Source organism: Pelodiscus sinensis, chromosome 7, assembly GCF_052426305.1.
Source record: "Pelodiscus sinensis isolate ZL-2025 chromosome 7, ASM5242630v1, whole genome shotgun sequence".
Classification (NCBI taxonomy): Eukaryota; Metazoa; Chordata; order Testudines; family Trionychidae; genus Pelodiscus; species Pelodiscus sinensis.
In genome coordinates, this window is record NC_143058.1 from 77,219,948 (window position 1) to 77,362,988 (window position 143,041).

The 143,041-nt window shown below is 45.1% G+C and overlaps 5 protein-coding genes across 9 annotated transcripts in view; 3 read left to right on the forward strand and 2 right to left on the reverse strand.

Moving 5' to 3' along the window:
• The first annotated feature begins 298 nt into the window (after window positions 1-298).
• FAM237A (family with sequence similarity 237 member A) lies at window positions 299-12,821 on the forward strand. The gene is made up of 3 exons (XM_075934355.2): window positions 299-426; window positions 4,245-4,666; window positions 11,404-12,821. Exons 2-3 carry the CDS (start codon window positions 4,258-4,260, stop codon window positions 11,550-11,552), a joined length of 558 nt encoding a protein of 185 aa, XP_075790470.1. The 5' UTR covers window positions 299-426; window positions 4,245-4,257; the 3' UTR covers window positions 11,553-12,821.
• A 6,171-nt stretch (window positions 12,822-18,992) lies between these two features.
• DYTN (dystrotelin) lies at window positions 18,993-62,978 on the reverse strand. Its single transcript, XM_075934356.2, has 15 exons — window positions 62,645-62,978; window positions 57,069-57,126; window positions 53,113-53,187; window positions 50,784-50,982; window positions 44,093-44,178; window positions 42,686-42,774; window positions 41,562-41,633; window positions 41,073-41,236; window positions 39,701-39,812; window positions 31,507-31,652; window positions 29,649-29,817; window positions 26,988-27,058; window positions 25,035-25,194; window positions 20,462-20,963; window positions 18,993-19,620 (listed from the first exon to the last, which is right to left on the reverse strand). Exons 2-15 carry the CDS (start codon window positions 57,085-57,087, stop codon window positions 19,517-19,519), a joined length of 1,968 nt encoding a protein of 655 aa, XP_075790471.2. The 5' UTR covers window positions 57,088-57,126; window positions 62,645-62,978; the 3' UTR covers window positions 18,993-19,516.
• A 4,846-nt stretch (window positions 62,979-67,824) lies between these two features.
• Window positions 67,825-97,385, reverse strand: MDH1B (malate dehydrogenase 1B). 3 transcript variants are annotated; one of them, XM_075934363.2, is made up of 13 exons: window positions 97,254-97,385; window positions 95,163-95,275; window positions 89,535-89,669; window positions 89,263-89,405; window positions 84,809-85,311; window positions 81,915-82,056; window positions 79,098-79,261; window positions 78,398-78,537; window positions 74,607-74,655; window positions 73,997-74,059; window positions 72,382-72,456; window positions 69,170-69,244; window positions 67,825-68,230 (listed from the first exon to the last, which is right to left on the reverse strand). In XM_075934363.2, exons 1-13 carry the CDS (start codon window positions 97,273-97,275, stop codon window positions 68,157-68,159), a joined length of 1,698 nt encoding a protein of 565 aa, XP_075790478.2. In that variant the 5' UTR covers window positions 97,276-97,385; the 3' UTR covers window positions 67,825-68,156. The 3 variants fall into 3 exon arrangements, with proteins under 3 accessions (XP_075790478.2, XP_075790479.1, XP_014431995.2); XM_075934364.2 differs by lacking the exon at window positions 89,535-89,669; XM_014576509.4 differs by lacking the exons at window positions 89,535-89,669; window positions 97,254-97,385 and having other exon boundaries at window positions 89,263-89,465.
• FASTKD2 (FASTK mitochondrial RNA regulator 2) lies at window positions 97,380-120,489 on the forward strand. Of its 3 annotated transcripts, none has more exons than XM_075934360.2 (12): window positions 97,380-97,494; window positions 99,723-100,534; window positions 102,969-103,072; window positions 104,149-104,257; window positions 105,172-105,295; window positions 107,781-107,920; window positions 108,656-108,828; window positions 109,268-109,431; window positions 114,062-114,286; window positions 115,802-115,889; window positions 119,361-119,475; window positions 120,352-120,489. In XM_075934360.2, exons 2-12 carry the CDS (start codon window positions 99,833-99,835, stop codon window positions 120,469-120,471), a joined length of 2,064 nt encoding a protein of 687 aa, XP_075790475.2. In that variant the 5' UTR covers window positions 97,380-97,494; window positions 99,723-99,832; the 3' UTR covers window positions 120,472-120,489. The 3 variants fall into 3 exon arrangements, with proteins under 3 accessions (XP_075790475.2, XP_075790477.2, XP_075790476.2); XM_075934362.2 differs by having other exon boundaries at window positions 114,065-114,286; XM_075934361.2 differs by lacking the exon at window positions 97,380-97,494 and adding an exon at window positions 97,521-97,828.
• Window positions 120,490-135,884: 15,395 nt separating this feature from the next.
• Window positions 135,885-143,041, forward strand: part of CPO (carboxypeptidase O) — a 23,581-nt gene continuing 16,424 nt past the window's right edge. Inside the window, exons 1-2 of the mRNA XM_089779996.1 lie at window positions 135,885-135,964; window positions 142,543-142,618. Of these exons, the coding sequence (XP_089636122.1) occupies window positions 135,885-135,964; window positions 142,543-142,618 (156 nt within the window). The remainder of the gene's footprint in view (window positions 135,965-142,542; window positions 142,619-143,041) is intronic.

Genomic DNA, 143,041 nt, shown 5'->3' on the forward strand with positions numbered 1-143,041 from the left:
CCCCGCGCCGGGTCTGCAGCCGGCTCGGAGTCCGCGCTCCCCGCCCCGTCCCAGCCCCCGGCGCTACAGCAGCCTGGGTGGGAACTTCAGCGCCAAGCGCCCCGCTGCGCCCCGCTTCCCTGGCGCTGGGGTGGGGCCGCCCTGCTGGGCTCCCCCCCGCCGAGCCAGGGCCCCAGCCCAGGACCCCGCTCCCCGGCAGGGGCAGGGGGCGCGGGAGCGGCCGGGGCTCAGCGCCTGGAGCGGGACCCGTGGGCAGCCGGGCCGGGCCTGCGGGGGGGGGGGGCGGGGGCGGCTCCGCAGCAGCTGGCGGGGTTGGGGGGGGCTTCACCAGGCGCTTGACGTAGCCCGGGGGGGCCGCGCGCCCCTTCTTAAGGCGCCGCCAGGCGGGAGCGGCGGGAGCTGGAGCCGAACGCGCAGCGGGCGCAGGTAAGAGGGAAGGGGGGGGGGCGCGGGGCTCTCGGGGCGCGGGGCGGGCACGAGGCTTTGTCCCGGACTCGCCCCGCGAGCCGCTGTGTGCGGGGGGGGGGGGGTCTCACCTGCACCCCCGGCCCCAGCTCCGCGCCGGGGGGGGGGGGGGAGCGAGTCCGCCCGCCCGTGCCAGTCCCGGGGCGCCCGGCGCTGCCAAGGGGCTGCCGGGGCGTCGGTCCAGCCCGGCCGGTGCCTCTGCTCGGGGAATGGGCGCGTGTCGGGCGCTGCCTGCAATAACTATCTATCAGCCACCGGGCTGTGTAGCGAGCGGGCACCGGGCAAAGCCCGTCTCCGTCATGCAGTGCGCAGCGCCGAGCACCCGAGGGCCAGGCTGGCGGTCGGGCCTCTGGCTGCTACTTCAGTACAACTAAATATCTCCTCTGAATAGAAGCCAGAACAAGAGCTCGTCTCAAATGTACCTGCCATGCCAAGGGACCAAAAGCTCACTTCCTGTGGGAACAGCCAGGTTCACTCCAGCTGGGGCTCGTAGCTACAAGGATTTATGCTCCAAGACTTGGCTCAGTTTTTTTCACTGTGGAAGAGGGCATCTTTTCCTGGGGAAAGTGTCCAGCTCCTCCATGACTTTGTCACGCGAGGATATGATGAATATTACCTGTCATCAGTAGGAATTGTGTACTGAGAATATTTTCATGTTATGGGACTTGATTTGCTTTTAAGTATTTGCTGTGTTCAGTGTCTATATAGCACAAATCACTTTGTTTCAAAAAGTTGTATGACTTTCAAAATAACGAAAAGTAATTTAGAAGAAAGGTCTAGAAGATGCAAACAGCAGTGTTGCCTATAAGCTAGATGCTTGGGCAATGTGAGAAGAGTTGTCTCTTAGAGCAGAAAGTGACTCCAAACTCTATTTGACATGTGTGGAACGTTGTTGTTCATTACAGAAAGCTTTCTAGACAGAAACAAGTTTCTACGGAAATGTGCTCGCAGATTAGGGCAGTGGTCACCAACCAGTAGATCGGAATCTACTGGTAGAACCAGGAGCCTCTGACCGGTGATCCTGACAAGTTTGGCTGGGAGGCTGTCTTTAGCTGCCTCTCTCCTCACTGGTGTGCTGCTCCTGCTCTCCTGCTTGGAGGTGCCCCCAAGAACCTCTTGCTTGCTGTGCAGGGTGGAAGAAGGGGGTGCTGATGTCAGGATGTCCCCCTCTCTCTTTCCATGTCCCCCATCTCCACAGAGTGAGCAGGGCGAGCCCTTGGAAAGGGAGTGGTGTAAGTTCAGGGCCACAGGGAAGGAGGCAGGGTAAGGGTTTTGGGGTCTGAGGTAGATCCTGGATTGTATTTAAATTCAAAAAGTGATCTTATGCTTTATAAGGTTGGAGACCAGAGGATTAGGGATTCTGTGCCTCAGTTTCTGTATCTATAACACGGGGATAAAAATACTGATATCTGACTGGAATGGAGGGTGTCTGTAAAATTTTCCTGCAAATTGAATGTGCAATGTAAGAACATAAGAATTTTAGTGCACACACTCTCTCAGAACTGAGGTGCTGTGTAGGCAGTGTCTGAGTGCAATAGCTAACGTTTGAGGAAGGTGAGCTGACATGTGAAACCTGCAACCGTGATGTGACAGGAGACATTCAAATGCCACCCAACTGATGAGCAGAGAACTCACAGCTGCCCATAGCTGGCAGCAAGTGTTTCTATTGGTGGTGCTCATCCACATATGCCTCCGTGCACATATCAAAATTTATTCTATACATGGATGGAAAATATTAGAGGAAACACTGGTCAGGAGGGGGGTAGGGGAGGAGTGTAAGCAGAACTCCATGTAAAGACTAAACTTTGGGGCTTTCTCATGTTACTTCTAAAACTGGTTGAAATTTTTCATTTAATATGTTTAAAATTGTAAAAATATTTACCTTTTTTCCTAAACAAATGAAGCCAAGACTCAGATTTCTTAGTTTACATCCATCAGCTTGATGAGTCTGGCTTGGGGGAATAGATAATAAAGCATTTTTACCTCTAAGTCACCAATTAAAATTAGCCCAGCGTGGTAGTGATCAGAGTCCTTCTTTAATTGCTCTCCGGTGGTCAGTATGGCAACTTAGAATTATGGGAGGGTTTCCAAGTGCAGAAATGAAACAGCTGTTACACTGGCTGATTAATATGGGTACACACACCAGATTGCTTCCCCAACAGATGACAAACATCCTTAAAGGGACGCCAGCTTAGCTACTGTATGTCTATCTGGAGTGTTTCTATTACTTCCCGCATCTGCGATTGTTAGAACTGAAGGAGAAAAAGTCTTTTATTGGGAAGCATTGAGGCCCAGTAAGTTGGCCCACTTGTGCCTCAGTTTCTGTATCTATAACACGGGCATAAAGATACACCTCCCTTGTAAAGTGCTTTGAGATCCACAGCTAACAAGATCTAGTGATTATGAACAATTTAATCTAGCCAGTTCACTATTTCTCCTGCATTATGGACCATCTCTTACACTGATTTGCATTATGTGGCTTTTTCCTGTTGCTAAGCAAGAGGTGGTTTAGGAAAAGTGTAACTAAAGCCACAAATTGCTAGGGGAACCAGAAGCATCTGAAATGACTTTCAGCTGCAACTCTTTTAAAGCTGATAAGATTTGAAGTTGACTTTGTCAGAGCAAATGGATAGGATACATATTGCACTAGACCACAAAAATAGGAGGTATAATAGGGAAGGGCCACCCTGAAAGCATCTTAAGCTCACTGCCAAAACTCAGCTGTGGAGACTGTCCATAAAGAGGATTCAATCAGTGCCTATGTACAGCAATGGATAAAAGGCAGAAGTGCTTTTACAAACCTGGTGGCTTTGGTCTCACACTGACAAGGGTCCAATTTATATTAGACAAGCATCAACTTTATGAAACCATCACTGCAGAAGCGGTGAGCTGATACTGCACTCAGGACAGAGTTTCGTACAGCTACAGAGCAGTGTGACAAAGCTTGTGTTACCCTTTTTCTGCTGATAACATGTAGAACTTCAGATCCAGGGTGGTCCAACTAGAGCTTTTTTATATGGGCACCTAATTTACTTTATAAATTGCTGTAAATTTCTAGAATGTTAAGTCACATTAGGATACAAATTTTCCCCCACCCTCATCCTCCAGTACTCAAACCAAGTAGCAGGGCTGAATGCTGGGGGGGAATCTAACTCCCCAGGTGTGGAACTTCTCCTAAGAGGACCTTAGCAGATGGAGGGAGGGTCCAGTAACAGCACTTATGTTCTTGCCTTGACTAGAGTGGTGATCTTTTGGTGACAGCTGATGGGAAGGTCAGATTTCAAATATTTTCTCTTTGCAGCCAATAATAAGTGTGTATCAAACGTCTTGAATCTAGACCAACAGGAAAGAGTCACAGTCCTCTGGGCTACATGGGTGTGCATTTAATATGACCTTCATATTTCATTCCAGAGCTTTTCAAAAATTAATAGATACACACATTTTGAAAGTGTTCTAAAATAAAAATACTCCTAGGGATGGGGGCCAATTTACATCAGCAGATACGCTGCTGTTTTAGATAAGAAGACATTTTTAATTAGTTTTTAGTGGATTTAACTTTTGGATAAAAAATGGAATGTTGATATCAAATATAATGGAATTGAATTAATATACAAAGTACATACCAGCTTAAGGCAAGAAGGGGCCAATGTGATCATCTATGCCAACCCACTGTACAACACAAGCAATAGGATTTGACTTCACCCATCCCATTCCTTCATTTAGCCCAGCAACATATTAAGGTTAGATGATTTTTCAATGTCTTTTTTTTTTTTGTGAAGTTTCAGTGACACAATGGATCCTGGAAACAGAGGAAGAATTCACTGCAATGTGAGACTTATCTGCTCTCTGCTAGTCATGGGAGCATTTTGCGTGACTCCTTTCTTCTGCCAGAGTCAAAATGATCCACTGGCCCTTGGTCGAGCTGATCCCCGGTGCTGGGAGTTCTCCTCTGCTGCCTTGCTGGAGATGAGGAAGCCACGTATTTCTGACTCTGTCAGTGGCTTTTGGGACTTTATGATCTTCCTGAAGTCATCAGAGAACTTGAAGCATGGGGCTCTGTTCTGGGACCTGGCCCAGCTCTTCTGGGATATCTACGTAGACTGTGTGCTCTCCAGAACCCATGGCCTAGGGAGGAGGCAACTGGCAGAGGCTGAAGAGAAAATCACAGCTCTGCATTCTCGTCTCACAGAGAGAAAGCAAGGTTATTAGCTCTCTATCCAATGCATGCACACGTAGAGGTGGAGAAACAGCAGCACTCTTTGTAAAGCTCAGACACCAGATGTCTGACCTTTCCCTCCGGGATTAAAAAGAAGAGGTAGAAGCAGACTATTTGAAACATGTATGAATACAGGGAGGGAAGCTAGATTAATAACCAAACACATGAAGATATACTGTCCTATTAATGCTTTTATGGGTAATGGATGGTCTAGGCCAGCCTTATTCACTAGTATCCTGTTCCTTGAGCAGTCCCATTGGAATCATTGTGGGGTAGGATACTAAACATGCAAACTTTTCAGCCACTAGCTGTCTCCAAGTTCCAGCCAGGGCCTCGTAGACCATCTAGGGGAAAAAGCTACATGGAGTCTTAATACCTATAGTACACAGGGATTCCCTTCCGCTTAAGACTGATACTATACAACATGAGACAAAGAAGGATGGAGATTTTTCAACACAGTCAATGTGCACACATTCATAGAAAGGGACTTATATTTTGCTTCTGTTCTTACATCTACTTAGTTTTGTGAGTTGTAATCAGGCCATCTGATTTCTTAATGCTGTTGACTAGCACCTGCTGGTGGTGGTCAGACTGCTACTGTGACAGTCTAATTTTTGTTGTAGAACTGTCTAAACTGTCATCCAAGGTCTCGTAGCTTCTTAAAGTCAAGTTGTTCATAGCTTTGTATTTGCCTTGCTTAGTCAGTAAAGCCAAAGTCGATTGTTAGAAGAAGATTGTTATCTTCAAATGATGAGAGAAATTGAACTGCTACTTCTTAAGCATAACAAACCATGCAAGCCTGATTCTTTAGTTTGAACTGAACTACAAGCATTTGAATGAATTCATGGTCCAATTCTGGGTCTAGATGGGAGAGCCAAGGCAACTTTCAGGTGCTTTCTTAGAATGTAAAAATATTCCAAATTTCTCTCTTCATATGTCTATTGTATTTTTTCAGACTCGGTTACTGAAATGATCTTTGTCTTACCTTTTAAAAATATTTTTGATGGCTTATGCCATTTAATCCTAATATACAACAAGGCTGTGTCTACATTGGCACCCTTTTCTGTAAAAGGGATGCTAATGAGACACTTAGGAATTGCAAATGCCGCGGGGGATTTAAATATCCCCCGTGGCATTTGCATGAACATGGCTGCCGCTTTTTTCCGGCTCGGGGTTTTGCCGGAGAAAAGTGCCAGTCTAGACGGGATCTTGCAGAAAAGGAAGTAGGAATAAGGGATCTTCCGGAAAAGGGCTTATTTTCCGCAAGATCCCATCTAGACTGGCGCTTTTCTCCGGCAAAACCCCGAGCCGGAAAAAAGCGGCAGCCATGTTCATGCAAATGCCACGGGGGATATTTAAATCCCCCGCGGCATTTGCAATTCCGAAGTGTCTCATTAGCATCCCTTTTCTGGAAAAGAGTGCCAATGTGTAGACAGCCCATTAGTATGGATTCAGAACTGTTATAACAGTATTATCGAGAATACCCCACTACCATGTACAGGTTGCACCTCTGAAAACTGGTACTCTCTGGTCCAGCAACATCCCGAGGGCCAGCAAGACCACAGATGCTCCTAGACCATAGAGTCCGAAAGCCTAATGGCTGGAGGAGCCCCACAACAGTGCTGGGAACCAGGGACTGGAGAACCCCGGCAGCCCATGGCAGAGTGGAGCTGTGGGTTGGGAAACCCCAGACACCTGAGGCAGCACAGAGCCGGCAGCTGTAGAAGCCCAGGCACCCGCGGCAGCACAGGTTCAGGGGCCAAAGAAGCCTGGCCGCTTGTGGCAGCCTGTGGCAGCACAGAGCTGGAGAACCCCAACAGCCAGCAACAGTGCGGGGTCGGGGCTGGCGAAGCCTGATCACCCACGGCAGCACAGGGCTGGGGAAATCTGGCTGCATGCAGCAGTGTGGGCCAGGGCTGGAGAACCCCAGCTAGAAAATGCAACCTAATGCTACCTTCTTAATAATGTGCCCAAGGTGTAGGGATCAGAAGAGCTAGGTATTACCAGCAAATCTGATTTGGGTACCAAAGTCAAGTGTGATCAGTTTCACTAATTGTATCAATACTCTCTATTGCTCAATTCTAGAGAGTGGGCTTTTATGTAAAGTAGGATTAACTACAGCTCTTCTAAGAGGTTTAGGAAGCACTATTTATAGCTCCACTTGGCACTGTTCTTCTATACATATCAGAGTGGAGAAAACATTAGCTCTATTTCAGAGATGGGGAAACCTGGGGGTACAGAGTTCATTGGCATGCCTCGGGTTTTGCCACAAGTCAGTGTTAGAACTAAGCATAAGCTAAGGTACTTGAATCACAATACCATGGCCTGTTTGCTCTACTACACTAGCTTCTGGTGGTGAATCCTCACAGTAGACTCCATTTAAAAGATTGTATTTTAATAAGCATCTTAAAGTTCAATATCATCACAAAAAAGCCATCCCTTTCCACATCAGGTATAGCAAATAATATCACAAATAATTCATGCCCACTGCAATATTAGTTGACTGCGCTGTAACTTTAGCACATTGTTTGCCTTTCAAGGGATCATTAATTATGCTTTAAGCTGAATCCTTTCAGAGTCCTTCAAACAAACACTATTTTTTCATATTGCCCAACTTCACACCAACTTTCACATTTCTCCCTCACTTCCTCCTCCCATGAAATCAGTGGTTTTAGGTGAGGGCTGCATATGAACATATCTTCTACAGTATGGTCTTACATTTAGCTATTTTACAAGTCCTGTAAAAATCAGAGCTGATGTAATGTCCAGGAGAATCAGCCCCCACAGTTTCCTTCAGGTTTTCACTTACAGTTTGACTCTGTATGTGTAAACCTGAAAGACTCCCCAGTGCTTCCTTTTTCTGTCTCCAAGGCAAACATGTTCCCTTCACAAGTCCAGAGATGGCCTTTCTAATTTGCAGCCTTGCTAATTCAATGTACACTGGTTCTTTCTCACACTTTTGCATGAGGTCCAAATTCTGCCTCCATAAACAGCCATGCAACTTCCACAGTGGTCAATGCCTCCAGCGGAGGGCAACGAAAACGATATGGGGAGCTGGAGCACATGACCTACGAGGAGAGGCTTAGGGATTTGGGTTTGTTTAATCTGCAGAAGAGAAGAGTGAGGGGGGGATTTGATCGGAGCCTTCATTCCAGAGGGTATGTCTACATTACAGTGTCTTTTTGGGAAAACGGCCATTTTTCAAAAAAACCCTGCAATTATATCCACCCTGCAAGTGCGTTCTTTTGAAAAAAAAAATCAAAAGAACTGAGGGGTTTTTCTGACGTTTTCTTTTGGAAAAATGTGTGTGTGGCCAGGGAAGAGGAAGTTCTTCCACAAGAAGAGGAAAGAGGAAAAAGCACAGGTGCCCTGGTGGCCCCTCTGTCCATAGTAATCAGAGCTTACATGTGCGATAGCGTCCATTCAGTGTGGACGCTATCTGTTGAAAAAGCAAATTGCTTTTTCGATGCACTTTTGCAGTGTGGACGCTCTCTTTCAGAAGAAGTTTTTTGGGAAGATCCCTTCCAGAAAAGCTTCTTCCAAAAGACTCCTGCAGCCTAGACATAGTCAGAGAGGCTGAACAGAGGCTGTTCGCAGTAGTGACAGGTGGCAGAATGAGGAGCAATGGTCTCAAGTAGCAGTGAGGGAGGTTGAGGTTGGATATTAGGAAAAACTATTTCCCTAGGAGGGTGGTGAAGCACTGGGATGGGTTCCCTAGGGAGGTGGTGGAATCTCCATCCCTAGAGGATTTCAGGGATTGACAAAGTCCGGGCTGGGATGATTTAGTTGGGGTTGGTCCTTCTTTGGGCAGGGGGCTGGACTTGATGACCTCCTGAGATCTCTTCCAGCCCTAGGAGTCTGTGATTCTTGTACAGGTGTCATTAAATGAAGCTGTAATTACCGGTTTACCATGCCATCTTGCTGACTGTGCAAAATAATGAAACTAATCTAGCTTGTTCTCTCGTACCTATATTGGCTCTGCAGGGCTAGTAGGAGGTGAAATGTAGATTAAATTATGTGAGTTCCTAAAATAAGCAATTCTAATTGTAATACACATAGGGACCAGATCTGTTGACTAAGAAGGTTCTGCTTTTACCTAGAAAGACAAGGTGGGTACGATAATATCTTTCTTTTGTTCTGTTGGTGAGAGAGACAAGCTTTCAAGCTACATAAAGCTCTTCTTCAATTCTGGGATAGGTCCTCAGTGTCAGACCTAAGTACAAATACAACAGATTGTTTACCATAAATATTTGACACACAGTCCACTCAAGGAACCACTCAAAGTGAAGTGTCCCATTAACAGCCCCACATTCATAGGACAAAAAAAGGGGGGAGTGGAGTTACTGTGTTACAGATTGTTTCAATGAGCCATAAATCCAGGCTGTGTCTACATTGGCAAGATTTTGCGCAAAAGAAGCCGCTTTTGCGTAAAATCTTGCCGCCTGTCTACACTGGCCGCGAGTATTTGTGCAAGAACACTGACGTTGTAATGTACAAAATCAGTGCTTCTTGCGCAAATACTCTGACGCTCCCACTCAGGGATAAGTCCTCTTGTGCAACTGTTCTTGCGCAAGAGGCCAGTGTAGACAGGTAACATCAATTTCTTGCGCAAGAAAGCCCGATGACTAAAATGGCCATCGGAGCTTTTTGTGCAAGAGAGCGTCTACACTGGCATGGATGCTTTTGCGCAAAGGCACATGCCAGTATAGACACTCTCCTGTGCAAATACTTTTAACAGAAAAACTCTTCCATTAAAAGTATTTGCGCAAAATCATGCCAGTGTCGACGCAGCCGCAGTGTCTTTATTACTACCATAACTTCTAGCATCTAGCAAGTTCTGAATTTAAGCTCCTGGGCTTGTTTTTGAAAGTGTTATATGGGTTTTCTTTGCGGATGAGGCCTGAGAGATCAGATACGGAGTGATTGTTTTGTGAAAAGTATTCATGTATGGCTGATAATTCTCAACTGAATGCACGCAGAAAACTAAAAGACAGAAATGCTAAGTGATGGTTTGGTTTCACCCATGTTGTTAGTGGAGCATTTAGTGAACTGGATGAAATCCATCACATTATGAGAGGCATGCTTAGGATTCATGTATATTGAAAGATATAGCGGTGCCCCAGACTAACTGGTATACTGGTCACTCTTGCAGTAGAGGCATAGCTTCAGGTTTTACATCTAATATATCAGGATCTGGAGCTGCATAGAATTGGTGGGTCCCACTTTTCAGACTAGAACTGCACTTAAAAAATCAGTGCGCTGACTTTTGGGTCTCATCCTGTGCTCATTCAAATAAAGAGCAAGATTCCTACTGAATTAAATGGTAAGGGATCATTATGGTGAGAGTTCAATAACTGCAATAGGATTTGGATCCCGTTCTGATTGTGACTGATAGCAACAGACAATATTATGATTCTGCCTTCTTTACCAGGAGAAAGCCTATTATTGTCTTTTATGGCTCATGCTAAGGCTCCAAGATAGGGCACATAATGGAAACACAGATTTTCAAATAATTTGCGAACTAGGAATACTTGAAAACAGAAGGGACACTTCCTTAGTTTTGCCCATTGTAACACTGGATCTAAAGCCAATGATTGGCTCTGATTAGCTGGATACAACATTGATCTTAAATATTTGACTGGCAAAACATGGAGGAAGAAAGATACCCAGGCTGTAGTGTTCCCTTTAAGATTTCCCATCCACGAGTGGAATGAGTTTTGTCTCGTGGACCAACATTGACATTGTGCGCTTGTTTGATGTGCACCACTGTGGCACCCACTAGTAACTAACACAATTATATGTATAGACATACATTTCAATTGTTGTACACAAATATTAAACAAAGGGATAATTAACAATGTGCATGACTCTGCGGTGTAGGAATTAGGGCGGGGAGAGCTCAGGATGGGGAAGGTGGCAGCTCCTTGCTGGGGAGTGGCTGGAGCTGGGTTGTCCATTCCTCTGGCGGCTTCTTGCAGGACTGGGCTGCCCAGACCCCCAGGAAGCTGCTCGCTGTGGGGGAAATGGAGCTGGGCTGCTTGACCCCTCACCAGCCAGCAGCTCTTTATGGGAGGAAGCATTGGGGCTGGGCTTCCCAGCTCCCTCAAGCAGAAGCCAAGGAGGGAGCTGGGGCTGTGCTGCCCAACACGCCCAGCCAGCTGGTTAGCTCCTGGGATAAGGGAGTCGGGACTGCTGGTTGGCGGCTGGCCATCTGGCCAGTGCTGCAGCCGAGAGCTGGGGGATAGGTTTGGAGGCCACGAGGCGGCTCCAGTACCAGCCACTGGAGCTGCTGCCACCACCTGCCATGTGGCTCCAGCTCCGGCAGGGGCCACCATAGCAACCACTGCCTCCCATGCCACCCACTGTAGCTGGAACCAGGGCCAGTGAGGTTGTCCCAACAGAGACAGCCTCACTGTACCCTGGCTCCAGCAAGAGCCAATGGGGGCAGAGCAAGCACCCACTACCACGTGGCCCCACCAGAACGCACCAGGCCACCGCCACCACCACTCACCTTCCCGTTCAGCAGGGAAGTGAGTGGGGCTGAGTGCTGCTGCACGGCTCTGCAGGTGAGGTGGGCAGGCCTAACAGGTTTGTGGCCATGCAGGCGTGCAGCTAGAGGGCACCCTGATAGGCTGCCAGCCCTACATTGTTTGGAAGCTGACCCTGATTTCCTCAGATATGTTTTCAAGTGCCTTTCTTTTTTTCCTCTCTCCAATTTCCAGGGACATTTTCTCACAATCAGAGGACACGGGTGCTGAACAAGAAAGAGCTGATTGAAGACCTTATAAGCATCTATGTGCACAAGAGTGGATCTGCATTACTCCAAGGAGTTACTGGGGGGGTAGGGATAAAGAGGAAACAATTAGTCTAGTCTGAGATTTATCTGTACACTGGATAGTTTTTTAAACAATTTTCGTTTGGTTTTGGTTTTGAATCTTCATTGGACAGCTGCTGTAGGAGGCGGTAGAGTGTAGCGATAAGCACTGTACCTGTGCGTTAACTTTCACTTGGGGGACTGTCGTAGCTTTTTTTAAATGATGCCCATGAACTGTCTCTTTAATAAACTGCATGATTTATACGCAGCTGGCCATCTTAGCATGTACATAAGCTACTGACGTTTTATCAGAGGGGCTGCTGGGAAGTAAGGTGACTAGTTATGTGACTGGATATATCCAGGCGGAGCAGGGGCTCGACATGGACCTCCGCTGAACTCAACAGCTTTTTGCCTGTATAGATTTAGTTGCATGACTGGGACCAAGTAGCTGCACTTGCTCTGTTTTAATTATATTTTGTATGCATATAAGGCACAAACAGTGGCCAAAATATTATCCTATATAAAAAGAAAAGGCAGTCAAAAGCAGGACCTCCAAGCTTTAAGCTTCCATTTTTTTCTTCCAGAGGTTATTAAAACCCAACCAAACATTCTCCATTCCTTGAGAGAACAGATGTCCTCAAAGTTTACATTTCAGGAAGAGCATTCATAAACAACACTCTCCACACACTATTTTTTACGATGTGCAATGGCAGCTGTTTCCCACTGCTAGCATCTCATCCTGCTCCCCTGCATTCAATAGCATTTTATCTTTGATTTCCCTGGAGCAGGAGCAGGCCACAAGAAACCAAAATGAAACAAAAATCAAAAGAGACAAATATATCCTAATCTAAAGAAACTCACATACAAATGCTTTCTGCGTCTGTTACAGTCAGTGCGCACGGTTACTTTTCAGTTCTCAAGGTTAAGTGGATAAAAGGGAAGCTAGAGCAAAGTTAAAGGGTCCAGTGCTGTTCTGCGACCCCAGGTAAGTAAATTGACTTCCCTGTACAGAACCCACCTGACTTTGCCCCTGCAGCTCAGGATCAGGGTTGGGATCCCAAATACTTATCATGAATGGAGAACTCATAGATACATTGTAGGGAACAGGGTAAGTAGGCTCATTACTAGAGGTGGTTGGAAAATAGTAAATATTTTCCACAAAAAGTTAAAACAAACAAAATACTCCTTTCAAAAATTTTCATGAAAAGTTCCTAGTTTTTCAACAAAAATGTAAAAATTAAAAAATCCCAAAACGTATTTACCAATGCCTTCTCCCTCTCCAAAAATTGTATTGGTTTTTCACTGGAAAAAAATTGGAAATTTTAACCCAAGTTAATACTGACAACATGCAATTAATCTTTAGAGTGGGGAAAAGTCATTAAATAAAAAATTTTTTTGATAACAAATTTTCTATTACCTGTTTGTGACATAATTTGAATATTTGACAAATTTTGCTGCTTTTTCTGTTTTTAGATTGCCTGCAGATAAATCACAATTTCCTCAAGTTAACATTATTCAGTTTCAAGACTTAGTCAAAACTATTTCAGGTTGGACCTCCCTGGTCTAGCATCCTCGGGACCTGAGCGGTCCTGAACAACTGAGTTTGCCAAACCAGGGGAGATCGGGCCTCCAGCTCTCCTGGGGCTCCCCTCCTGAGAATATCCCAGCCAGTGTACTGCCCCCACCCCACCTGCTGGGCTCTGCTGCCCCAGTCCACTGGTGGCGCACCTCTCCAGGCTGCCAGCGGGGCTCTGCATCCTCAGCCAGCAGGCGCGGGTTCCAGTCAGCACAGCTCTGTGTCCCTGGCCAGCCGGGCTTCTCTCCAGCTTCTGGGCTCACTTAGACAGGCAGGGCTCTGCACCCCGGCCAGCATAGCCTCACTCTGGCCAGCAGAGCTCCACATCCCCAGCAGGTGGTGCTTCTCTCTGGCCACTGGCATCAACCGGCCGGCAAGGCTCCCTTCTCCCAGCCCACTGGCCTTGAAGGCTGCCAGCTGCTGACAAACTCTGCAGTTGGGGATCTTTGGGTCCAGCAACATCTGTGGTCCTGCCGGGCCGTGGATGTTGCCAGACCAGAGAGTCCTGGCCCCCAGAGGTTCAACCTATGGCACTGAATGATCAATGAATTGAAACTGATTAAATATGCAATTCATTGCCAGAATTTAATATTCAAAATTGTGGCAGTTTTAAGGGATGCTTAGGTCACAGGGCATGTTTTTATTACCTGGCTGAATGAGTGAAACTATTAAGCTACATTGGTACTATACATTAGAGGTGTGACTCCCCTGCCCATGTGTGCGTACTCATACTAGCTCTCTGCAAGGTAGCAGGAGTATGAACAGCATTGTAGCCACAGTACCGTGGATTCCAACAGCATCGGATAAGTTAAGCTGGGCCATGCATGTACCCAAGGCTTTCCTGAGGATTTGTACTTGGCACAGCTCAGCTATACCTCCGCTGCTGCTTGCTGTGCTCGGGCAGCCGCACTGCCTTTTGTCAAGTATTTAGCAGCTTTCAGAAGCTTTAACTGTTTCAGGCTGTCACTATAGCCTGAAAGTGTGTCCCTAGTATTTGCTTGGGCGTGTTGCCAGGACCATTCTTGCACTGTGGTATCAGGGCCTCATGGTGCTGAGTGTTGTACAAACACATAGAAAGAAAGAACTTACCCCACTCAAAGAACTTACCATCCATGAAGACAAGTCAGAGCCAAAGACATACACATATGTACACGTGCACTTGTTATTACTATGGATAGTCATTGGACAATGGGGAGAGCTGGTTGTGTCTCCCAAGTCAGTAGCAGGAGGAAGAGTCTCAGAAGACTCGCTGTCTCTGACATGCAGTAGGAGGGGCCTTCAGGAAGAAGTGACTATTGTCATTTTCTATAATTTAATTCTGAAACAACAGGCCTCTCCCTCTCCTTTCTCCTGATGAATAGCAAGACTGTTGGCAAAAGGTAACTGCTGGCCAAGACAACATTCAGTGTCGGGCCAATCCACCAACCAGCTCTTTTCTGTCATTAAGAAATAATAGCAGCCATTTAACCTTGGAGGTAATGGGCTGGGGAAGGTGTTTGTGTGGGTGTGGGGTTGCAAGACTAGTTGAGTTTATAACTTGAGGTCATGGTACTATGAAGAGGACTGGAAGTGGCTGCAGTAAGGGAATCAATTCATGGTATTACTTTTGCTGAAATAAAAGAATGAGGCAATTAAATGTAAACTTGCCAGTAATGAATTCCTGAAGGAACTGTTACCTCAGGCATTTCCTCCTGTCTGAAGACCTCAGAGCTTCATTCCATTTCATAGGCTAGGTCTTGTTTGTTTTTTACTTGAGCTCAATTGCTTGGCATGAAAATATAACCTAATGGCACTGAAAGTAAGATGATGTTAATGCTTTCTATAGATTCACTGACTCTACATTTGGATCCTGTCACAGGTTGGTTTGTGCTTTAAGAGGAGTTGGGCCCAGCCTTGCCTGAGAGGGTAATAGCTGTGTACCAGCTGCTCCCAATATAGTGATTTAATCAGACCTAGGGATGCCTGCCGTGAAGGGGTCAGTGCAAACTACAAAGAGGCTATGTCTACACTGGCGGGTTCTTCCGCAGAGCATCCACACTGCCCGCCTGCTCTTGCGCAAGAAGATTTACAGTAAAGCGTGGTAAGAGAGGGGTTCTTGCACAAGAGCTACGTTCTTGTCTAACAAGTGTAAGCTCTCTTGCGCAAGAGGGCAGTGTGGACGCGTGGCAGGGGTTTCTTGTGCAAGAAAGCTCTATGGTTAAAATGGCCAACACTACTGCAGTGAGTGGAAGTGCAGCTAATATGTAGTAAGAAGAAATATAGCTGCCTCCCTGCCAGCCTGACACCACCACATCCTGCCACCCCACGAGTTGCTCTGCTGTGAGCCACAGGTGCTGTAAGCAGCTGCTGCCTTTTCCTTATTATTCCTCAATCCTACCATGATAAAGTACATCTACACTCCACAGATGTATCCATGATAAAGGGGACATCTACACTCCACAGCTATTTCGGGATACCAGATCCATTATTTCAAAATATTTTTTGAAATAACAAGCATGCTATTTTGCTATCCCGGTAAACCTCGTTGCATGACGGTTAAGGGATGGCTCGAAATAGTGCGTTATTTCAAAATTTGGTGCTGTGTAGACAGTGCCAAATGACAAAATAAGCTATTTCAAAATAGATTCAAGATAAGATACTCCATTAGCATATCGCTAATTACTCATCTTAAACTTGAAATAAAACACTACGAGCTTTTTTGGCAGAAAATATGCTAACGAGGGACTCATTAGCATGAGTCACAACACCATTAGCATATTTTCTGCCATTTCTTTTTGTGCAAGGGGTTTTTGCACAAAAAGAAGCAGTATGGACGTTTCCTTTTTGTGCAAAAACCCTGTTTTTCACAAGATCCTTATGCCTGTCCCAAAGAGTGCATACTGCTTCTTTTTACACTGCTGAAAAAACTCGTAGTGTAGACGTAGCCTCAGTGAGTACTGTTATCACTTCTGGGGGTGAAGTGTCAGTAGAATGCATGGGGATTCATCCATTTGAAACTTGAAAGTGCAAACCTTGAAGTCCTCACTCAGATTTTTCTTTGGCCAAGTCTCAGACTTCAGTGTGAGCTGACCTGTGGCAAACCTGAGTAAAAACAAAGTTAAAGCTTCCGTCTTTAGTCCCTTTTATTCATTGGGAAGTGAGCAACCAAATAGCTATGTCCCATATGAAAATGTCCTTCTTTATGTTGTAATCTGGAGCCATCAAGTATATTGTCCAAGGCAAACAGGACTATGTACTATATTGTTGCTATTGCTAAGGCTACTAAGATCCTATCCAGTTCTTAGCTCGCTCCCCCCCTCCTTCTGTCTCTCTTTATGGGGATACAGCTGTACTGTCATCCTATTGGTCCCTACTATTCTGCCATTTCTTCCATTTCTTCTTGTATTATCACCAGCCAACTAGTATCTGATCTTTAATGTCCGTTAGCTCCTTCCCTTCATTCATCATATGTATTGTGTGACATCTGTTAAGCATGATTTGATACTTCTGTGACCAAAGCCTATAAGAACAGTTAGGAATGTTTGTTACCATGATCACTAATTTAAAGGTCTCTTGAGTGGCTAGCTGAGAACCTGCCAAAGGAAAACTTTCTATTCATCTTAATTTGAGTCAGAAAGCCCTCTTCATCGTGTTGCTTTATAATCTCATTAAAGACTTCTAAAAAACAGAACTTTTCTAGGCAGCCTTAAAAGACTGCTTCTCTTTGTTAATCTCCATGTTTCAATCGGTGTAAATGTTGCTGCATTATTTATGGAGCTCTGTTTGAGCATATGAACTCCTTTACTTTATCTTCTTCCGATAGCGCACTAATTTCCCGCATGCTGAGTTCTTTTTCTAGTCCTTAAAGCCATGAACAGTCTCTTGTGCTTAAAGTTTGGTTTCTCAGGGGTAGATTCTCAGCTGGTATAGCACTCTTACTTCACCGATAAGTGATCCAGGGCCGACTTATTCATTAAGCACTGCAGTGGCCTGGCATGGCCCTCAGTCCTAGCTGGTCTGGCTGTGGAGAAGACACAATAGGGAAGGGCAGTCAGTCCTCCCTGCACACACTCACACCTGAGGTCATGCCCTCCTGTGTGAGCAGCGCCCACACCAGTCCGCGGCCCAAAGGAGAGGGATGTCCCAGGTGCAAGGTCATGTGTGGCCTGCAGAGCTCGCCTATGTCCCAGGGGCCCCGAGGTGGTCAGAGGACTGTGCTGCTCTCTTTAGCCCTCCCCCCGCACACACACAGGAGGCAAGGGAAGTGTGCAGTCAGAGTGGGATCCCTCATGGGCAGCAGAGGAGCCGTGTGCAGCCTGTCCCTTCCTGGGATGTGCGCACACAGTTGCAGCTTGCTGTGGTGTGTGTGTGTGAGCGACTGCTTCCTTGCACATGCAGGCATGCTTATGTGCTGTGTGCAATGGTCCAGGGCGTGTGTGGGGTCATGCCTGCACCCTTGCAGCTAGCCTGCTTGCAGCTGGCTGCACACCCCCTCCCCGCTGGGGGCAGGACTTCTGTGGCCAGGCATGAGGCTTGCAGCAGGCTCCCAGGCACGTGGTTGCACGTGCAAAGACTGCAGCAGCATATGCTGGCCTAACAGCCTGTGAGACACTGTGTGCCCCCCCCCGCCGTGTGTGTGTGCGTGCGTGTGCACATGCGCGTGCGCACCAATGTACCTGAAGATCCGAGGCGGCCTGGGAGATGTTCAGGCTGGCAGGGACTGGCTCTAGGGACAGAATAATGGTTCTGCTGTCCTGATAGTCATCATCATCCTTCTCCTCCTCCTCCTCCGTCGGGGGCTGGACCTGCACCTCTGGCTCCTCCGCTTCGGGTACAGGCTCCGGAGCCCTGGAGTACAGGCTGCTCCATCCTGGAGTCCACCAGGATGAAGGCGGAAGAGGGTTCCCCTCTCCAGGATGCGGTGGAGTTCCCTATAGTAGGGGTAAGTGTGGGGTCCTGCCCCTGAGCGCCCCCTCCACTCCGCCGCCCTCACATATCCCTGACGGCGCTCCTTCACCTTGGCCCGGACCTGGTCCTCGCTCCGTCAGGAATGTGGCCATGTGGAAGTAGATCTTGGCTCTGCGCCTCTTTGCCCGGGGTTCCTGGAGCAACTCCTCCTTGTCCCACAATTTGAGGAGGGTCATGATTTCTCCAGATGACCAAACTGGGGCACAGCACTTGCTTCCCCTGGGGGGGGGGGGTGGTCCAGGGAGCCCTGTGGGTGCTCCTTGGCAGGGTCAGGGGGGTCTTGGGCACCTGCTTGCCCTGCCATTTTCGCCGACAGAGAGCCACACGGCCAAGGCACCTGCTGTGGGCAAGCTTCCTGCCAGAATGGCTGTGCAGGGTGCCTGCAGTTTTAAGAGGGGCCAGCAGACAGGAACAAGAGAGTTGTGATTGCCTGCTACTGAGCATCCAAGAGGCCACCCGTGTTTTGTCCGGGAGGCCAGTTCTTGTGCAAAAACCCCTCTGGAGAGTCCACAGACCTTTTTGCGCAAGAGCTGTAGCACAAAAAGGAGTTACTCCTCGTGGGGAGAGGAATGACTATAGTGCAAAAAGCCCTCTGTCCTGCCATTTTACTGTAAAAGTTCTTGCACAAAAATGCGCTTGAAGTGTGGATGCTCCACTGGTTTTTGCACAAAAACCTTGTAGCGTAGACATAGCCTCCACGTACAAACACCACCCTTAATTACTGTCAATGTTCTGAATGTGTTGGAAATATATTCAGAACTTGTTTGCAGATGACTCTGCGACTACACTTGCTAGTAACAAAAGAAAAACAAACATTTTTCTTTTCTAGTGTTCAAAGTGCTTTGAGTAACATTAAGCTCTTTAACAGTTCCAGGTTTATTTTTATATATACATATTAAGTAAGGGAAGGGGCTTCTAAGAAATGAACTGCTTCTAATTTGTTCATAGATCTTCCTTCTCACCAATTAAGTCGCTAATTTAGAAAAATGAAAACACCTAACTGTCAGATATTAGAGACAATGGGCACTTGGAGAAGATGGACAACTAAGGATTTACTCCTTCTATTCCGTGCTTCTCAAACTGATACAATGTGGATAGCTTTAGCTCACCAGTCTCATTGATATGTTATCTGCCACATGTGCATGTGGGGGAAAAGAATACCGCTTCCCAAAACACAAGCAATTATCAGATATTATAGTAATGAAAAGATAGTACAGGCCACATCATCAACTGTGTATGATAGCATAGATTCACTGAAGTCAATGGAAACATATTGATGTGCATTGGCCAAGACGTGGCTCTATATTTTCTTTATTTTAGGAATAGTCTAGGAATACATGGTACTTATCGAAGGGAGAATTCCTTCTCTAACACCACAGAAGACTAAATTCCGTTAGATTACGACAGTTCAATATCTGAGCATCTTTAGAGATGACACATGGCTGTAATTACCTGGGCAACAGTACAGTGAAGTAGTAAGGCTAATACTGGCATCCCATTACTTCCAAGCTGGCAAAGTCACATGGTTGATAAGGTCAGAGAAGGACCTGCAAACATGCTCAGATGTGGAGAGCAGATTGTGCTTTGTAGCAGACTGCTGAGCTGGAAAAAAAAGAACTCTTTCAGAACACCTGAATGCAGCAAAATCCCTGAATGACTCTCAAACTCCAATTCAAGGTAACTGTGGAGGGGGGATAAACGGCTTTATCCTCTGGCTTTCCTCCTTATATCCTCATTACTGAAAGTAAGGCTTGCTGAAAGTGCCTTGGCCTGGCATAAGGCTTAATAGAATGTTATTGATTTCAGAATATAAGCAGTTTTAAATTATGTTTAAATCATCCTAGCTCATTTTTACATAATTATTTTATCTTTTCTCACATCCAGCTTCCCTCTGCCCTTGAAAACCCATCCATTGTAATGCAGATGACCTGTGAATCTAGCCACTTCTGGTCAGAGAGAGACCGATTACTACAGATTCTTCAGAATCCCAGGTTACTCCCTGGGAACACTGAGACTGACTGTCTGCCATGAATTTCAGATTTCCCTGTAAAAGTTCTCTGGTAATGTTAAGGGTTAGTTACTGCATGTCTAGAAACAAAAGACACTTACGCAACAAATCTCATCAAATTAAATTCAGATTGATGAAAAACAGCAGGTGCCATCATTACTATGATGGGACTCCTGCAAAAAGGAGATATGAAGGCACATCCCCTCTTCTGAAAAATGGATGTGAACTTTGTGTCCGTCCTTTTTAGACTAATTTTGAATCAGTGAAAGAAATTCAGATGAGAATTCAAATTCTTGGGGAAGTCAAGAAAATGAGCACACACTTCTAGGGAACAAACCTGCTGAACCTCCGAAACATTTCCAAAAGTGAAATATAATGACAGAGAAAGACTGAACAATATTTGCTCAGTACAGGCTCTGACTTTAAAATTCTTACCTGGTTGCAGTTGGAGACACAAAGCATCCTTCAGCTTCAGCCGTAGCTTCTTAAGTTCCTCCTCTTCACTCATCTCCTTCTCATTAAATGGCACTTCTGCTGCGATGGGACTACAAGCTCTGGGCATAATTCCTTGGGGAAGGTTGCTGGCATTTTCAGGTTGTGATTTCCCCTCCCAATCTGTCTGAGGAATCCCTTTCTCTTTTGATTTTTCATGCTCTCTCATTAAGGGATTGCCATTCTGCAGGAGTGTTGACCCCAAAGCGGTGCCTGATGATCCTGGGTTCATTGCTACTGGCTTAGTCTGTGTCTGTGGTAGCTGCCTTTTTTCTGCAGAGGAGCGAGACAGGGACTTCCACTCAGTGCAGCTAGTGGGCATAGGCTTTGCCAAAGCCGAATCTGATCCACTATGAAGTTTTCTTTCCTCCCACGGGTCCTCACTTTTTGGCATCATATTTTGGAGCAATACAAATGAAGACTGGTTTGGTGGCTGTAACATTGCCTAAAATGAACACAACACAGGAAACCTTTTTTTTTACAAAGCCTGATACAAAGGCCATTAAAGAGGGAGGATGGTCTTGTGGTTAAAGAACTGAAATGATATTCAAGAGATCTGGTTTTAGTTCCTTCCCATCAGTGAATCTCCATGACTTAGTTTCCTCACCTCTAAAAAGAGGATAATATTGTTTCCTTTATCTGTTTTGTCTAATTATAGAATCATAGCATCATAGAACCATAGAGCTGGCAGAGACCTCAGCAGGTCATCAAGTCCAGCCCCCTGCCCAAGGCAGGACCAATCCCAACTAAATCAACCCAGCCAGGGCTTTGCCAAGCTGAGACTTAAACTCCTCTAGGGATGGAGACTCCACTACTTCCCTAGGTAACCCATTCCAGTGCTTCACCACCCTCCTAGGGAAATAGTTTTTCCTAATATCCAACCTGGACCCCTCCCACCACAACTTGAGACCATTGCTCCTTGTTCTGCCATCCGTCATTACAGAGAACAGCCTCTCTCCATCCTCTTTGGAACCTCCCTGCAGGAAGATGAAGGCTGCTATCAAGTCCCCCCTCACTCTTCGCTTCTGCAGACTAAACAGACCCAACTCCCTCAGCCTCTCCTCATAAGTCATATGCTCCAGCCCCCTAATTATTTTGGTTGCCCTCTGCTGGACCCTCTCCAATGCGTCCACATCCTTTTTGTAGTGGGGGGCCCAGAACTGGACACAATACTCCAGATGTGGCCTCACCAAAGCCGAATAAAGGGGAATGATGACATCTCTAGATCTGCTGGCAATGCTCCTCCTAATGCACCCTAATATGCCATTAGCCTTCTTGGCTACAAGGGCACACTGTTGACTCATATCCAGCTTCTCATCCAGTGTAACCCCCAGGTCCTTTACTGCAGAACTACTACTTAACTGGTTGGTCCCCATCTTGTAACAATGCTTGGGATTCATCCGTCCCCAGTGCAGGACTCTGCACTTGTCCTTTTTGAACCTCATCAGATTTCTTGTGGCCCAATCCTCCAATTTGTCTAAGTCACTCTGGACCCTATCTCTGCCCTCAAGTGTATCTACCTCTCCCCCCAGCTTAGTATCATCCGCAAACTTGCTAAGGGTGCAATCCATCCCCTCATCCTGGTCATTAATAAAGATATTGAACAAAACCGGTCCTAGAACCGAACCTTGGGGCACTTCGCTAGAAACTGACCGCCATGCTGACAAGGAGTAACGTGACAAGCCTAATTCGAACTACCTACTCCATGCCGCGTGTAGCCGTGGGCACGGAGTCTGCACTAACGGGGATTTAAAAATGGCGGCGCCCAGCAAGATGCAAATGAAGCCCGGGATATTTAAATCCCGGGCTTCGTTTGCAACTTCGAATGACTACATTAACCACCCTAGTTCGAACTAGGGTGGTAGTGTAGACATACCCTCTGTCATCTGACACCACTGAGAACAGCCTCTCCCCATCCTCTTTGGAACCTCCCTTCAAGAAGTGGAAGGCTGCTATCAATCCCCACCCCAACTCTTCTCTTCTGCAGACTAAACAAGCTCACTTGGAAGAGGGGAAAGTAACTGGGAACAGTCAACATGGATTCACCAAGGGCAAGTCATGCCTGACCAGTAACTTTCTATGATAAGGTAACCAGCTCTCTGGATATGGGGAAGGCAGAGGACATGATATATCTTGACTTTAGCAGAGCTTTTCATATGGTCTCCCTCTTGCCAGCAAGTTAAAGAGCTACTGATTGGATAAATGGACTATAAAGTAGATAAAAAGCTGGCCAGATTCTCGGCCTCAGTGGGTAGTGATCAATGGCTCGATGTCTGGTTGTGGTTGGTGTAAATCAAAATGCCCCAAGTGTCAGTTCTGGGTCTGGATTTGTTCAACATCTTTATGACTTGGATGAGGGGATGGATTGCACCTTCAGCAAGTTCACAGATGGCACTAAGTTATTGGGGGCGGGGGAGGAGGTAGAAGTGCTGGAGGGTAAGGATAGGGTCCAGAGTGACCTAGACAAATTGAAGGACTGAGCCAAAATAAATCTAATGAGGCTCACCAAGGACAAGTGCAGAGTCCTGCACTTAGGATGGAAGAATCCCAAGCATTGTTACAGCCTGGGGACCGACTGGCACTGACTGCAGAAAAGAACCTGGGGATTACAGTGGATGAGAAGCTGGATATGAGTCAACAGTGTGCCCTGGTAGCCAAGGCTAATGGCATATTAGGATGCATTAGGAGGAGCATTGCCCGCAGATAGACAGAAGTAACTATTCCCCTTTACTTAGCACTGGTGAGGCCACATCTGGAGTATTGTGTCCAGTTCTGGGGCCCTCATTACAGAAAAGACAGGGATGCACTGGAGAAAGTCCAACAGAGGGCAATGAAAATGATTAGGGGGCTGGAGCACATGACTTATGAAGGGAGTCTGAGGGATTTGGTCTTAATTAGTCTACAGAAGAGAGGAGTGAAGGGGGGGATTTGATTGCAGCTTTCAACTGCTTAAAAGGGGGGTTCCAAAGAGGATGGAGCTAGGTGTTCTCAGTGGTGACAGATGACAGAACGAGGAGCAATGGTCTCTAGTTACAGTGGGGGAGGTCTAGGTTGGATATTAGGAAAAACTATTTTACTTAGAGGGCGGTGAAGCGCTGGAATAGGTTACCTAGAGGGGTAGTATAATTTCCAACCCAGGAGATTTTTAAGTCCTGGCTTGACAAAGCTCTGGCTGGGATGACTTAGTTGGGATTGGTCCTGCTTTTAGCAGGGAGTTGGATTTGATGACCTCCTGAGGTGTCTTCCAACCCCATGAGTCTGTGATCCTCAACTATGAAGACTGATGCAATGAACTGATTGCAATTTCTGCTCAATGGTCTTATTCTCCTGAAGTGCTCCTTTAGCATTGTCCAATGGTTCTACTAGTTGTTCTGCAAACTTCCTGCTTCTAATGTATTTAAATTTGTATGGCTATTATTTTTTGAGTTTTTGACTAGCTGTTCTTCAAATTCTTTTTTGTCCTTCCTAACTAGGATTTAACTTGCACTTTTTAAAGGATTCCTTTTTGTCTCTCAGTGCTTCTTTTACTTAGCTGTGTTCAGTGTATTGTGTCTTATTATATTGTACACAAGTTTCATTTCCCCAATTTTCAATGTCTCTACTTATTGTGATTTCAGTCTCAAGATGCAGTATGGGCACCTCTACACAGCAGAGCTAAAGTTGAATTAAGCTATGCAACTTCAGTTATGACAATGGCATAGCTTAAGTCAAAATAGCTTAATAACGTCAGTTATTCCGAAATAACGCTGCTGTGTAGATGTACATTGTCTTACTGTGCCTGTAAAAGGAGGAAAACATAGTAGCTCAAGATTTAAATTTCAGGAAAATCATTCTAAAAGAATTTAACTATGAAAATCAAATTGTGTGTGTGAGAGCATCCCCCATGCAATGTGTACATGCATATTTGTGTGTGTGTGTATGACTCATGCAAACAAAGTGTATATATATCCAACTATAAGATGAGATGTATTTGCATGGCACATGAACTAATATTTTGAAGTGAGAACATCATTTCAACTATAGAAATCCAGGGTTACTTTAAATGGATCAGAATTAAAATGCTCAGAAAGAAAAAAAGCCAAAATAAGGTATTGATCCACATCCAGGAAAGCCTTTCTTTAATTACCAGACTAGATCTCTAATTCTTATCACTTGACAAGATTGTTCTTTAGACAGAACTGTCCAGTTTTGCTTAAGATGTACTGAGCAATTCTTTTTCAAGACTTTTTTATGGTTAGAATTTCTCTAAGCATGCTCTCACTCATCATCATTATTATTATTTATTTGTAGTGCCTGGAGCCCCATTGTACAGCCTCTAGCACAATAAGCCCCTGATTCACAAACACAGAACAAAAAGAGTCCCTGCTTACAATCTATCTATGTACCTGTATCTATAAGACAAGAGACAACAGGGGAAGTACAAAATAACCATGAGATAATTATGGTGTGCTTGAAAAACAGTGGTCAGAGTATGCCAATAACTAAATTGCTACAATTCTTGATGCATTTGGTCTACCTTTATTTCCAGTCTCATTTGCTGCAGCTCTGCCTGCGTGCTTTCATGGTTTGCTATCAGGACTTGGAGCAATGCTTCTTGTTGGCAGGTTTTGTCATCCTGGGTGTTGTGGAGGAGCAGCATCTTGTCTTTCCATTTGTTTAACTGCTTTCTGAGATACCTGCAGGCAACAGAGAGGGTCCACATTTACTGGATTAAATTACCTTCCATGAAAATTCCCTTAAGAAGGGTATGAGAGAGAACAAGTGTTGCAGCGGGGTTGGTGCAAAAGGGCCATAGCACAGGCATAAGAACCTTTCCATTCCGGGAATACCCCAACGCAGGGGCTAGTATTCCAAGAGCTAAGCTGTTTCCATAGCAAGTGTAGGCACAAGGTACATTCTAGGAAGCCCAAGACATGGGAAGATGGAAAAGGTGCAGCCAGGGTGGTACTGGGCAGTGTTCCCTCTAAGATTTTCCATCCGTGAGCAGAGTGAGTTTTGTTTTGTGCATCGATATTGAGTCATGTGCACTTGTTTGGACGCGCCACCATGGCATCCAAGTTATAAACCTCTCCCGTTCCCCCTCTGCCACAATCTCTCCCATCCTCCCCTCACCCCATCCGCTCTGCTGGTGCCTGCTGCTGCCCCCTGCTGCCTAGGTTTATCGATTAATCTAGTCGACTATTCTCATTTCCCCTCCTTGCTGCCCCTGTATCAGATGTAGCAAAGGAGGAGTAGGAGCCAGTGCTGGGGGAAGCTGACTTAAAAGCTGGTTCCCCCCAGCACCAGCTCTGCGGTGCCACCTGACACCCCCTATCCACCTCCTCCCGCGCTGCTGCCTCTATCAGAGTCAGCGGGGAGGAGGGCACTGGCGAGGCTGCAAAGTGAGCGGCCTCGCCCTCAGGCGCCCGGCAGCCCCAAAAGGTTGGGGACCACTGTTCTACTGTATAAAATCAGGGCTTCTTGCGCAAATACTCTGACGCTCCCACTCAGGGATAAATCTTCTTGCACAAGTGTTCTTGCGCAAGAGGCCAGTGTAGACAGGTAACATCAATTTCTTGGGCAAGAAAGCCCTGATGGCTAAAATGGCCATTGGAGCTTTCTTGTGCAAGAGAGCGTCTACACTGGCACGGATGCTCTTGCGCAAAAGCACATCTTTTGCGCAAAGGCACATGCCAGTATAGATGCTCTCTTGCGCAAATACTTTTAACGGAAAAACTTTTCCGTTAAAAGTATTTGCGCAACATCATGCCAGTGTAGACGCAGCATAGAAGTAATTTCCAACTTGTATTCTGGAAATGGTGGAATATTTTTGCTTGTATTCGTAGTAAATAAAATGGATAATGTTACAGTAGTCTAAAGGAAGACTATTTGTGTGAGATTTTTTTTTTCTTTTCAGGGATGATAGGAGCAGAAATATCTTGCTTGTGTTCATGAACCAATAAAAACAGGTGCATTACTGTGACAATATTTAAAGGGATATAATAAGTGATAATATATATTAATGAAGTTCTTTGGCACAGGCCTTGAGAATGTGAAAACAGAATAAGAGGCCACAATTAACATACACTGCATCTAATTGTATATATTGTGTACATATTACTGATCCATGTAAGGCCAGACTTTTCCCTTGTTTAAACTGGCACAGTTATTTTGACTTACATGGAATTATGCCAATTGATACCAGCAGAAAATTGGCTCATTAAATTGATGTCCACATGGCAGAATTAAGACTCTCTTAGCACTTGCAAGCTGTCTTATTGAACAATGCACATTAGATCTGTATCTCAGCATTTGACAGCTAGAAAAAATATCTGATGGATACACACATTGCACAAGAATAAAAACCCTTCTTGCTTTGTTCTGGCTTGGAGTTGGAAAGGAAGGGTTGTAACTGAGAGGTTATCTGGTTTTAATATTAAAATACTTATCTCCACTAGACTTCAGATTTGTTGTTAACACACCTACCCACCTCTTCTCACTGTGAAGGACTCTGATGGATTCATGAGCTTTTAACAATTCTGCCTTGATAGAGGCTATTGTCTAGAGAAGAAAGAGAAAATTCTGTTTTGAATTTTACCATTGTGCTGCTTAAAATCATATTTACTTTCTAAACCTTGCTGTAATATTTAGGGCATGTCTCAATTTTTGCCTTGAGGTAACTGACTGCCATTAACTTGACATATTGGCACATTTCTAACAGATAATCTGGATACTTATCTATAGCTCATACTTTTCCACCGTGCCTGGAAGCAGATCCTCAGAAACATGTAAGCATCTTAATTTAGAATATACCTGGTGTAACTGATATCTACCTTCTGACAAAACAGGACTTGAGGACTTCCAGTCTGTGTCTTTTCAAGCAGAACTCAAAAACCTGCATGATGTCGGTGTGAAACATGAAAGGAGAATAAAGCTCCTCAGAAAATTCTCAGCCTACAGAGAAACTAAATAAGTCAACTGCCAGCATGACAAGTCTCCAGGGAACCTTGCCAGGTCTTGGAGGGGGCGGGGAGGGAAGTGAGGAGATTGGGGTGGTAGGGACCTTACCTAGCTTCATGCTCCTTTGCAGCAATGGCTACAGCCACGCTGTCCCGGCCGCCCCGGAGGGAGGCCCCACTGCTGGGGCCCACATGGTCCCAGCCCAGCCCCGGCCCTGGAGGCCGCGCTGCTACTGTTGACACAGTCTGGGACTGCCTCATAGGCCCTGCTGCCACTCTGGTCTGGGGCCAGCCCACGTGGTCCGGGGTTGGCCCCAGAGGCCGGAGGTGCCGCTGCTGTGGCCACAAAGCCCTGGACCGCGTGGAGAAGTGGTACCTCTGGTATCCCGAAATAGCCATGCAATGAGATCCAGATTCTCAAATGGATCTAAGAGTTGTGCTCAGTGTTATCTTACTTTTAGGTACATTGCCAATCACAAGAACAACACTGATCTACAAAGCCTGAGTTAGGGGATTAGGCTCCCTACACAAAGAATGGAGCTAGACTGTAATTAACAAACCCAAAAACTAAGGGCACATGTACGCAGAAGGACCAAACTCAAAATAAGCTATGCAACTTGCTTGGCTTAAATCGAAATAGCTCATTTTGACTTTGGGCATGTCTACATAGCACTTATTTCAAAATAGAGCACTCTTCCCCCGACTTCCCTTACAGAAGTCGGAGCCTGTTATTTCAAATGTATTTAAATTGAAATAATGTGCTTGCTGTGTAGACGCGCACCATGTTATTTCAGAATAACTCATGCCCTAAGTGGGGAGCTGCCTAAAGCTAGCCAATGAGATATACTGACAAGAAGGGTGTGTGCAAATGTCTATCTCTGTGGCTGTGTCTAGACTGCAGGGTTTTTTTGAAAAATGTAGCCTTTTTTCGAAAAAACGTCACCTGCGTCTAGACTACAGCCGCGTTCTTTCGAAATTAAATCGAAAGAATGCAGCTTTTCCTTCGACAGCGGTACTCCTCATTTCACGAGGAAGAACGCCTTTTTTTGAAAGTGCTCTTTCAAAAAAAGGCGTTCTTGAATGCAAACAGGGCTTTTTCGAAGGAGCATCCAGACTGCCTGGGTGCTCTCTTTCGAAAAAGCGGCTCACTTTTTCGAAAGAAGAGATTGCAGTCTAGATGCTCTTTTTTGAAAGAAGCTTTTTCGAAAGTATCTTTCGAAAAAGCCTCTTTCGAAAGGCTTGCAGTCTAGACATAGCCTGTGAGAGGGGTGGTGCTTATCTCTTTCTGGAGTGAAGGACTCAAAGTAGTTTTTGCTAATTGCTGGGGAGAGGCTCATAGACCTCTGGTTCAAGTGCCCCCTTCACCTGATAAAGAGAAGGAATCTGCTCTCTCCTTGCTGAACACTCGAATCAGTGGGTACCAGGATATTCTGACATGGGCTCCCTCAATCTCTCCCATTGAAGATGTTCCACTTTGTATAAATGAAGATTAATCAGGCTGGATGAGCTGAATAGGGCCTGACGAGTAGGTCACTGCAGGAGACCTGACATAATGGCCGTATGTGGCAGGAAGAGGCCCAGGGAGGTAGCCACAAAGAGTCTGACAGAGCAGACTATTGCTGCTCATAACCTGGGATACCTGGACAGTCGATTGGGAGGACCTGTGTTTCCTTACCAGCCAGTGGAAGGGTGGCATGAAGCCCCTTGCAAGGGGAATAAGGACTGGAAGCCCTGAGAGAAGGGGTGTGAAGACCTATTGTAAGGACACTGGGACTATAATGTGTTAGTTTGTTTGTTACCTCAAAACAGGGGAAACTAAAATTAACCTGGCCAGAGGCCTCAGTTACAAGATGAAACAGACTATGGCGGGGCTAGAGCAACTGTCAACAGCATCAGCCAAGCTCTACTAGGAGGGTAAGACAATGGCGAGTCAACTCTTCTACAATCACCAATATTGAAATATGGCCAAGTTTTTTAAGGGATGACTCACAAATTTTCAGGTTCCCAGTTTGTTTTCCCCTACATTTTCCTGCCCGCTTCCCCCCCAGGGCTGAAGTTAACTAAGGGAACATCTTAGGTTCAGTATTTAATAGGCAGTCTGAAAGCTGATTGAGAATTGGTCTGGCTCTCCCCACACCTCTTCAATACTCAGCCTGATTTGTTCAAGATGGCTGGCTCTCTTTTTCCCTCACCTGAGCTGATGTCTTGTCCTGTACTGGTGCCCAGTTGTCATTCTCAATGTGCTGCACTGCAGGTGACTTTTCAGCTAAGTGCTTGGGTACCCCTGGGGTTGGTCTGTATGCTGGAGAGGCTAGATAACGATGGGCAGGCTGTGGGGAAATGCAGAGCTCTGCGGAGGGCCTGTACACCAGGAAAGAAAGCAAAACCAGGGAGAGGATGAAATGAGAAGCTCAACAGGAAAACTCCTTTCCCTGCAATCTAAAATCACAAATAAAACTTCTGTTTTGTTGGGAAGGATGAAATTCAGTTTCATTTAAGACCTGTTTGGTGGATATTTACAAACCGAACAGGCCAATTAGGCAGACGAACTCAGAATTATAAAGGGGTGAAGTTCAGCCCTGTGCAACGGGACAGCACATGGTTAAGAGACCTCTTCAGTCTCATTCATGTACTCAGGGCCATCCGGAGGGGAGTGCGGGCCTGGGACAAACCCTCCCAAACAGGCTCCCCCCTCCTTCCACTCCATCCTTTTCCCAATCTCCATCCTTGTCCCTCTGCCCCCTCCCTCGAGCAACGTGGTTTGGGGGATTATGGAAGCCTGGTGTGGTGACAGCAGCAGGGGTCGCCTCCCTGCCTTCCACTCACCAGGCAGGTAGTGGGAGCCTGAGTGGCACAGCAGCTTGCTCTGCTCTGCCATGCCTCCTCCTGGCTTGCTGAGCCTCGCTTCTCCACAGGTGATGGGAACTGGAGCTCTCTGCGGTGGGGCACTCTGCCCCCTGCTCTGCTGAAAAGCCATGTGTCTGGGGGGGGGGGGGAGGGAGATGACACCCGCTGCTGCTGCCTCTGAGCCAGGTCCCTGTGATACCCTGTCCCTCCCAACCATAGGATGGTAGAGGCCAAAAACAATCATAGCTCTAAAGTACTGCAGTGGACTTTCAGGGAGCCAAAGGGAAGCTTTTTCTCATACCTCAATAATTTGAAAAACCATGGGTCATTCAGGAATGGCATTAACAGACTTCGGTCAGCTAGCTGGGTCTAAAGGGCACAGAGTAGCCCCATTGACTTCACTAGGTTATTCACAGTGGGAAGCACTGTCTGGTAGTGAGTATTGCAAAGCTGGGCCCAAGAGTAGGTGTGATAAAATATGGCACAACGAGCTTATGGTAGGAAGGATAGAGGGAGAGAAAACAAAATAAAATTGTGCTTGTTTGTGAATAGTGCTCATAATTTTAATTCCATCTTTATTGTTTATTTAGATGGCTACTAGTAAGGCCCCTAGCACCATCATATTCAAACACCTGTAGAAGGTTGCTGCAAAAAGGTCACTTGCCTTCCAGTTCATTGTTTCACCTGTTCTGCTCCCAAGTATCCCACAGGCTGATGGACGACCACCCCCAGGGCCACTCCCCAAAGGAGGGGATATGGTATAGTGTAACTGACACTCCAAAACTTCATGCTCACTTGTAATATGGTGATGCCTCATGTCCACTTTAGGAAAGCTGCTAATGAGCCACTCCGGTTTGTTTACTTAACGGTTCTGCAGCTACTTTGTGGGCATAGTATTTTTATGTTATGCAAAGACTTATTCAGATGAATGATATTTTTTTTAAAGTATGGAAAGAAGCTTCTTTTCCCATGCCCTTCTATTTTGTAGTCATCGTTTGTGTTTTATGGACTGATCACTGATCCATATTTCATTCATCAAATCAGTCATTTACTTTATAAGCTCAGCTTGTTTTCCAAATTGTTTCTATTTTAGTTCTTTTAGATGGAGGTAGTGAATGTGCTGAAGCTAGGTCTGGTCTCTTTAGATTCACCAGATAACATATATTTATAACAATATAAATACCCTGGGACTGACACACTCACAGTGCCTGAGCATGACGGAGGGAGGAGATTTCCCAGAATATTTCCAGTGTCTGCCTTCTTTGAGCCTCCTTTCTTCTGCAGCGCTCGGGAAGCAGGTTGTTTCTGACAGTGCGAAAAAAGACCTTTGCATTCTCCTTTGCTGACATCTGCTGGAATAACATGCAACAGAGCAGGGAGTGGAATTAAAACAAGCATTGCTCAGAAGTCAGTCAACACAGTCCCAGACACAGCTGAACGATGCTATGTTCTTCCCTCTATCCACTAGAAAGAAAATGTAACTGTAGACTTTTGTGGATGCTGACTAACTTTAGTTGTTCTTCCCTAGTTTGCCTGGGAACTTAAAACCGAACACTCACCCTGATTTTGTTTTGTAGATAGGAATGAACCTACTGCCTCTCCAGTGGTTATTTTAAAGTGTGTGCTTGAAAGACCACAAGGAACCTAGTTGTCCACCCTCCTGCTGTGCAAAGTGGGTGTAAAATGCTGCCATTCTGATCTGGGAGCACTTCATGCTCATTATGCACCTAGTACATCTGTATGGACACTGGGCACATGCAAACAGGAAAAAAAATGCAACCCATGTGCTGTCTGCTCATTCCTTATACTGATTATAAAACTACCACAAGGTGTCACTATAGTAAAGAAAAATAGCACTGACATTTCCCACATACCCCCTGGGGGTTTTGTAAACAATGGGCTATATCAATTTAGTAGCCATTTATCCTGCTTTCACTTGAGCTATTGAGTACTTTCTGAGCCAAGTAAAGTCTGTGCTCAGTTTGGCTTAAAGAGTAAGTGTGCCAACTGCTTTCAAAGGCACCTTATTTTCTAATGACCACACACCTTCAGACCCTAATTCTGCAAGCTGATTTCATAAAAACAAAAACAGCCCTGGGTCAGACCAAAGGTCCATCCAGCCCAGTGTCCTGTCTGCCGACAGTGGCCAAAACCAGATGCCCCAGAGGGAGGGATCACAACAGGTAATCCTCATGTGATCGCTCCCCTGTCACCCACCTCCAGAGAAACAGAGGCTAGCGACCCCATTCCTACCCACCCTGACTAATAGCCATTGATGGACCTAACCTCCATGAATCTATCTAGCTCTTTTTTTGAACCCTGTTAAAGTCCTAGCCCTCACCGCATCCTCTGGCAAGGAGTTCCACAGGTTACCTTTGGCTCATATGGCTTTCGGAGACCACATTGATTTCAGAGGGGCTTAACGTAAGAACATAAGAACGGCCATACTGGGTCAGACCAAAGGTCCATCTAGCCCAGTAGCCTGTCTGCCGACAGTGGCCAGCACCAGGTGCCCCAGAGAGGGTGGATCGAAGACAATGATCAAGCGATTTGTCTCCTGCCATCCCTCTCCAGCCTCTGACAAACAGAGGCCAGGGACACCATTTCTATCCCCTGGCTAATAGCCTTTTATGGACCTAACCTCCATGAAATTATCTAGCTTCTCTTTAAACTCTATTATAGTCCTAGCCTTCACAGCCTCCTCTGGCAAAGAGTTCCACAGGTTGACTACACGCTGCGTGAAGAAGAACTTTCTTTTATTAGTTTTAAACCAGTTACCCATTTACTTCATTTGGTGTCCTCTAGTTCTTCTATTATGGGAACTAATAAATAAGAGGAAGTTACTCACTTCGTGCAGTAACGATGGTTCTTCGAGGTGTGTCCCCGTGGATGCTCCACGTCTGGTGTCGGGCTGGTCCCGGCGCTGCAAATCGGAGCTTGCCAGAGCTGTGTGTGGCCGGACCGCGCGCGCGAGCCGTTTTCGCGCCTTTCATCTGCCGCGCGCGGTCCGGCGCCCGCCAGTTCGTCTCATCACCTATCTGAAAGACAGAAAGACAAGATTCCGAAGCAGGGAGGAGGGCGGGTCATGGAGCACCCACGGGGACACACCTCGAAGAACCATCGTTACTGCACGAAGTGAGTAACTTCCTCTTCTTCTTCGGGTAGTCCCCGTGGGTACTCCACATCTGGTGACTCCAAAGCAGTAATCTCAGTTAGACGTGGGCTTCAGAATCAGGATTCTGAACGCTAGGCAGCACTGCTAAGACTACCGCTGAGTCAGAGGAGAAGTGCTGAACAATTACATAATGCCTTGAAAAGGTGGAAGTAGAAGACCAAGTCACCACCTGGCAGATGTCCCGCAGAGAGACTCCTTTCACGAAAGCTGCAGACGCAGCAACTGCTCGTGTTGAGTGGGCCCTAGGCTGTGATGTGAGCGGCTTTTACAAATAGTATAGCAAGTCGTAATACAAGAGACAACCAGTTTAGAAATATGCTGGGCTGATAAGGGCATGCCCCTAGAAGGCCCTGATGTTGAAATGAAGAGGCGATCCGTCTTACGCAGAGTACGGGTTCTATCTATATAGAATGCCAAGGCTCTACGAACATCCAGCGTATGCAGAAGAGCATCACGCTGAGAGGTATGAGGTTTTGGATAGAAACATGGCAAAATGATTGGTTCATTTATATGAAAATCTGTGCAGACTTTAGGTAGAAAGGCTGGATGAGATCTCAGTATCACTGATTCTGCATTAAAAACTGTATAGGGAGGTGTTGACATCAGTGCGGCTAATTCGCTCACCCTATGTGCCGATGTTATGGCAAGAAGAAAGAGTATCTTCATTGTAAGCATCAACACGGGTACCGTGGCCAATGGTTCAAACAGCGGTCAAGTTAGGACATCAAGCACCAAGTCAAGACTCCATGCAGGTGGCAGAGGCCTACGTGGTGGGTTAAGGTTAGCCAATCCTTTGAGAAATCTAGTCATCATGGGATGGGAAAACACCAACTTGCCTTCAACGGGGTAGTGAAAAGCAGCTATCGCCGCCACATGGACTTTAAGTGATGAGATGGAGAGTCCAGTCAACTGTAGCTGGAGGACATAGTCCAGTAACACATGTAGTGGTGAAACAAGAGGGTCTAGAAGCTTAGGAGCGCACCAGCGCACAAATCTAGACCACTTGGACAGGTAAGTTTTCCTGCTGGAATCCCTCCTGCTGTGTAAGAGAACACGCTTCACCTGGTCCGAACAAAGATTCTCGGACGCGCTGAACCATGTATCATCCACACAGTCAGGTGCAGAGTATCCAACTTCGGGTGAAGAAGGGAGCCTTTCTGTTGTGTGAGCAAGTCCGGTAGGTAAGGCAATCGGTGTGGTGCTCGTACGGAGAGCTGCAGAAGAGTTGAGTACCATGGCTGTCTGGGCCACGCTGGGGCTATGAGTATCACTCGTGCCCTGTCCATCACGATCTTCTCGAGTACTCTGGGAATGAGTACAACAAGGGGGAATGCATATAAGAGTGATGTGCCCCAATGAAGGAGAAATGCATCTCCCAGAGAGTGATCACCCACTCCTGCTCCGGAACAGTAAGCTCTGCATTTCGCATTGGCATGTGTGGCGAAGAGATCTATCACCAGAAAGCCCCACTGATGGAAGAGAGGTAAGAGGACATCCGTGCGGATAACCCACTCGTGGTCTTGAGGGAAATGTCTGCTCAGTGCATCCGCAGTGGTATTGTTCGCACCCAGTAAGTATGATGAGACTATAGAAATGCACCAGTTCCAGAAGCGGATAGCTTCTGCACAAAGTGAACGGGATCGGGCACCTCCCTGTCTGTTCACATAATACATCGCCACTACATTGTCTGTGAGAATTCTGGTGACAGTGCCTCTTATGTGTAACTTGAAGTGTTTGCAGGCACAAAACACCGCTCGGAGCTCGAGAAGGTTGATATGGAGCATCATCTCCATCGTGGACCAGCGGCCCTGAACTGTTTTTGCGCCCATGTGGGCACCCCAGCCGATGAGAGAAGCGTCTGTGGTTATCTCCACTGACGGCTGCGGTGCGTGGAAGGGGGCTCCTGACAGCATGTTGTTGTGATCGGTCCACCATAAGAGGGAGTCTTTGACATGTGTCGGAAGCACCACGGTCTTGTGGATGTTGTGCCTGGTAGGATTGTATACCGTGCTTAGCCAATGCTGCAGACACCTGAGGAGTAGCCTTGCATGGCGCACTATGATTGTAGTCGACACCATATGACCCAGAAGCTGGAGGCATACGCGTACTGGGAGTGTTGGAGCTTGCAAGACTGTTTTTATCAGGTCTTGTATTAGTTGAAAATGCTCGACTGGCAGATGAACTCTTTCTGACTGGGAGTTGAGACGCGCTCCTATGAAGTTTAGAATTTGTCTTGGTTGCGGCCGTGATTTTTGAATGTTCACAATAAGGCCGAGGGAGTCAAACAAATCCCGAGTTGCGACTACCATGTGATGTGCCTCTGACTGGGTGTGTCCCTTGATGAGGCAGTCGTCGAGGTAGGGGAAAATGGAGACTCCTGTTCTGCATAGATGGGCAGCCACTACCGCCAGTGTTTTGGAGAACACCCTTGGGGCTGAGATGAGGCCGAAAGGCAGGACCCTGTATTGAAAATGGTCGTTGCCCACTACGAACCTCAGAAAATGCCTGTGCGCTACGTGTATTGTCACATGGAAATATGCGTCTTGCAAATCTAGGACTGCGAACCAGTCTCCTTTGTTTAGTGCTGGCATGATCTTGGCCAGCGTGGTCATTTTGAAGCGCTGCTTTCGGATGAAACAATTTAGACCCCTCAGATCGAGGATGGGTCTCCACCCCCCGGATTTCTTGGGAACTAGGAAATACCTGGAGTAAAACCCTTTTCCCCGGAATTCATCGGGTACTCGCTCTATGGCTCCGATCTTGAGCAGGTGAAAAACTTCTTCCCAAAGAGCGGCCCCGTGAGATGGGTCCCTGAGAAGGGAGGGGGTGGGAGGAGTAGTAGGGGGAATTGAGGCAAACGGGATCGTTAGGCCTGATGATATGACTTCTAGGACCCACTGGTCCGAGGTAATGGTGGCCCATTGATGAAGAAATGGCCTCAGGCTGTGGTGGAATAAGGTGGTGGCAGGCTTTAGTGTGTTGACCAGTGGAGATGTGTTCGCGTCCCCCGCACAGGAGTCAAACCTGCTGCTTCTGAGGAGGCCGAGCTGAAGAGCGATTTTGCTGCTAACGTTTGCGTTGATGGCGCTGTCTAAATCTAGGTTGGTCAGATCCACGCTGCTGTTGCTGCTTATAGGAGAAATAATCATATCTCCTTTGAAAGGGATAGTACTGCCTGCGCTTGAAAGGTGGCGTGTACATCCCTAGAGACCGAAGGGTAGTACGAGAGTCCTTGCCAGAATGGAGAACCTCATCGGTAGTGGAGGCAAACAGCTTTTGACAGTCAAATGGTAAATCTTCCACTTTGGACTGCAACTCCTTAGGGGCTCCCGCCGACAATAACCAGGAAGCTCTTTGCATTGCAATACCTGTTGCCATCGCTCGAGCGGCTGTGTCGGCAACGTCCGCGGCGATCTGAAGCGATGTTCTACATGCAGTGAACCCTTCCTGGACAACTGCTTTAAGGAGACACCTCTTATTGTCAGGGAGATGTTGCATAAGTTCCGGGAGCTTGGAGTAATTGTCAAAGTTATGGTTTGACAAAAGAGCAGCATAATTGGCAACCTGCAGGAGCAAGGTTGAGGAGGAGTAAACTTTTTGACCGAAATAGTCCAATTTCTTTGTATCCCTATCCGGTAGGGAATTTTTAAATTGGGGCATCTTGCTCTTATGGCAAACCACATCCACTATCAGGGAATTTGGCTGTGGGTGATTAAAAAGAAAATCCAAACCTTTGGATGGAACAAAATACTTTTTATCCACTTGCTTATTGGTGGGCGGTATTGATGTTGGCGTCTGCCAGATGTCCTGTGCTACCTCCATGATAGCATCATCTATCGGGAGGGCAATCTTTCATTGTTGTTTAGGGTGTAAATTCTTGAATAACTTATGCTGTTTAACCTGGGATTCAGTAAGTTGTACCTCCTGAGATTGCGCGACACATTTAAATAGGTCTTGGAATTCTTTAAGATCGTCCGGAGGTGACGTTTTGCCCAGAGACACCGGTTCATCCCTAGAAGGCACAGATGAGCAGGCATTAGGAGACATGCCCGGGTCAGTTTCCGAGAGTTGCCTTTCCTCTAGGTCTGACATTTGTGATCGGGGTATCGGAGAACGAGAAGGTATCGTACGTCGTAGCGGAGAGTGTTTGAGAATCTCTGAAAGCACAGAGTGTGGGCTAATTGACCGACAGGAACATGGAGACCTGCGATGAGATCGAGAGTGACTGCAATGAGATGATTCAATATAGTCAGGTCTATGATGGTGCGTATAACGTCGGTCAGACCCTGCAGGCAACGAACGTCTAGAAGACCTAGTACTGCTATACCTGACATAATAGGTGCTTCGTGGTGAACGAGTCGGTGAGCGTGAGCGTCTTGTAGGAGAACGAGATCTAGAGCATCTCTGGTGTGAACAGCTACGCTCTCTATAGTAATGGTGACGAGATGAAAGACTTCGCTGATGATATTCCCTGTGATCTCTTGTATGGCGTGTAGAAGCACAAGGGTGAGGAGATGGGTCCCGAGAAAAACCCGGTGAGGTACGCAGGGAGACTTCCTGATGCTGCTGGAAGCTGTCCAGAGCCTGGAGACTGAAGGGTTAAAGGCTCAGAAGGAAGCATCTAGGCAGGAGTATGCTGTTCCCCTGCGGGTGCTGAAGACAGCTCCCTGGGAGGAGCAGTGACTGCAGGCATCTCAGCACTCGGTGCCGACAAGTCCGGTGCCGCTGTAGCTGGCTCTTTAAGAAGCCCTGGTGCCGAATGCGGTGCCGAGGGCTGCCGAGATCGGGGAATGCCGGCCGGCTTCTTTGTCGAAGGAGCACAGGTTACCCTCGAGCCCGAGGTACCCGGCTTATCACCTGCGCTCACCCGCGATTGCGGAGCAGCTGGCAGGGAATGAGCGGGAGGCTCTCTTCCTTTTAGGTGAAGGCACAGCCTCAGAAGGAGCCTTCCGCTTCTCAGCCGTGGGGCCTGAGGCAGAGGATCCTGAGGCAGTGGACGGCATGAGAGCCTTATTGAACAGGATCTCTTTTAAACGACGTTCCCACTCCTTGCGGGCTCTGGTCTTCAAGCTGCCCCAGTGGGTGCACTTCTGGGGGATATGTGCTCCCCAAGACAGCGGACACAAGCCGAGTGCCCGTCTGACACCGGCATTGGCTCAGCGCATCTGGCATATTTTAAAAAGCCAGGGGAGCCCGGCATTTTTGCACTCTGAAAGGGCTGAGAGTTCGCGCCCCCTAAGTGCCGCCGCTTTTTGTCTGTCACCGGCTTTCTTTTTGCTTGTACTTCTTTATTACAAAGGTCGTCTTCTCTTTCTTTCTTTCTTTCTTTCTTTCTTTCTTTCTTTCTTTCTTTCTTTCTTTCTTTCTTTCTTTCTTTCTTTCTTTCTTTCTTTCTTTCTTTCTTTCTTTCTTACTGTTAAGTTAAACACTAAAGATAATGGGGAGAGCAGTGAATGAGGAGAAACGTCTCTCTGCGGTTTGTTTGTTCGGGTTTGTCTAGGTATATATATATATTTTTTAAAACGAGGAGTCAATGGAGGTAAAAACAGTAGCTAACAGAAAACAACAGTATCACTACATAGAAGTAGAACTGTTTCTTCTCGGTTTTTTGGTTTCTTTTCCTTTTCCTTTTTTTTTTTTTTAACAAGGAGCCCGCAACTTGGGCTAAATGAGGAACGGCTTTATTCTTTTCAAATTTCCCCTCAGGTAGCTGCCTGAAGGAGAAGGGGAACCTCTGTTTGAGGAGAAAGGGGGAGCTCCGTCTGCGACCCAAGGCGGATGAGAAGAACTGGCGGGCGCCGGACCGCGCGCAGCAGATGAAAGGCGCGAAACTGGCTCGCGCACATGCGGTCCGGCCACACACAGCTCTGGCAAGCTCCGATTTGCGGCACCAGGACCAGCCCGACACCAGACGTGGAGCACCCACGGGGACTACCCGAAGAAGAACTTTTCTTTATTCACCCTCTCCACACCACTCATGATTTTATATACCTCTATCATATCCCGCCTCAGCCTCCTCTTTTCTAAACTGAAAAGTCCCAGTCGTTTTAACCTCTCTTCATATGGGACTCGTTCCAAACCCCTAATCATTTTAGTTGCCCTTTGCTGAACCCTTTCTAAGGCCAAAATATCTTTTTTGAGGTGCAGCCCCCACCTGTTAGCTGGTTAAACATTCATACCCCTACTGTCCACACCAACAGGGCAAGTGAATTGGGATGATACCTGCACACAGCATTCCATCACAGGGTGTGACCTCTTGTGTGGTTTGCTGTGACGCTCAGTGAAGAAGCAGACTTGGCAAAGATCAAAATTTAGGCACTTCAGACAGCGATACCTGTTAGGAGAAACAGAAAGAATAAGATTAACCTCCAAGGACTGGCAACTTCATATATAAGAAATGGGATCTTGGAAATCAACATCCATTAATGTTTGACGATATAGACAGAGCCGGGCAGACAACAGTTTTCTTGGTTCAAGAAAATTTGAGATATTGCAAACTTTGAATTTTCACAAACTGAAAAACTGAAACATTACATGTTGATAATTTTTAAATGTGATTCTGACCTTTTTGATTTTTAACCTTTTAGACTAAATATATTACAACTTTAAAACAAAACAACTTTTTGACTCATAATTGAAATTTTCTGGCTTGAAAATGTCATTTTTTCCCTTTTCCAAAATCTTTTTGAAGTCAGACCCTGACTTCGTCCTTGAGATTAAGGGCCATGTACCCATCTTCTGGATCCAGGGAGCTGTAGGCTATAACATGCTCCATCATACTGAGAATCTACCAATGTGAAGTGATAGACTGCCAGGCTGGAAGGAAAGGCCATAAATGGTGGGCAGGCTGGTAGGACCTCCCAGGCCCCAGCTGTGATGGAGTGACCCAAGTTGGGCAGGGGGTTAACTGGTTAAATGTGAATATTTTAGTTGTTTAACCAGTTAACTAATTAAACAATGATTTACATTCCTAGCTGCGAGGGGGCATCTGGTATGATGTCCGTCTAGAATGGAAGCACTGCTTGCAAGGGGAACGTGGTGGTCCAGGCATAGGCTTGTCTCTGTATCAGGTCCCGATTACAACCAGAGTGTGCAGCACTGACATTGACTCAGGCTACGTCTACACTGCAGACTTCTTGTGCAAGAACCTTTTTTCTGAAAAGATCTTCTGCAAAAACTTCTTGCGCAAGAGAACGTCCACACTGCATGGATGCTCTTGCACAAGAAAGCTCTGATTGCCATTAACAGAAAGGCCATCAGAGCACCTGTGCTTTTTCTGATAGGCTGTTTTTGCGCAAGAAACCCGTTTGCCGTCGACACACACCTTTTTGCATAAGAGCTCGTAGAAAGAGGACTAACTCTTGCGCAAAAAGAACACTTTTCCCTTGACTTCCCTTACTCTTCATAAAATGAGGGTTACAGGAGTCGGAGCAAGAAGTCCTCCAGCTCACCATTATTTCAAAATAATGGCTTGCAGAGTAGACACTCTCTATCTCTCACTATGTCCGTGTAAAATGCCTACCAGGATGGGGTCCTGATCTCTGCTGATCTCTACACACTTCAAATAATACTTTACATAGTAAGTATGCTGTACCTTAGCCCAGTGATGGGGAAACTTTTGCAGATGCTACATCGAATGTGATGTGTAACCGTTTCAGTGGCTGATAATCTATGACATGTAGGAAGCCACAGAAGAAGGCCAGGTTCAGATCGTAGCCAAGATAGGAATTTCTCTTCACCTATTGCTGAGTTCAGAACCTGGAAAAATATCAACCTCTGGTTCTGTCATGTATTTAAACAGAATTATTGCGTCTGTCACAGCTGATAATATAAACCATGATCAGGATATGGCAGCATAGACTCCACCCATCTAAAATATCACTGCTTTCAAAGGGTCTCCACAGAGATGCAGGGAGGGGTCCATGCTAATACCATTCTGAGTATTCTCTATTGGTGTCAAATGTTTATCATCTGGAGCTGGGAAGCAAGCTTGCCCATTCAAATCAGGTAACTTTAATTGTTGTAATGTGCTATACTGGTAATTTCAATTGTCATTTCCCAGAGTCATCTGAATTCCACTTACCCCATGGAAGCAGCTTTGAATAGCAATTTCCACACAAGACAGACCACAGCTTTCCCCCACAGCAGCTGGGATCTACATCAGGAAGAAAGACAGCTGTTCAAAAATGCCATAATAAAAGACAGCTGCCACCACCGTGTAATACGTAGGTGGTGACAGCATATATGGGAAACTGTCAGTGGAAAAACCATTTACTTCCTGTGCTGGGGAAAGACTGTTTCAATGTAGAGACATGACAATAGTGTAATTTCAAACCTGAGTATGTGTCATAATGACGCCTCTGGTCTAGTAATTCGTGCTGTTGGTTTAGAGCGATGGACCCAGTATTTGGACAGACTCTCTTTTATTCCAGCATAGACTTATTTCATGTTTTCCTAAACAGAGTGAAGTGAGAAAATTCCCACCTTCGCCCTCGCACCTGAGAACGTCTCCTGGCTGAGCACTTCTTGGAGGCCATTCTCAGAGCCATGCCAATGAGCAATGCCTCTTTGCTGCTGCTCCTTATTATTTGTATTATCATAGCCCCACGGGAGCCCCGGACAGAGACCAAGACTCCATTGTCCAAGGCCCTGGACAAATACAGAACAAAAGAAGGTCCCTCCCTCAAGGAGCTTACAGTCCAAGTAGCTATGGTCTGGACCCAGAAAGCAGCTCCAGGAAATGGACATTGCCTGCATGAAGCCCCTTTTGACACCAAGGAGGCTAACACTATGCAGGATTCTACATAGGTGCAACTCCATGCTCTTGAAATTACTTACAGGGGCTGGCTACCATAAATTGAGCCAAAATTTGAGCCACAGCGACAGTGATATGAATGGGATTTTCGACTGTGTAAAGACAGGTTTAGACATTGAAGCCATGATCCAACAATGGGTCTGCATGGTAGATCCCTTTGCTTAGATGGAGCCCCCCTGACTTCAGTTAGTTTTGTAAAGTGACTCAATCCAACAAAACAAACTCTCAGTTCACAGCTGCAGGCTGGGAACTTGCTGCTTTATTTAGCTATAGCACAACAAAGTGAGGAATAGTCCCCGTCCCCCCCACTTGAAACAGGAAGGATGGATCACTTGACTACACGTTGTCATGTGCATTTTCTCATTTCACTTATAGAATAGCGATGACATTACCTGGTGTAAGTCTGTCAGCAGGCTCTTCATGGCGCTCTGAGTGATCAGGGTCTCTCTCCCACTGGGGTCAGCATAGAGTTGAAAGAAAGCTGGAAAGGACCAGAGAAGGCAGATTCTTAATGTAGCTTATTTCCAACAAAAGCTGCATGGCAACAATTGGGTGCCACTATCAAGAAAACTACCGCCACTGGCACGTTGTCTGTGATTTGTTCTGAGATGCATACACGAAGGGTATCATCTATATAGTAGCCCAATGTCTGTGACTCTGTAACGCTGAAACCCCGGCGGGTCCCTCTGGGCGGCGCTGTTGCCCCTCGCCATGGTGCTCGGCTGACTTCTACGCTGCTCAGCTGGGCCACCGTGTGGGAGCAAGCAATGCAAGCGGCTGCTTAGGGTCTGCGCTCCCCAAGCAGCATGGGGGTGCTGCATGGGGAGCGTGGGGCCCAAACAGCCGCTTCCGCTGCTTGCTCTCGTGCGGCAGCCTGGCTGAGCGGCGCAGAAGTCAGCCGAGCACCATGGCGGGGGGCAACAGTGCCGCCCAGAGGGAACAGCCATGGGGCGGGGCCCGGACGAGCGTGCATCTCTGACGTCAGGAAAGGGCGCTGGATTCAAAACGAGGAAAGCGGAGCGGATGCGAAGGAGACAGAGAAGAGAACGGAGGAGGTGGAGGACAGCGAGAAAGTGAGAGAGACGCAGCAGGAGGAGGAGAAGAGAAACACAGAGTGAGAGGCGGGAGGGGGAGAAGAGAAAGAGAGAGAGAAGGAGAGAGAGGCAGGAGGCGAACAAAAGATGAGAGAGAGAGAGGGCGAGGCAGTAGGAGGAGAAGAGAGAGCGAGGCCATTTGCTCCTGCGCGGTGGCCCGGCTAAGTGGCACAGAAGTCAGCCGAGCACCATGGCGGGAGGCGAAGGGGGGGCAGGGCGGTGACATACATGCCCAGGGGGTAGGGCCTGGATGAGCGTGCATCCCCGATGGAGACAGGAGAGCGGAGAGAGAGCGAGAGGCAGGATGGGGAGAAGAGAAAGGGAGAGACACAGAGAGAGGCAGAAGGCAGAGGAGAGCTGAGAGAGAGAGGGGAAGGCAGGAGGAGAAGGAGAGAGAGAGAAAGAGACGGAGCGAGAGACCGGAGGCTCAGGAGAGAAGACCGACGTGGAGGAGAGACCTGAAAATCCTGTCTTATGACAGGCTAATTGGCTAGTTATGTAATAATAATTGATGGGTGGATGGACATAACTCTTGTGCAGGAACCTTTTTCCTACAGTAAGGCAGTACATTTTTGCCCCACATACTTACATTCATGAACACTAGGATACTGTTTTCTTTTTGTGTAAAAATAAAACACATTGGAGACTTGGCCAGCACTCAGTACATAGTACTTTAGGCAATGTTTAAAAGTCTGTTTTTCCCACCTTTGTATTTAGTAAGCAGACTGTCTCCTGAGAGAGCAATTAGGGCAGCTGCAGCTGATCTGGCTTTGATAAAACCTGTTCCACTCCTAGAAGAAGATAAAAATAAAGCTAGGAACATGAAAGCTAAATCTACTAGTGCAAAATCCATTGTTATATTGGAAGAAAATCTCATACAAATCCAGATCCTTTTATATGTACATGCTTTGATATACCGTATTTATTCTGCACTGGGCAGTGCTTAGGAGATAGCCATGGACCAGAGCTTCACTGGGCCAGGCTCTGTATGAACACACACGCACAAAGGTTACAATCTAAGTAGATTTTCGCCTTAGATTTTACACTGTTATATCACAAAAATTAACAAAATTATGTCTCATCTGAAACACTGTTGTAAAACATGATTCAGTTGTGAAAAGTGCCTATAAATTGGCATGCTCTTACTCAGTAGGCATGTTTCAGATCTGCTTTATTTAACTGTAGCCCCCCTTCCCCAAGTTTTTACTATATTTGACTCCAGTGGAGCCCAGGCAGCTGTGGGACAGTAATGGAGGGGACAAAGGGGAAAAGATACAGAAAAGGCCCAGCTTGCAAATTGTGGTATGTATATGTGAGGGGGCCCATCTGACAAGTTTGTACTGTGTCCAGAAAATTATGCTTGGGGCCTGACAATGTTTTATGTATCATCAAAAGTCTTAACTTGGTCCATCGTCCAACAGATCTGTGTGGGAGGTCCTAGTGATTGAGCAGATACCAACAAATGTCAGTGGGACTCTTCATAGGCTTACAGATAGGCAGGCTGGGAGCCTAAGCTCTAAGGGTACATCTACACTTGCTCCCTAGTTCAAGCTAGGGATGCAAATGTAGGTGAACGAAATTGCTAATGAAGCGTGGGATTTAAATATCCCGCGCTTCATTCACATGATCTCGCCGGCGCGTTACTCCGCTCAACTGCTGATTCGAACCAGGAAGTGCATGCCGGGATGCATTAGTTCAAACCAAACCCTTTGGTTCGAACTAACGTTACTCCTCAAAAAATGAGGCGTCTGGACTCATCTTTGGATCACTTTCCTTGCGCTGGGGGAAAGTTGTTGAAAGTGTGCACCCCAACCTAGCAATGAGGCATCTGTAGTGATTTATTTGGACGGTTGATCTCGGTGGAAGGGCATCTCACTGCAGAGGTCCTGCATCCACCATTGTAAAGAGGTAAGGACTTTCGGAGGAGGCGAAACGTGTCTGTGGATGTGATGGCTGGTTGGTGTATAGCTTGAAGACATCCAGTGTTGGAAACATTGAAAACACAGTCTGGCATGTGGGACAACATATGTGGTGGCTGCCATATGCCCCATGAGTTTGAGACAAGTTAGGATGGGCACAGTTGGCCTGGTGGTTATGATTGTGACCAGGCTTTTTATATTGTCAAAATGTTGATTGGGGAGATAGGGATGTGCTGTTGTGGAATCTATGCGAGCCCCTATGAACTTTAGGGATCGTGTAGGGCATAGAGTGTACTTCTGGTCATTGATAATGAAGCCTAGAGACTGAAGGGAAGCCTTTGTGAATCAGATCATGTTCCTTGTGGTCTGTTGGGAGGGACCTCAGATGAGGCAATCATTCAAATAAGGGAAGACTGTGATACCTTTTAATCTGAGTGGCACTGCTGCAACTGCCAGGGTCTTGGAGAAGACTCTGGGGGCAGAGAAGAGTCCAAATTTAAGGACTCTACTGAAAATGGTCTAATGCTACTGTAAAATGTAGAAAATGTCTGTGTGCTGGATATATCGTGATGTGGAAATATGCATCATGGAAGTCGAGGGCTGCAAACCAGTCTCCTCTGTCCAGTGTGGGAATGATCATGGTGAGCGTAACCATTTTGAAACATTTGTGGTCTTTGTCTTGTGTATGTGTTTGGTCTGAGGATTTTTAGACCTTTGATTCACAGCATCAACCACTTAGGAAGTGGGTTGAGGGTGTAAGTATAGGTGCATGGGTGCAGTTGATACCCTGGGAGATCTGGGGTTAGTGTGAGGCATGGAAGGGCAGTTAAAATTAGCCCTAAAATTTCTCAGTGCCCAAGGTGAAAGCTGTGTTGGGGGCTCATACCACATTGGGGATATCGCCTGTGCAGGTGGCATCACTGGTGCCAGTTGTGCTGGTGGTGCCTCTGTTAATTCAGGGCCCTTAGTAGGTGCCCTTTTTGTTGGCTTGGGAGCTGGTTTCCCAGCCTGTTTAGAACATGCTTTTGAGCCTGTCAGTGAGGATGCTTGAGATTTTCCCATGCCCGAGGTGCCAAGTTCATCTCCCTTACTCATTCGTGATGGGAGGGAGCGGACTGGTGAGGACTTGGTTTCTGAATGCGCTTTTTGAGGTGAAGGGTTTGAGAGGTTCCCCTGAGGGGGCGTCGCACCCAAGCCCTTATTGCCCCCTTTATATATATGGGGGTCATGGGCTTTGTCAATGGACAGTGTGCGTATTCTGAGCTCTCTTTCCTTGCGAGCTCTCGCTGTCAGACTGTGACAATGGACACATTTTTGTGAAACATGCATGTCTCCGAAACAGTGAATGTATTTGCTGTGACCATCAGAGGCTGGCACAGAGTCTCCGCATTTGTTGCAGCTTTTGATTTTAGGAGAGCCTGGCATCTCTCCCGACAGGGCACTGTGCCGCTTGTGATTGTAGTTATGAGAAGCTGTCTGTGTTTGCAGCTGCATCTGACGAAGTGGGTCTTTGCCCACGAAAGCTTATGCTCCAACACTTCAGTTAGTCTATAAGGTGCCACAGGACTCCTCGCTGCTTTTGCAGATTCAGACTAACACGGCGACCCCTCTGATACTTGTCTGTGTTTGATTTGTTTGGTTGGTTTTTTTGGTTTGTAGTTTGCCTCAGCGTAGTGGTAAACTGTTAATCTAACTAAGCTATAAACAAGCTGAAGGAAAAAAAGCGGTTTGGTTTATTTTTCTTTTAAATGTAACAGGGAAAGACCTAATGAGTGAGTCAATGCTATCTATCTAAATAAATCTCTCTTCTTTGTTTTTCAGAAGTGCACTGAGGAGGAGAGGGTTGGAACTCAGTCTGTAGCCGAGGGCGGCAAAGAAGGAACTGAGGGAAATCGGGCTGTATGCACTAACTTCAAAGGTGGGGATGCCGCTCGCCACTCACGCATGTGCAGCCCTACAGGACTCTGCTCTAAAAGTGTCCGATCCACGGCACCGGGACAAGCTCAACACCAACAGTGGAGCACCCAAGGGGACATCACTTGAAGAAGAATGCTATTTTACAGTCACTTTTCAGGGTAGGGTATCATTTAAAGAATTTTAATACTGTGTACATCAAAATAGTCTTCAGAACCATCTTATTTAATTATGGGAAGGACTGAGATATAGCGTAATATATATTAGTGGGAGTTTTAATCCAGGTCTACACTAGACTTGGAAGGTCAGCTTAAAGTATGCAACTCCAGCTCTGTAGAATACATAACTGAAGTTGGCTTTCCTTAATTTGAGCTTGGCACCATCCCCACTGCAGGAGGCCAATGGAAGCAAATGCTCCCGTCTTCTTCCCTTACTCCTCACTACTGCAAGGAGTATAAGAGCTGGCCAGAGCTGCCCTCAGCATTCGATTTATGAGTCTATACTAGACCTGCTAATCAAATGCCAGAACATCGATCTCTGTTGCAGTGAGTGAAGAAGTGCCCTTAATGTCAAACAGCAGTTCCTAGACCTGGAAACTTTAGGGAACATTAGTGGCAAGTTTTAAAGGGAAGAAGAAAATTGTGCTATACTACTGGAAAGGAAACTAAAGAAGATTAGAAACTCACTTAAACTGAAGGGACTAGTGAGCTGAGTTCAATTAGCTGGGGAAAAAGTGAAGATATAAACAGAATGTTCACCAGACACTTCTGGTTGATGAAACATGCAGAAAAGATGTCAGTGAAATCACTCTTGAACCATCTACTGTCTACAGAAATGTTTAATTATATCCTCAACAGGCATACAAGTAAACTAACACTTGGATATATAAAAAGCTCTGATGTGTCCCTGTTAGAAAAAAATGTTTTAACTTTAGATAGTGGAAAAAAGTATAGATGGAACAAAAATAGTCACGGGAAGGAAACAAAATTGTATGTGAAGCTTCTCCTACAGTGCATGCATGGCAAGAACTTCACTGGGAAAATCATATATCAGAGCAAGAGGCAAATGGTGCCTAGTTTTAGGAAGGCAGAAAATGGCTTGCAAAAAGGGACCAAGTCAATCTTGTAATGGAGATTGTTCTATGCAATTTCCCTTGGGTTGTTCGTACTTAGAGTATGAAGCTTAGAAAATATTGCTGCTATTTCTCATTGTGTTCCAAAATGCAGTAGATTTTAGTTAACCTTCAGATGATTTCTGTAAGCAGTTCATCATATGGAATTACAAACAGAGCAGCTCAACTTATTCATTATGGAAAATTCAAGAGGGATAGTAAAAATACTATGAATCACGTAATTTGTTTTTGAAGGCTTATGTGGTGCACAGGTTTTGTTCTGGACCTTTGCATGGGGTGCTTTCCATTCACTGTGAATAAATTAAATAATGAACTTAGTTTTTTTCTTTTGTGCCTGATTGATTCTGCTTATGAATAGATGACAAACTTTTTAAACTGGAGAATGAGGTGTTAGCAGAGTCAAACTGAATGACTGAGAATTTTTGCAAAACTGTCTGAAAAGCCTTGTGTTCATTAGTGAAATTTTGCATTAATTTCCCACCATGATTAAAATGAGTTCAGCTCCATGGCTTCCTTGTTAGTAAAAACCAGCTGTCAGCACAGCCATTGCTGTCAGTGCACACTCTGTCTTCTTGTCACTCTACAGGTTGGGCATTTCTTTTTAGTCCAGTGAACAGCAAATGAGGTTCATCCACCTTTCCAATTCACCATCCCTCAGTTTCTCAAGTAAGATCTGCACAGAACATTCAGGCTACATCTACACTGGCATGATTTTCCGAAAATGCTTTTAACAGAAAAGTTTTCCGTTAAAAGCATTCTCGGAAAAGCACGTCTAGATTGGCAGGAAAGAGTCTTTTTGCAGAAAAGAGTCCGTGGCCAATCTAGACACAGTTTTCCGCAAAAAAGCCCCGATCGCCATTTTTGCGATCGGGGCTTTTTTGCGGAAAACAGTACTGTGCTGTCTACACTGGCCCTTTTGCGCAGAAGTCTTTCGGAAAAAAACTTTTGCTCAAACGGGAGCAGCATAGTATTTCCGGAAAAACTCTGACAATCTTACATGAGATTGTCAGTGCTTTTCCGGAAATTCAAGCGGCCAGTGTAGACAGCTGGCAAATTTTTCCGCAAAAGCAGATGATTTTGCGGAAAAACTTGCCAGTCTAGACACAGCCTCACAGTTTATGCCATGTAACATAGCACTAAATTTCTTCGAGGCATAGAAAGCCACTATGGGTGTGTCTAGACTACTGAGTTTTGTCGACAAAAGTGGACTTTTGTCGACAAAACTATACCAGCGTCTACACTACCGCTGAGTTCTGTCGACAGAAGGTGTTATTGCCTTTAGGGTTGCGTCTAGACTACAGGGATCTGTCGACAAAGCAGCTTGCTTTGTCGACAGAACTCAATGTGTCTGGACGCTCTTTGTCGACAGAAGTTTTGTCGACAGATACTGTCGACAAAACCCGGTAGTCTAGACGTACCCTATAGGTTCAGCCCTTGTTGCACATAATTATTGCTTTTTTATAGCATGACTGAGGTTGTTCAAACACCAAAAAAGCTTCTCCAGATCTTCTTTCTCTCCAAACTCACTTGTACGTTTCCCTTTTGTGTTGCTGTTTGTGAACTTTGTGCTTATTCTATTTAATAACAGGGATTGGTGGGTGAAGTTCACCAGAACTGGAGAGTGAATTACTCTATCAGACTAAATCACTGCAGAGTGGGCAGCCAATGTACAGTCTTCCCTGCATTGCTCTGCCAACGTGCCTCAACCCTCACCTGGAAGCACTGCTTCTAAGGTTGAAGAGATCAGCCTTCGCTGCTTTTCAGACTCTAGCTCTTGGCTGAGATGGCCATCGAGGGGGTTGATTCAAAATGGCAGAAATTATGCAAAAGCAGCAGAGTTGATGAGATTTCCACCAACTTGGCCTGAAAGCTCATGAGAACAAGTCTGCAATTTTTTATGCTATCTGACCTGAACCTTAAGCCCTTTCAACTTTGACCTGAATCCCAAACCTTAAGCCTATACTTAATCCACATTTGAAGCTGAACCCATTTTACAATAAAAACAATGAGTAGTCTGGTGGCATCTTAGGTTATGTCTACACTGTGGCGCTATTTCAGAATACTGGACGTATCCTGAAATAGCTATTCCACGCCTTTTCATCACGCCTGTTATTTTGGAACACAATGGGCTCGCTATTCTGATGTCCCTGTAAACCTTGTCCCACAAGGATTAAGGGATGTTTCTGAATAGTGCTTTATTTAGAAATTACGTAGCTTATTTCAAGGTAAGGGTGCAGTGCAAATGTGAACTTAAGAGACTATAACAAACATATAGGATCATGAGCTTTCATGGGTAAAACCCATTTAATTGCTATATATAATTTAAATAATATGCACCTTTTGAACTGGGAGATGGATAGTTTCTCACTGAACATGGCAGGAGGGGATGGGAATGGGCGTTATTACAGTGTAGATGAACTCTTGCTCTCACCTGTCATACATGGAAACTATCAAGTTCAGGGTGTGCTCAGGGCCCTGTGGATCTACCTGGCCTGGGTTCTCTAATTTAGCTTTCTGGAATAATTCCTTCAGCAACTGCAATAGCTGCTGAGTTGTCAGGGAGTTCTGCTTCTCCTGACACTGGCGGCTTGGCAAGATGTGCTGGATCAGGGAGACATCAGTCCAGCCCACTGTGGAAAATAATGGGAGAAATTAATCAGTCCCATCTTTATCGCAAATGGAAGAATGTTTCTGAATTGAAAATGCATGACACATGTGGAAACAAAAGCTACTTACAATACTTGGTATAAAACTAAACACCAAGTGTTTTCTTTGTTTTGTTAATTTAAAAAAATCACCTTTTTAGGACTATCATCTGATTTGTGTGTCCTAGAGGGCAGGAGGTTCTGTGTGCATGTGCCTAAGACTGCAAGCCATACTGCTAGGAGAAATTAGGGTATATCTACACTGTATTCGATGTAGGCATTCGAACTTACAAATGAAGCCTGGGATTTAAATATCCTGGGCTTTATTTGCATGTTCCCGGGCGCCGCCATTTTTAAATGCCCCATAGTTCGAACTACCTGCCTGCAGCTACACGTGTCTCGGACTAGGTAGTTCGAACTAAAGCTCCTAGTTGGAACTAGGGTGGCAGTGTAGACGTACCCTGAGGCTGTGTCTACACTGGCATGAATTTCCGGAATTGCTTAAAACGGAATACTATTCCGTTTTCAGTTTTTCCGGAAAAGGAGCGTCTACATTGGCAGGCTGCTTTTCCGGAAAAGCCATTTTTCTGGAAAAGCGTCCGTGGCCAATGTAGACGCGCTTTTCCGGAAAAGAGCCCTGATCGCCATTTTCGCGATCGGGGCTTTTTTTTGGAAAAGACTACTGGGCTGTCCACACTGGCCCTTTTCCGGAGCAGTGTTCCGGAATAAGGACTTATGCCCGAGCGGGAGCAGAATAGTTTTTCCGGAATAGCGGCTGATTTTGTACAATAGAGCTTCGTTGCTTTTCTGGAAATTCAAGGGCCAGTGTAGACAGCTCACAGCTTATTCCGGAAAAGCGGCTGATTTTCCGGAATAAGTGGCCCAGTGTAGACACAGCCTGACAGTTTTTCAAGCTCTCTCCAGGGGGAGGGTTAAAGAGTTTGAAGGTATCCCACAGGAAGGAATTCCCAAAAACACCTTCCTGGGTTTTCAAAGTGGTTTTTGTATTTGGGTGGTGGCAGCAATGCCAATCTAAGGCCAGGGAATCTGTGACCTTAGGAATTTTTAAACAGAAGCCTTTAGTGGCAAGGTATTTTAAAGTCTCATGCGGTCCTCCACTTTCCGCCCTTGGAGAGCCAAAGTGGGAAACAGCTTTGACAGGTACATAAGTACCTTTTGAGGATCAGCTTCTCTTCCTTGGGGATTCCTCTGGTCAGAAGTAGTTCTAGCCTCTGAGCTTCAATAAATGAAAGCTAAACTATGAAAGGGTTATGCTGAACTGGTGGAATCCCAATATTTCACTTCAATTGTAGGTTCCCCCCTCCAACAGAAAGAAACAAACATTTTTTAAATTGTTATGCTATTTTAAAAAATAAATATCTGTACTCCCTGCTTCCACGATTAAGTGGGAAGATGAAAGGAGAAATTAGTTTTTTCTCCATTTTCTTTTATTCCTTTTTGATTTTCTATTGAAAAGACAGGGTTTTTTTCATTTTAAAAAATGTATTTAGCTTTTGCAATGCAGAAAGAAAAAAAGGAAGTGAAAATTTTTTTCCTGATATTTTAAAAATAAAATTCAATTTTCTCATTTCTTTTGAAAATTTTCCAAACAAAAAACAGTTAATCAAATCAACATTTTCTTTAGAAAGTGTTGTTTTAAGTAAAAATCCACTTTTGATTTTTTGTTGAAAATACTTTGAACAGTTCTATATGTACTTCATTCACAACAACACAAAAAGAGACAATGATGCTTCTCCATGTCATGTCTGTATTGTGAGGCTTTGGGAAATCATTTAGTTATTAAAACATGTAGAATCTAATCTCTACCCCCCAACTAACGGACTAAACTGTCATTTTGGGCAAGTCATTTCACCCCTCTGTGCGTCAGTTTGTCAATCAGTAAAATGGGGATAATGATACCTCATGCCTTTCAGCCGAGGATATTAAAGGATGCTAATGCATGTGATGAGTATTATTTACTAATTCATTAATGTTGATGATAATCTTTGAGATCTTCAAATGGAAAGCATTAGAGAAAAGCAAGTAGTATCATTTATGATGGCAACTCAGACTCTTCCAGATTCCCCTCTCCCATGACCTCTCTGAGCTACTTACATTGGCACAGGATTTGCACAGTGCGTAATTTCAGGGCTGTTCTATAGATGGTGTTTTGCACCTCATTTAGAGCTTCTGTAAAAGAAAACATATATAATGTACCACCGATTATCTTATGCTAGTTATGAAGGGAAGGGATGGAGGAACACTTAAGGGAACATGGAAAATTATGAAAGGAGCCTTCAGAAACCTGACCTCTGAGAGCAGGATTTCTCAAACTGTCCAGATGACACCTGCTCTCAGTCTGGACTCAGTTACAGTTAGTGGGGCTATGTCTAGACTGCAGTCTTCTTTCAGAAGAAGCTTTTCTGGAAGAGAGTATCCACACTGCCAAAGCGCATCGAAAAAGCAATTTTTTTTAAAGATAGCGTCCTCACTCATTTAAGCTGTGATTGCTATGGACAGAATGGCCACCAGGGCACCTCATTCCTCTTCTTTCAAAAGAATTCCCTCTTCTTCGTCCACACACACCTTTTTCTGAAAGAGCTCTTTTGGAAAAAGGCTTCTTCCTCATAGAAAGAGGTTTACCAATGTCAGAAAAACCCTTCTGTTCTTTGGATATTTTTTTTTTTTGAAAGAACACGATTGCAGTGAGGATGTAAGTGAATTTTTTTTGAAAAATGGCCTTTTTCCAAAAAAACCTCTGTAGTGTAGACATAGCCTGAGTTAAAATCTGACTAACGACAATGAAGAGTGTAGATAAACTGGACATGCATAAATGACTGAAAACAGGTCACAAAACTCCCTACTTGTTTCCTGTGGAAGTGGGCCAATTAGTGGTTCTTCACATATGTACAAGTGTAATGTTAACAGTCAGCAAATTATAGATCCTGTAGGTTCTCAGTTGCTTCCTATGATATAGATGTTAACCTGTGTCTGCTATGCCATCTGTCCAGTCTTGCTTTTGTCAGATTATGTTGTTTGCTGTTGTTTCGGAGAAGAGAGGGTTACTCACCTTGTGCAGTAATGGAGGTTCTTCAAGATGGTTGTCCCTATGGGTGTTCCACCTTGGGGTGTGTGTCTAGACTACATGCCTCTGCCGACAGAGGCATGTAAAATAGGCTACCCGACATAGTCAATGAAGTGGGGATTTTAATATCCCTGGCTTCATTAAATTAAAAATGGCCACCACGCTGTGCCGGCTCAGCTGATTCTGGGCACAGCACAGCAGTCAAGATGCGGATCGGTCGACAGGGGAAGCCTTTGTCGACCATTCCCTTATGTCTGGTGAAATGAGGTTTACAGTATCCATGTCTTGACTGCCGCGCTGTGCCGACAATCAGCTGAGCCGGCACAATGCGGTGGCCATTTTTATTTTAATGAAGCCGGGGATATTTAAATCCCCACTTCATTGACTATGTTGGGTAGCCTATTTACATGCCTCTGTCAGCAGAGGCATGTAGTCTAGACATACCCTAGGTGTTTAGGGCGCTGCAGCGTGCCTGTTGGAGATTTTTGGTAGCAGTGCTCTCCAGTAGGCCGTGCACGTGAAACAGACGGCACACATGGTGCAGCTACTACCCACGCACAGCCAACCGTCCTTTCAGTGTCGACATCAAAGGTATTTGTCGACCACCCAGGTAAGCCTCATCCCAGGAGGCATGTAGTCTAGACGTACCCATAGTTTATTTTTTTTTGTTTTTTGCTTCTTTTTTCAAGCTTTCTTGGGGCAAAAGAGGTTGGGGTACCCCTGAGGAAGGAATTCAAGTATTCCCTCTTGTTTTTTCAGGGTTAAATCACTTGATGGTGGCAGCTACCCCCCAAGTAAGTAACTCTGTGACTATGGAGAGTTTTTGGAAGCAGAGGCTATAGAGGCAAGGTATTTAAGGTCCCTTGTGGGCCCCCATCTTCTATACTCGGAGTGCCAGAGTGGGAAACAGTCCTCATAGTATTAGTTGCAAACAAGTCCATCATTGGAAATCCCCAGAGACTGAAAATCTGTCATAGAATCTTGGGATCCATTTCCCATTCATGACTGAGATTGACTGCGGTAAGATTGTCTTTGCCCGGAAAGTAAGAGGCTTGTATGTGACTGTGCAATGCCCCATGTCCACAGAGGGACAGCCTCCCTGCATAGGTGGTGGGACCTGGCCCCACCTTGCTTGTTGATGTAATTCATTGTTGCTTGATTGTCTGTAAAAATCTGCACAGTGCTGTTGCGTATAAGATGAAGGAAATGTTGGCATGCATAAAATACCATTCTTGAGCTCTAGTATGTTTATGTGCAGGGTACACTCCTGCAGAGACAAATGTCCCTGAGTTCTGAGAAGGCCTGATTGTGCCCCTCAGTGGAGGAGAGAGGTATCCATCGTGATGGTCATGGTTGGGGGATGTCTGTAAAAAGGTACCACAACGCACATGTTTTCTGGGTCTGCCACCAGTCCAGTGATTGATTGATTCTGTTCGGGATTGATACTAGTTTGTGGACACTGTTGTAATGTGGTCTGTATACAGTCCCTAACCACTGCTGCATGGACCTCATGTGTAATTTGGCATGGAGCCGGGGTTGGCAGGGAAGGTTGAGGCTTTCTTCACTTCTGCCCCTGCCCTTGTGCACGCTCCAAGAGGGAAGCCAGACTGTTGCTCCAGCCTCATGGCTGCACAGTGAACATGAGGCTGGAGCAGCAGCGAGGGCTCACCCTAGCTCCCACCCAGACTTTACCCCCTCATCCCTCATGCACCCCACTTCCTGCCAAGATCATGCACACCCATCCCAATCTCGCTCACTGGCAGCCCTGTCCCAAACACCGAACCTCTCATCTTTGTCCCCACCCCAGAGCCTAAGGTGTCCACTAAATCCACTAACTCCAGAATCCCAAAAAAGTAAATCTGGTCTATGGAAAGCCCTGAACCTCAGCCCTCCCTGTCCCTTCCTCGTGCACTGTGGGGCTAGAGCATCAGAGGAATAAGATGTCTCAGTTGGGGCCACATCAGTGAGGTTTGCGGGGTTTTGCAGGAGTTTTTTTGCTTCTCACTTGTGTGGTCCCCAACTGATTTTTCTGTGGGCCAGTGGCCACCAACTCAAAAATGGTTCCCCACTCCAGCTAAAAATAAAGAAACATTGAAACCTCTTGTGTTCGATAAACTAACATGAGAAAGTTAAAATGCTTAATCTGTTGAATAATTTAAATTAAATCATTCTCCCTAGCTGAAGCACTAGCAAAATGGTTCAGGCATAATTATGTAATTAATAGCAAGTTTCCATTAGCAAATGGTTGTCCATGGAAAGGTTTACATTGAGCTAGGTGGGCCATAGTACAAAAAGTTTGAGAACAACTGCCATAGCCCAATGATATATCAATTCATCATCTTGTGAATCTTAATATGAATCTGAATACAAATCTGACAAGTCCTTGTCATCCAATGGTAGGTCCATAATTAGGTATGCTGCAATGCATACCTTCTTCTGCACGGTGCTTACAATAAGGGACAGAAGGTTGGGATCCATGTTGTCTTGCCACAGTTGCTAGTGTTGGTGCAAAAGTAAGCCAGAAACCCAGGGACGTCTGGGAAGAAAAGAAATGTCTGACTGGACATTTTTCAAGTTCCCAACATGCCTAGTGCTACGTTGCACTTTCCCACAGGACTTCCCAAGTCAAGGTGATGCAAAGCACTCTGGGATGAATACCCATGATGCTTTACTCTAACTGCAAATGTGACCATGAGTTGTTGACAGAGGGTACCAGAAAAACCAGTTTGGCAAGTATCCAATTTTGGCAACTTTTGCCTGTTGACAGCAGTTTCATCACCAAAACTTGCAAGCATGGACATAGCCTAAGAATAACACAACCAGGAAATCCTTGTTCTAAGCTGTATGATCTACAACTGGCTGACCTGACATAGCATTAGTTTGGGTCTCCTGAATTATAACAAAGATTCAAAGATTAAACAACTCCTGTTAAGTTCACCAGTTAGGACACTGTGAAGTGTGGGAAGCACTTGATGATAATATTTACCTTGCTGGTGTGGATCCATCACAGAAAGGCTTAGAATGGACAGATGCCACTGGACTTTCTGTAACCATAAAAAAATATCATTAAATCACAGCTCCTAGCCAGGGTATGTAGAAGCTTTTTAAACTCGGCATCTTAATTTACTTGATATATTTACAAGATTAAATTAAACATGTTTTTACTTTAAAATGGAGCCCCTTATTATGTTGCTGCGCCATGTTGCTGCACCAATTGAGGACAATGGGCCGGCCTCCCCTCTCCTAGTCAGGGTGAAACAGGAGTAATTGTAAATTGATGTGAGAGGACAATCAAATTGGTTCAACGGAAATTTTAAGTGGAGGTACATGATGGGAAGGATTCTATTGTTATTCAATGATCCAATGTGCACATACAACTTTACCAGCCACTCAAGAGTAAATAATACCAGAGAAGAAAGCATGTCTTGAAGTCTGCTAGTCACTTAAGTTCAATTGCACATGGTTCAATAATTCAACTTTTTAGATGGTTCCAAGTGTAATACAATTCTACAGCTAAGGTGTTGTTATTTCTTTTCAAAGATTATTACAGAAAGGGAAAAGGAAAACATTTGTAATCCACTCCTGCTCTGGAAAACAAAAATCCTTATACCACTGAGAACAGTGGAGACTTCAAGCTCTACTCTCAATTTATATTGCATTAAAGAAATGCATTAAATTAAATTCCATTATTAGCTGTATGTAATTCCTGTGACATTTATCTTCTAGTTATGCACTCACCTTTAGCAACATGGGGCACAATGGAACAGAGTTATGAGGTTCCTCAAACATTATATTCAGAGTGAAAAATCTTGATGTTCAGTTGAACAAGAAATAAGAAACCTAGTCAGAATTGGAAATTATCTGAAACATTAATAGTAAATATGACATTAAAGCTGAATTTTATCCAAGCTTTCATCATATTGTATATTTCCACTCATAGCCATAGAACACTATTTATTAAATTAACATGGTATAGGTTGAACCTTTCTTGTCTGACACTCTCTGGTCCCACACATCTGTGGTCCAGCATGATTTTAGTTACCCAGATGTCTACTTATCATGGGTGTGGCCAAGTTTCCTGCAGTCCCATAAAGTTTGTTTACAGCCATCAGTTCTGGCTTTGTATTCTATGCTGTTATTTAGTGCTAATTTACCCTAAATGTCTTCTAAGAGCTCAGTAAGCAGAGGAAGTGTTGGTAATGCTGCTGAATAACATTGACCTAACATGGTTTGGCAAATTCTCTGGTTTGGCACCAGTTAGTTTTCTAGGGTGCTGGACTATAGAGGTTCAACTTGTAATACGTATACCAATTGCATTGCATAGAAAGTCAATAATCTATTATTGGGTCTGAAAAACTTATGTCCATTGTAGATATATTGATAACCATTTAATTTGGTGAAAGCTGTCACTTTGGGTCCCAATTTTATTTCCATATTAATTTTTTAAATAAAGGAACCAGCATTTTTGTTTCTTCATTTATAGACTTTTCCAAAACTCTTGCTTTGAAAGGAATATCATTTTTTAAAATTCTCTTTATTCCATCTCTTCTTTCCTTTCTTCCTTATTACAGTTTATGGGCCTGATCCTACATTAGCTCTGCTAACCCCAATTCTCTTAAGCAGATGTACAACTTAGTTCCAGGGAAATCAATGCTATCCAAGGACAGCTGAGGTACATGCTAGTGCATCACAGCACAAGTTGTTATTAAAGGTGTCGTTTAAGGTTGCCTCACTTTTCTTGAATCCATAGACATATAGATGCTTCTGTTACATGAATTACCTTTTTTTCCCAACAAAAGTACACAAAACAAAGCAAGAAGAGACATTGTGTATAAGGATACATAGGACAAGCACACTATTGATATCAATTGTAAGAGTTCCACCGACTTCAGTGAAGTTATACATTGAGAGCAAATCTGTTAAGGCTTGATATCGCAAGATGTTAAACACTTCAGCCTGATCCACCAAAACATCTATGCACATCCTAAAAGAGTGGTCATCAGCCAGTAGATTGGGATCTACCAGTAGATCCTGGAGCCTCTGACAGCTGATCCTGACTGGTTTGGCTGGGAAGCTATCAAATACTGGCACTTCAGTTGCTCCTCCATCCACTGTCTGCTGCTCCTTCCCTCTGCCTTGGAGCTGCCCCTTGGAAGCCTCTTGCCTACTGCGCAGGATGTGGGAGGGAGAAGAGGGTGGGGTGCTGATGTCAGGGTGTCCTCCATCCCCCCACTCCTGCACCCCATCTCCACACAGAGAGAAGGGGATGGAGGGAGCTTGGCAATGCAAATCTCTGTCACTCTCACACATTGTGTGTGTCTGTCACTCTCACACACACACACTGTCCTTCCCTCATCTCCTGACCCATCGCGTATGTACATGGTGGGCTGTTACTACTTGGACAGCTCGCAAGGTGGGTTATTTTCAGATTTTGACTTGTCTGTGCATTTAATAACGTCCATTTCTCTCTTATGCTTCAATTTAATTCTTTGAGTAGTGAGATCTAAAATGCCTACCCTGTCATATCTGGAGTAATTATCCCTGTGGTGATTGTGCTCCAGGAGGTGGCTGGCAAGTCCCTGTAGCCCCTGAGAAAGGCAGAGCAGGGGGGTCTCCACATACTGTCTTGCCTGTGGACACCACTCCTGCAGCTCCCATTGATCAATAACAGAGAACTGTGGCCAGTAGAGGCTGTGGGACTAGGACATGTAGGTGAGAGGCAGCACATGGAGCCACTGCTGTACATGCCAGCTGCTGCAGGGCCAGGGCAGGATTGCACAACCTGCCTTAACTCCACTGCTCCATCTCTGGGCCAGCTGTCTGGCTGCTCCCAGGTGGTAAGCCCCAAACCCTGAGCTCCCCAGGCAAACGCTGTATTGCCTAGGCCACTCTGGAACCCACCTCCCTGATTGCCTTCAGAGAGTCCCTTATCCTGTGCTGGCTGTCTGGTTGCTCCCAGTGTGAGTTGGGGGAGGGAGGCAGGGCTGGAGCTGCCTTAGTAGGGATGGGACTTGATCCCACAACCCTGAGCTAGGTGAATGCCCTAGCCCCTAATCCACTCCAGAACCCAAAAGTCCCTTATCCTGCCTTCCTAAGGCAGGTGCAGGCACCAGCTCCATCCCTGGGCAGCCTGTGGTTGCTGTCTGGCTGCTTCCAGGGTACATCTAGACTACACGCTTCTTTCGAAAAAAGGCGTTCTTCCTCATAAAATGAGGTTTACTGCTGTCGAAAAAACGGCTGCTTTCTTTCAATTTCATTTCAAAAGAATGCGGCGGCAGTCTAGATGCAGGTGAAGTGTTTTTCAAAAAAGGCCACTTTAAAAAAAAACCTGTAGTCTAGCCCTAGCAGGGCTTGATCCTGCCACTCTGAGTTCTCCAGATGAATACCCTAGCTCAGGGGTGTCCAAACTTTTTTCAAAGAGGGCCAGATTTGAAGAAGTGAACAGGCGTGAGGGCCGGGTCGGAGGCGGGCGGAGAGCGCAGGGCACGCCAGCCTCACGGCGGCCCGGGGGCAGGGCGAACCCGCAGCCGAGCGGAGGAGCGGGGCTGCGGACGTGCCCTACAGGGCAGGCTCTAGGGCCGTGGAGGCCATGGGCGGCGGCGGTGGCACGGCCGGAAGCGGCGCTCTGGGCGCGCCAGTTCAAAAGAGCGCCGGGGAGCCAGGAGAGGGGAGGAAGCGGGGGCCGTATTAAATCGGAACACGGGCCGCAATTGGCCCGCGGGCCGGACTTTGGACATGCCTGGACTAGCTGCTATGCCACTCCAGAACCCCACCCTGTACCTGCAGAGGGTCCCTTATGCTGCTTTTCTAATGCAGACGCCAGCTCCATTCCTGCACAGCCTGTGTTAGCTGTCAGGCCATTCCCAGGGTGGGTGGAAGGTGGGGATGACTCCAGTCCCCAACCTTGCATTTCCCCGGCAAATGCCCACACCCCTAAACCACTCCTGAACCCTCCCCACCTGCCTACATTCAGAGCATCCCCTCCCACACTCTGAACCCCTTGGCCCAAGACCAGAGCCTGCACCCCAACCTCCTACCCCAGGCTGGTGAAAGGGAATGAGATTCGGGGATGGAGTGAGCAGGGTGAGGCCTCGGAGAAGGGGTGGAGCAGGGTGATCCCTCAGAGAAGGGAGGGAAGGAAGCCAGGCAAGGGAATTTGGGTTTGAGGTAGATCTTACTTTGCACTTACATTGAAAATGTGATCTTGTGGTTAAAAAGGTTGGAGACCCTGGCCCTAGAAGTTAGCGTAGATGTAGTCCTATTGAATTAATGGGACTATTCAATTGCTTAAAGTGAAGCATGTATTCATGTGTTTTGCTGGGTTGGATTAGAGCAGAGTGGGCAATCATTTTTGCCTGGGGGCCACTTCAAACATTTTTGAAGTAGCCCCCAGGCCACCCAGGAAGGGACAGGACCTAAACAGAAAGGGGAGGGGCTACCCCAACCCCAGACCATGATTGGTCTGGAGGTTGGGGAGCTCCTTTGCCCCCCTTTCCCACTAGGCATCCATGTTCTGGAAGAGGCTTGGAATGCTCCCCCGCTCCCAGGCCAATTAAGGCCGGGGGCGGGGGCAGAGTGAAGAAAGCTTTGGGTGCTCCCCTGCCCCCAGGCCCTAATTGGCCTGGGTCAGGGGAGCAGCAGAGCCTCCGCAGGCTGGGTCCACCTGCTTGGCGGGTTGGATCTGGCCCGGGTAGGCCCTTTTGCCTACCCCTGGATTAGAGCGTTCAGCATCTTGAAGCACTGAGCCTCAGATATCAATGGCGTTGCATCAGCAATGCATTTGGTTCAAAGTGTTTAAGGCATTATTACATTATCACACCTACACACTCTGTGAATGTACAGACTTTTGTGTTTGAGAGAGAGGTAATTAAATCGTGAGTGCCTTTACTACTTGAGAGGTGAACAGGATTTTGTCCCAAGTTAATACCTGTTCTATACCTTTTTATTTCACATACTTTATGTAAAAGTAATATTTTTTCAGGTATGAACTAATAGTTGCATTTACACCTCCTGTCAATTTCAGTAAGATCTGATGTCAATAACAATAAGTCTAACAGTAAGTGTTTTATTTAATAATTAAGTAGGCCCTAAGCAAACAAAGTAATAACATAAGATAAATCACGAATATGCACGGCAGAATTCATACCACCTTTAGAACTCATCTGCAAACATAAGTCACAACAGAAGTGCAAGGTATAAGTAACACTACTCACATAAGCCATTCTACTGAAGTTAGTGGGAACAATCACATGTATTAAAGTTACTCATTTGCATTAGTGTTTGCAGAATTGGGTCTTTAGAATATATCCTGGCATCAATTTTTTTTTAAAATATGAAAAAATCATTAAGATAAAGCATATAAAAAGGCTGGCAAAGATACCTATAGAAGATCAACAGGCCCAATTCTGCTTTCCTTAGTCAGGCAAGATATTCAGGGTGTTTAAATACAGAATAAAACATAGCAATATAAAACATTTTCTTATTTTTTTAGGGGGGATGGAAATTATTCTCATTCTGTAATTGTAAATACAATCTCTTTTCAAAAACAGTAATGATTCTTACCTTTCTTTCTTATCTACCAAAGGCTTGGAAGTCACAAAGTATTGTGATTCTGTTTTTAAATGAATGCTGTTTACAATACACAGGAAAGGCTCAAGTCAAGACATTATACATTATCTCAGTAGCCAAAACACAGATGAATAATTAATTGATTAATATTCCGAATAATTAAATACAAATCTTCCTTCCTCATTGTTTCAAAGGGACATTTTTCTTATACTTCAAGGTAATATTTCTAGAATGGGGGAAACACAAGAAGCAAGTCCCGGTTGCTGAGAAACGTGAGGTTGCTATGGACACTGAAGGAAGTCATACTCTCTCAGGCAGGAAGCAGAAGTGTCCAATTAGTCTGACAACTCGAACAGGGACAGTAATAAGCCAAACTGGTAATGTAACCCCCTAAGAAAAGCAGTATTAGTACAACCAGAGAGCTCGCACATTTTACAGTACATCCAAATGGTACAGTATGTGCAATGCAAACACTAAAACTGGCATGATTAATTCTTTTGGAAAAGTTTCAAAATTAAGCTTTTCCAGTTATTCTGACAGGCAGTATCAGAACTCTCATGCTCTACACATTCCCTGTATTTGTAGCATGAAGAAATAGCTCATAAGAGAATATGTCCTGGAAATCATTTGTGACTTGAAAGATACTAAATGATGAAGTTACCTTGTGCAGTAATGGTTCTTTGAGATGTGTGTCCCTGTGGGTGCACCACTGTGGGTATATGCGCGCTCCCGTGCCTCTACTCAGATTTTTGGTAGGAGTGCCCGTTGAGCCCGCACATGTGCTCTCCCGCCCTGCGGTCTGCCTCAAGGCTAGTGAGCACGGCGGGCAAAATCCCCTCACTTCCTTCTCTACCGCAGAGCTCAATATAGAATTCCAAAGTAGAGGGGAGGAGGGCGGATTGTGGAGCACCCATGGGGACACGCATCTGGCAAAATCATTGTTACTGCACAAGGTGAGTAACTTCTTCATCTTTGAGCAGTGTCCCTATGGGAGCTGCACTATAGGTGACTCCAAGCAGTACTCACCATTGGAGGCTGTGGCTTTGGAGTGGAGTCTGTTACTACCTAGAGTACTATGGAGTCAAAGATGGAATTAGGGACTGAATCTTCGGTGATCACATAATGTTCTGAGAGTGTGTGGGCAGAGGCCCAAGATGCTACTCCACAGGTTACTGAGAGAGGAATATTTCTTACAGATATTCCTAAGGTAGAAATTAACCTTGTGAAGTGCATATGGACTCTGGACGGAAGCACATTGTATCCTTGACCCATTTGGAGAGTCTTTGAGCCAACACTGCAGCGCTTTGGGATCTTTCAGTGGATGAAAGCAAGAGATTAGGGTATTTCCTAACAGTCTTAGTCCTTTCCAAGTAGAATATTCTTCCAGCATGTAGCATATGCAGAATCATCCCCCTCTTATCACAAAGTGTTTTGCGGAAAAAAACCCAGGGAGATGGATCTGTTGATTCATATGGAAAATGCAGAAATGGTAGGGAGAAACTCAAGATATGGCCTTTGAGTTAATTTGTCTTTTAAAAAGAAATTGACCATCTCTCATACATGTGCTTTCATGTACAGATGTACAAGAGGCCAATTTGTCATAGACTCAAAGAGAGGTGTAGTCAAAGTCTTGACAACTAGGTTAAGATCCCAGGCTGGAGCGGGTGGTGTCACACATGGGAATCGATTCTCAATACCTTTAAGGAATCTATTCATCAGAAGTGAGACAACACTGAATATTTGTCTACCTGGTCGTGGAAGGACGTTTTCACTGCAGGATGTAGCTTAATGGTGCTGAGTGAGAGTTTTGATCTCGAGGTCTAAAATGTAGTGTAAAATCAGAGGGACAGAACATAAGATTGGGTCTATGTGTTGAGATGAACAACAACTTGGAATCATTTCCATTTTGTGGGTAAGTATATTGAGTGGTCAACTTAGGCTGTGTAAGCAACACGTCTTTTAGCTCATCAGAGAATTCTGCCTCTAAGTCTTGGAACTAAGATGGAGCCACACATGTAGGTGAAGGACGTGCAGGTTGGGGAAAAGGAGCAGGGCTTTGTTTTGAGAGATTGAGGATTCAGCCAAGGAGAAAAGAAGGGAATAGAGCTATCTGTGTCAGGTAAGGGACTCAGACTCACCTTGGCCAAAAGGGGCAATCAGAATAACTCTCGCTTTGTTTTGTGCAGTTTTCAAACAGACCTTGGATAGAAGAGAAAACCAGGAAAAGGCATAAGAGTCCCAGGGCAGGTGATGGCCCCACACTGTCATACTGCTGCTTCTGTAGCACTTCCATCACACCATCATGACAGTCCTGCCCCATCTGGACTTAGACCTCAACCTTGAGACCCTTGACCTGCATGCAGGACCAATGCCCTTGCCCCCAAGCCTCCTGTCGGAGAGGCGATTTTAGAGGCTGAATACCAGTTCTGACTGGTGGGACCACCTCGTCCTGGAGTGGTGGGATGACCAGCTGTTGCTCAGCAACTTCCGCACGCAGAAGGCCACAATCCTGGAGCTATGTGCCTGGCTCATCCACGCCCTCCAATGACAGGACACCCACTTGCGGCCCGCCATTCCCCTGGAGAAGAGGGTCACTTTTGCTGTGTGGAAGCTCGCCACCCCGACAGCTACTGCTCAGTGGGACACCAGTTCAGCATGGGGAAATCCACCATTGGGACCATCTTGATGGAGGTGAGGCACTCTTGGGGGTCAGTTCCTGGGGGGGGCTGGAAAAGGGGGACCGTCTGCAAAGGGTAGGGGGAGTGAGGGGTGGAATGGGAGTGGGGGAAGGGCCGACCCCGGCAGGGGACCTCCTGGCCTCACCCAGCCCTGCTGCTGGGGGGCAGTCTGGTGGGTGTGTGGCTCCTGGGGTCTCTGGGGGGGAGGGGAAGGTGGCGGGCACCTCCCAGGGGCTCAGGCACCCCTCTCTAATTCCCTGTTTTGTGTGTTTCTATACATCTCCTTCTGCAGGTGGTGAGGGCCATCAACTCAGAGCTGATGCGCAGGATCGTCCACCTCGAAGACCTGGACACCATCGTGAATAGCTTTGCTGCCCTTGGATTCCTGAGCTGTAAAGGAGCCATCGATGGGACACACATACCAATCCGTGCACTGCCCCATCAAGAGGCCCAGTATATCAACAAGAAGGGCTACGTCTCTGTAGTGCTGCAGGCCCTGGTTGACCACTGGGGACAGTTTACAGGTATTTGTGTTGCGTGGTTGGGTCGGCACATGATGCCTGCGTATTTAGGAAATCCTACTTCTACCGCAGGCTGCAGGCTTTTTTTTTTTTTTTTAAAGAACTGCCTCCCCTGCATCCCCACACACCTTTTTTCGAAAGAGCTCTTTCAAAAAGGTGTTCTTCCTCGTAATTTAAGGTTTACCAATTTCAAAAGAAGCACCGTGAGACTGCAGAACCCACTGGGGATGGGGAGATTTGCCATCTCTTTCATGAACCTCCAGCACATTGGGTGAACAAATACAGAATACCTGTCTATTGGCTGTTGAAAGGCAGTGATCGCAGCAAGGTGAACCTTGAGAGAAGCCAGCGCCAGGCCAGAATGCTTTAAAAGTAGGATGTAGTCAAGAATGCGATGGATGGGGGCCGAGGTCGGGTCTAAACTGTTATCAGTGCACCAGGAATGAAACCTACACCACTTGTGCAGGTAAATAGTCCAAGTGGTGGGCCTTCTACTCTGGAGCAGAACCTGTCTAACATCCTGGGAACAAATAATTTCTGAGTCTTGGAACCAACTAGGAACCACACTGTGAGGCGAAGGTGGTTGGGTTGAGGGTGCATGAGTGTTCCTTGGTTCTGGGTCAACAGGTCGTGGCGTCTGGGTAGGTGATAGGGTGGGTGAGGCAATATGCGAAAAAGATAAGGGAGCCATGTCTGATGCAGCCAAAAGGGAGCTATGAGAATTACCATTGCATTGTCCCTGGAGATCTTTTAGAAGACTTGGTATCATGGGAGAAGGGGGAAAGGCATAAAGCAGGTGAGTGCTCCAGCCGAGAAGAAATGCATCCCACAGGGGCCCGGACCAATGCCTGCTCTGGAACAGTAGTACCAGCATTTTGCATTCTGGTGTGTGGCGAATAGGTCTATACCCAGGAACCCTCAGAGGCAGAAGACATCGTGTAGTACCTGGTAATGTAGTTCCCACTCATGGTTTGTAACAAAATACCTGCTGAGCACATCGGCAGTGATGTTGTCCTTGCCAGGTATGTACGATGTCTGGCATGGTCAGGCCAGAGGGCTCCTGCAGAGTGAGGGAAAGGCAGCCCAAACAGGGGGAAAGACCTGCTAAATAGGAGCAGAGGGTGGCAGGACAATTAGAAGCAGCTGTGAGGGGGCTGGCTCAAGCAAATTGGGGCCAGCTGACTCCACTGCTGGCTTGCTGAAGGCCTTTAAAAGCCTCCACAGTTGGAAGGCGGAGGGGAGAGTGAGAGGACAGGAAGAGAGGTATAGGATGAAAGTGTGCACCTACTAACATGCTGGTGAGGATGATCCACCATCTCAAAGAGTTCACCACTCTTGGGCTGTGTCTACATTGGCACCCTTTTCCGGAAAAGGGATGCTAATGAGACCAGTCAGAATTGCAAATGCCGCAGGGGATTTAAATATCCCCTGCGGCATTTGCATGAACATGGCTGCTGCTTTTTTCCGGCTCGGGGTTTTGCCGGAGAAAAGCGCCAGTCTAGACGGGATCTTTCGGAAAAGATTTTAAGAGGAATTCTTAATCCTCTTGATCGCGGCTTCATTTAAATTTACATGGCTGCCGCGCTGAGCCGACAAACAGCTGATCAGCTGTTTGTCGGCTCAGCGCGCTAGTCTGGACGCTCCCCTGCTGACATCAAAGCCCTTCGTCAGCAGCCCCGTTATTCCTCGTGGGATGAGGTTTACCGGGGCTGCCGACAAAGGGCTTTGATGTCAGCAGGGGAGCATCCAGACTAGCGCGCTGAGCGGACAAACAGCTGATCAGCTGTTTGTCGGCTCAGCGCGGCAGCCATGTAAACGTAAATGAAGCCGCGATCATTTAAATCGCGGCTTCATTTGACTTTGCCAAACAAACAAATCTACATGGCTCCGTCGACGGAGCCATGTAGTTTAGATGTACCCAGTGAGTTTAAAAGCTATGAGCTAAAAAAAAAAAAGCACAACAATGCAGTCAGTGTACAGCTAAGGTGCTTTTCTTTACTATGGTATCTTAACTTCTCTAACACAAATCTTAAACACATATATACACAAACGCCCTCCAAAAAACAACAAACCATCACCATTGTAACATTTTAATTTACTCAATTTGTGTGTAACTTTTCAGCTCTATAGAGACAATTAATGTGGAATGTGAGTGTTTTAAATAGTGTTAGTTCCCTGTACATTCTTTTGTAACTCCCACAAAAGAAAACCTGTGAAGATTCAAAGCCATGAATAAGTCACTTTCAGAATACAAAATAGGATGCAAGCACTATATCCCTTGTTGTAGTTTACTTGATCAGAAATAATTTAAGGGTTTTTGTTTTCTGCCATACTCAGACTGGTCTCTGATTGATTTAAGCCCTCGGATGAAGTTTCAGCATCTGTAAAAAGAAGTTTAAAATATTTTAGGCTTACAAAACACATTCTCATTTGAAGCTTTTACCTATTTTGTTCTCAGTTTTCTGATGGTCTATAGCAGAGATGGGGAACCTTTCTGGCATTGGGGACCACTGACCCACAGAAAAATGAGTTGGGTCCTGCACACAAGCGAGAAGAAAAAAAAACACTCCTCACTGATGTGGCCCCCAACTGAGAAGATGAAAGATACTCCCCACATTCCTCTCAAACACCAGAACCTAGGAGAGCCCAACCTACTAGATTTTGTGTGCTCCAGCTGCACGGTAAGACAGTCAAGGGGCTGGAGTGCCAGCTGGGCTCCTCAATCCAAGGGGGGGCACTGAGCCTCAGGGGCCGGATCCAGGCCAGCCGGGGGCTGCATCTGGCCCCCAGGCCTGTGGTTCCCCTCCTCTGGTCTATAGGATCCAGAAGTCTCTCTGGAAATGTCTACCATAGTACTGAACATGTGTGTGTCTACACAAGCGGGGAATCACACCTGTGATTCCCTTAAGGAACAAGTAAACTGCATTGACCAAGTTTTCCAACAGCTCATCTTCCATATCAACACTTACATGATGTGGCCAGACTTTCAAAGGTGCTCAGCAACCAGCAATCCCCACTGAGAAGCTAATAATACCTGCTTTGATTTGTATACTATATTTTCCATTAACTGAATGGATAATTCTTTATATTCTGTTTTAAATTAATCCAACTTTGTCAGTGATTGCAGAAACTATTTAGGCCTGGTATCTTGCTATTCTGTTTATCTACAAAATAATTTTCCATTGTTTTGTTTTTGGAAAGTTGAGGATTTGCTACAATTTAAACATTAGTTAGCTACTTAGTTAATGCCTATTATGCCCGCTGGTTTGTAGGGCAGCAACATGAATAATAAAAAATTATATTTAAGTATCTTGGCCTACCATCTATGGGTACTTGAACTTTTTCTTCTTCCAGTATCTCTGACTGAAGTAACCCATTGGGTGGAGCTTCAGTTTCTGTAATAAAACAAAATGAAAGGATTAAAATGCCCCACCCTTACTACATTCATGTCTGGATTTGAATTACTCTCTTTCTTTGTTCACCATTTTTTTTTGAATTTAAAAGGCTTCTAGGACACTACACCAACACTCCTCCAGCAACACTGATCAGCACATATGCAACTGAGAGCTTCTTTACACTTAGACTAATGTCTAGACTGCCCCCTCTTAGGCAAGAGTAGAACTCTTAATTTAATTTTTAGCAACTGAACCACACTGTTTTATATGTAGAAGCTTATAAATCCGTGTGTAAGGAACTCCAGAGTTGACTCTAGGTATCTGTGGATTTAAACCATGTATTTATTAACTGGAAAACCAAGTTCACAGTCTATGCATTGTGCTGTACATAAGGTAAGTAGTATCTGAAGAGACAGAAAGTATCTGGTGCATAAGTGCCTGCAATAAGAGTAAATTGTGACATTCTTTTGACCATGAACAAATAAAAGATCATTTTTAATTAAGCCTCTTGGTAGATCCTTTGTAGGACTTTGAAATTTTTCTCTTTATAGGATATAAGTCACTGGAAGAAGCTGCAGCTTCTACAGTAAACACAATTAGAGGATGAAATGTTTCACATTCACAAGTGAGTTAATTCGCATTTTCCATGTTCCCCTTTCTCTAATTTGTTTTTTATCTAAAAGTGCTGGAGGAGGAGAAGGCGGCATTAGAAGTCTTTTAGCATTTTAGTAAGGAGTCCCCCTGGCCACATCAATATTAAACAGTGCATGTAATTTTTGCTTAATAAGCCCCTCTCTCTTCATTAAAGGCCCAAAACAGTCCACTGAAATCAAGGAAAAGACTCCCATTGGACTTCGATTCACATCCTAATGGGATGCAGCATTAGAAGCAACATTCATTTTGTTTTCATCTACATATGATGGAACAAGCTACTTCTCTTTAGTCAGATTTCACACAAGGAAGACACTGCTGTCCTGCGTAGCAGGGAGGAACTCAAGGAGAGATGGAGATTTCTGTGAGTATGACGAGTTAAGATCGTGTAGTCCCATGTTTCCCATTATATCTACTAGCACTGTTCGTCCCATTGTGAGGGTAGACATACATGTGGCCTCCTCCCTCAACGCTGTTCCCAGGGACAGAGACTCTTGGGCTGGCTTGGGCCATGGGGCCTCTTCCCTCCCCGCTGCTCCCAGGGGCAGGAGGGGGGATTAGGGCCTTCCCCGCTCCTCCAGGGATGCTGGAGCACGTGCTCTTCCTCTCCCTCTGGTGTGGGGGGGGGGGGGGGGAGGCGCACGCATGCTCAGTGCACTGCTCCTCCTCCTCCCCTCCACATGCTTGGGGTGAAGTCTCAGTGGAGGGGATGGGGCTGTGGGTGGGGCTGGGGACCTGCTTCCCCCTAGAAACTTCTCAAGCCTTCTCAAATGTTCACACTCCGCCCCCTCTTGGCCACAGCTCTGGACTCTCGGCCCCTCATCCTGACCCAGGCTCTGGGGCACCCCCTCCAGTCACAGACTGGTCCTGGCCTCTCTCCCGCTCCCCCATCCCCCTCCCTGGCCTCTTGGTCCCCTGTTCTCACCCAGCCACGGCCTCCCCCTTCCTCCTTGCTGGCCTCTCAGCCCCCCATTCTCTCCCTGGCCCACTCCCAAGTCACAGCCAGCCCTGGCCTCCTTCTGGCCTGTTGGCTCCCCACATCCTGCCTGGTCACAGACAGCCGTTGCCTCCTCCCTGTCCCCCCCCCCTCCTTCCTGGCCTCTCAGCCCCCCCATTTCCTCCCCACAAGCCACAGTCAACCCCGGTCCACCTCCTGGCTTCTCGGCCCCATTCCAGCCATTGGAGGAGGATAGGGGCTAAGCGAGGGGGTTGTGGTGGCAACAGCAGTGGCTCCTTGCTGTGTGGGGGGTTCCAACACTCTGGGACCCAGAGGGGAACTGCTGCCTCCAGCAACTCGGTCCAGATGCGCTGGGGCCATTGCATTCCTGGCGGCTCAGCCTGGAACCCTCCCCTCCCCCAACCACCCACAAGATTAGCATGCCAGCACCAGCTGGAGGTGGCTTGCAGAGGAGGGCCCCTGGCCCTCCCCACAGCAGAGAACGCAGAGCCTCGGGGTTTTCTCCTCTCCCCATTCCTCTGCAGTAAGACAGTGCTGGTGCTAATTTTGCGGGGGGTTGGGGAGGGAGGGTTCCAGGCTGGATCCCACCACCTCCTTGCTCACCCTTGACCCGAGCAGCTGGAGATGACAGTTCCCCACCAGGTCCTGGAGTGTTAGGACCCCCAGCACAGCAAGGAACCCTTTAGGGGAGCCAGGGGGCCAGCGGGGAGCCCAAGGAACACCCAAGGGTGGGAGAGGAGAACACTGAGCCCTAGACACCTCTTCCCCTTTTGGAGAGTCTGTTGATGCTGGGGGTGTGTGTGTGACATAGAGTGACACTGTAACATCACTCTGTCATCCTGCAGGAAAAACTTTAACATAGAGAGATGAATGTTAAATTACAAAGCGAAAAGACAACTTTAGTTAACAATTTGCATTGGGATTGGAATGACCATCTTATGGAACAATTTCTCAGGACCCACAGATATTAGAAATTGGTTTCATACATATTTTTTTCATTGTTTTCAGGAAAGGATTATTGTATCTATTTAGTGATCTGTAAGTGTGTCTTATGTATGCATTTTACACACACAAACTCCCCTTAAATTGGGTGCATAAAACTTTGAGAGAGAAAAGACAAAGAAAGTTCAGCCTTAATTTTACCTTCTTGTTTACATATATCCTTACGAAGAAATTGTCATTTATTATATCTGTGACCTCCTGAGGAGGAAGCAGCTTGGGGCTGGAAACATTTCTTTTTATATTTGTCAATACCATTGTTCAGTATAACCTGAATGTGAATATTTTGGATAAAAAAAGGAAGTTTTTTTTAAATAATTGGCCTACTTGGCTTCAAACCATTAAACATAAAAGGGGAAACTGACTTTAGTGGGACCAGTATTTCACACCAGAAGCTTTACCCTCTTGTTTGGGAATGTCACAGTTGCATTCCTTTTGTTTTTCAACCTGCTTCTGCATTAAAGAGCTCCAACTTCAGATGTTATCAAATTTTTGTAGAAGTTAGGATATTCTGGAACATATAGTTTACCATCTGCAGTTGTTTGGACTTTTTCTCCTTCTGGGGCCTTTGGCTGAAGTAAGCCATTGGATAAGGTTTCCAAGTCTGTAACAGACAAAATAAAAGAATATTCTGTATTTTAAAACACACACCTCATATTTAAATACACAATGAGACAGGAAAGTCATTTTGATGCTTTGCTATTATCTAATAACTAGCCAATTAGCCCGCCATAAGATGGGATTTTCAGGTCTCTCCTCCATGTCGGTCTTATTTCCTGAGCCTCCGGTTTCTCGCTCCGTCTCTCTCTCCTCCTCCTCCTGCCTTCCCCCCTCTCTCTCAGCTCTCCTCCGCCTTCTGCCTCTCTCCCCGTCTCTCTCTTCTCCCCCGCTGCCTCTCATTCTCCCTTTCTCTTCTCCTCCTCCTCCTGCCTCTCATTCTCTCTCCGCTCTGTGTCTCTCCATTGGGGATGCACGCTTATTGAGGCCCTGCCCACTGGATGTGTATGTCACCTCCCCGTCCCCCTTCACCTCCTGCCATGACGCTCGGCTGACTTCTGCACCGCTCAGCCGGACTGCCACGCAGGAGCAAGCAGCACAAGTGGCCTCTCTCTCTCTTCTCCTCCTACTGCCCCATGCTGCCTGGGGAGTGCGGACCCCAAACGGCCGCTTGAGTTGCTTGCTCCCGCGCGGTGGCCCAGCTGAGCGGCGCAGAAGTCAGCAGAGCGCCACGGTGGGAGGCAACAGTGATGCCCAGAGGGAACAGCCAGCGTTTCAGCGTTATAAAGTCACAGACATTGGGCTACTATATCTAATAATATGATGCTATGAAGATTTAATTCTAAGACTTCCAAAGCCATAGGGAAACTTGACTTACAGTGGTCTTAACCAATTGTGTATTTAGGTTACCACTGGCTAGAATGCTTTTAGCGGAGTTGCTCCTCTGCTGAGATGCCAGTGTAGCCTCTCTTAACCCAATGGATGAGGCAGTTTTGCAAAAGCACAGCACAGGGTGCCAGGTGACAGTTAAGTAGGAAGAGTTCTGCACTGACTTGCTACATTGCACCCGTAGCTCGAAATAAGTTACACAATTTGAGCTACGCAAATTGCATAGTTTATTTTGAGACAATTTCAAAATTTGTCGCTGTCTACACAGCACTTATTTTTAAATAAATCACTATTCCAAAAAATCCCATTCTGCTTGTGGAACGAGGTTTACAGGGACGTCAGAATAGTGAGCCTGTTATATTTCGAAATAATGAGCATTCTCAAAAGACACAGAATAGCTAGCTCCGCAGTGTAGATGTAGCCTTGAAAGCACAGGGATGTAGCCAGTGCAGATCACTGAACCCTGAATATGAAGAATCCGTCACTGGGGCTGTGGATTATGAAAGACCAAAATGCTCGGGAGCTCACTGGAGGTTTGGAACTGCTGAGATACCATTCCTCTTCCTTTTTCCCAGTATGTGCATGTACAGAGTGGATGGGAAAGAATAAAAGTTAATGGAGAAAAGAGAGTTGATATGACCTGAAAAAGCAGTGGGGCTTTTTGAGGGGCTCTCCTTTCCTGTAATTGGGACCTCCTGAGAAAGTGACCAGATGTATTGGAACTTCCCTGGAATAATTTGGGCTATTTATTAGCCTACCGTCTGGAGGTGCATTTTCCTCTTCAAGAAGCGCTAGCATATCAAAGTCAATGAATGCAGTTTCTGTAACAAACAGCCAAATGAAAATATTCAAATTCATAATTACAACACTACTTTCTGCCTCTGAAGTGTTCTCTTTTTTTTAATGCCAGGTAGTCAACGAAGAGGCTAAGAGCCCATGATGTACCAGAATGGCTTCAAACATTTAACTGGGACATACAGCAGAAGTATTTTCCAGTTAGCTATTTCAACAAGGGAAACGGTTCAAGGTTCAATATTAATCAATGACAAGATATTAAGCCTTCATCCCAACTCAAGTAATATTTACAGTCTAAATGCTAACAAACCAAAACATAATTGCCACCATCCAGTCTTGCATTGTCTAAGGGCTACGAGATTACAGCAGGACAGTATAATCTGGACCCTTAATGCCAACACTTAAAACAACTTCAGAAATCCAAAAGCCATAATTGTAATCAATTGAAATAGAAAAAAAAAGTCATCAAACCCACTACCATAAATCCTCCTAAAATCTTATTTTATGCCTTGTGGTATATGACACAGCTGTTATATGACACTGCAAACCAATATTTACTACTCATGGTTTTACCTTTATATGGACACATTTCCGATATTTCCCCTAGTGCAACTTTTTTTTCCTGCATGAGAAAGACAGCTTTATTATTATATACTGTTTATAACAGTTACAATTCATAACACACATTTAAAATGTTTTGATAAAGATTCCCCTGCATACTATTAACATGACTAAAGAGAATAAAAATCTGAATGGTACTAAGGTGAAGTATTTGAGATTGATCCTTCTCTTATATTCAATATGAATAACATTTTCCAACTCACATTGAATGACACACTGAAAAGAAATTGCTGTTACCTTATTTTGTGTTTTATGAGAAATTTTAAGTTTTGAAAAATCCTAGTCTCCAGTACTTATACATACGGCACAGCACAGTCATATCAGTGAACAGTCAATATGCCATGGTACTATCATAAATATGGTACAACCAAAATAAAATGGTCCAATCAGCCACTCAGAATGTAACTAGAAAATTAAGGCATAATTTTCTGTCCTGCACTATATAAAACACACAAACTTGTGGGTGCAAAATCTCTTGTTAACTATTATTACTATGTGCTAATAAGCAGAGCTCAACAAATCAGTGAATCTACTTGCCCGTGGCGAGTAGATTTCAGCCGGTTGCCCCGTTTACCGGCGGTGCGCGCATGCACAATGCGGGTTTGGCGCATGCGCAGTGCGGGTCTGGTGAGTAGATTTCGTCGCGGTTTGTCAAGCCCTGCTAATAAGCAATTAGTTGCTCAGTTGCCCAATTTATATATATAAATACTAGGGATGTTAGTTATCATGTAATTGAATAGTTGTGTAACCACACGAAATTTTAGCGGTTACACGACTGTTCAATAGTCCCCGGGGACAGGGCTGGCAGCCAGTGCACTCTGGCCCCATACCCAGGGAACACCCTGCCACCCTACACTGCTGTCTCTGTAGGTGGGAGGGGGCAGGCTGATCAAGTGTTCATGGGGAGACTGCTTAAAGCTAGCTCCTCATTGGCACTGGCTCCCACTCCACCTCTTGCTGCCTCTGATGCAGAGGTAGCAAGGGAGGGGAGTGCATGTTGTTGATAGGATTTACCTATAAGGCTAGGCTTATTGGTTAATTGTTTGCTCAACTATACACTAACATCCATAATAAATGCTAGTCTAAACATCCAACTATGAGTTTTTGGTATATTCAACTGTGGATGTGCATTTTGTAGGGGTCTAGTTTGAAAGAGGGGTCTCAGTGTCCAAAATTGTGATGGGGTGTTCACCCCACACCAGCCTGGAAGGTGTTAAAGAGGCCGAGAAAGGGCCAATTAAGCAGGTAGGCCACAGCTGAGAGGAAGGAGGTGGCCTAAGTAATCCCCTGAATGATGACAGCATCCATCTGAGAAGGAAAAGGGGGCCTAGGATAATGCCAGGACACTGACAAGAGAAAGGAACTGCAGGGGAGTAGTTATTGCCACTCCCTGGGAGCTAGCAGGTGTGTTCGAGACTATAGTGCCATGAAGCCTACTGTTACTCCCTGACAGAATGGTGTTGGGGCTAGTCAATCCAGCGAGGAAGGGAGCCAGAAGAAAGAGCTGAGAAGTAGGAAACTGTAGGAAAGAGTCTGGGAACAGCAACATAGGCGGGGAGTGGACAGGCTGCCATTGTTAGAGATAGGGCCATAGACTAAAACTCAAAGTAGAGGGCATGCCTGGGTTCCCCTACTAGCCACTGGCGAACTGCTTGAGACCATGGATATGAAAAGACTTTGAGAGCCCAGAAGGGGGAACCACTCAGTGACCTGACTAGAGGATTGAATCATGAAGAGAAAGATGCAGCTCCTGGAGCAAAAGAGGAGTTGCAGATTGAGAGCGACTGAGTGGAACTTCAGGAACTATTTAGAAAAGCTAAAACAAAATACAGGACTATGTAGCACTTTAAAGATTAACAAGATGGTTTATTAGATGATGAGCTAAACGTACATAAATCCATGGGTCCGGACTTAATACATCCAAGAGTACTGAGGGAGTAGGCAAATATCATTGAGAAGCCTTTGGCCATTATCTTTGAAAAGTCATGGAGATCAGGAGAGATCCGGATGATTGGAAAAAGGCAAATGGAGTGCCCATCTTTAAGAAAGGGAAGAAGAATGATCCAGGGAACTATAGGCTGTTCAGTCTTACCTCAGTCCCTGGAAAAATCATGGAGGGGATTCTCAAGAAATCCATTCTGAAGCACTTAGAAGAGGGGAAGGTGATCAGGATAGTCAGCATAGATTGATGAAGGGCAAGTTGTGCCTGACCAATCTGATCAACTTCTATGATGAGGTAACTGGCTCTGTGGATATGGGGAAGTCAGTGGGTGTGATACACCTTGACTTTAGCAAGGCTTTTGATACGGTCTCCCACAATATTCTTGCCAGCAAGTTAAAGGAATGTGGATTGGATAAATGAATGGTAAGATGGACAGAGAGCTGGCTAGAAGGTCGGGCCCAGCGGGTAGTGATCAACGGCTCGCTGTCAGGATGGCGGTTGGTTTCTAGCGGAGTGACCCAAGGTTCGGTTCTGGGACCGGTTTTGGTCAAAATCTTTATTAATGCCCTGTATGAGGGGGTGGATTGCACCCTCAGCAAGCTTGCAGATGACACTAAATAAGGGGGAGAGGTAGATACACTGGAGGGCAGAGATAGAGTCCAGAGTGCTTTGACAAATTGGAGGATTGGGCCACAAGAAAACTAATGAGGTTCTACAAGGACAAGTGTACAGGAGTGGTCTGAGGCCGGCTGCGGCAGCTGGCACCCCAGCAAGCAGTGCAATTGGCGCCCCCGCCTGTATGGCCGACAATGGCAGTGACATCATCATTGGGCGCCCGAGCCAGAGGCACTCTAGGCAACTGCCTAGTTCCCCTAGGCTCACGGGCTGCCCCTGCAAGTGTAGAATCCTGCACTTGGGACGGAAGAATCCCAAACATTGTTACTGGCTGGAGACCAACTGGCTAAGTAGTAGTTCTGCAGAAAAGGACCTGGGGATTACAGTGGATGAGAGGCTGGACATGAGTCAACAGTGTGCCCTTGTAACCAAGAAGGCTAATGGTATATTAGATTGCATTAAGAGGAGCATTGCCAGTCGATCCAGAGATGTGATTATTCCTCTTTATTCGGCTCTGGTGAGTCCACATCTGGAGTATTGTGTCCAGTTCTGGGCCCCCAATTACAGGAAGGATGTGGATGCGTTGGAGAGGTTCCAGCGGATGGGCAACCAAAATGATGAGGGGACTGGAGCATATGACTTATGAGGAGACGTTGTGGAAGTTGGGTCTATGTAGTCTACAGAAAAGAAGAGTGAGGGGGGATTTGATAGCAACCTTCAACTTCTTGAAGGGAGGTTCCAAAGAGGATGGAGAGAGGCTGTTCTCAGTAGTGACAGATGGCAGAACAAGGAGCAATGGTCTCAAGTTGTGGTGGGAGAGGTCCAGGTTGGATATTAGGAAAAACTATTTCACTAGGAGGGTGGTGAAGCACTGGAATGGGTTACCTAGGGAAGTAGTGGAGTCTCCATCCCTAGAGGTGTTTAAGACTCAGCTTGACAAAGTCCTGGCCGGGTTGATTTAGTTGGGATTGGTCCTGCCTTGGGCAGGGGGCTGGACTTGATGGCATTCTAAGGTCTCTTCCAGCTCTATGATTCTATAAGTGCAACGGCAGGAAGGGACATTAGCCTGGCAGAGATAATCCCCAGAACAGCCAGGAAAAGGCACTGCCAAGCAGTGAGTAGAGCACCTTGTGACAAACCCACAGATGATCAAATGGAAATAATATTAAATGGCAAGTGACATCACCTGTATCAGATCATGGGTTAAATACTTCAGAGTTTCCTGAGTTTCTTCATTAATTTCTGTTTCTGTAATGACCTCCCAACCACCATCCTGGAACCTCACAGGCATGGAGAAGAAAATCCCCTCAGGGGTGCAAAACTGCCCTAAAGAAAAAAATTCCCACAAAACATGTTTCTTTCTGATGAAAACACATAGTAATGCACTCACATTTTGTAGTGGTGAGTAGCAGTGTAAAACCCTAAAACAGACCAATTGCTGTCTCTCTGTTTACAATACAAAGAACACTGAACTCCCTGCACATTTTAATTAGGAATCCACAAAATCATTGTGTACCTTCCACTAGATATGCAAAATTCCTTATTGCCATTTGTGCCTTAAATGATACTTACGAAAATGTTTCTACATGTATTTGGGCCTATAATCACAGGTAAAGGATAAAGCAGTGACTATATAAAATCAGTTGATTAGTGGGTTAAAATAGAGGGACAGGAAATGAAATAACCACAAGAATACCACATTCCAGATCCTTGGTGGAATAATTTCTTAGATTTGGAAGTTTTTGTGTTTAAAAAATAAGTTGTTAGCTCAGAGTATAATGATTTAATTTTAAATAGTTAAAGGTCTGAGTAAAAACATTACTATTACACTCACTGAAGTAGAGAGAAACCTTCAGAGTGCGTGTGAACTATAAATAGAAACTTACCTTCACTGAGTATTCCCATTGATACAATCTCCCCGGGAGGAGAGTCTTGGTACCAGTATCTCAGCACAGTGGCTATTACATGAGCAGGTGAAATGCCTAGACAGTGATGTTCCCGGGAACTCAGTAAACTCAGTACAGATGCAAATTCTGAACGCACCCAGTTGCTGCCATCAATAAAAGAGATTTTTAATATAACTATGGAAGGCTAAGATCAAATAGTCTTCTTGAAAAAATAAGAACTATAGACAATAGGAGATGTCAGTACAGACTAATTCAATCTTGAGTGCCTAAGCTAGTTGCCTACAGCCATAAATAAAACACAGAGGTAAAAATGGCCTGGTTGTCAGAGGTGAAGAGTGTTGCAGGTACAAGTCATTTATTCAAATACCTTTTTCCAGAATTTAGACTAATGGGGACTCCATAACCTGCTAGTGGAGATAACCCAGGGATTGTTCGGAATCTGCAGCTAATCATAACTTCTCAGCTGCTTCCTTGTAACTGCATGATCCCCTAAGAGCATAGACTGTTGGACTACTGCTGTCAAGTTAATCAAGATCTCAGAGCCATGTTTTCAAAGGGAGTTAGGCACATGAAGATATAGACAAGTAACAGGATATAGGCATCTTAGCACCATAGGCCTGGCTTGACATAAGTGAGTGGAGAGAGGTGAGGTCTCATTTATTGGCAGACAAAATTAGGAATTTAAATGGATTAACAGTCTGAAAACAATGTTCGTACCAACTGAGATAAAGTGCAACATCCAGGTAACCTTTTACAATGGACAAGACAACAAACAAGTCTGGAATGTAAGGTGTGGTAAAGCAGGATTGGGGAACATGCAGACCAGGTCTGGTCTGCTTTTTATTTCAACCAGCCTGTGGCAAGTCTCTGCGCTGCATGCCAGAAGCCCTGAGCCTTGGCACATCTTTGTGGGGCTGGAGCCGCAACCACCAGTTTGCCAGCACATCCTGCAGCCCCTAGGCAGAGAGGCAGATCAGGGAAGCTCCATGTGCTGCATCTGCCCCCCATCACCAGCTCTACAGCCCTCATTGGCCAGAATCTGCAGTCACTGGATCCTGCGGGGGTAGTGTCTGAGGATGGAGGCAGCACACAGTTTTACGGCTGCTCTTGCGCAAAAACTTGCTGCCTGTCTATACTGGCCGTGTGTTCTTGCGCAAGTGAACTGACGTTCTACTGTATAAAATCAGTGCTTCTTGCGCAAGAACTATGATGCTCCCGCTCAGGAATAAGCCCTCTTGTGCAACTGTTCTTGTGCAAGAGGCCAGTGTAGACAGGCAACATGAATTTCTTGCGCAAGAAAGCCCGATGGCTAAAATGGCCATCAGAGCTTTCTTGTGCAAGAGAGCGTCTACACTGGCATGGATGCTCTTGCGCAAAGGCACATGCCAGTGTAGACGCTCTCTTCTGGAAGAGTTTTTGCCCAAGAACTCTTCCGCAAAAGAGTTCTTGCGCAAGAAGCTGCCAGTGTAGACATAGCCCTAGGGTCCAGACTGACAGCTGCTACTGGGAGCAGCATAGAGCCAAGGCAGGCAGGAGGCCTGCCTTAGCCCTGTTAAACCGCTGCCACCTGAGGAAAGTGCCACTTGGCCAAAGCCTGCTCTCCGAACCTCCTCCCCACACCTCAATGAGAGTCATTTTTCCCATTGACCTTCCACTGTGGGAATGGCGCCAAAGTTCAGCTTAAGGTATGTCAACTTACCTATGTTGTTTACATAGCTAGAAATGCCTACCTTAACTGATCTTCCTCTGTAGTACAGCCCTGGTCTCACTCTACACAAACTAGCAAGCAGCAAAGGTTCGCTTATAACTTCTAGTCCAGTGGTTAGCCCACTTACCTGGAGACCACTAGTTCAAGTCCCCACTGAGAAGGGAATTGAACAGGAATTTGCTATTAACCAGATGAGTGTCCTTATCATTGGGCTGTACAGTTAGTTTTTGTCCCTAGCCCATTTAACAATCAATTGTTCAACTTTAATTAAGTTATTTCAACAGGAGAAATTGAGGAATCCCCATGTCAGAATATCCTGTAGCCCAGTGGTGTGAGCACTTGCTTGCAAGGTAGCAGATCCATGCTCAAATCCCTTCTTGCATTCCAAGTGAAGACTCTAGCCACTGAGTTAAAGGGAAGTCCTTCCCTCTCTATCCCTGCTGTCTTGTGTGGAATTGAGCAGCCTCTGAGTAAGGCCCCACATGCAAGTTAGGTGGAATACCTATCTTCTCCCAGTTTGTGGAGCATATTGGGGCTTAAGTGGAAGGTCAACACATGGATATCTAAAGTGAGGCAACAGTGTCCATACTCTAGGTGTTTTTGGAATGTTACCTGCAAAAACATATTCAGAGTGAGGTTAGGTGTCTACAGTGTGGGGCAGCATCTGAGCAGGATTCTGTGGATTACAGTGGTTCCTAAAATGGGACTTAGGTGACAAAGCACTTTTGTAGATCTAGTTCAATTGGGCACCTAGCAGGATTATCAAAAATGCCTATGTGCTTCTTTAGGTTCCTGAATACTTGTGAAAAACCTGGCCCATAGTGACTTTTCCTTGTTTCTCTAGTCCTTTACATAATAAAGTGGAAGAAAAATGTTTATATGATCAATTTTCTTTCTTTAAAACTATTTTAACTCATTTTGGGGAAAAAATTATCTCAAGCTGAATTTTGTCCCATTAGTATTATGTTGGAAGTATAATCTTTAAATATAACAATGACCATGCATATGCGAGTGGCAGCAGGATGATATGGATTTTAAAAATTGATAACATTTAAAAGATCAAAATGAAAAATAAATCTGTACTTTACCCATCATAGATCATGTCCAGCAAATGACGTGAAAAGCTAGGTGGACCCCAGATAGCACTGTCATATCTGTAAACTTTTGCTTTAGACAGATCAATATAGCTCCTGCCACTGATATTACCCCAAATAATCACATCTTTGATTCCTGTAACAAAGGAGAATATATAAAGATTAGCGAACAAAAAGATATTGTGTTTAAATGCAGAAGCAGGCTGGGAGCAGGGTGTCTGGCTGGGGGAAGGAGGCAGGAGTGGGCTGGGGCAAGCTGTCTGGACAGGTGGCAGGAGTGGGATGAGGGTAGGCTGTCTGGCCAGAGTCAGAAGTGGGCGGGGGGCAGGCTGTCTGGCCAAGGGGCAGGGTTATTACCATGGGGCAGGAGTGGGCTGGGGGCAGGGTGTTGGGGTAGGAGTGGCCAAGGGCAGGTGTCTGACCAGGAGGGAGGGAGCTCAAGCAGGCAGGGGGCAGGATGTCTGGTTGGGGGCTGAGTGACGGGGTGGGGATGTAGAGTCTGAGCAGAAGGGGGTGGGAAGCACTTGCGTGATTTTGCGCTGCATCGCAGGCACCGTGTAATATGGCCTCCTACTGCTCCCATTCGCCAGAAGAAAGCTTCCAGGAAGTGTGTCCAGGGGGAAGGAAAATGGCAGCATGCATGGAGACATTTTTGGCCACTTGTTCCCCACAGGCCAGGGGAAGGAAAAGGGCAGTGCACGGAGCCAAAAATGATAGAACTTGTTCCCTGCAGGCCAGATCAAGTGCGGAGGCTCAGGACTTCCCCTCCACCCTGCAGGAAGCCAGAGATGACGTGCCAATCTTGTGGGCAACCATGAGATTGTAGCACCAACACTGGCTCCCTGCTATAGTGGGAGCTGGGGGACTTGAGTTGGGGCTCCAGAAGAGCCACATCTGGATCCCTAGTAAGCCATATTTGACTTGCAAGCCATAGATTGCCAACCCCTGCTCTAATGTGCACTTGGATGGTGGCACATGAGAGAATGAATGAAGGGCCGCCCACCTAATTAGTGGGGCTGTGTAGATGTGGCTCCACTAATTAAGTGCCAGGACCGGGGAGAAGACATACATATAAAGCGAAGTGGTGGTCTTGGGGAGAATGGGGGGCAGGTGGGAGGGGGCATGAGGTAAGGGGGAAAATAGGAAGTAGGTGAGGGAAGTGGGGTGAGAAGAGGGAGGGGGGAGAATTTGGAATATGCAGGGCTGCAGTTGCCAGAGAAAGTGATGACTTTCCACAGCTCCAGGCCTATGGCTGCTGGGAAAAGATACCCCACTTACCCAGCCTCAGCTCACTGGCTCCTGTGATGGAGGGGAAAAGACACCATTTCTTGCCAACTGCTGCTTAGAGGCTGCTGGTGCAGGAAGATGCCTCCTCCTTTTCAGCCCCAGCTCACTAGGGCTTTGTGCAAGGTTTTTGCCAAGAAGCTTTTTGCGGAACAGATCTTTTGAGGCGTCCACACCTCAAAAGTGCATCGCAAGAGAGTGTCCACATTACATGGACACTCTTGCGCAAGAAAGTTCTGATGGCCATTCTGTGAATGGCCATCAGAGCACCCTGTGCTTTTTGTGAGAGGCTCTTTTTGCGCAAGAAACACGTTGAGCATCCACACACACCTTTTTGCACAAGAACTCTTGTGCAAAAAGGAGTTATGCCTCGTAGAAGGCAGTATACCTATACCGCAAAAAGCCCTCTGTTCTGTCAATTGACTGTAGATTTACTTGAGCAAAAATGCGCTTGAAGTGTGGACGCTCCACGGGTTTTTGCACAAAAACGGCTGTTTGCAAAAACCTTGTAGTATAGACATAGCCTGGCTGACAGGACTAGGTGGGAAAGGAGGGAGAGATAGAGAAAGCCCCCCTTCCCATTTGTTCCAGCCCAGCTTGGTGGCTGCTGGGGTGGCGTACAAAGGCTAAAGCTGACAAATATTATACCTAATTTCCGTAAACCTTGCTCACAAAAATAGGCACATCCATCGCATTATATATTAAAATATGAGTTGTGTGGTTTTATTTGTAGAACAAAAAAAAGTTAAGATTTTTTTGGTCCTGCCATGAGGGCAGGGGACTGGACTTGATGACCTGTCAAGGTCCTTTCAAGTTCTACTATTCTATGATTCTATATATAATGCTTTTATTCAAAGCATTTTACAATAGTTAGCTAACAGTACAAGCAACATTTGGAAAGATCATTAAGTGGCCCACCAAAACCATCAGCAATTTTCAAGTGTTTGGGAGAAGAGTTTGAGAACCATTGCATTAGTGTATATCATAGTACTAATTTAAGTTACCAGGTAACAAATAAAAACAAACTGAAAACATGAAAAAAATAAAGCCTTAGAGATAAATTCTTAATAGTGACTTGTAAAAGATTATTAAATTAGCAGACTTACCTCGTGCTAAAATATAGCCTCTGTCTAGACTACATGGCTCCGTCGACGGAGCCATGTAAAATAGTTTATTCGGCATAGTCAAAGAAGCGGGGATTTAAATAATCCCCGCTTCATTAAAATAAAAATGGCCGCCGTGCTGTGCCGACAATCAGCTGATCCAGCACAGTGCGGCAGTCTAGACACGGCACGGTCAACAAAGGAAGGCTTTGTCGACCACTCCGGTATGCCTCGTGAAACAGTACAATATTTAACATATTAACTTCAAAGAAAGGCACTGATTGCACCCATACAAAATGTGTGTGTGCACCCATTGTACTTTTAACTATCTGAATTTGTCTTATTCCGAATTCCATATTTGCAGCTGTAATGGGTGTACTTATTTTTACATATATCCCAACTGCTCTAAAAATCTATGCTCTATGCTCAGATGCATAATTCTGATCATTGAAGTTCCCAGATTGTAACTGATATTGAAGAGAACAAATACAAATTACCCACCTGCTGAATGCATATTCAGTTTCCTGGCCAGCATGGCTTTTGCTGCACTTTCCAAGAACATTGCCATGGCGATAATATTCTGGGGGTCAATGGACAGGGCAAATGTCATAATCATTAATGCCCTAAGATTCACAAAAGTTTTTCCTGACACAATAACTTTGACTGTGCTGTTGGCATTCTTGTCCATCAGGGAACCATACACTTTACATTGTTCAGTGACCTGTCTGATACAGTCCTCAAGTGACGGGATCTCATGTTGTAAGAGGATATCATCAAGCAAAATGACAACATCAGCCTGAAGAAAGGCATCATCTAATTCAGTGTGCACTGAGACACTGCGAAGGAGGGGGAATGCTAAGTCCTGAGCCTCCATTACAATACCCTGCAGAATTTCCTTGTAGTGGTTACTGTCCAGCAGATGGATGCTGATCTCTGTGGCCATCCCAAACACTTCTCCACTAGCCAATAATGGAATCAGGTTGTAGCAGGCAGGAGCTGACGCACTAATGAGAAATTTTAGATACAGAACATTTTTTAACTAGTAAATGCTGCTGTTTGTTCTATAAAATGCATTATAAAAATGGATGACAGAACTTAGTCATGTAGTTCACAACTATTTACATGATCCATTACCTCAGATCAATGTTTCCCAAATGGCGTTCCGCGAAACCCCGGGGTTCCGTGAAGTGAAAGTAAGGGTTCCGTGAGAAAATTCCTTTACAATAACATTTTATGATTTAAAAAATTAATAATTAATATGATGTGATTTCTGTTTTTAAATATGGGCAATTAAACTAAATGTTGATCTCATGAACTTGTTTAGCATTTGTTTTTTATTATCCTTACTTATTTGTGGAGGAGTTTTTCAGCTCCATATATTAGACTGTTATTAGGGGTTCCACAAAATTCTTTCAAGTTTAAAAGGGTTCTGTGGCCAAATAAAATTGGGAAACACTGCCTTACATCATTTCAGTCTAGCTTTTATATCAACATGTTAAAAATAAATACAAAGCAGGCTTCCCTTCACTAAAGTTATGCTGGAAGGTTAAATACCACATTTTAAAAGTCCACCAAATTAATAAATTCTTGCACTTTTGTCTACTTACTCTTGTATGCTGCTTGTTTTCTTTTTGCATTTCCATTATTTATGTACGGCAGGCTGGGGCAAAACACGGCCCACGGGCTGGATTCGGCCCACCGAGCCACTGAATCCAGACCGTGGATACAGTGGGGATGCTCAGGCAGGCTCCCAGTCTGCCCACCACACACTGCTGAGAAAAGCGGCTATGGTGGGGCTCTGTGTGAACAGCTGTGAACCCAGGGGAGGAGGGAGAGGATTAATGCACTGCTCCTGCCTCCAACACAATCCCATTGGCTGGTTTTTCACCAATGGGAGCTGCCTGTTGTCAACAGGCAGCTTGTGATGCACCCTCCCCCCCTTCCCTTAGGCTCACAGCTATTAAAAAATCACATGGCCTCTTCAGCCAGTGAAGGGGTGGAACACCACAATACCCAAACCCTTTCCCCCTCTCCTGCACCCATATCTCCTCCCAAATCCTGAACCCTAATCTCCTGCCCCAGGTCATAACTCCCTCCTGTTCTAGGTCACAACCCAAATCCTCTGCCCCCTTCCTGTACCCCAGTTCCCTGCCCAAAGATACAACCCAAAGTCCTGCACCCCCTCCAGCATCCCAGTCCCCTGCCCAAGGTCACAGTCTGCACCCTAGACCCTTGCCTCAGATCACAACTGCTTCTTTCAACCAAGTTCCCTCCCAGACCCCACATTCTCTCCTGCACCCCAATCCCTTATCACGTTTCCTTTTGCACCCAGACTCCATCCCAGACTCCACACTTCCTCCATTAATATCATGTAAGAGTGTGTCCCTTGACCATTTTCCAGTTTCTTGGAGTGGCCCTCTATCAAATTATTGCCAATCCCTGGTGTACAATGGAAATAATCAGTTCCTATATGGTTTCTGGTCAATTTCATTTTCACTATTTCAGCATTAGCATAAAGCTACACCAGGGGTTGGCAACCGTTGGCTCCTAAGCCAAATATGGCACAGTAGGCAGCCAAATATAGCTCTTTTGAAGCTCCCCGCCTTCCTTCCCCCCACAGCACGGAGCCTCCGCTGGTGCTCCCGCCTCGCAGGCCTCCCTCCCAGCCCGCAAAATTGGAATGCCAGCACTGGCTTCCTGGGGGGAGGTGCAGAAAGCCCTGAGGCTCTCCACTGGATTCGGCTTGCGGGGAAGAAGTGGAGCCAGAAGCATCTCTGCATGCTGCCATTTCCCTTCCCCATCCTGGGAGAACAGCAGTATACGGATGAGCTTCCTGGCAGTTTTCCTCGCTGCTCTCATTGGCCGGAAAGCAAGTAAGTTTCCTCCCCCCGCCGCAAATTGAGACCCCACACATCCCCAACCCATTCATTCATACACCCTAAGCCGAGTCTCTGAACCCCAACCCTCTCACTAATACCCCCTCCACCGAGACCCTACACTCCTATCCCCTCACTACCTTGCCGACATCTCCCCCCCCCCCCACACACACAACCCCTACACCGAGACCCTGCACTGCCACCCTGTTCCTGCACTCTCCCTTGCTCTTGCATCTCCCCCCTGGCCAGACACACTAACCCCAGCGTGCTTCTGCACCTTACCCCCTGGTCCCACACCCTACTCCCAACCTGCTCCTGCATCCTCCCACTTGTCACACACCCTACCACCAGCCTGCTCCTGCCCCCTTTCTTGCTCCTGCCCCCTTCCCTCAGCCAGACACCCTACTCCCAGCCTACTCCTGCACCCCCTACTTCCCATCCAGACCTTGCCCCCCAACCCGTCCTGCACCCACCTCCCACCCAGATCTTTCACCCCCATCTCTATCCCACTCACTGGCAGCCCTGTCCCGCACTCCAAACCCCTCATTTTTGGCCCCATCCCAGAGCCTAGGGAAGCCCACAAAATCCACTAACCCTGGAACCCCAGAAGAGTTAACGGTTAAGAGTTAAGAGACTGAGGCCTTGAACCTCAGTCTTCCCTGTCCCCATTCCCCATGGAGCACCAGGGAAGTGAGGTGTTTCAGTTGGGGGACACATCAATGAGAGCTGGGGGTTTCTGGAGGGGTGAGGTTTTTGGTTTTTTTGCTTCGCACTTGTGTGGTCCCCAACTGATTTTTCTTGGGTCAGTGGATCCTGACCCAAAAATATTCCCCACTCCTGCTACAAATAAAGACAATACTAGAACCTTTTGTGTTGAACATAATATTTTATTTTATTTAAAATTAAACCTGTCCCCCATCTGGCCCCCAGAGTCCTGATCCTGTGGTCCAGCCCCCATCCAGCCTCAGAAAGGGCTGGTGGTGGCCTCCCTCCTGCTGCAGCATGGGTAGGAGGGGAGGCCATGATCCGGCAGCGGTGATCCTGGCTCAGCCCCTTGTCTAGCCACTAGTGCCCAGGTGCAGCAGCCCAGCCCCAACCAGGTGAGGTAATCCAACTCCAGGACCCGCCTCCCCGCACATACTCTATTTCCCACCCCCAGCACCCTGACCTGCCTCCTGTACCCCATCTCCCTGCCCTGAGCCCCTCATATACCCTCACCCTAACTCCTGCACCCCCACATCCACAAACTGCACCCCCAGCAGTAGCTGAAGTCCCATTAAATAAAGTCTGTGAGTACAATGTTTCATATATGCTATTATTAATCATTATTTCAATTATCAATAATATTAAGTTGTATATTTTCAGTCTTATACTGCTCTGTTGACTATTTGTTCTGAATTTTGATGTAGTTTGGTTCTTTGGTTTGAAAAAGTTGCCGACCCCTGAGCTAGACTATTTATTTATGTAAAAATTCAATTACTTTAAAACTTGTCACCAAAATATTTCTATTGGGTTCTGATAATGTAAAAATATTCCTTTCCCAAAGTTCATTTAGGGGTTTAAATTTGGCCCAACAGTATCCTTGTAAATTCATATCACCTTACAAGGTTTTTTGAGGGGTCTTTGGAGGAAGAGTGGGTGAGGGATTGGGTTTTTAGGTTGTGGGTTTTTTTTATTTGCTTTTTGTTTTGATATCTGCAAACAAAAAATACATTCTGGAATATCTATTGAATTACAACCTATTCTAAGTAAACAAATGAGCAAATGTTGGAACAGTTTAGTACTTTATAGTATTTTTAGTAAATTGCTAAGCTGTGAACAATGTTTTATAAAAAGAGTAAGTTTTAATTAAAATGAACATCAGAAGTTGGTGTTATAATGTGTTAAGATTTGAAAAGAAAAAATAATTTACAAAAAAGATAAATTACTTGTATTTACCTAAATAAATGTAAACAGTGTTAAAATGGATATGTGCAAGCCCCATATTCATTTAATCAGCGGCAGGAAGATTGTATTATATGAGAAGAAATGCATAATTCTAAAGCTGAATGAAATATTGCAATGCTTTTGCTTTCTCACCTACTTATCCAAACCTGCAAGGGGTTGATAAGACTTTTCAGATATTCCTCCTCTTTCTCAATTTCTATGTGAGTATTCAAATTCTCCGCCCCAATTCTCAGCATCTGCTCACTCAGCATGTCCGAGGTGATGCCATAGTAATGCTAACAATGAAGAAAGGACATTCAGCAATCAGAGAGTAGCCCCAAAATGTTATGTAATATCTAAAAAAAGGAGACAGGAATAAGAAAAGAATTCAAAATGTGGATCAGTAATACTGAAAGTCTTTTTACCTGGGCATGCTCCATAAAATCGTTAAATCCTCCCAGAAGCAGGCCCTTCCCTCCACGGTCCAATAATTCCCGCCACACAATCGGTGAGCGTTTGTGTTTCCATCCATTTTTTTCACAGATATCATGAAGCCACTGCTACAGGCAATTCACCCAAAACAATTTTAATATTTTTTCACGTGCAGAAAGGCAATATTTAAATATTACTGCTTATACTCTCCAATGCAAAACAGTACAAGTTGTACCTCCCTAAACTGGAACTCTCTGGATGTAAACCATGGATGTTGCTGGACCACAGAACCCAGGAATAGGGAAGTCTAGCGGCAATGCCAGGAGCGCAGCAGGGGGGCGCATAGCAGGTGTGTGAGGGGAGTGTCTGGTTGCATAGCGAGGAACTACTGCCCTGGCTAGCAGAGAGCTCTGGCCCTGGAGGCAGCTAGCAGCACAGCAGGGAGCTCTGGCCCCAACCACCAAGGAGCATCAGGTCTACTGATGTAGTGGGGAGTTTTGGCTCTGGAGACAGCCAGTGGCGCAGTGGGGAACTCCAGGTCTGGGGAGCCCTAGCTGAGCTGGCAGCACGAGGAGCTGGGGTTGGAGCCCAGCAGCAGTAGATCCAGGTCTGGAGCCTCAGCCTGGGAGCAGTGGGGCTAGGCATAGGCTGGAAGCAGCCAGCAGTAGAGAGGTGCAGGGGGCTGGGAGTCAATGACAGGGGGCCTCTCCTGGTCCAGTAAATCCCTTTGTACAGGACTGGTCAGGTCCCAAGGGTGTTGGACCAGAAGATCCAACCTGCAATATTTATCTAAATGCACAGATGTGGGGTATTTCACAGGTGTCCCAAATGTGAGCATTTGAAAAAAATGCTACCAGCCAGATGGTTGTGATGTGTTGTGCAAGGATTGAATTAGCATGAGAACAAAATATCATACTTCCACCTCCTTAACAACATCATTGTGAAAAGTCTCTCTCAGATAGTTTAGCAGTAATGCAGCACCATGTAGTATCAACAGTCAGACCATTTTATAAAAGAATCAGTTTAGAATTTCTACTCAGACTGAGATGCAGAGTAAGCTGCAGAGGTGATACTTATTCAGTATCATAGGCATGCATGATGCTTAACTGAGGAACTCAGCAAAATCTAAGAAGTGATTAGTAAAACCTCTCTTACAACTTTGTCTGCCTCGTAAGATAGTTCTGGGATTTTTTTCTAGTAATTTCCCCTAGTCTGTCTGCTGCAGGTAAGAAATTACTTTTCCAGGAATGGCTACCAGCAATTAGATAATACAGATTAGATCTAAAACATTTACTTTTTCGTTAACTCATGTCCCAGAGTAGAACTTGAAGGAGACAACTGTTTTCAATAATTGTCTTTGTTTTAACCTTGTTTATTATTAAATATTGTTTCAATTGGTTTGAAATAGGTTATGCAAACTGGTTTACAGGTGGTCTGAAAGAGCTGTCTAATTGTTCACTGAAGCTTCCTGTCAAAGCTGTTCCCCCCACTGGCACTTCAAGTGCAGAAGGTGGGGGCCTGCAAGAGACTTTAAAATACCCTGCCACTAAAGGCGTGTGTTTAAACTCTCCAATGTCACAGACTCCCTGACTTTGGGTGGTACACTGCCCCCAGCCAAATGCAAAAACCCGTTTGAGAACCCAGGAAGACGCACTTGTGATGCACGTACGCTTTTTAACCTTTCCTCTGGGGAGGGCTTGAAAAACTATATTTTTTTAATAGATGATCTTTCAGTGTCAGGTAAGTGCACACAGAATCTCATGTCTTCTAGGACAGTCTTTAAAGATTATGTCTTTTTTATTAACAAAATAAAGAAGACATTCTTGGTAAAGTGTATTTGGTTGCTAGATGTTAGTGAAATAAGGCAGGTTAAAAACAGAGAATTGCTTCCCTGGGGTTCAGTTTAAAAGCTGCAGTATAAGAAGGGGTAGATGAGCTCAGCACAGAGGAGTTCAACTAGCCCCAAAATAAAGAAAATAACCTGATCACGTCTGGCTAAACATTCCCTGTTCTACTTACATATCTGCTGTTCTAAGGTTTGGGCCTTCGCTAGGCATGGATATTGCTGGAAATGCCATGCCTTGTTCCTGGCTCAATCCATCTCTCCCAGCAACCCTCTGCTCACACAAAAACTGCAGCAGGAGAGTCCTGCTTCAATTCAAAGACTCACATTCTGTTTTCAATTGGCTCTCTTGGCTCCCTGCCAACACTTCCTGGAGACTCTCAAGGATCTTTCCTCTCTAAGATTAACCCGTACAGACAATTTACTTAAACTGAATGGCTAGGATGTCCAAAAAAGGGTAATACCTCTCCCATTCATCATACTTCCATAATGTACAGCAGCTTATCAAATGCTATTTTGTCACTACTGTCATTCATATACCTACAGCTACTATTTACTGTGACTGTTCTTCCTGCCCTATGCTGTATGAAATTGCCTTATGTATACAAATATGCATAATTCGAAGATGCTTTGGACAAAATACCTCATGTAACCTATACATTTTAATGTCACAGTCTGCTGGATCTGCATACCTTATTCTGGTGTATGTATCATTCTCGTATGTAAAGTAAGAAATATGGGGCATGGAATGGTTTATGGTTTTAAATGTGGAAAAGAAAGCCATCAAGGGTGTTTCCAATGCTTGGACACCTCTCAGAATTGAAGTGATCCAGTGTTTGCATTGCTCTTTGGGGGAAGAGATGGTGTAAGGGGCAGTTATCACAGCTCTGTGTCTTGACTGGGGGAGACCAGGAGATTGGCCCAGCAAGACAGGCTGATGAGGAGCCCCAAAGAGCAGGAAGGTGAATGTCAGTGGCTTTATCAGCATACTGGGAAGCAACTCCAAGAGGTCTTCTATGACAACACCCCGTCACACTTACTACACTGCACTCTGCTAGATGCATACCAATTGAATTCAATTGAAACATTATTATTAGAAACCAATTTCATAAGCCATCCAAATGGTTTGATACTGAATCTTAATTAGCTTGATTAACTCTGGATCATTGTTCCCTGTAAGCTGCTTGGCAGCACAGCTTCACAGGTGATTAATCAGCCTCACCCAGTCAGAGGTTCAGGGCTCCATGCATAAAGCTGCTTGACTGGGAGGGGCTAATTAATCACTTGTGAAGCTGTGTTGCCCTACCTACAACTTAGAGGGAACACTACTCTGGATGTAATCTAGTATATTACAGCCACAAGAAAAAGAAAATTACCTTCATCTGGACATTTCTGATATTATCCATCGCACACTCACTCATGACACATTATACAATGCTTACTATATTACTGTAATTATTTGTATTACTATAAGTATGGACCAGGAATCCATAATATGAGGCACTGTACAAAGACAGACTGTGAGCACTTTGGGGTAAATCAAGAAACAAAAGAGAAGTAAGCACAAGAAAACAGTGAGATAGTACTGTAAATGTAAGGCAGTGGTTTTCAACCTACTTGATCCCCCCTCTCCTGCAGCTAGCAGCCTCCATGAGGTTGGAGCAGGAGCACCAGCACCAGCTTTCCACCACGGGGGCAGAGGGCAGGCCCAGGACTCATGGGTCAGATCCAGCTTGTGGGAGAGGAAGCAACTCCACACGCTGCTGCTTCCCCTCCTCCCAGCTGGGGGAATGGCAGCAAGGAAACCACTCACCTAGAGGCTTTCCCTGTTGCTCCCATTGGTCAGAATCATGGGTAATAGGAGCAGTGGGAGTAGGTGCCTGGGAGTGGCAAGGGGTGTGGGGCAGATAAGTGCACCCTCATTCCCAGACCCTGCACTCCTATCAACTTCATGGATCCCACCAAGACCCCGCCTGCACCCTCATTCCTGTCCCACTCCCTAACAGCACCAGTCCACACACTGAACTCCTCATTTTTGGCCCCACCCAGTGCTTAGGGGGATCACAAAATCTACTAACCCCAAAATCCAAGAAGAGTTAATCTGGCCTGTGGGAAGCCCTGAACCTTGGTAGTCCCTGCTTCCTCTCCCCACCTGCCTGCCACAAACAAAGACAATGTTGTTTTGGACATACATTAATATTTTACTTCATTTAAAATGAAGTTCGGTAAGCTAACACGACAAAGTGAAAGTGCTTGGTATTTTTAATTATTTTGATTCATAATATTTCCTTTTTTACTGGGTAAATACGCTCCCTTACATTATAGCTGCCATGGGCATCAGTTATGTAAGGCAGGGGAAGGCGCTGCCTTCCCAAACCACCAGGCATAGCCCCACAGACACTATGCCCCCAGAACACCTGCTGTAGGTGTTCTGGGGGGCAGAGGGATACTGCCCCCAGTGCCTGCCCTCCCAGTGCTCCAGGTTGGGGAGGCCAGTACTGGCCACGTGGCATGCCCTCTTTCCTCCCCCAGCGCTCTGGGGCTAGAGAGGCTGGGACGTGTGGCGTGATGCACCTTCCACTGTGACTGGGGAGGCTATGGTGAGCACACGCCCACTCCCCTCCTCTCCCAGTGGTTGGAAGGGGGGAGTACGGCACATGGCACGCCACCTCACCTCCCAGGGGCAGGGAAGAAGCGGGGCTGGGTGCTTCCCCCCCCCCCCCCCGACTTGTCTTCACTGACCAACCATGATAGCCGTACATTTAAGTTTTTATGCTCCAGTAGCCTAATAGAAATAATTTAGTATTTAAGGTATTTAGAGATAAGAAAAGGCATTTTGTCATCATGGATGGTTGGCTAGTAGTCCACCGAAAAGTTTAAGAACTACTAGTATAAGGTGATGTACGTTGCATCACCACCATGTTATAAAGGGAACTTAGTGTAAATGAGAATGTGGCTTTTAGTTTCAATACTTTCAGGCATTGTAACACAAAGCTGTTAAAGTCTAAAATTCCTTCTACATATATTGGCAAATAATAGCTGAGAAGAAATAGTATTTGAAATACGCACATATCAGAGGACTAGTAGGCTAAGTACACTGAAAGAAACCGTAATTTCTTGTACACTGAAAGAAATAGTATTTTGTTTACTATTTCATATTTTAAATTATTTGTGAATGTCCCAGACTGTCTACAACAGGGCTGCTCAACACGTGACCTGCAGGCCACCTGTTTATTTGCAGCCTGTGGTGTGGTTTGGGTTTACCCAGGGCTCAACATGTGGCCCATGGATGGGATCTTTCGAACATGGCCTCCACTGGGAACACACTCCACAATGGCGAGGCATCTCCCAGGCGGGGTGAGCACTGAAAGACACAAGCGGACGGGCTGGCTGGAACAGATGGGTACAGGGTGTCAGTGTTTCCAGCCCCCAGGGAGGAGGTGCGGGGAGCGCCGGGGCATTGTGGGAAGTGCTTTGTATTCATGCCTGTCAGTGTGAAAGAAGCTATTTACATGTATATTTAAATGTATATGCAACCACACTTAAGATGTGGCCCGTGGCATGTGTTGTGAGTGTCATTTGGGGCCCCTGGGCTTCCAAAGTTGAGTAGTCCTGTTCTACAATAGTAATTTGGTGTATCGAACTTCTGTAGTTTTTAGAGCCATGAAGTGGTCTTAATATGTGAAACCAATCAAGCACAATACAGATTAGAGGCATTTTCCATTCTCCACCTGAAACACATGAGCATCTGTTAATGAAATGAATTAAATACACTTACCTTCCACTTGTCAGGATGCTGAGTAATCTTGTGTATCTTGAAGTTAGGTAAATTAATCTGCAGATAGTCAGCCAGAAGTTCTGCCTTAGCAAAGTATGGACAGTCTGCCTTTCCTGGACATAGGGGAATTAGCATAATTCTAAGAATGTATTAGTCTGATTGATGAAAGCTTCATAAGATACACATTTAGAAAAACAAGACATTCTGATCTAAAAGAAGGAAGAAGAAAGGGGACATTACAGGGCCAGATTTCTGTAGGCTCAGGGATCCCATAAAGCAAGTGTAATGACAAAGATGTAGTCTACTGTCATTATCTCATTTAAAATCTTACTGTGCCACCACAGAAAAAAATATGTACGGTAATATCCAAATGAAACCAAGCTGAGAGTTGTATAATTTAAACACCTCACACTGCTGCTACACTAGACACCGCATAATTAAAAATACAGCCAGAACATACCTGGCATTTCATTTGAAAAAAAGAATATATCCGGAATAAAATAATAAAAAATACTAATATACTACAGCTGAGAGAAATCAAACACAATAATATGAATGAAGACAAGGTCTGATAGTAGATGACAGATCAGACATATTTGCAACATAATGAAACACCAAATAAATGCAAATACAAAATATATGTGCAGATAAACAGGACAGTTATTAAGCTACGTCTATGCTACTAGTTTTCTTCGCAAAAAATATGCAAATTAGGGACTCATTTGCATGAGTCATGATCTCATTTGCATATTTTCTGCCGATCCGTTTTTGCGCTGGGGTTTTTGCACAAAAACAAGCAGTGTGGACGTTTACTTTTTGCACAAAAACCCCTTTTTCCGCAAGATCCGTAAACCTTTTTGGGGGCATAAGGATCTTGTGGTAAAAGGGGGTTTTGTGCAAAAGGAAAACATCCACACTGCTTGTTTTTGTGCATATTTTTCATTTGCATATTTTTGGCTGAGAAAACTCGTAGTGTAGACGTAACCTTAGAGAGCCTATCAATGTTGCATTCATGTGACCACTGTGGAATCATTCATGTGATTCACTGTTAGAATATTAAGACCTGCAACGAGTGTGCTGAAGGGCAACATTTAGCCTGAGTGTAAGGGAAATCCTTCCAGCACTGAGATGTATGAAGCTCTCAAATAGAGCAGAGGAGGCCTCAACACTACAACCAGGCTAGGCAAAACACCAGAGAACTGAAATAAGCCTACATGTGCCCTGAAGGACACAAACTGAGGGAGAATGAAGCTTCCCCCAAATCCCCTCCCTATCCCTACCTCTCTCTGTTCCCTCTAACTAAACCAGTAAGAACCCTTCCTCTGTCCCCTCTAACTGCCATATATCCTTCCCTACCTCCTCTGACTTCCCCATACCCTCTCCCCCTAACTGCCCCATACCCTCTCCCCCTCCTCTGACTGCCCCATACCCTCTCCCCCTAACTGCCCCATACCCTCTCCCCCTCCTCTGACTGCCCCATCCCCTCTTCCTCTGACTGCCCCATCCCCTCTCCCCCTGACTGCCCCATCCCCTCTTCCTCTGACTGCCCCATCCCCTCTCCCCCTGACTGCCCCATACCCTCTCCCTACCTCCTCTGACTGCCCCATACCCTCTCCCCCTAACTGCCCCATCCCCTCTCCCCCTCCTCTGACTGCCCCATACCCTCTCCCCCTAACTGCCCCATACCCTCTCCCTACCTCCTCTGACTGCCCCATACCCTCTTCCTCTGACTGCCCCATACCCTCTCCCCCTAACTGCCCCATACCCTCTCCCTACCTCCTCTGACTGCCCCATACCCTCTTCCTCTGACTGCCCCATACCCTCTCCCCCTAACTGCCCCATACCCTCTCCCTACCTCCTCTGACTGCCCCATACCCTCTTCCTCTGACTGCCCCATCCCCTCTCCCCCTAACTGCCCCTCCCCCTCTCCCCCTCTCCCCCTAACTGCCCCTCCCCCTCTCTCCCCCTCCCCTGACTGCCCCAGAGCCTCCCCGCATGAGCTTTCCTTCAGTGCCTCCGCGCTCTACGCCCCGCCCCCCAGCTCCCGGTGGGTCCGGCTCCGCGGGCAGTGGGCGCGGGCGGGTCTCTCACCAGCCAGCACGAACTTTGCCATGAGGAGGCTGGCGGCGGGGCACCAAGCGACTCCGGGCTGTTGCTTAGCAACGTGGCGACGCCGCCTCCAGGCAACGTTTCTGCGCGAGACAGCGGGAGTGAGAACGGAATTGTCCCTTGGCGCGCCCCGTACTCTCGCGATAATCGGGGGGGGCGGAGCGGTGAGGAAGCTGTCACGTGGGCTGCCCTGCGGCGGTCCCAGGAAGCCACGCCGGGCCGGGTGAGTGGCAGACGTGCAGGCCCCGGCGCTGGGCCGGGGCTCGTGTGGCCTCACGGCGCGGTGAGGGGCGGGCCTGGCCCCTCCCCCCCGTAGCGCGGGGCGCCCCTCTCCGGGCAGCTGCGGGCTGAGGCGGGGAGCTGGCCGGCGCTCGGGGTCTCTCGGGGCAGGTCGCACAGCCCGTGTCGCTGTACATGGAGGGCGGTGCGGTGCGGTGCGGTGACCGGGGCGGGGAAGGTGGCGTTCCCCCGGTTTCAGTCCCCTCTGCAGATGGAGGAAGGAATGCCGCCTCCGCTGCTTCCTCGCTCAGCTGCTGCTTGTCTGTCAGAACCTCCAGGTGCTCCCCATAGAACTTCTAACACCGAATGCAATTGTCGTTCCTGCACTTCTTTAGCGTGATGATCATTAAAAATGTCAATGGTGTAAAATCAAAATTTGATTAAAAAAGGAAAACCATGCTAGTTGCTCTTAATCTTCCTATTTAACAATAGCAAAACATTCATTAATTTCTCACTTGAAGTTGCTGCAGAATTCCTAGTCTGGAGCATGGACTTCTTTTCTGCCCTAAAGTACACAGTATTCTGCTTACAATTATACTTTCACTTATATCTCATTTAAAAAAAATCCATCTTCTTTCAGAAATTCTGTGGATTTGAAAGTAAAATTCCTGAAGAGGTCTGCTGCCATTACCAAAATGTGTCTTCCTTGGGTAGAGTGGTAGCCATGAGACAAAGGGACTCTTTCTTGTTCTTAGTAGATCGGATAGCTCCATTAATCATGAGCTTTAATTACTCTTCTTCTCATAACTTGTATAATATCAGATGTTATCAGGCCTTGGTCATACATTTGTTGAACACCCAAGACTGTGAATTAACTGAATCTGTAACATCTGTATGCATTACAAAAATGGATGCAACCTTTCATAGAAGCCCTTGGGACATGCAAAAAGAGGTCAAGGAAGCCCTTAATGGTTACATTTATTGTGTTATCTTTCACTTGGTCCTGTATATTCTAGGGATGTGTTTGTGTATCCATTTAAACAGTTAACTGATGAGCCCTGGCTCATCGATCAACCCTCATGGTTACACACAAGCCCTCACCCCCCACACTCCCTCACTATTATCTCTATATCAGAGGCAGCGGGGGAGAGGTGTACGCTGGTACTTAAAAGCCAGCTCTCGTGGTGCTGTCCACCCCTCCCCATCCCCTGCCTGTAAACATATAACCCCTGAAATGTTCAGAGGATACACTTTACCAATCTTCCCCCCCCCCAAACCCCCCCCCCCCAAATCCCTTGTTTTTAACATCCCTAGTTTATTCTCATAGTATTGATCTTCTGTCTGACTCAGGCATTTCTAGAAGCTCCTATCTCTATGGCAATGGGTTCTCAAACTTTTTGGCCTGCAGCCTACCCCGCTCAATGCAAAACCGTTCTGTAGACCGCCAGCCAACTGCCCATGATGCCTTTGCTTGTCTCCGGCTATCTTAAATACTAAATTATTCATATTGGACTGCTGAAGCACAACAACTTTATGCAGCTATAACACATGGGGACATATATAACCCATAAGAAAGGACATATTAATAAAAATCAGAATAAATAAATAGATTAAGAGCTTTAACTTTATCATGTTAGTTTGCCAAATTTCATTTTAAATAAAGTAAAGTATTAATTTATGTCCAAAACAAAAGGGTTCAGCATTATCTTTATCGGGGGTGGGGAAGCTTTTTGGATCAGAGAACACATAAAAGTGAGGCAAAATAAAAACAACAAAAAAGCAGCCCCCCAACCCTCACTGATATGGCCCCCCAATTGAGTAACCTCACTCCCCTGACATTCCGATCCCATAGGAAGAGGAGGTAGAGAGGACCGAGATTCAGGACTTCCCACAGGCCAGATTAACTCTTCTGGAGTCCCGGGATTAGTAGATTTTTGTGTGTCGTCGTTCTCTCCCCCCGCCCCCTCGGCAAGGTTCTGGGACAAAAATGAGGAGTTCAGTGTATGGGAGGGTACTGCCAGGGAGTGGGATAGAGCTAGGGGTACAGGAGGGGGTGTGGGTCAGGGATCTGGATAGGAGGTAGGGTGCTAGAGCAGGCTAAGAGTGGGGGTCTGGCCAAAAGTTTGGGTGCAGGAGGGAATGAGGGTGCAAGATGTGTTTAGTAGATGTGCTTTTTTAACCTTTAAACCAAATATTTGTTAATGATTTTATAATTTCTAATTGATTTCACAGAGAATGCATTTTACCTGGTGTCCAAAGACCTGTTTCTGTGGACTTGAATTTGATTAAACCTCTGTCTTCTGAGCTGGCATTTGAAAGCAGTTTACAAAACACTAGCAAAAATGAATAATAAAATGGGTTATTTGGTATGGACAATTGGACATTTTCAGGTATGTGGTTCTAAACTGTTTTCCGGCTTTAGAACTGCAATGAGAACATGCACGTTAAGGATCAGTAGACATAAGAGTGCCATACAAAGTGTGAACCCAAGAAGATTCCTGTTAAATGTTCCTTCTTGTGGGCTTGAATTTTCTCTGCGATTGCTGTCTCAGGGGATACCTGTGTATTGTAAAGGAGATGCCACTGTACAAGAACAGAATGCTACAAAGACTCTATTAGATGAGCATGAGCAACCCTATTCTAGTGCTTTGGACCCTCTAGAAGAAGATAGGAGTAGTGTTGAAGAGATACTTATAGAGAAGAGTGAAAGGAGTCTATCACAGCAGTTCTTTGATGACCTTCAAAAATGCACATCTCCCACTGATGTTTTAGATCTAGTTTCAAAGTCTGCTGCCTCCTGGAAGCATTGTAGTAACTGTTTTACTACTATGTGGGTGCTCACTAAAAAGCTGTCTGAAGACCAGAAGCGTTATGAGAGACAACTGATGATTGAACATCCTGCATTTATGAAGTTGTGTCAGCATCTGATGCAAGATTCTAGGAGCATGTGGTGTGATGACTTGGTATACAGTCTACATGCCGTGCTGAAGCTAGGTATACCCCAGAACACTCGACTGGTTCAGACCTTGCTGAGAGTCTGTCAGGTAAGTATTGGAATCTTTTAAAGATTGGAATAACATTCCAGCAACAGTTCTTAGAGGTTGTAGAGCTGTAGTGTCCAACTAGTTGTGAAGCAAACTATCCACATTCAACTGGACAAATAGTCACATTGTTCAAGCCAACTAGCCACTCTGACTTCGCCAAATAGCCACATGTGGCTAGTGGCTAGCATGTTGGACACCACGGTTGTAGAGACTACAGATTCAGAGTGTCTCCACATGAATATCTTTGATTTGAGGTGGGGGGGAGGGGGTGTTATTCCTCTATATGAATCACACAGTAAAAAGAGAGAAGCTCAAAGAGTATTTGCATTTCAGGCTGTGATAAAACTTTAGGTCTTCTTAAGGGTTAGAAAAACTTTTTTCTTCTTCCACTCTCACTTTATCCTCTCCTCACCTACTGTGAGGCAGGTTTGAAAGTGAGCATTTGTGAAGAAAGGTATTTTTGATTCTTTGATTTGAGGGGAGAGGCCAGTGTCCTTCTTGGCTCCTAGTTGCCTTTGGCTGCTGTCTCTGGGAACTTGTTATGGTTTACCCACTAACATCTGCTCTAAGGATGTTAAAGAGTGGTTATTTGGCTAATTGTGTAGTCGATACAGTTTGCACGATTATTTGATAAGGAGGCTGCTCTGCAGTCTCAGTGAGGATAACTCCTGGAGCTGGCTCGAGCTGGAACTGAGCAGTCCCGTCTCACTCTGACTCTGGACTGCTACGGCTCTGCATTTTAAATGTATTAAGAGTCACTGGGTTCTTACTCCCTTTAAAATGCAGAACCGCAGCACAGGTGGCTCTTACTACATTTTAAATGCAGAGGCACAGTGGTCCTGAACCAGTGAGAGTCAGGGCTGTCAGCTCCTGTTTGTAGCGGCCCAGGCTGGCTGCTGCTAACAGAGGCTGCTACAGCAGCAGCCCCTGTCTGTGTATGCCTAGCTCCCTGCTGCCCCCCTCTGCTCTCCCGACAGACAGGTGCTGCTGCCAGAGCAGCCTCCCCTGTCCACAGCACAGCAGGGATGGTCCTAGGGGAAACCAGCTTTTAAGCTGGCTCCCCCCAGCACTAGCTCCTGTTCTTCTCCCCACCCGCTGCCTCTCCTACAGAGGCAGCAAGAGAGGGTGTGGGGGGAAAGCAAGTAGTCAAGTACTCTTCTCGACTACCTGATAAGTTTATGCTTATTGGGTAGTCAAGTAGTCAACTACTTGCTTACATCCCTATTCTGCTCTTCTTATCTTGGGGATTTTTACAGGGCCTTTTCCCAGCTGCTGATGCCTACCATGGCCTTCCTCTGAGAATCATACGACTAATTCTTTCTGTGCTAGGTGAGGATTTTTCCATTGCTGGACCTGCTGCTGACCTGCGAGTTTGTTTCTTGACTTTTTTCAGAGCCCTCCACCAACTACTTTTCTACCCACAGTGTGTAACTTTTTCCTGTTTCTTTCCTTTCCATTCTCTTAAAATAGTCTGTCTTCATCCCTGACTTCTCTTCCTCCTCCTCCTCCTAACTTTGAACATGGCCACCCATGTTTTTTAGAGTGAAGGAGGGCACTGACTTCTTATGTCCCCACTGAGTGTGCCTACATTTGAACCACAAATGTGCTTGAGCCTGCACATTAAAACTGCTAAATATTTAGAAAATACTTTAGAGAGGAAATCTTGAACATGACTTGTATGATATTCGCCAGCATGTATCCATACACAGATTCTTCCTTTTGTCCTTAATGTGTGGTTTTTTTTTTCTTTTAGGTCTAGTTTCTCATTTTTTTTCAGAGTCAAAGGGAAGTAACTCCTCAGAACTTAATAGAATTATGCCTGTGTTTGGTCAAAGTAGAATCAGCCCAGTGATTTGACCTTTTTCTTTGTTTGGACTAGGGATGTTAAATATCGGTTAATTGACTGGTTGCTTAACCTCATGAATTCTTATCAGTTAATCAACTATTAAGTAGTCCCTGGGGGTGGGGCCAGCAGCCAGTGTGCTCCAGCCCCACTCCCGGGGAGCCACCCACACTGCTGCTACTTTACCAGAGGCAACACCATGGGATACCAGGTGGGAGCTGGTCCATGAGGGGAGCCAGTTTAAAAACCAGCTCCCGTTGTGGACTGTCTGCCTGCCATCCTGCACTGCAGCATTCCCTGTCCAGCAGTAGGGTCTGAGCTCTCGGACCCAGCTCACGCCAGGATACCTGCCTGCCTGGCTCCTAATAAACTTTAAATGCAGATCTGCAGTGGGGGTAGGTCCCAGACCCAGTGCAAGCCAGGACTGAGCCATGCTGCTAGCCAGCCTGCTAAAAAAATTACTGCCGGGGGGTGGGGAAATGCATGTATTTTATAACATTAACCTATAAGCTTTTGGTTGGGGAATCAGGTGGAGTTGAGATAACTTAGACTTAAGAACTTTCTGATATTGTGAAAATATATCTTTAATAGGAGCGCCTCAATGAATTTAATGACCGGAGTCTTTCTGTTGTGGCAACCACCTTATCAACCATGGAACCAAGCAGCAATGTGGATGCTCTTCAAGCTGGATTACAGTGAGAACAATTACTTTTTGATGGTTTCCTTATTTATAAATCTTGTCATGTGAAAATCTATTTCTATTGGAGGAAAATAAAACGGCATGAACGGAGAGTGACCATGCTTACTCTTTTGCCCAAAATACACTTTGATATTTTCTGACTTATATTTTTGGCATTTTCATGGGGTTGGTTTAATGATATATTACATTAGACCATCTTAGTGGTTGCTGACATGTAAAATATAGTAGAAATGTCCAAAGCAAGAAGCCACTCAAGCCTTTAAGTAATTTTATGCTGTCTTAAACTATCAAGGACACTTTGTGGTGACCATGGCTCTAATCCTACATTGAACTCTGTGGGACAGTTCTGTGCAGGATCCACCCTGAGACGCTCATTGCAGAATTGGGGCCTACATAATTATCATCAGATAGTAGCTGAAACAAATAGCTCTGTTTTGCACCTTTGTTGGCATTCTCAGCAGAAAGGGAGGAGTATCGCTTGTTCTCCTTTCCATTTGCCCCGTTTTGCTGTGTCCTGCACAAATCTCCCCTGAATTTCGGGTCACTGAGGGCTTGTCTCCACAGACAGATTGCACTGTAATAAGTTACATCAGTTTAGTTAAACTGATACCTCTGTTACCCTGCAGAATGTTCTCTCTGTTGCACTTGCATTGGTTTATGTTGCAAGTTACAGCATAGTGTCCCCACAGCAGTGTTCTGCATCAGGGTGGGTGGTGCATTGCAGGCAAGCATTCCAGTTTCCTCCACTTGTCAGTCCCCTCCACTTTTTGGGCAGGGAAGTTGCCACACAGATCACAGTACGCAGGGAAATGTTCTCCTGATGATATCACACACCAGTGCCATTCCTTCAGTGTCCGGAGATGGCCACATTATGATAAAGTCAATTTTACTGAGTCAGAGCAGAATTGCACTTGTTTAATTTAAACAAAAGGGGGGTGGAAGAGAAGTGAGGAACATCAGTTTAACTCAGAGTATGTCTGGGAGACGCATGTGCACCTGCTCCCTCTGTACTAGCGCAACTCGTGTATGTAGGCCAAGCTTCCTTAAACCAATTCCATTTTTCTTTATCAGGTTACTGGTAGAGCAACGAATTCCAAAGATCAGTAACATTTTTATGTTGCAAAGCATAATGAAATGCATTGGAAAAGATGCCCCACTTTCTCTCAAAAGGAAATTTGAGGTAAAAAATGAAAATCATTGGTGCTGCCTACTGTTATTCCTACATAGCTGCTACTTGTGTTTTGCTATTTATTAGCTGCTCATGGCCCATTCCTAACAGAATGGGATTCTTATAATCTTTTCTAAATCCAATGAAAGGAACTGGGATTGATATAGTATTTAGAAAAAACATCAAAACAATGTATTTATTATTAATACATTTCTTCATTGCCTTTTATATGTCTTTGAGACTGTATGGGTGAAACTATATTTTAAGGGCTGGTGAAACTGAAGTTAGTGGGTCTGATTTTTGCTCTTGGTGTTAATTCTAACCCAGCAAATGGTTCCTGATTTATGCTGGCTTAAGATGCACCAGAAGTGGGCCCACTAACTTTAGATTCACTAGGGTTTTTTTTTAAATCTTGTTTAATTTAGTTTACATCTGTCAAAGATGTATCACAAAGGGCAATAGAAAATAGTTGTTTACTAATCATTTAGAATAAAGTAACGCTCGTGCACACAGCAAGGATCATCTATCATCCTTACTGTCCAATGTCATTAAATATGCCATCCATGCTAAGTAGCAATCCACCATTCTTTCAGGCATTGGTAGAAAAACAATATACATAGAAACCAGGAATGAGTCCTTTTATATATTTTTTTTAATTTTATTTAAGAAAGAAACTGGAGCACTTGAGAATTTTAAGGACAGCTCACACTAAACGTCTAATTTGCTGTAGTAGTTTTTATAAGAAAAATTATTGGAAGGAGTTACTTTAAGCTCCTTCCACTGCTTCCAACTTTCCTTCAGTATGAATCTGATGAGGATACAGAGTTGGCATAGAGATCTTCCCAGTTCACTTCATCCTTCAACAGAGATGACTTGAGCTGCCAGTGCCAAGAATGAAGAGTATAATAAAACTGAATTAATTTTAGAATAGAATTTTGAAGGAGCTGGACCACTTGACTTCTCTGAATGCTCAACACATGTTTAGTGCTCTGGCTGCGATGAATCACTGCTCCATTCCAATCTTGGAGGCCTGCAGTAACAAAACCATTGGTGAGTAAAAGTGAATTTTTAAACTTTGCCTCTCCTCTAGTCTGACTCTTCCTAATGAGAAGGTCTTATTCCAATTTCCTTTTAAACTCAGGAAACATGATTGTTTTGTAGTCTAGCGATGCAAATCCATCAGACAAAATGCAGCACAAAAAATGTGGAGGACTGATGGATGATCAAAGAAAGTAGTTCTTGTGCTCCCTGTCCTCATTAATACTACAAAATGTCATCTCTGTGGATTATAATGGCACCCTTCCTAACTCTGTAATAAAAATGTTGCTAGCATTTTCCCTATATATAGAATTTGGAGATGATAAAACTAATGACCAGCAAGAAAAAATAGTGATTTTAGATGTGCTTTAAAAATTGTTTCTGAACTGAACATTTGCATCTTATATTATGAACTGACAACTCTGTGTTTAGGGAGTAAGCAAAAGGGAACATGTTCACTGATTAAGTGGATTTTGTTATTGAGTTCTGTTTAGCAAATGATGGCACAGTCTAGCCCCTAAGGCTCTTAAAATGATGGTTAATATTCCAATCTTTACTTAGCCCCTTGCAGTAAGTATTGAGATATATTCTTACATCCAAAACTATGCAGAAATAGTTAATGTTGCAAAGTCAAGCCCTCAAAAGGTAGGAAATATCACAGTTCATGTTAATTTGGTCCCTTTGTCCATACACTTTATGATGCAGTCTTTAATTACCTGGTAACAAATTAATTTGTCCCATGGGACCTCTGCTTCATTAGTGTTTGGGATGGATGGTTTTCATCGCAAAATATTTTATATTTTGTTCTAGCCTCATTGTTTAGTGTACAGCCATAGCACATGATACAAATCCTACTCTGAAGACAGAATTATTAATTTCCCAATTTGCTTTCCTATTACTATAATTTATCACTATAATATCCAGCTTCTTCACAAATAAGGATTTATTTTCACAATACCAAATAGTGAGATGATATCTACATTTTAAATATGCAGAACTGAAGCACATAGAGATAAATGTCTGTGTGTCCACTGATTTTGAGTGCCCAGTTTGAAATACATTGTACATGATCTTGGAGCACTTAGCATTATTTAGCACATTATATGTTTGAAGCACAGCTCCTCTTGATTTAACTTGCAGCTGTGAGTTCTCAGCACTTCTGTAAATCAGATCCCTGGCTCTCTAGTTGGGCACCCAAAAAATGAGGAACACTTGGATTAAGTAATTTGCCCAGCATTATGTTGGATCACTGAGGCAGAGGCAAGGATAGAATCCAGTTCTCCAGGATGACATTCAAGTGGCCTTAACCATGAGACCATGCTTACTATTTTGCAGTCATTCAATGTATGCCTTCCAGCAACTGCAGCAATGAAGGAGAAAGTCCTGCACAACAGCCTCCTTCACTACACAGACCTGATGATCCCCTGATCATGTCCGTCCTGTGCTCTGAATGAGGCATAGGTCTTGTGGAAAAAATAGAATGTGATCATGAAATTGCAGACTACTGCAGTAGGAGACTGAACTAAGGTTATACAGGAAGCCTGGCATTTTCTAACTCTCCTAACGCCCCCCGCCCATGCCCCAGGAGCAGCTGGGCTGCCACCACCAGCTTCCCCAGGGCTGGAGCTGGCAGCAGCTGAAGGTAGGAAGGTGGGGTGGGCCTCAGTGGGCTAATGGCTAAGCCATCAGTGTTCGACTTTGCAACTTTTAATACAAATTGTTTTGAGGTTTGTGTGTGTGAATCCACACGTATAATTTCCTTGGGCTTTAAAAGAAAATTGAAAAAAAAGAAATTCCATCCTGGGTTATCATACTGACACTCATGTAGGCCATCAGCAGGAGTGGAACCTTTAGACAAGTGGCTTGCACAGCCCTGTCGGTCCACAGACAATGCCTAACATTTCCACAAGGAGTCCACAAATGAGAGAGATTGAACACCACTGCTTTAGATCTAGCTCATAGACCTCTGTCTTTAAATCTAAGGGAATAACTTGTAGCAAAAATAGCTGGTGATCTCAGTATGGACCATCACTAGAGAGGGGTCAGACATTTTGCTGTTTGCAAGTGGTTGTGAAATCCATAGGCAAAGGAATGGTAAAAGTCAGGGTTTTGGGGTTCTGTTCCAGGGTCCGGAGGGATGTTCTCTGGTGAGCACAGATTTTTCTGTTCCTCTCAGGCTTCATCCCTTCTGCCCTGTGCCAGTCATGTCTCCTCCCCACCTTTGGCTCCTTGTCCCCATCTTGTTCTTGTCAAATCAGCCTGTCTCCACTCCTCTCAGGGTTCTCATCCTGGTTCCCGTCTCCTTGCCCAGTTATCCCCAATATGCCCTTCTGTGCTCTTAATCAGAGTACCAGTACATATCCCCGAACTTTTCATCCCTGCCTCCTTTGCCCAGCCAGTCCCAGTCTCTTCCAGGGCTCCCCATCTGAATTTTCATACGCCCCTGACGTACATGTAGCTCACATTCATTGTCCCCCCCTTCTCCCTTCTGTTACAGAGAATATCCATGGTATTCCATTTTGGCAGCTAATCCACATTCTAAGATCATGCCGCATCCTCCGGTACCACAATGTAGTTCTGTGTTCAGCAGTAGCAAACTACGTGACTTCAGCCATCTATATGTGGGACACTAAACAGGTGAGATAGTGACCAAGATTTATGGTGATACCACTAGCACTGCCAGTACAACATCAGTGATAGTCTGTACTTCAGTTTGCATTCTGAAATGGACTTAAAATGGGGTGTAAATTTCAGTTTTGCTCTACACATGGGCTGTCTTTTAAAGTGAAACTGCACAATACTAGAAAATTCAAATGTCTCTTTCTTGATGCGTATATATACTTAAACAACATTTGTGTACTTATACAAAATGGTTGAAGGGAATTCTTCATTACAACTGGTACACTGGTTGTCATTTTATGTGTATTAGTAACTGTGTATTAGCACTGATGAGCCCGCATCAGGACCTGGACCCTTGTGCTCTGTGCTAAACAAAGACAGGATCAAAAGACAGTCCCTGCCCCAGAAAGCTTCCGGTCTAGGTATAAGACAAGAAACAACAGAAAGATACAGACACGCAGATGGAGGATTAGAGAGAAACAATGAGACGATATTAGTTTAAATATTTTAATAAGAGTGAGTTTAACAGCCCATTGTTCTCCTATTTATTGCTGTGTGGTAATAAGTAATACAGTTAGTCATGCTCACAATTGCCAAACGTTTATTTTCATTTTTAAAAATACTTCTGATGCTTTGACACCAAACAGATTAAGTAAATTCCCATATTGAAGTTCTTATTCTAGTTTTAGTTTGTTGGTGGTTAGCCTTAAAAATGTTTCTCTCCCTCTGCTTTTTTGTTCTGTTTTGTTTTAGATTGTCCTGTTTTTGTCTGCCTTCGAGGGTGTTCATTTTCGACCTGTCGAGCTGATGGATATTGTGGCTGAGAAGGTGACAAGTCATCCTGAATCCCTGAACCTGAAGGATATTCTGAGTATTCTCCGGGTGTATTCACTTCTCAACCATGTACCCAAAAGGAAAAATCAGGAGTAGGTTCTGGCTTATAATGCCTTGTATTGCATTGCAGAGTTGTTATGTTATGTGGGTGTCTGAACAGGCACCTGCTGCTGATATTGGAATCCAGTTGTGAAATAATTCTCACTGGGTCCTATTTTGCTAATTATGAAATAAACTTACTATATTGATCACTGTTATTTAAAAATATATACATTTTTCCGATCAACAAAGTGATGTAATAGAGAATGAGGGCCCATCACTTAAGCGATACAATGAGCGATAACATTTTAAGCGATAAAATAAGTGAAGCTAGCAGTAGGATGCTGGACTTGAGATCCGGTTATCCAAGTAGATTGGAATGTCAGCGTGGGGTTTTGTTTCAGAAGTACTGATTTATATTTTATGGAGATTTTTAGGAAAGTGAGTTTATTTATAAATTGGTATGTGAAGTTATCATATCTTCCTTTGTAGGTTCCGGGAGTCTCTTAATGCTGCCTTGAATAAGTACCTCACCAGGATTTCGAATGTGGATCTGTTGAAGGCAGTGTATTCATTTTGCATGTTAGGGTATCTGCCCCAGGCTGCAATTAGTCAGCTTCTGCAAGAGGATAACCTCAATGATATACTAACAACAGGTAAGGCATTAAGTTTTTCATGTGTGTTATGCCATTGAATGCAGAGTAGAGAAGAGTAGTGGTAGCTCCAACACAATCACTCCATAGAGTATGGTTGCATTGAAGTTCACAAGCTAAGTGGGACAAGACTGGTTAATATTGGGTATGAAATAAGCAACTGAGTTCTGCAAGTTATTGCTACTTGTTTGTGATTCGGGAAATTCTATCCTCAGACTCCACACTGGATCAGTGCCCTCATAATGGCATTGGGAAGTGGTGTGCAGTTGGAGGTATCATTTTCATATTGGTGAGAAAAGTGTTTCCTGTGTAACTGAGTGCATGTATGTGTGAAAGATAGTAAATATATGATTTATTGTAGTGATGTTGAGTAGCGGTTGATTAGTCAATGGGGGGGGCACTGCAGCTCTGCAGTTTAAATGTGGAAGGAGCCAGGCGTGCAGGCTGCCCAGCTCTTACTAGGGATGTAAGTGATCAATTGACTAGTCGACTGTCCAATAAGCAAAAGCTTATTGGATAGTCGACACACTAGTCGACTGATCACTCCCACCCTCTCTTGCTGCCTCTATCACAAAAGGGCAGCAAGAGGGTGGAAGAAAGAAGGGTGCTGGCTTAAAAATAAACTAGAGCTGGGGCTTTTGTACATTTCAAAAGTGGAAATCTGCACTAGTCCTTATCGACTAGTCGACGGAAATCCCATTGACTATTCGATTAGTTAATTAATTGAAATGTAATTATCCCTAGCTCTTACTACATTTAAAATGCAGAGTTGCCGTGGGATTAGCTCCTGGGGGCGGCACCACTGCCTGGGGGAGCCCCGAGCACTGACTCGTGCTCCCTCCCCTTACTGCTTCTGCCACAGAGGCAGCCGGGGGTGGGGGAGCAAATAGTTGAATCATGACTTAGTGTAGAAAGTAGGGATATTAGCTAACACATACTTTAGTAATCATGTAGCAGTAACAATTTTTAGTGGTTATATGGTTACTAAAATACTCCCTGTGGGCGGGGCCGGCAGCTAGAGGCATCAGTGGAGTTGGTCTGCGAGGGGAATCAGTTTGAAAATTGACTGAGACAGAGGCAGCAGCATGGGGGCAGCAGCAGTCTCTGTTTGTGGCAGGACTGGGCTTACCATGGACAGAGGCTGCTTTTGTTCCTCCCCTTCCATTTCCCACCCCCCTGACAGGAGCTGCTGCTGTCCCTGTATCAGAGACAGTAATGCTGGAGTAAGGGGGAACAGTCAGGATGCCAGAGCAGCTCCTGTGTGCGGGGAGCCCAAGATGGCATCCTGCCTGCTCCCCCCAACACCAATACAGAGGTGGCAGTGTGGGGAGGAGGCAGGCGGCTCCACAAGAGCTGGCTTAACAGCAGGCTCCCCATGCATATCGGCTGCCACCTGACCCCCTCACCCTCTCACAGAGGCAGCAGCACGGGAGGCCAGTGCTTGAGCACCAGCTCTCACCTGCCCTCCGTGCTGCTACCTCTGTGGCAGGCAGTGGAGAAGGAGGGGCAGAGTGGGAGGAGGCATCTCTGTGAGTCATGAAAGCCAGCTCCCCGCAGGCACCAGCGTCCGCCTCCCCCTTGCTGCTTCTGATACAGAGGCAGCGGGGGGGGGGGCATATAGTCATTTGGATTAATCGATAAGATGAGGCTTATTGGTTAACTCTTTCAGCAATTATATGCTGACCTCTCTACTAGAAAGTCAAATTGTGGATTCTTACTTCTGTGACATGCATTCAAGACTTTCCAAGAATATATAAAGTAACATAAGTTTTGCAGCTAAATCAAAGATTAGCTCAAAATACAACTAGTGGTTAGAGGCATCCTAACGGCAATAGTTCAGGGTAGTCATTCAGCTTTGTGGTTGTAATTCGGTTAATTGCTTTGTTTGGCACTGAGTCGGTGTAAGTGTATTCATTGCTTGCAGAATGTGAATACTCTGCTGTTCTACTTCACACAATAATTTCTCTACTTGGAACCAGAATAGATCAGTACAGCTGAGTGAACAATGATGCTTGCATTCGCTGGCTGAATCGAAGGTGGGGGGGAATCAGTTATTTTGAAATGAAATTTATTTTTTGTTGTTGTTTTGGTTTTTTTTCTCACTGAAATAAAAAACAGTTCCATTCAGGTTAAATGAAATATGTTGCATACTGTTTTGAAACATTTCCACCAGTTTTTCCCTAATTTTTTTTAGTCTGAATTATTTGCTGAATTTGATCCAAATTTGCAAGTAGCCTCATCCCAAAACAGCATTTTATTAGAGAATTTACCATTCATCTGAAAAATGTTGCCCCACTCAGTAGTTTAGTGCTGTTAAAGCACATTCTCAAAGTGACATCCAAAATGTGACTTAACTCCTTAAATGAGTATTGATAAAACACACAAGTATTTGGGGGTTTGGTTTTTTTTAAAAAAACAAGCAGGCTCCGTATGTACGTAAAGGTCTGTCACTTATTAGTAATCCTGCTGTACCAGGATGACGTGTGGCTGTGTAATACAGAGGGCGAAAAGTGGGTAAGCAAGCAGATTTCAGACTTTAAAGAGTAGATGGTCCAATGGTTACGGTGGTAATCTAGGACTTGGGAGTCCTGAGGTTGAACTCCCTGCTGTGTCAGAGACTCCCTCAGGACATGTCTACGCAGCAGGGCAAAAGCTGATCTCAGCTACATCAAGTTGAAATAACTTAACTCGGGTTTTGGCGCTGTCTACACAGCAGGAAGTTGAAGAAAGAACACTCCTCCTTTGACTTCCCTTACTCTTCGTGTAATGAGGGTTACAGGAGTCAGAGTAAGAAGTTGTCCAGATCGACATTATTTCGAAATAACGACTTGTTGTGTAGACATGCACTTTATTTCAAAATGTCAGTTATTCCAAATAACACTGCTGTATAGATGTACCCTGAGTGACCTTGGATGTACCCTCAGTTACCTGTTTGCCTCTCTCTGCCTCTGTACAATGCAAATAATAGCACTGCCCTACCTCACCAGGAGGCTGATTCTACAGTAATGTGTGCCCTGTAGTTGCTTAGCTAGCTATATAGTCAAGAACATTTTAACAGTGTCATGATGGCATATTTCAAGAAACAATTAGTTTTATTATGCCTAATTTGGAATTAATCTGCTGCTCAGCACAGCTGACATCTGTTTTTACTGCAAAAAGTATGCAGTGAAATTGGGAATTTGATGGGGTAAAACAATATGTTTGAGAGAGTTGTGTATCCGTCCATCCATGAGTCTGTTCAAGAACTCCTTCTCAATGGTCAGAATTAGGACTATCATATTTGGTATGCAGCTCTCTCATCTTTACCATATCTTTATCTTTATCATAACTTAAAGCAAGGTCAGGGTTTGGTTGTTCCAGGACAATGGGATTTTCCTGGAATATGATCCTCATAAAAAGCAAAGAGGGGAGGTCTGCTAGCATGCAGTTATACTGCAGAATGACCATTGGGAGGGCAGGCGCATCGGTAAGGGTATGTCTACACTAGCTCGTTAGTTCGTGGAATGAGGAGTAACAGTTAACTCGAGTTAGTTCAAATTAACGTTTAACTGCCGCATCTAGCCGCGGGCAGTTAGTTCGGACTAAGGGAGATTTAAAAATGGCGGCGCCTGGGAACATGCAAATGAAGCCCGTGATATTTAAATCCCGGGCTTCATTTGCAACTCAGGTTGCCCTCATTTGCCTACCTAGCTCAAACTAACGAGCTAGTGCAGACATACCCTTAGAGAGTGGCAAGCTTTGGATGGGGCTCTGGATGTTGCTGGCACCACGAAGGGTAAGGTTCACATACTAGTAAGCTGCCTCCCTTATTCCAGCCAGCCCCAGTGATCTGGTGCCTGAGCAACATAGCCTCCACCACCTGGCAGTCAGGCACCGTGGCTCCAGCCATGTTGGGGGGATGTTGTGTGGCACCAGGCAGCTGTACTGTCTAGCCCTAAGGAGCAGCCAACCTCCTGCACCCCCCTCTAGGGATCTAAAATCCCATTTAATTGGTTAACCAGTTCAATGTGACATTTAACCAGTGAACCAATTAAAGGTGCATGGCGGGGGCGCCACTTCAGCCCAGCTCAGCTGGAGTGGCCCCTCTAAGTGTCATGACTGGGCTGAAGCGGCCACATGCTGCAGGCAGAGGCTGCTGTGGTGTGCCCATCTCGGACAGGGGAAGTTCCAGCTGGGCTGGAGCACCCCTGTCCACGGCGGGAGCTGTTCTAGCCCCCACGGGTTAAACCAGAACTAGTAAGCATTACCTATTAACTGAGATGCTTACTACTGAACTGGTTAACTTTTCACATCCCTACCCCACCCTCTGCCATAAGCCCCACGCACCTCCCAACCCCCTTCCTGAACCTCTTCTCATTCCCCCAACCTTGACTCCTGTTAACCAACCTTGACCCCCCAGCATTGACTCCCATCTTAACCTTCATGTCCCGAGCCACTCCTCACTCCCCAATCCTGATTCCTGCACCTCCAGCAGCCTTGCCCTGATACCCACACATCCCCAAGCCCCTGCTCTTACTCCTGCACCCCCACACACCCAGCCCCCTGCCCTGAGCCTTCTTTCATTACCCGAGCAATGCCAGGTAAATCTGCTAATACGATACAAATATATTGCTACTTTTTTTTTTCCCTCCAGAAGGATTTAAGAAAGAACAGAATGAAAAGATGCTCCACTGTGTGAATGTGTGTCTGGAACTTGATAGCCCTTCTTCATTCCCCAAGCCAGCAGCTGTGTTCACAAAGAAACCCTCCTCACCTTTGGTTTCTGATTTCCCTGAGGTTCGGGAGGCTCTGCTGAAACTTCTGGGGGATGAGCGTATGTTTCAGCAAAACATCCAGCTGCCACATGATTACAACATTGGTATGGGACCGCTCCATTGTCATGTGCCTTTCAGTATTCATTTCAAGTGGTAAAGTAATGGACTGGCCATTATTATACATAGTATAAGATGTTTAAAAATGTAAATTTCTGGTGATAAGCTCTATTTAACCACAAGATCACATTTTCAATGTAAGTGCAATGTAAGATCTACCTCAAACCCAAATACCCTCACCCAGCTTCCTTCCCTCCCTTCTCTGAGGCCCTGCCCCTGCTCTGCCCCTGCTCCAAGGTCTCACTGTGCTCATTCCATCCCCATTCCTCCCTGAATCTCTTTCACTTTCACCAGGCTGGGGTAGAGGGTTGGGGTGCAGGCTCTGGTCTTGGGCCAAGGGATTCAGTGTGTGGAAAGGGGACACCCTAAGGGTAGGGATGTGGGGAGGGTTCTGGAGTGGCCTAGGGGATAAGGCATTTCCCTGGGGAGATCAGGGTTGGGGACCCAAGTCCTGCCCTTGCAGACGCCCACCCTCGGAGGGACCAGACAGCCAACAAAGGATAAAAGACCCTCTGAAAGAAGGGCGGTGGCGTGGGCGCTTGAGTGGACTAGGGGATAGATGACTTGACTAGGGAGTACAAGGTGGTGGGTTCAAGTACCATCCATCCTGGGAGTGGCAGGATAGCCAGCAGGGGCCTCCCCAGGGATGGAGCTGGCTCCCACACTTAGAAGGCAGGATAAGGGACCTGCTGAAGGTAGGGAAGTGAAGTGGGGGATAGCTTCTGGACCGTAGGGTGGTGGGCTCAATCCCATCCTCCTCCACCCATTCAGGCAGTGGCTGGACAGCCAACACCAGCTGCCCCAGGGATGGAGCTGGCTCTCACATTAGGAAAACAGGATGAGGGAGGGGAGCCTCTGGCGTGGCATTTGCCTGGGGAGCACAGGGTTTGGGGCTTGTGTTCCCTCCCCCAAACACCCAGCATTTTTGCTTTTCCGGTTTCTACAGTTTTCTGGATGCTTAAGTTCTGGATAGCGCAGGTTTTACTGTATTTTCCTTTTTATTTGATTTAAAAAACAGGATATGACCTTCACTGAGAGACCATTTATAAATGTAGTAAAGTTGCATGGTGTATTATTTCTTTGTATGTAGGGCTTATATTTCTATGAGTATATCATTTGCAAGCTGCTCTCATTAACTGATTCACTTTGAATACTTCCTAAACTTATCAAATGCAGTGGTAAGAAGTTAAAGGTGAATATGTATGGATCTGTCTGAGGTTTCATGGTGACCTTGTCAGGACTCTTTTCATTAAATCCTGAATTTATACACCTAGGAGTATTATATCTATCATTTCCAGTAACAAGCACCTTTTTTGATTGTGCCAGAGCACCAGTTGAATCTATTTATTGCTCTTGAAGTAATGGCAATATATTGTGCATACCGTCACACACATGCAATAATTGTAGGTGGGTTTTTTTCTATTGATTCCATGGAATATGCTGAAATCGTGCCACGGTCAAAGCTTCTTGTGGCATTTAATACTTGCCTGTTTTATGTTCAGCTTTTGAAATCGAAATGGATGCAGACAGAAAGAAAGTGCTTCCAGTAACTGAAGCGGAAGATCCTGCTGATTCTCCTGATGTTCAAAGGTACCTTAATTTGGTTACAAGTTTTTCTCTTTCTCTGTGCTCTCACAGGAACATAAGAATTGCCAGACTGGATCATACCAAGTCCTAGTCCAGTATTCCTTTTCCAACAGGGGCCAGCACTGGATGTTCCATGGGCACGGGGAGAGGGAGGATACAAGAAACTCCACATTGGGTAGATGTGGGATAATCTGCCCTCCTAAAGAACTCCTAGGTTATAAGGCCAGACAGAGGGATCACTTTGATCATCTGGTCTGATATCTATCTAACCCAAGTCATAGAACTCCCTGAATTAACTCCTGTTTGAGCGAAAGCATGTCTCAGAAAAACATTCAATCTTGATGTAAAAATTGCCAGTGATGGAGAATTCACAATGACTCTAGGTAAATTGGTGTGTTTTCCAATCCTTTCCCACATCTCTGAACTTTCTGGAATTTATCCAAAGCACTGTTATACTGTGGACACTGGAACAGGATACCTCCCCTAATGAGTAGAGTTTGACATAAATCCTGAAACATGAGATTTTGATTTCCTTCAACAAAAATTTTGCATCAACTACAACTATGAATATTCTTATTATCATATAAATGTTGAATCCTTTGTTGACACTTATTGAAGTTGATCTCAGCAGCACCCTCTGGCAACGAGTTATATCGAATTGTGCATTGAGTGAACAATTATCTCCCTGTTCTGTGTTCGAATGGGGAAGCCAGTTTAACTTTATGCTGAGAAATGTCTTTTTTAGTAAATGAAGTCTGTATAAGTCTATTCACCCAATTCTTGGACAGTGTTATAACCTAGGAAACCTAAATTGTGGCTTGCAGACCACAGTAAAACAAAATCTGCACAATCTAACAATGACTTATCCCCTGATAGTGACATTTAGCACAAAGCCTGTGCAATCACTTAAGTCATATTTTGAGGGCTTACGTGGGATTTAAGTGAAGCATGACCTTGCACAGATGAATTTCTCTGTCTGTCTTTTGACGGAAGGGGAGCGGGTTACTCTGTACCAGTACTGCTTGTCAGGCTACCAAACCATTACACTTTATTGAACCTTCCAGGCAGGTTAAGGATTTGCAGAGCAGATAATGGAAGCAAGAAGGAAATAAATGTTTACATGTGAAAGTAAATAAGAACAGCCATACTGCATCAGACCAATAGCTCATCATAGAACCACAGAGCTAGAAGAGACCTCAGCAGGTCATCAAGTCCAGCCCGCTGCCCAAGGCAGGACCAATCCCAATTAGATCAACCCAGCTAGAGCTTTGTCAAGCCGAGACTTAAACACCTCTAGGGATGGAGACTCCGATACTTCCCTAGGTTACCCATTTCAGTGCTTCCCCACCCTCCTAGGGAAATAGTTTTCCTAATAACCAATCTGGACCTCTCCCACCGCAACTTGAGACCATTGCTCCTTGTTCTGCCATCCATCACTACTGTGAACAGCCTTTCTCCAGCCTCTTTGGAACCTCCCTTCAGGAAGTTGAAGGCTGCTATCAAATCCCACTTCACTCTTCTCTTCTGCAGACTAAACAGACCCAACTCCCTCAGCCTCTCCTTGTAGGTCATATGCCCCATCCCCATAATCATTTTGGTCGCTCTCCGCTGGATCCTCTCCAATGCATCCACATCCTTCCTGTAATTGGGGGCCCAGAACTGGACACAATACTCCAAATGTGGCCTCACCAGAGCCAAATAAAGAGGAATAATCACTTCTGCTGGCAATGCTCCTCTTAATGCAACCTAATATGCCATTAGCCTTCTTGGTTCCAAGGGCACACTGTTGACTCATATCCAGCATCTCACCCACTGTAATCCCCAGGCCCTTTTCTGCAGAACTGCTACTTAGCCAGTTGGTTCCCAGCCTGTACCAATGCTTGGGATTCTTCCATCCCAAGTGCAGGACTCTACACTTGTCCTTGTTGAACCTCATCAGATTTCATTTGGCCCAATCCTCCAATTTGTCTATGTCGCTCTGGACTCATTCTCTGCCCTCCAGCGTATCTACCTCTCTCCCTAGCTTGGTGTCATCTGCAAACTTGCTGAGGGTGTAATCCATCCCCTCATCCAGATCATTAATAATGTTGTTGAACAAAACCGGTCCCAGAACAGAACCTTGGGACACTCCACTAGAAACCGACCGCCATCCTGACATCGAGCCGTTGATCACTATCCGCTGGGCCCGACCTTCCAGCCAGCTCTCTGTCCATCTTACCATTCATTTATCCAATCCACATTCCTTTAACTTGCTGGCAAGAATATTGTGGGAGACCGTATCAAAAGCCTTGCTAAAGTCAAGGTACATCACATCCATTGCCTTCCCCATATCCACAGAGCCAGTTACCTCATCATAGAAGCTAATCAGATTGGTCAGGCACGACTTGCCCTTCATGAGTCCATGCTGTCTATTCCTGATCACCTTCCCCTCTTCCAAATGCTTCAAAATGGATTTCTTGAGGATCCCCTCCATGATTTTTCCAGGGACTGAGGTAAGACTGACTGGCCTATAGTTCCCTGGATCGTCTTTCTTCCCTTTCTTAAAGATGGGCACTCCATTTGCTTTTTTCCAGTCATCCGGGATCTCTCCCGATCGCCATGATTTTTCAAAGATAATGGCCAGAGGCTCCTCAATGACATTTGCCAACTCCCTCAGTAGCTTCGGATATATTAAGTCCAGACTCATGGATTTATGTTCGTTTAGCTTTTTAAAATAGTTCATAACCTGTTCTTTCCCCACTAAGGGCTGTCCACCTTTGTCCCATATTGCGTCACTTAGCGCATTAGTCTGGGAGCTGACCTTGTCCGTGAAGACAGAGGCAAAGAAAGCATTGAGTACTTCAGCTTTCCCCACATCATCTGTCACTAGGTTACTACCCTCATCCAGTAGGGGCCCCACACTGTCTCTGGTCACCTTCTTCTTGCTGATATGCCTGTAGGAACCTTTCTTGTCATCCTTCACATCCCTTGCGAGTCGCAATTCCAATTGCGCTTTCGCCTTCCTGATAACTCCCCTGCATTCTCGAGCTATACATTTATACCCCTCCCTAGTCATCTGCCCAAGTTTCTGCTTTTTGTAAGCTCCTTTTTTGTGCTTATGTTCACCAAGGATTTCCCCGGTAAGCCAATCCGGTCTCCTACTATATTTGCTTCTCTTGCTACACATTGGAATGGTTTCTTTCTGTGCCTGCAATAAAGCTTCTTTAAAATACTGCCAGCTGTCCAGGGCTCCTTTCCCCTTCATGTTAGCATCCCAGGGGATTCTGCCCATCAGGTCTCTGAGGGAGTCAAACTCTGCTTTTCTGAGTCCATGGTGTGTATTTTACTACTCTCTTTTCTTCCTTAATAACACAGCAGTGCTATTCCTTAATATTAAGGAAGTCTCTGAACAGTTAACTGTGAAGAATATTTAAACTGTACCAACATAATGCTGTTTGCCAGCTCCCTAAGAAATTATGCTGTTTTTGCCTTTAGAGTGGCTGTTCTCTGTGCTCCTGTATCGGCTTTCTGTTTTGGCACAAGGCATCCCCGAGGCAAGTTGGCAATGAAGATAAGGCATCTGAAAGCTCTGGGCTATCATGTAGTACTGGTAAGAAGTCTAAATTTAGGTCATCTTATTAGTATGGTGACGTGTATGATAGGCGAAGAAGCACTATACTTAAACTAAATTGGCACTGCTGGAAAAAATCTTTGACTAGCGATAGTATTCTGCGACGTTATAAATCGGGATGTAATAGAGTAGTTGGTTAAATGATTAACTGATAAGCAAAAGGTTATCGATGAATGCTATCGATTAGACACATCCCCCAGCCCACCCTGCAGTTCTGCCATTAAATTTTTTAGAGGGCTGGCCAGCCGCCTGGCTCAGTCCCAGCTTGTGCCAGGTCCCAGGAGTTACCCCCGCTGTGGCTCTGCAAGGAAAGTATTATTGTAAGGAAAGTAGTATCCTGGGATCCAGCGTGAGCCAGGACTGATCCAGGCTGCCTGCCCACTCGCTCCTTAATTGCTTTTCATGCAGAGCCACAGCAAGAGGTAGCTCCCGGGACCCACAAACTGGGACTGAGTACTTGCAGTGCCATCCCTTATCGATTAATCTTGTAGTTAGCCACATTTTCGTCGACCACACGATAAACAAATTACATGCTTCTTAACATCCCTAGTTAACAAGGGCAAAGGGGCTCTACTGTGGTAAACTCTGTCCAGGTGGAGTTGGATCGTTTTTTGTCATGAGGTAATCAAAAGCCTGAATTACAGTACCTAAGAACCTTGCATTAAATTGATCAGCTATTGATTCCTTCGCCTGTTTTCATGTGCAATGGCTGATCTGCACCCATCGTTTTCTGGAATGCAGGGGTTTACTACATCTGTTTCCCTTCATTAAGTGTGTTGGCTCATGAGACAATGTGATTTTGTTGCTTAGCAGCAGAACTAACGCAGCTTTTCCCTTCCTCTCCTTTCCACAAAGGTCCACTACCAGGAGTTTAAAAAACTGAAGGAAGAAGAAGCAATTGAGTGTTTGAAGGGAAAAATCTATTCAGCAGATGCTCTTTGTTTTTCTGATGTGAATTTGCAGGATAATAATTAAAATGGACTGAGAACTTTGGGTTTCTCGCTTTTTTCCCCATCACAGCCTTTTACGAGAAGTGGGAAGCATTTCCATATATTCCTGAAAAATGCCTCAAGACATTGTACCCCATGGAACATTTGAAATTCAATTATATCTACTGATGGAGCTCTTTAGCAATAGAAGCAGTTCCTTTTAAAACTGTGTTTAAGAATGCTACAGCTGTAGCTCCTTAAACAATAATTGACTTAATTAAAAAAAAAACCTGCATTTAGTGATGAAAATATCTTTTGTTTTGTTTTTTAAACTACACGTAGGCTAAACTCCAGAGGGCCAAACTGCTCATGTGTTCTTGAACAGGAAGGAGTATGACAACTTTTCAGAGCATTTGGGACTATGATTGCTCCCGGTGTAGCAGGACAAGCTGTAAATTATCAGATATTGACTGGAGTGGAAAATCAAAAGTCCCAAGTCTGACTCAGAAAATAACCTTCTAATCTCATTTTCAGAAGTCAGGGAGGGACAGCAAGTGATTCCTTAGGCTTCAGACTGAAAAAGAAGCATGTAGAATTTCTCCTGTTATAACATGCTCTGATACTCATACATGTGAGATCCTGGTCCTCCTATTAGTATAAAATGCCTTGTGATGTCTGCTCATGTTTCAGACTAAGTTTGTTTAATTGCATGATGCAACACAACATCCACTAGTAGAGGATAAACCAAATAATGCTATGGAATTGAAAGAGTGGAAGAGGCAGGCAAAGGTCTTCCATCCCTGTTCTTAGGAATATTCATTGGTAATTACTTTCAAGAGCCAGTCAATGAAAAAAAATTAAAATATTTTCTTTTGTTTTAATGAAGTCCAATTTTGACTAGGGGTATTTTGAGCATGTACTTGCTGCCAGCATTGAAATATGTGGTTTAAAAAATCTGTTTCCCATTTTTGTCTTATGGTCAGTCCTGTGATAACGATATCATTCAACAAGAACTAGTAAATATATGGCAGAGTCTTTGACAGTAACTTGATTTAACCAAATCACAGTGCTCTTTGCTTTGCATCCTGGTGAGCTGTGAATTGCTCTCTTTGTCTCTGCATTCAGCTGAGAATGAGGTTGAAGCTTTGCACTGATTTGTTAAAAGGATTACCGTGAAAAGAAAAAACGAGGCATTATTTTAATGTGCTGCCCTAATCATCACGGAGTAAATCAACTGAATATGATGGATGTTTATAGAGGGAACTTGCTAGTAAAGATAAGGAGGAGTAGCATACCACAAGAAGAGCTGTCCTTGCTGTTTTTCAGAGTGTTTGAGAAACCCTATAGCATGGAAATGTTGCTGAAAGCCTGTTCTTGTGGTATTTAAAACTGGATTTTCAGATCAAAGGGTTTTTTCATTGGTGGATTTCCCTCCTTCTGGATCAGATGCATCAAGAAGTACTGATTATCTGAATGAACGTTTCCTTTTTTTCTAGCCAAGATGGCATGCAAATGATTTTCTTTGCTACCAACACCACATTAGACGTGTAGAGTACTCCTGGTCATTGCGCTGAATGAGTGACCACTGGAAAAAATTGTGAATGGAACCAATGTTACATGTCATAACACTAGTTATAATGCAATAGCCCCAAATAGATGACATATTTCATGCAATATGCATTTTACTTGTTGATAGTACCTTGCTCCTGCTGTATTACTAGCTGTTTATATTAATCTGGTAGCTTATTGATACAGTGCTATAAACACTCTGCTATATAATAATAGTCAGGGCTCGACAAATAATGTAATCTACTCACCTGTGGCGAGTAGATTACGACCCGGAAGAGCCGGCGCAGAGCGATCTGCGCATGCACAGAGCACAGAACAGCACGAAACTGTGTGGCTGGCGAGCGGGACTTGCCGCTGCTTGGTGAGACCTGATAGTAGTCATGACAGATATTTGTTTCCACTGAAGACTTTTTTTTTTAAGATATTCTGACTCTCATCCTGTTCTTTCCCTTATAGCATGGATTCCACTTGTTAGCAATCTCAAGTCCTGGTTAAAAAATGGCCCATTATATCTGAAGGTTGCCAATAAGTGGAAGTAATGTATGGGTACAGCCAGGGAATGAAGCATTGGGACATGGATGATACCTCTTCTTGCCTGCCTGTAAATTTGCCTGTGGTGGGGAAGGGAAGCTATGTACAGAGAAATGGGGGATGTGGCCCTTATGCCGGGGCTTTTCATGCAGGACTTGGGGTTGTAGGGCTGTATGGTACAGGAGCCTGGGCTTGGAATGTGCCAGTTCTTCCTACCTTGGCTACAGCCCTGCAAATGTCCCCACTACTGCACTGATTGTAGCTTCCTCTTCCAGCCACACTCAGGCTTGCAGGGCTGCAGAAATAGGGGTCACAACAACACTTTGTCAATTAGCAGCATGCCTGTTGCCACTATTTGAATCCCATTAACATTAAATCAGTGGGGAAGGATTAATTAGTTCCCAGCAAAATGTTGCTACTAAGGCCTCGTCTAAACTATGAGTATAGGGCAAACTTAGCTACTTGAAGTGGATTTTCTTAACAATGAGTCCACACTGTTGAGCCCACTCCACTGACTTTAAGGGCTGTTAGTGAGTTTCAGTATTCCTTTTCATGAGGAGTATCGGTAAATTCAGCCTTGCATAGTCTACTTAAGGATAGTGCAGACTCAGCCCTCTGAATGTCAACTTTGGCCTCAGGCACTCAACATAGTGCCCAAATGTGACTGCTCTGGCCAGTACCTTCAAATCCGCTGCTCTCCACGTGCACAGAAAAAGCCCTGAGAAAGTCTGAATTTCATTTCCTGTTTGACCAGCATGGTGAGCAGAGCAGGCAGCACACCTGACTGTGAATGCCTAGGGTTGCAAGCAAGTTCCAGGATGGAGTGTGCAGGACATCCCAGAACTGATTGCGGTGTACGGAGAGGAATCTGTGCAGGCAGAACTATGAAGCAGCAAAAGAAACTGATATCTGTGTCAAGATTGCACAGGGCATTGTGGGAAAAGGATACACCAGGAATGCCCAGCAGTGCCGTGTGTACATATATGTAATTGTAGAAAGGTGGGGCTGGAATGGATCTCTAGAGGTTATTTGGTTCAGCATCCTGAAGCGGTCTCCCCTATGCAGCTCAAGTCCTGGCCCACCGTAGTAGTGACCAGACAGCCAACATAGGTAAACCTAGACAATCCTTGACATGCAGGACCCAGTAACCCTCTCCCATCTGGCACCCAGGGCTACCTGCTCAAATGTCTCCAAAAAAGCATCTGGGTCATCTGCTGGCCCCATTTTACAGAGTCCCAGGCCTGGTAGTTGGGTGCCATCCCCTCCCCCAGGACTCAATACTTGTTGCAGGAGTTGCTGCTGTACCTTGCTCTGCTTTTTAATGAAGTTCTGCAGGCTTTGCTGCTGCTCTGCCTATCAGGTTAGCAAGGCCTATCACTCTGGGAAGTTTTGCAGGGACTGCTGCATTTGCTCTTGCTGTTTGACCAGCCACTGCAGGGTCTCCTCCATTACTGGGCCTCCAACTTCGTTTGCTGGCACTGGATCCCACTTCTCACACCACACGTGGCAAGGTCCTCACTCAGGCCCCTTGTCCTGGGATACCTTCTGGTCCACAAGTCACCAGGACCAGATGGCATCACCCAAGAGTTCTGAAAGCACTCAAATGTGAAATTGCAGAACTATTAACTATGGTTTGTAACCTTTCCTTTAAATCAGCTTCTGTACCCAATGACTGGAAGATACCTAGAGTAACACCAACATTTCAAAAGGGCTCTAGAGGCAATCCCAGCAATTACAGACCGGTAAGTCTAATGTCAGTACTGGGCAAATTAGTTGAAACAATAGAAAGAATAAAATTGTCAGACATATAGAAGAACATAATTTGTTGGGCAAAAGTCAGCATGGTTTCTGTAAGGGGAAATCATGTCTTACTCATCCGTTAGAGTTCTTCAAAGGGGTCAACAAACATGTGGACAAGGGGATCTAGTGGCTATAGTGTACTTAGATTTCCAGAAAGCCTTTGACAACATCCCTCACCAAAGGCCCTTTCATAAATTAAGTTGTCATGGGATAAGAGGGAAGAACCTTTCATGGATTGAGAACTGGTTAAAAGACAGGAAACAAAGAGTAGGAATAAATGGCAAATTTTCAGAATGGAGAGGGGTAACTAGTGGTGTTCCCCAAGGGTCAGTCCTAGGACCAATCCTATTCAACTTATTCATAAATGATCTGGAGAAAGGGGTAAACAGTGAGGTGGCAAAGTTTGCAGACGATACTAAACTGCTCAAGGTAGTTAAGACCAAAGCAGACTGTGAAGAACTTCAAAAAGATCTCACCAAACTAAGTGACTAGGTAACAAAATGGTAAATGAAATTTAATGTTGATAAATGTAAAGTAATGCACATTGGAAAGAATAATCCCAACTATATATATAATATGATGGGGGCTAATATAGCTACAGCTAATCAGGAAAGAGATTTTGGAGTCATCGTGGATAGTTCTCTGAAGACGTCCAGGCAGTGTGCAGCGGCAGTCAAAAAAGCAAACAGGATGTTAGGAATCATTAAAAAAGGGATAGAGAATAAGACAGAGAATATCTTATTGCCCTTATATAAATCCATGGTACGCCCACATCTTGAATACTGCATACAGATGTGGTCTCCTCATGTCAAAAAAGTTATACTGGCATTAGAAAAGGTTCAGAGAAGGGCAACTAAAATGATGAGGGGTTTGGAACGGATCCCATATGAGGAGAGATTAAAGAGACTGAGACTTTTCAGCTTGGAAAAGAGACTGAGGGGGGATATGATAGAGGTCTATAAAACCATGAGTGGTGGGGAGAAAGTGAACAAGGAAAAGTTATTTACTTGTTCCTATAATATAAGAACTAGGGGCCATTAAATGAAACTAATGGGCAGCAGGTTTAAAACAAGTAAAAGGAAGTTCTTCTTCACACAGCACATAGTCTGGGGAGGTTGTGAAGGCCAGGACTATTACAGGGTTTAAAAGAGAACTAGATACATTCATGGAGGTTAAGTCCATTAATGGCTATTAGCCAGTATGGGTAAGGAATGGTGTCCCTGGCCTCTGTTTGTCAGAGGGTGGAGATGGATGGCAGGAGAGAGATCGCTTGATCATTACCTGTTCTGTTCACTGCCTCTGGGGCACCTGGCATTGGCCACTGTTGGCAGACAGGACACTGGGCTGGATGGATCTTTGGTCTGACTCAGTCTGGCCATTCTTATGTTCATAAATCAGTCGAAGACCCTCTGTAGTACAGTCACCCGAGCCTTTTATTGTCAGTTTCCCACCACCTTCTATTGACAAAGCTTTTGGATTACAGCAAACTCAGCCAGCTGCTTCTGCCTGGGGAGCACACTCAGCCTGACTCCTCACTTCTCCTTTGCTCCGCTTCACTGCCTTATATAGCCCTCTGGCTATTGAGGCTCACAGCTTCTTCTAATATCCCTTCAGGCTTGGGCTTGCTCAGCTGGTTCTAATTGACCTTTTCAGCCAGGCTGTAGTGGCAGAGCTCTGGCTTAGACAGCAGTCTGCCACACCAGCTTCTCATCCATTGTTTTCCCCAGGTCTCCTCATCTCAAAAAAGATTCCTTGAGGATCCCCTCCATCATTTTTCTGGGGACGGAGGTAAGGCTGACTGGTCTATAGTTCCCTGGATTGTCGTCCTTCCCTTTTTAAAAGATGGGCACTGCATTTGCCTTTTTCCAGTCATCTGGGATCTCTCCCGATCTCCATGAATTTGCAAAGATAACGGCCAAAGGCTCTGCAATGACATTTACCAACTCCCTCAATACTGTCAGATGCATTAAATCCAGACCCATGGATTTGTGTATGTCTAGCTTACAGTTACAGACTAACTCTGAAACTGTTCCAGCAGCCATCACTGGTGGTAAGAAGGAACTGAGGGGTGGCCGGGTCATATATAGAGTGTTACACTGGTGCCATTCGAGGGGGTTCCACAGCTGACCCGACAGGTCGCAGCTAGGGAAAAACTTTCCAGCATCCATGCACACGGCACACATGCATACCTGATTGGAGTAGATATGAGTAAGCACTTGAAGAAAAACAACATGGACTGGGTTCCATGGGAGTCCTGGACACTGAGGACTTTAGCTAAAACAATCTACACACATCCCTCTCCCCAAACACTCATTCATCATACCTGGAGTTTCCGCAGTTCCACAATAACTCCATGGAATTCAGTATGTTTCACATTTTTCTTTCTCTCTCATCCTCTTGACATCTAGACTCTGACTGAGTCATTCTCCAGTAAAAGCTCCTGCATTGAAGCTACGTAAGCACCCATGTTTATCTGGAGTGGAATCAGAACTCATTGGGATCAATACAGCATAGTGCAGACTACTGCAGTTTAAATCCTGGTTTTCTGCTGTCACCGTATCAAGAAACCACATTGAGTCTCACTTCTACTTCAAAAGCATGGCAGGCTCTTCAAAGTACTTTATTCAAATGAAACAATTTTAAAAAGAATACTGCATCAAAAGCACATTTTTACTTGTGTTTTTTAAAAATAATTAACTCTAAGTAAGCAAGCCAAGGATTATATTATTACCACAACTGAACTTCAAGAGACACCAAATAAGCCATCAGTACTGTTTGATGATTAGGAAACAGCTTACTGCACTGCATTTTAGAATACCCAACTACATTTATTTTATGTTTTGTTACAAACAGTAAAATAGTTTATTAACCATTTAATTATGGCATAAATGATTAGATGCACATATGCTTGAAAAGAAAACAGGGACAAAATCAGAAAGGTTAAGGCACAAAATGAGTTACATTTAGTGAGGACCATAAAAAAGTGCTAACAGGTTTTATAAATGGATTAGAAACAAGAGAAAGACGAAGAAAAGCGAATGTTAATTTCTGTCGCCCTACCGAATTCATGGCCCACCTTGGTCAATTTCACAGTCATTGGATTTTGAAAAAAAACTGTAAATGTCATCATTTCAGCTATTTAAATGTGAAATTTCTGACACAAAAAGAAGCTGTGCGATAGTATTGCCGCTTTACTTGTGTGCTGCTGCTTGTGGCAATGTTGCCTTCAGAGCTGGAGAATGATGGCTGCTGACCAGGAGCCCAGCTCTAAAGGCAGAGCCACTGTCAGCAGCAGCAGCAGCAGCAGCAGCGCACAAGTAAGGGAGGCATAGCACAGTATTGCCACCTATACTTCTGAGCGTCTGCCTGCAGTCAGCAGCCACCACTCTCCAGCCACCTAGCTTTGAAGGTTGCAGTTCAGAAGTAATGGTGGCACGGTGTGTTATTGCCACACTTACATCTATGTTGCTGCAGGTGGTGAGCTACCTTCAGGGCTTGGCATCTTGCCAACAGCCTCCACTCTCCAGCTGCCCAGCTCTAAAGTCCCTCACTTCTCACATAACCTTGCAAATCTCCTTCAACTCCCTTTTGGGTTAAGATGCCCAATTTGAGAAACTCTGGTTTCCCTGCTGAAATCTGCACAATACAAAGTAAAAGTATACAAAAGACCAGATTTCATTGCCTGGCATGCATTGTCAATGACTGTAAATTTGGTAGGCTGATAACTGATGCCATCAACAAGGCTGAGGTGTTTGATGTCTATCTTGCTTCAGTCTTCAGTACAAAGGTTATTTGTGGCCAGAAGCTTAACATAATTAATATTAACAACTAGAGGAAGGAACACAAGCCAGGATAGAGAAAGAACAGATTAAAGAATTTTTAGATAATTTAGATCAGTGCTTTTCAAACTTTTTAGTCTGTATACTCCTTTCCAAATAACATGATGATGATGGGCGATCACTCATTGCCAAGGATGATCACCTTCCATGGGAGTTGTGGACTCTCAGGTGGCTGATAAGGCCAATCCTTGAACCATAAGTTCTATTACAATGAAGACAGATGTTTTCAGGTACAGCAGGAGGCTGCTGACCATGACTAGAAGCCAGTCTCCCCTTCTTCCTATGCCTCTTCTCCTCCTCAGCTTGTCAGCAGGTAAATTAAAAATACAGGGGGGGCATCACATCTCCATTTTGAGCAATGCAGTGTCTCCCAAGTATCAATGTTACACTTCAAGTTATCCTTCCGCAAGCCCTTAACACTTCTGTTGTCCTCCGACATTGCATACAGTACACTTCTTTCAGCTCAGAAAACAGGACCTGTTTTGCGAGACATCCAAACAATGTGACCAGTCCAGCAAAGTTGCTGATAGATGATTGCCTCGAAACCCGTGGTCTTTGCCTCTTCCAGAACACTATTGTTAGTGCATCTGTCTTCCCATTTGATCTTCAAGATCTTGCAGAAGCAGCATAAGTGATGCCTCTCAAGGACTTTCAAGTGATGTCTGTAGGTAGTCCAGGTTTCAGATCCATACAACAGTGAAATATGAAAGCTTCTCCACCACTACAATCCATGGAGAGGTCAAATAAACTAAGAAAATGCAGTCTAGTTTAAGTTAATATGAGGTAGGTCCCAACTGATTGGAAGACAATAGTCAAATAGTATTTATCAACAGTCAAATTGGGAAGACATTTCTAATAAGGTTCCACAGGAACATTTCTAATAAGGTTCCACAGTTATTAATGAATATACTGAATAGTATCAGATCCATGATCTGGATAATGGAGTGGAGAGTATGGTTATAACATTTGTGGGTGACATTAAGCTGAGAGTAATTGCAAAACACTTTGGAGGACAGAAGGGTTAGACTTCAAAGTTACATTGACAAATTGGGAGAACTGGTCTGAAATCAATGAGAGACAATTTAATGTAGACAAGTGCAAAGTACTATACTTAGAAAGGAAAATCAAGTGCATAAATACAAAAGGGGGAATAATTGGCTAGGCAGTAGGACTGCTGGAAAGGATCTGGGTATTGTAGTGGATCACAAATTGAATAGGAGTCAATGAGACTCAATTGCAGGTGAACATCATTTGGGGGTGTATTAACAGGAGTGTCTCTGATATCAGACACACATATGATATTGACCCACACATCTTGCTTGATGTAGTAGAAGTAATTAGGTCCTTCACACCGGTGGTCCAGTGCATGGCGTTCCATTGCATCGTAAGAAACGGAACCGTGACCACCTGCCTCCACTGTAAGTAGCATACAGGTGAAGTGTAAGGGAATTAGATCTTTTAATAATTGTTTTTGCATTGCTTTGCACTGTATTAATTGCTTTTGAATTTATAGTATTTAAGGTCGAAATTGTATAGTAATTGTTCTTAAGGCTTGTAACTGTATTAACTGCTTAAAGCTTGCAATAAATAAGAAAGTGGTTAAGTAGCCCTGAAATGTACTGGTTTCCCTTGGATCTAAAATAAATCGAACAACACGACAGAGGTTCAAAAAACACAGACAAGCTCCAGTGAATGTAGTATACTGGTCAGCCTCACCTCAGACTCCAGAAAAATCCTGGAGGGGATCTCAAGAAATCTTTTGAAGCACTTGGAAGAGGGAAAAGTGATGAAGAATAGTAAACATGGATTCACCAAGGGCAAGTCATCCCTGACTAATCTGATTAGCTTCTATGATGAGGTAACTGGCTCTGTGGATATGGAAAAGTGGGTGGATGTGATATGCCTTGACTTTAGCAAGTTAAGGAAGTATGGATTGGATAAATGGACAGTAAGATGGATAGAAAGCTGGCTAGACTGTCGGGCCCAACGGGTAGTGATCAATGGCTTGATGTCAGGTTGGCAGTTGGTTTCTAGCGGAGTGCCCCAAGGATCAGTTCTAGGGCTGGTCTTGTTCAGCATCTTTATTAATGACCTGGATGAGGGGATGGATTACACCCTCAGCAAGTTTGCAGATGACACTAAGCTAAGGGGAGAGGTAGATACGTTGGAGGGCAGGGAGAGGGTCCAGAGTGACCTAGACAGATTAGAGGATTGGGACAAAAGAAATCTGATGAGGTTCAACAAGGACAAGTGTAGAGTCTTGCACTTGGGATGGAAGAATCCCAAACATTGTTACAGGCTGGGGACTGAATGGCTAAGTAGCAGCTCAGCAGAGAAGGACCTGGGGGTTACAGTGGATGAGAGGCTGGATATGAGTCTACAGTGTGTCCTTGTAGCCAAGAAGGCAAATGGAATATTAGGGTGCATTAGGTGGAGAATTGCCAGCAGGTATATAGAAGTGATTATTCCCCTTTATTCAGCTCTGGTGAGGCCACATCTGGAGTACTGTGTCCAGTTCTGGGTCCCCACTGCAGAAGGGATGTGGACACATTGGAGAGGGTCCAGCAGAGGGTGACCAAAATGATGAGGGGTCTGGAGCACAAGACCTATGAGGAGAGGCTGAAGGATCTGAGCTTGTTTAGTCTGCAGAAGAGAAGAGCGAGGGGGATTTAATAGCAGCCTTCAACTTCCTTCCACCAAAGAGGATGGAGAGAGGCTGTTCTCAGTGGTGACGGATGGCAGAACAAGGAGCAATGGGCTCAAGTTACAGAGGGGGAGGTCTAGGTTGGATATTAGGAAAAACTCTTTCCCTAGGAGGGTGGGGAAGCACTGGGCTGGGTTCCCTAGGGAGGGGGTGGAATCTCCATCCCTAGAGATTTTTAAGTCTCAGCTTGATAAATCCCTGACTGGGTTGATTTAGTTGGGATTGGTCCTGAATTGGGCAGGGAGCTTAACTTGATGATCTCCTGAGGTCTCTTCCAGCCCTAGGATTCTTTGATTCTAGAAGAAGTGGGCTGTGCCTACGAAAGCTCATGATACAGTCTACATGTTTTGTGAGTCTTTAAGGTGCTTCTAGACTATCTGTAGGAACAGTGGCGGTCTTGTATTAAAAGTGCCATATGTTCCTAGCCATTTATAGTTCCTTTGACAATAGTTAATAGTCAGTACTTTGTGTTGTAGCGGTAGTAATAAAGGGGGTTTTGTTGCCCTTTTCTGAACCTTTTCCAGTGCCAATATATCTTTTTTGAGATGAAGCAACCACATCTGTAGGCAGTATTCAAGATGTGGGCATCCCATGGCTTTATATAGAGGCAATAAGACATTATCTGTCTTATTCTCTATCCTTTTTTTAAAAATTTCCTATCATTCTGTTTGCTTTTTAGACTGCTGCTGCACACTGAATGGGTGTTTTCAGAGAACAGTGACTCCAAGAGCTCTCTCTGGAGTCGTTTTAGCTAAATTAGTCCCCATCATATTGTATGTCTAGTTCAGATTATTTTTCCAATGTGCATTACTTTGCATTCATTTGCCACTGTGTTGCCCAATCACAGTTTATTGCCCTCCCCTTTGGACTTTCTATGGCACCCATCTCCCAGCATAGTGCCCTCTCTACTTGGGATCTGAGCCTGGTTCTTTCAGCTCTCATGGGTCTCCTGCTTTGAACCCTTGGCCACATGCTTCCTGCTTTCCCTCTCATGGAAGGTGGCTTTTGTTTGTTTGTTTGTTTGCTATCACCTCCAGTCAGCAGGTGTTGGAGCTTTGCGCCCGACATTGGGATCCCCGTATGCTGTCTTCCACAAGGCCAAGGTCCTGCCTCACCCTCACCCAGTTTTCCTTCTAAAGTGGTATTCAGCTTCCACACCAGGCAGGACATTTTTCTTCCTATGTTCTACCCTGCGCCATACCAGAGTCTATGGGAACAAAGGCTGCACTCTCTCGGTGTGAGGCATGCACTCGCCGCCTTCTTGATCAAGCCCTTTTGCAAGTCCACACAGCTGTTTGTGGTGCTGGCGGACCATGTAAAGGGCCTGCCAGTCTCATCACAGCTCATCCCTTTCTGGATCATGCCCTGCATCTGCGCATGTTATGATCTGGCCAACGTTTCCCCAGTGCCTCTCCTAGCGCATTCCACGTGAGTGCAGGCCTCGTCAGTGGCTTTCCTGGCTCAGGTTCCACTCCAGGAAATCTGTAGAGCTACAGCTTGATTTTCGGTGCACATCTTCACATCGCACTATGCCATTACGCAACCGTCAAGAGAGGACGTGGCATTTGGTACTATGTTTCTTGAGACAGGCAGGCTCTGACTCTGACCTTCTCTGATTGGAATAGATATGAGCAACACATCTCAAAGCACGACAGTTACAAAGGTAAGTAACCATTTTTTTTGCTCACTTTGTATTTTAATATGCAATCAGTAACATCCTTGGAACTGTTGCTACACTGACTTGAATGCAGATCCCAAGGGAAAATAGCTGAGAATATGAATAGTACAAAATTGAAACAATAACAAACAGGCTGAATCATTCAAACCCCAGAAATCACTTCGATTCTTGACCAACCGCTCATCCTGAGATGTTATCAGTATGAGATAAGAGGACAAACTAACAGGCTTCACAGCTAAATACAAGGAGTTTGCATATATTGTATCCATAGCAGAACAGCCGGACTTTTTTATATTTAAGGAGCTGGGTTTTATTCCTAGTTTTGTTGCAGAATGGCCTCTATGACTTTGGGCAAGGCACTTGCTATTGCTCTCTCTATCTCTTTCCAGATCTTTAATTCAGGGCCTGCAATTTCTGTCTCAGAGGGATGTGAAACTAAATTAATTTTGAAAAATTGTGTTCTGAAGAAGGAAAGGACTTTAGAGGGCTAAAGTAGTGTCCTGGAGAAAGGAGACCATATTATTTCATATGGCATGTTCTTATTCATGACTCTTTCCATCACCAGAGCAACCCATGTCTTATTGAAAATTCAGGATGGGAATAAAACTACTTTCCAGCTGTGCTAGAAAAATAAGCAGCTGCCTGTGAGAACCAGACTAAAGAGCAGACTTCATCAAGCAAGAGTTTTGTTTAAGCCCAACAGGGCAATGGACATAGTGAAGTTAATTGTTCCTCCTGTGATTATTATTCCATCTTTCAAAAAGATCTTTATTTTGACTTCAGTGGTGCTGCTCATAGTCTTATTTAATACAAAACAAACATAATACCTTGCCTGAACTAAGGTGTGGCTTTACCAGACTCTGTTAGCAAATAAAGTACAGTGAACACAAAGTCCCCTCTTTTATGAATAGGTTTTGTGCCAATGCCAAAACCAAAGTCCATTTTCTGTATCAGTTATGAAGAGCTATTATTACTGGTACAGGTGCTTCTTGAGTTCAACAGGAGTTTTTTTTCCATTGACTTCAACAGAATTTGAATCAAACTGATAGTGAGTGACTGTCACTGTGCTATCCTTTTATTCAGTCAGCTTCTATTGGTGAAAGAGACAAGCTTTCAAGCCACGCAGAGCTCTTCTGGGATTGATGTGGCTACGACTACACTGCATATTCTCCAACCCTGTCCATTAGACAAGACGATGACATCTGGCTTGGTAAGCCATTGACATTACAGAAGTAATGTCACCAAAAAAATAAATATACCCTGCCTTAAAGGTAGACACCTCTGCTTTAGGCTGGAATTTAATTTCAGAAAATCATGTGGTTTGTTTTAATTAGTTTTTATTTTTGCTTTTTATTTAAGGAGGAGGAAAACAAGATTGCATCAGTTCAGCCTTTTCTTTCTGAATTTGGGCATGGCCAGTGTGACAGGTCTGATATCAATCTGGATAGGCCCAGCAGCAACCAGGGCTGGGTTCAATATCTAGGGGTCCATCTCTCACAGAACTGACTTGAGCCCACACCCAGTAGCCTGGGAAATTCACATCCCCCAGGGCACCTCTGAGAGGCGATGCTTCCCCACTCGCAAGCACAGAGTCTGAGTGCAGAAAAGAAACTTTTAATGAAAGAGAGAGAGAGGTCACATGGCATTATCTTGGGAAAATACCACAAACAGAGTTTGTAGCCCCGTCTCCCACGAGTAACTGTCCCAGCTCAAAAGGATTGAGCAATGTCTTTGGCCTCTCGGGCTCCCGAGTCCAACAAGGTAAGGGTTCCGTTCACTTACCCAAACTTTCTCCGTACCCCACGTCAAATGCCCCACTTACAGCTAGTGCAGACCCTGACACATCATCCAGATGACTCTACTCCTTGAGCCTGAGGCTGTGCCACCTTCATGCTGCTCCTACTGGCTGCCCGCCATTTCCTCCAGCCGCTCTGCTGGCCATCTGCTGCCGCTCCTACTGGCTGTCTGCCGGCCAATCCTGCCAGCCACTCTGCTGGCCACCTGCCGCCGGTCATTCCCACCAACTGCTCCGCTGGCAGCCTGCTGCCGCTCCCACTGGCCACCTCCGCCAGCCACTCCACTGGCTGCAATGGGTCTGGTTTCCGGCCAATCCAGTGATTTCAGCTCTTAGTGATTTCAACTCTTTAGCCGTCACATAGGCTGGCCAAAGATTCCAGCTGCCATTGGACTAGCAAAAAGACTCCTCGTGAATTCTGCTTTAGGTCTGTCCTTAAAACCAGGGGGGAAGGGGAGGTTGAGCCAGTCTTACAGCTCACACCTGGCAGGCATGAGCAGGCTGACTCAAGCCCTTTCTCTCCCCCCCACCCAACCCAGTTCACGCAACTCTGGCAGGGGGGAGGCTTGTTCCTCTGAGACCTCTTACAATGATGGTGTTTCTCCTGCAAGCACTGGTGTCATATTTTACAGTTCCCACATTTAGGGGTAGCACGATTTGTGACCCCCCACAAGAGCCCCAAATTAGTTACAATACACCACATTCCATTCCAACACTGATCCTCCATCAGCCCTGGCTAAATTGGATTTACATAGCCACACCCCGGATTCCTTCCCCCTCCCAGCATGAGCTGTATTTACATATCAACAGTTAACAGTTAATTATATTAGGGTATGTCTACACTGCCACCCTAGTTCAAACTAGGGTGGCTAATGTAGGCATTCAAAGTTGCAAATGAAGCCTGGGATTTAAATATCCCAGGCTTCATTTGCATCTTGCCGGGCACCACCATTTTTAAATCCCCCTTAGTGCGGACTCCGTGCCCGCGGCTACACGTGGCATGGAGTAGGTAGTTCGAATTAGGCTCTCTAATTCGAACTACCATTACTCCTCGTGGAAAAAGGTTCCCCACCCCTGCCATAAACAAAGCAAACATTGAGACCTTTTGTGTTGGACATAAATTAATATTTTACTTAATTTAAAATGAAGTTTAATAAACTAACATGAAACTGTTAAAACAATCTGTTTAATAATTTAAATTAAACTGTTCTCTCTAGCTGTAGCAGTTGTAAAATGGCTCGAATGTAATTATGTAATTAGCAGAGAGTTTTCATTAGCAATTGGTGGTCCACGGAGAGGTTTGCTTTGAGCCAGATGATCCACAGGCTAAAAAGTCAGAGAACCACTGGTGTATAGGAACATACACATTTCATCATAGAAAATAATAGCATGCGATACAGAGTTAATTATTTAACTGTGGTAAATTTCGGATGAGATAAATCTTCTGTGCATGAGTCAGTTTCCTCCACTGGTGATCCTGGAGTCTAGATATCCATATACTCTACAGCCCAGCACTTCTGAGAGTCAGGATTTTCACAGAAACATGAATTTATCTCTAGGGATCATCTGCCTCCTGGGAGTCCTGATCCCAGGGAGAATTGGCCTGAGGGTGCAATATGATGGGTGAGTATAAACCAGGGGCAAGCAAAGTGCAGCCCGTGGGCCGGGTCCAACTCACAGTCCGGTGCCCTGCTTTCCACACCCCGCATACGGCTGAAAGCAGTAGGCTGCAGGGGCACAATGTGTTCTCTGCATGCTGTGCTCTAAGAGGGAGGGGGGCTCTGTGCTCTACCTCACACCTAGCACAACCTTGCAGCTCTGCTTGGCTAGTTTCCAACCACAGAATCTGCCTGGACTGTGTTTACAGCTCATGCAGCATGGAGAGGCTCCCACCCCTAATGCATGCAGAGAGCACATGGCCCCCACAGCTGGCTGCTTTGAGTGGTGTGCGGGAGCATAGAAGGCAGGGAGCCTGCCTGAGGGTCCTGCTGGGATGCTGGCTGGGAGCCACTGAGGCAAGCACCTCCTGATCAGATCCTATCCCTGGCATCCCATCACTTCTTCCCCACAACCCTCTGCTCCCCTGCCCCATGTCACAACCCAAAGCCTCTGCACCCATACCCTGCACCTGAATGCCATAATGGAGGCACAACAGATTACAGTGCCTCTGAGAAGGTGTAATGACCAGTACAAGGAACTGTAAATGGGACACCACGACTGCAGCCTGCTTAAACGCCCAAGGCTACAATACTGTACTGGAAGTGGGAAAGCAAGTGCGTAGATATAGGGGAAATATAGAGGCAAGAAAAAGGGTGAATGAATTAATTCTAGTCAAACAAGTTAAGGATTCAATTGTGGAAGGTTCCGAGTGCCTCTTCTTGGATCCTGAGGGTGCTTAGCTCCCATTGGCTAAAATCCAGTTAGTGTAGCACTGAAATCAGGCCTTCTACAAATATATCAGGAGTTGGGAAGAGGATGATAAAGCAAGAGTAATCAATGAGAGCTATGGAGAGGAAATATGCAAAGTGATGTCTCCAAAGCTTTTGAGACACTGAGCTGCTATTAAAAATCTATCTGTAATAGAAGATGGAAATAGAAGAGGATTGGATAATCAGGGAGCAAAGGAAAACCTTGTAAAACTAACAAAGTTCAGGGAATGAAAAACATTGGAAAAAATTGGAAAATATGCAGATCTGCAAATCCCAATGATCTGAACCCAGAGGATGAAGGGAATAAGACGATAAAGTTGTACTACTGATAATTATTTCTGAAAAAGTGCTTGATAGTTTCTCTTTATTTTCTTTTTTTTCCATCCTACACAATAAAACTGGCATGGTTTCCTCCACAGCAGTACTTTCTGAAAGAAGATAGATGTTTTTTAATACATGTCATTTATTGTCTTTACAGAAATGACATGGCAAAGTCCACAGAGACTGAGAAAAACTTTGCCTTCTAAATCCTGGAAAAGTTTGCAATATTCTGAGAAAATGCATCTGTAACAGCCTCAGGAAAATTGTTTTGCACTGAGTTGTGAGAAAGGGTGGGTGCTCGTGAACTGAACTCTTAGTAAAATGCTTGAGTTACAGCCATTAGAAGAGGGGGTGTGTGAGAGACAAGTTGTAAAAGGAAGGGTTAGAGCCATGGTGTCCAGTTCTAAAGTAATGACCACAATAGTGGCTACTGCTATCGTGAACTAGCCACACTCCACTGGCCAAATAGTCACATTGTTTAAGCCAACTAGCCACACTTAACCAGTCACATGTGGCTTTAACACAGGGTTAAAGATTTCAGAACCTCACCTAGATTGCCTTTGTAAGCTGAGAGAAATACTTGCAAGGGCCTTTAGAGGTGAACACTAACAAAATAAAATATAGCTTTGAAATGCCATCTCATACCTCAGGTAAAATTATCCAAAACATACATGTGGGTATAGCTAGAAGAACTGGGCTTAAAATAATCACAATTTCTTGTAGTGTCAGATTGTATCCTATGTGGAATTTGCTTTACAGCGGACAGAAAGTTCCCGGGAATCCATATTGTTTATTATTAACTATGTTTATTACAGTAAGGCCTAAGGTCCAACCAAGAGTTGAGGAGCCATTGTGGTGGGCACAGTACAAATACAGAGAGCTAACAATTCCCCTGATGGAATTTCTTCTAGGTAGGAGAGAAGGTTGCACAGTTTGAAGGTGGAAGTGCCTAAACAAATGCTGTCTCAGATGTATTTGCTTTAAAATGCCAGAGAGCAAATGCTGTACTCTTTTACACCCTTTACAAACACTGTGGCTGTGTCTAGACTGGCAAGTTTTTCCGCAAAATCATCTGCTTTTGCAGAAAAACTTGCCAGCTGTCTACACTGGCCGCTTGAATTTCCACAAAAGCACTGACGATCTCATGTAAGATTGTCAGTGCTTTTGAGGAAATACTATGCTGCTCCCGTTCGGGCAAAAGTCTTTTTCCGAAAAACTTTCGCGCAAAAGGGCCAGTGTAGACAGCAGAGATTTGCTTTCCGCAAAAAAGCCCTGATTGCAAAAATGGCAATCGGGGCTTTTTTGCAGAAAAGCGCGTCTAGATTGGCCACGGATGCTTTTCCGCAGAAAGTGCTTTTGCGGAAAAGCATCCTGCCAATCTAGATGCACTTTTCCAAAAATGCTTTTAACGGTAAACTTTTCTGTTAAAAGCATTTTCGGAAAATCATTCCAGTGTAGATGTAGCCATACAAGCTAAAAGACTTTTTCAAAGGGTGTAAATCAGCATAAAATCTAATGTCAATTCACCCCAAAATCAGAGACCCTTTTATAACAAACATAAGCAATTACACAGTTATTTTTTCCCTTATACAGGCAGTCCCCAGGTTACATGGATCCAACTTACTTCGGAACCCTACTTACAAACGGGGTGAGGCAACCCCGCACTAGCTGCTTCCCCCCAGCAGACCAGGGAGACCCGAAGCTAGCACCCCCCCCCCCCCAGCAGACCAGGGAGACCCAAAGCTAGCACCCCCTCCCTCCCCCCTGCCCCCAGCAGACCAGGGAGACGCGGAGTGGCTTTTCTCAGCAGACACCTCAGCTTGAGAATAAAGGACTGAGGGAAGTGAGGTGTGGGAGAATAAAACTGAGCTCCGGAGAAATGTTAGGCTCGAGTTTCCCCTACAATATGTACCAGTTCCGACTTGCATACAAATTCAACTTAAGAACAAACCTACAGTCCCTATCTTGTACGTAACCCGGGGACTTCCTGTACCATATTCCCCCTTCCTGAATAGGCGTGGAATGAGAAGACCATGTCCATCCTAACTTTTTACAATCCTGGAGAGTGCCATTGCAGGACTGGTAAATTTTTATTCCCATGTCCCCTCAATTTTTTAAAGATGTGGCTACATCACTGCTCCTGCGTTTCCCAACCTCCATTTTATTTGCTTGTTTTCATATTGAAAACTAGATCATTTTGGGATGAGGCCTGAATCTTCTATTGTTCTATCAAAAACCCAGCATACTTTTGGCACTAGAGTTCAGATTTTTAAAGGTATTTAGATGCCTAAAACTACAGATGGGATTTCAAAAGTTCCTAAGCAGAATAGCAAAAGACAGGACTATGTAACACTTTAAAGACTAACAAGATGGTTTATTAGATGATGAGTTTTCGTGGCTAGACCCACTTCCTCAGATCAAATAGTGGAAGAAAATTGTCACAACCATATATACCAAAGGATACAATTTAAAAAAAAAGAACAAATATGAAAAGGACAAATCAAATTGCAGAACAGAAGGGGAATGCGGGGGGGGGGAAGGTAAATGTCTGTGAGCTAATGATATTAGAGGTGATAATTGGGGAATCTATCTCTGTAATGGGTAAGATAATTAGAGTCTTTGTTGAGACCCCCATGGTTGTGACTATTTTCTTCCACTATTTGATCTGAGGAAGTGGGTCTGGCCCACGAAAGCTCATCATCTAATAAACCATCTTGTTAGTCTTTAAAGTGCTACATAGTCCTGTATTTTGCTTCAGCTACACCAGACTAACACGGCTACATCTCTATCACTAAGCAGAATAGGTATCTAATTACCACTGAAATCCTAAGGCACCTACAGACCTTTGAAAATCTGGCCCCATATAAATAATAACTGATTTACAGCAGGTTAGGCTTTGCTGAGAGTTTAGGAAGTGATGTGATTAAAGCAAAATACCAGTGTCTAATTCTGTAACTAGAACTACACTTGATACAATGTGCAACTGAGCCCAGGGCTAGACATTACTCCAGTAAGTGTAGCCCAGGGATGCCTCAACATGCAGTCAGGAGATTGGTCCCTCCGCCTGAGCAGAGCCCCAGGAGTGGCTTATTTAAATGAGCTCCTGCCTGCCGCACAATTGTACAACACCTCTGGCACAGCAGGCATCTTCTTCCCCTTTTAGAGACTGTCTGTATATCTGTGTTTGAGCCAGAGCCTAGTGAATTCAGTGGAAAATCTCCCCCCGGATTCAGTGTGCGTGGCTCTTTGGCAATGGACCTGTCTACTTGGGTTCTAAATGCTGACTGCGAATGAGCTCCCACCCAGCCAGACTTGGTTTGCGTCTGAGCCCAGTGTTGGAATGGAATTAGTAAACCTAGCTTAGCCTAGCCAGCCTGTGCTTTGGGTAGGGAAGCAGGATGCTACTTAAACAAAGGGACATTATTTTGAAATGGCTCTGGAAAAGACCAACAAGGTTAGGTTTCTTTATCTTAATTTACCACATAGTATATATAAAATGTAGAAATTCTGACCAGCCTATCAGAACACAGCTTACACTGACAGTATTTACGCTAACACTATTAATTTAGTATAGTGAGAATGCTTCATTTGTGTTATTATTGAAAAACTGTTCTTGACTGGCTGGGTGGATCGACTTTGCACTTTTATCATTCAGAAACCTTGTCCCTAATCATAAGTGGGCACATTCTTTGTAATATTAGCATACTTGTAAAAATTATCTGCCTTCACATTGGCCATTGTAAAAGGTTTTATCAGTAAATAAGAGCTGGCCATCTGGCAGCAATCTGATTGTCTGGCATTTCTTCCATTTAGTGTAATTAAGACATAATGTCAATGGGGACAGAAAAGCATTGCAGGATATTGTTTCTTTTCTGATAGACAAGCCCAGGCATTAATAGAAAATAAACACCCAACTGCAGCTGAGAGATTCATTTTCAGAGTGGGAGGCATTTATCTGATATCTACAAGGTTCTGTTGCAGGAACATTTACTGTGATTGTATCAAATAGTTAGTATTGCAAGTGCTATCATTTTAAGATTAGGGATTTTTTAAAATATTTCTAATTTTTTCCAGTGGCTAATGGGAGAGTTAGCTAATTCTAATTCCAGTTAACGCATACTGTACATTTGCGATGGGAATGCAAATGTCTAATTAGCAATTACTGCTTATGCAATGAGTGTACATTATGTTGGTGATCGTTAATGATTTGCTACACAAAGCTCTTGTGGCAAGTTTCCATCACAGTAGAATCTTTGCATTTTAACATCTTTCCTGACCATGCCTATACTATAAGAACTTTTCCAAAGCCTATTGAAATCAGGGCAGGAGAGTCTAAATCAATGGTTGCTAAGAAATAGAAATATTTCTGGTACCTCTCTGATTCTATAAGATTAGTAGGACCTCACTTCTTAATTTATTAACTCACCTTTAGATATTTAATCTAATGTAATCATGAACATCCACTCTCAGTTATGATGACACATTCTCTCATTATGACATTTCATTTATTTCTTTAAAAACTCTTATGCAATTTGAAATGTAACATCTGCTTGCTACAGGGCTACAAAGATGAGCTGGGTTAACACTCCAGAAAAAAAAGTAGTTAGGAAGATTTCTTTGAATAGAAACCATACATACATTTGTTTCAGCTATGTTTGCAGTCTTGTTTATTTGTTCTGTCAAACCTACAATATTTTTTTTTCAGATAAACATTTTCAGAAAGAGAAAATCTGTTATACTCATGCAAATACAGGTCCAGCAAGTTTTCATCCTGCCATCTTTAAATCACTGTGATTTTTAAAAAGTTAGATATTCCTGTTTATAAAAGTTTTAGTCTATCAATCCAGGAGCAGGAACAATATTATGTAATTTAGGTGAACTGTCATAGGACATGAATAATGAATACTCAGACATAAAGCAAGTCATTTATGATTGACCAAAAAGGTCTGCATAAAATTTTTGTCAAGAGATTTTGAATAACGAATAATATGTAAAACATTAAGTCTATTTGTGGATGATTTATGAATAGAAAAAGGCCAAAGTTGATGAAGTAAATTGCTCACTATATATTACCACCAACTTTATAAGTTGTGCAAACACCAGTCATTCAAACACTTACGTACTTGCACAGGTTTAATTATGTGAACAATCCCATTGGCTTTTACAAATCTGATACGATGAATACATTGCTTATGTGCTTAAAATCAGGTCGCTGCCAAATAAGTAGTGGTAATATAGGACCCTACCGAGGTACTCAAAGAAGCTACAGAACTTGGTCCTATATGTATTTAAAATATTTCATTAATTCATGTACCAGTCATGTTCTCAATGAAGTAGTATTCAGCTATATGAGAGAATTCCCTTCTATAATACAAAATAACTCTTTAGTCTAATGAGAGAGGTGGAAATTTTCAACACATGTTCATGTGATGTTTTACTCTTAATTTACAGGGATCAGGTTTTGCGAATCTTGCCACAAACATCTGAGCATGTAAAGCAACTTCAGCATCTTCATGACACCTTGCTGGTGAGTGAAGCTAACAATGTTTCCAAGAAACCTGGTGCAAAGTTAGTTCTATGGAATGGATTTGTATTTAACTTTGCATAGAAATTAATGAAAAAGGAAGCATGAAAAAGCTGTGCCTAAGATCTTGACTAATAAAGGGCTGGGCTGTGTCCGGCCCTTATTTGGCTATGTAGGAAATTATGAAGTTTCCCATCCTCCAATGTGTGACCTGTGAAACAAGTGGGCATAATTGATGTCCCATGTTCAGGGAACCACAGAGGCTGTGTCCCAGATGTATGGTCTGGGAACAACTGTTTAGAGGATACATGAGTAGGGACGTATGGGCAGGGAGCACTCAGAATGACTGCTGCTGCTTCTTCACCCACAGCTGGCATATCTAAATTATATTTCTGAGTGATGGAAACAGAAATGTGATTTGTGTTA

Excerpts from the sequence above, each read along its gene's own strand:
- FAM237A (XM_075934355.2), top strand. The coding sequence starts at position 4,258 with ATGGATCCTGGAAACAGAGGAAGAATTCACTGCAATGTGAGACTTATC. Across the intron at positions 4,667-11,403 it reads TCTCACAGAGAGAAAGCAAG|GGACATTTTCTCACAATCAG; the intron begins GTTATTAGCTCT and ends TCCAATTTCCAG.
- DYTN (XM_075934356.2), bottom strand. Across the intron at positions 39,813-41,072 it reads TTCCCCATCACTGGGCTAAG|GTATCGCTGTCTGAAGTGCC; the intron begins GTACAGCATACT and ends TTCTCCTAACAG. Across the intron at positions 20,964-25,034 it reads AAATGAGACTGGAAATAAAG|GCAATGTTACAGCCACCAAA; the intron begins GTAGACCAAATG and ends TGTTCATTTTAG.
- MDH1B (XM_075934363.2), bottom strand. The coding sequence starts at position 97,275 with ATGGCAAAGTTCGTGCTGGCTG. Across the intron at positions 85,312-89,262 it reads TTGCAGGTTTGGATAAGTAG|TGCGTCAGCTCCTGCCTGCT; the intron begins GTGAGAAAGCAA and ends ATTTCTCATTAG. Across the intron at positions 68,231-69,169 it reads AGTTCAAGTACCCATAGATG|ATGCTGAAACTTCATCCGAG; the intron begins GTAGGCCAAGAT and ends TTCTTTTTACAG.
- FASTKD2 (XM_075934360.2), top strand. The coding sequence starts at position 99,833 with ATGAATAATAAAATGGGTTATTTGGTATGGACAATTGGACATTTTCAG. Across the intron at positions 108,829-109,267 it reads CCCAAAAGGAAAAATCAGGA|GTTCCGGGAGTCTCTTAATG; the intron begins GTAGGTTCTGGC and ends CTTCCTTTGTAG. Across the intron at positions 114,287-115,801 it reads GCCACATGATTACAACATTG|CTTTTGAAATCGAAATGGAT; the intron begins GTATGGGACCGC and ends TTTTATGTTCAG.